Source organism: Podarcis gaigeae, assembly GCF_964106915.1.
Source record: "Podarcis gaigeae genome assembly, chromosome: 11".
Lineage (NCBI taxonomy): Eukaryota > Metazoa > Chordata > Lepidosauria > Squamata > Lacertidae > Podarcis > Podarcis gaigeae.
The window spans coordinates 45,756,831-45,900,032 of record NC_139687.1 but is presented as its reverse complement, the minus strand read 5'-3'; the positions used below and the strand labels follow the sequence as shown (position 1 = coordinate 45,900,032).

General features: G+C 45.1%; 4 protein-coding genes and 1 long non-coding RNA gene across 7 annotated transcripts; 2 read left to right on the top strand and 3 right to left on the bottom strand.

Annotated features, from left to right (window-relative positions):
* Window positions 1–35,872: 35,872 nt before the first annotated feature.
* OXCT1 (3-oxoacid CoA-transferase 1) lies at window positions 35,873–87,327 on the bottom strand. The gene is made up of 17 exons (XM_083703597.1): window positions 86,723–87,327; window positions 81,297–81,405; window positions 78,728–78,818; window positions 72,671–72,806; window positions 69,251–69,400; window positions 68,635–68,741; window positions 66,697–66,757; window positions 60,845–60,952; window positions 54,602–54,716; window positions 54,380–54,474; window positions 54,234–54,282; window positions 52,491–52,563; window positions 51,378–51,453; window positions 44,220–44,309; window positions 41,083–41,163; window positions 40,518–40,619; window positions 35,873–37,294 (listed from the first exon to the last, which is right to left on the bottom strand). The coding sequence occupies exons 1-17, from the start codon at window positions 86,807–86,809 to the stop codon at window positions 37,253–37,255; spliced, it is 1,572 nt and encodes a 523-aa protein (XP_083559723.1). The 5' UTR covers window positions 86,810–87,327; the 3' UTR covers window positions 35,873–37,252.
* A 3,760-nt stretch (window positions 87,328–91,087) lies between these two features.
* LOC310827482 (F-box only protein 4-like) lies at window positions 91,088–102,767 on the bottom strand (the record flags this gene model as incomplete). Its single annotated transcript, XM_083703609.1, has 7 exons — window positions 91,088–94,412; window positions 95,010–95,188; window positions 95,438–95,607; window positions 96,083–96,152; window positions 97,151–97,371; window positions 98,279–98,514; window positions 102,312–102,767. 7 exons carry the CDS (start codon window positions 102,765–102,767, stop codon window positions 94,323–94,325), a joined length of 1,422 nt encoding a protein of 473 aa, XP_083559735.1. The 3' UTR covers window positions 91,088–94,322.
* Window positions 102,768–106,191: 3,424 nt separating this feature from the next.
* RIMOC1 (RAB7A interacting MON1-CCZ1 complex subunit 1) lies at window positions 106,192–118,600 on the top strand. Of its 2 annotated transcripts, none has more exons than XM_083703675.1 (6): window positions 106,192–106,325; window positions 109,855–109,961; window positions 112,018–112,164; window positions 114,433–114,564; window positions 115,286–115,400; window positions 116,491–118,600. In XM_083703675.1, the coding sequence occupies exons 2-6, from the start codon at window positions 109,866–109,868 to the stop codon at window positions 116,775–116,777; spliced, it is 777 nt and encodes a 258-aa protein (XP_083559801.1). In that variant the 5' UTR covers window positions 106,192–106,325; window positions 109,855–109,865; the 3' UTR covers window positions 116,778–118,600. The 2 variants fall into 2 exon arrangements, with proteins under 2 accessions (XP_083559801.1, XP_083559800.1); XM_083703674.1 differs by lacking the exon at window positions 106,192–106,325 and adding an exon at window positions 107,428–108,649.
* A 282-nt stretch (window positions 118,601–118,882) lies between these two features.
* LOC310827499 (F-box only protein 4-like) lies at window positions 118,883–129,151 on the top strand. Of its 2 annotated transcripts, none has more exons than XM_083703657.1 (7): window positions 118,883–119,983; window positions 123,150–123,385; window positions 123,879–124,099; window positions 125,473–125,545; window positions 126,022–126,191; window positions 126,420–126,598; window positions 127,926–129,151. In XM_083703657.1, the coding sequence occupies exons 1-7, from the start codon at window positions 119,807–119,809 to the stop codon at window positions 128,013–128,015; spliced, it is 1,146 nt and encodes a 381-aa protein (XP_083559783.1). In that variant the 5' UTR covers window positions 118,883–119,806; the 3' UTR covers window positions 128,016–129,151. The 2 variants fall into 2 exon arrangements, with proteins under 2 accessions (XP_083559783.1, XP_083559784.1); XM_083703658.1 differs by having other exon boundaries at window positions 119,893–119,983; window positions 123,154–123,385.
* Window positions 128,857–130,119, bottom strand: LOC310827562. Its single transcript, XR_014556415.1, has 2 exons — window positions 129,023–130,119; window positions 128,857–128,985 (listed from the first exon to the last, which is right to left on the bottom strand). It is a non-coding gene; the product is annotated as an uncharacterized lncRNA (long non-coding RNA).
* Between the last annotated feature and the right edge of the window lie 13,083 nt (window positions 130,120–143,202).

Here is a 143,202-nt window from a genome sequence, read left to right as displayed (position 1 = left end):
TTTCAAAAGTTTTTTTCTTCTTCATTTTCTTCTTCATTATTTTCAGGGCAGGAGTCAGCTAATGAGATGCATCAGCAGGAACCCTATGCAAGGGCTGCCACTGGAGCAATAGGGACTTTCCCCTCTCTTCACCCCATGCTCCCCTGCAACCCACAAAATTGGCTTGGAGTGGCCAGGAAAATCCCTAAAAGAGTTTGCAGAGGAAGGAGAGGGCGGGGTCTTCTGTTTGGTAAGCTGGAATGTTTGCCCAGATGGAATTACCACTTTGAAATTATTTGCAACATTGAAATCATCCCTGGTTCATTTCTTTTGAATTGGATTGATGCGAGGTTTACCTTATTGTTGCAAGATGGCCAAGGTTGGTGTGTGTGTGTGTGTGTGTGTGTGTGTGTTTCTTTCCAGTAAAGACCTCTTCAACATTCTGCATCCTGCCCAGCTGCCCTGATCTGTCTCCTGATCTGAAAAAAAAAGCCCCATGGGAGGAATTATTCACATGCTCCAAATAAATCTCCATGCTAGATTGGCACTCTCGCTATATGTTAACGCAGAAGTCCACAGCCCTTTTTGGGCCCAAGTCGTATCTGGAAATCTAAGAAACTGATGTGGGCACCACAAAATACTCATTTCACTGAAGAAAAACTGGCAATGCTCTGTTGTTGTTGTTGTTGTTTTCTAATTAGCAAGCAAAGCCCCTACACACACACAAACACACACACAGAGAGAGAGAGAGAGAGAGGGAGGGAGAGGGAGAGGGAGAGAGAGAGAGAATAAAGTATAGACAAAAAAGTAGGCAACACTCCCCCCCCCCATACACAAAACAGACACTTTCCCTGTCAGACAACTGAAAAGCTATTTAAAAAAACACTCCATGTTTTAAAGTTTTATAAGATGCTAGAATTTAACCCATTGAACTCAAAAGCTTGCTCATTTCTTGGGAGGTTTTTAGCTGGCCCTTTAAAAGGCATGGGGGACACAGGTGGCGCTGTGGGTTAAAGCCTCAGCGCCTAGGACTTGCCGATCAGAAGGTCGGCGGTTCGAATCCCTGCGGCGGGGTGCGCTCCCGCTGCTCGGTCCCAGCGCCTGCCAACCTAGCAGTTCGAAAGCACCTCCGGGTGCAAGTAGATAAATAGGGACCGCTTACCAGCGGGAAGGTAAACGGCGTTTCCGTGTGTGGCTCTGGCTCACCAGATGCAGCTTTGTCACGCTGGCCACGTGACCTGGAAGTGTCTCCGGACAGCGCTGGCCCCTGGCCTCTTAAGTGAGATGGGCGCACAGCCCCAGAGTCTGTCAAGACTGGCCCGTACGGGCAGGGGTACCTTTACCTTTACCTTTACCTTAAAAGGCATTGGTCTATTGTCACTTTTGCACAAAATCCGTGGAGCCTCAAGGTGTGATTGAGCTTCCATCAGCCCATGTCAGAATACCTAAAAGCCAAGGATGGTGGGATTTATAGTTCTGCAACATCAGAAGTGAATTTTAGTATTTAGCATTCTTATTTGTGAGCTTTGTTTGTTTAGATATTTGTGAGGCTGAGGCTGCTTTTTTTTTTTTTAATGAGTGGAATGAAACAGCTTTTTAAAGTCTCAAGCATTGACTTGACCCAGCTTCTGGACCAACCCTACTTTCTCCTCATTAAATCATTCATACATTCCATCCACTCTCTATTTATAGCACCTTCCTACAATAAATGATTGCACACACAAAGCGAAAAAAGCAACAGCGGCTCTCTTGCATTCCCTCCAGGAGTCAGCAGTATGTTAATTGGCACAGCAAATTATAGACCTGGCTCTATCTATCTATGTATGCTTTTTAACCTAGCTTGCGTCCTTATTTATTTGCTCATGAGAAAATAGCAGCAGCTAGGGATTTGCAAAGGTAAGTGCCAGATCTCACGGGGAACACCTTGTGTTCCATGAGCTGCGGAAGAAATACAGTTTGTGGCAAGTGACCTTTTTCTTTCAGCAGCCTAGGAATGTGGAAACTTCAACGGGGATTTAAAATAGCTTAAAGAAAAGTATCCTCTTGGTGAGCTGTACTGAGATAGATGACAACTTTGACAATACACACATATTCGTACAGAAGGCTTGACCTATTGCCAAATAAAATCCCCTTACAATCAAGGACCGTAGCTTGGTTTAAAACCAAGAGCTGATATCAGGTGCTCTTCATATTTTGTGTGTGGTCCAAATTCCCCAAATACTGAAATGTTCAAAAGCTTTCAACAGCAGGTCTGTCACCCCATTGACAGAATTATAGCCAATAAATCATAACAAGCTCACACCAACTAATTGTGTACATTTGCAATTTCTGCTTTTCTCTTACCTAAGAAGAACATAAGAGCTCTGCAGGATCAGACCAAAGGCCCATTTCATTTAGCATCCTCTTCTCCCAGTGGCCCACCCATAGGTGCCATTGTGGAGGTGGCGAGACCTCCTGGGAAAGAAACAAAAATAGTGGGTCTTTTTTAATGTGGCATGTTAAAATTTGGCATGCTCTTCTTGCAAGAAGCATTTTTTTAAAAAGTTGCATGAAACAGTATGTTGAACTAGACAGGTCCTTTGTCTGATTCAGAAGAGCTCTTATTCTGTTCCCTTGCAAACTGTGCATACTCCCAAGCGTGGATTCCCAAAACCTAGAATACATGCCTGCATTATTCATTTCCATATTATGTTTTTAAAGAAGCCAAGAAACAGGAATCAAAAGGCATAACCCGTGAATTCCTTCCCCCCCCTTACTCATCACCTCAGCTTCCCCTCCTGCCTTTTTATACCTGCTTCTTATTTCTCACTCCAAAATTGGCTCCGGTCCCCTCCCCCTTCCTTTCACCCTTCAGAAAGGTGAGGAGAAAATATGATTCAGAGTATAAATACAAATTGTGCTATTGCTGCGAAGAGAGAAAATAGAAACATAAGCGCTGCAGTAACATAACAAACCCTTCTCTAATCTAGGAAATGGTATGACACATTGTACAAACACAGTGACTAATATGTTTCTTTGGTCCCCAGATATATTTCTTTTGTCCCCACAGGGAAGGAGCTTCACTGTCTGTGGGGACCACCTTTTCCCAAATTAAAAATAAAAATGCAAGGTGATGTCCCCAAGGAAAGAGAAAAGAGTTGATTCTTCTTTCTAAAGCTCATGGCCTGTTGACCTTAACTAGTCACTCACCCACATGCCTCTGAACCCATGTTAGATCATAATGTATTTATCGCCTTGCATTTCCACTTAGATTTAGGAGCAGGCCAGAAAAAGTAGTGTGTAGATACCGTAGCTCTTGGGGATCTGTCCAGGGTGCTGAAGGACCTGTCTCTGACAGCTGCCCTCATTCTCCAGGCCATGGCTTCTGAATCTACATGCAGCCCTTGACCGCTTTTGCCATCTCCTCTTCATTTGTCACTATTCTTTTTTTTTTATGGCCTCTCTATTTTTCTTTGCAAAATGAAGTTTGAGTCACACCCCACATCTGTGTGCATGGTGCGCAGAGCGCTGTCGCAGTTTACAGAACGGCCTTCAAAATACGAGCCCAGCATTTCCCTGAAACTGATTAGCACCACCTCTGGCAAAGTGCCTCTGCCATCTCTCCCCTCCAATACCACCAACAGTCTGCAATATGAAGATAAGAATAACGTTTGTGGAAACGGTTCCTGTTTACTAGGACTGTCCCTGTCATCCCCCCCCCCCCCGCCATATTGTCTTAGGGATCTTCAAGGGATCCAAGCAGTTGTCACCATCCTAGAGCCTTATTAACTGAAACTCATCCAGCATAACAGGACTACGCAGTGCTCTGGACACTAGTTAAAACTATAAATTTTCTCTAATTAAAATGCCTGTAAGAAGGAGGAGGAGGAGGAGGAAGAGGAGAAGAAGAGGAAGAGGAAGAGGAAGAGGAAGAGGAAGAGGAAGAGGAAGAGGAAGAAGAAGAAGAAGAAGAAGAAGAAGAAGAAGAAGAAGAAGAAGTCATCTTCAGTAGGCACTGGAAATTCAGCAGAGTGGGACACTGTCTGACCTCAGCTGGAAGGCATTTCCACAAAATTGGTTAGTGGCTACTGGCAGCAGCAGAGCTGATTTTGTCAGATACCATTTTATTTCCCCATAATATCTCTTACTGACCAATTTTCCCCCCTGCCTAATACCCCAAGAATGAAGAAATATTCAAAGCAATCTGGGAAAATAAAATAGCATGCACCAAAATCGGTTGTTCCGCTTGCCATAAAAGTAACCCAGATATATAGATAAGATAGATGCACACACAAACACAGCATTGAATGAGTGGCAAATGAATACAAAAGGGATAATAACAAAATAAGAGTGCATGAAAAGATGAACTCAATGGGCTTCACTTGAGCCAACCTTTATTTGTTATGAAATGGAAGGGGCATGAACCCTGAAGGCACCCCGATATTGATACTGTGCAGTGTTGTAAGAATTACTGGCATAAATTATTACAATACAACAGAGGCTGGGAATAATTCCACCACCCACCAAGGATTGGTGGTTGGGGGGGGGAAGGGACATTGTTCACAGTGATGTGTAACTACTGGCCTTGGGCATATAGCCAGCCATTTTAGAGGGTAGTTATTCTTGACAACTGAGGAACGAAGAGAAGGCAAGGGAATAATATAAATGGCTGTTCTGTGTTAGGTAGGGATGATTCATCATTAGCAAATAACCTTTAAAATTAAAGAAAACCTGTATGATATTAAAAGCTTCACCCACACTAAGGTATCTGTATCAGAATAGTCGGGCTCACACCCCTGGCAGGCATGGTAAGTGTCTGAAAGAATAACATTTAGTGGTAGTCTTTACAAGATCTGCTGACCTGTGCAAGGTGATGGTGGGCTTGAACCAGGGAATCTGACAGCAGGGACCAGGTGTGTTCCTGTTCTGTGCCACCAGAACAGCTTGTAGGCAGACAGAATGTTTGGCCTGGGCTTTGCTGCTCCTCAGCATCACCTTGATACTGGCAGAAAAGGAGATGGCAGCTGGTAAGCTCAGAGGGATCAGGTGACCTGCAGAGCCAATCACGGCCCTTCTGACCGTATATAACAGGCATGTACAACCTATTGATTGTGATACACCTGTTGATTGCAGGGTGTCAGTGGTCGATTGTGGAATCCTGATCAATCGCCTCCCCCCCCAAAAAAACCGGGGGGGGGCTCAACTTTGGTTCACCCTCCCCATGAAAATCTCAACAGCTTTTTTGCTCATCCTCCCCCCAAAAAGCTGAACAACTCTGGTCAATCCAATGGGTAGATCACTGCCAGTTTATTTATGGTGGGAGTAGATCACAGTCTCTTTGAAGTTGGATGTGCCTGTTATATAAGAATGACATTAGGCTTGGCCTAGCTCCTTAGCTGCCAGAGTAGCCAGGCTCTTGTGGGTAATCTCCACCTGCTTCGCCTCTGCAGCCTTCTGAAATCTTGGGCTTCTTTGCTTCGCACCCTAAAATAAATCTGGCCCTTGGGTTATACATGCCTGACTCTGGCCTTCCAGACTCTCGGTTGCTGCTTTTAACCTGTGCCTGCAGTCGATCTTGCAGCTTGCCTCCCCCAACCCCGCAACCTCACTTGGTCCTCTCACTTCTGTAACGGCAAAAGACAGTTTGTAACCTAAAGTGTATGTAACCCGAGGTACCACTGTAAAGTCACCCACAGCTGAGTGGGGATTTGAACCCTGGTCTCCCAAGTTTTAGTCCAACACTCTAATTCATGGGTAGGCAAACTAAGGCCCGGAGGCTGGATCCGGCCCAATTGCCTTCTAAATCCGGCCCACAGACAGTCCAGGAATCAGCGTGTTTTTACATGAGTAGAATGTGTCCTTTTATTTAAAATGTATCTCTGGGTTATTTGTGGGGCATAGGAATTGGTTCATTTCCCCCCAAAATAATAATAATAATAATAATAATAATAATAATAATAATAATAATAATCCAGCCCCCCACAAGGTCTGAGGGACAGTGGACCAGCCCCCTGCTGAATAAGTTTGCTGACCACTGCTCTAACTACTAAACCACACGGGCTCTCTAAGTATATATGTTGCATTTAAACCACTTCAGCTGCACAAACCTAAATTTCCGGTACGTGCTTGAATCCCTCCCACAAAATACTGACAGTTTGGAGTTGCCCCTGCTCTCTTTGAGATCTGTCATATTTGTTGAAACTAGAGCTTATCAGGCATGTATTTCTTACCAAGAGAAATAACCCACCATTCATCACCACTGTGATTGGCATGTTTCAGAACTGTTGGTATACACTGAAGTCTCGCTACATGAACATAATGCGTTCTGAAGAAATTGTTTGTTAGGTGAATATTTGCATAATGAGTCAACAATTATCAACAATTCCCACAGGAAAATTTCCAATAAGTTCTATACCACAGAATTTTGACACCAAAATGATGGGGGCGGGGAGAGAACCAGGAAAACCCTTTGAAACTTTGCAAAAGGCAAACAAGGAGAGAAAAAATGCTGCCTCTGTACTCACTCACACCATGGTTTCTGGCAAAACAGCTGCTTCAGACCAGCAATACACAAAAATGTAATGCTTGTTTAAGGTTTCTTATTTGTTTACAGTATTACTTGCAGGTCTGGCTGTTTGGGGTATCTGTGGTGTGTATGTATAATGCATAATGATTTTTTGTCTAATGAGCGTTTGGATATACTTTCATTTGACTCTACTGATCTGATTTTTGCCCTGATAGCATGCTGAGAAACTGAACTGGCCAGGTGTTTGGAGGCAGAGGCAGCACACACTTGAACAGAGAAAGCAGGATACCAATTAGAAGCAGAAGCCCACAGGTGAGCAGCAGACACACTCCATGCCGGCCTCCGGTAAACAGGTTTTGCAGGGGTGTTGTATCTTTTCAAAATCCCCCAGAAGCTTTTGGACTTGCAGGTGCCTGGGGGGCCAAAAAAATAAGTGTACACAACATGGAAGGCAATGCTGCTTCTCCCAAACCATCTTCAATTTTATCTCCTAAAAACAACTGCCTTTCTACAGCCAGAGAGATTGCTCCTGGCAACAGACTGCTGGACTTAGGAGACACGTGTCTGATCCGCTAAGACCATTCTTTGAAAGGTTTGCAGAAATCCAAATCAACACGGCCCGGTGCCAATTAAAAAGACCGGCTAGCCGAGTGCCTTCTTTTAGATAAAGCTGAATCTAACACAAAAGGAGACCTGGCTAAGGATCTTCTTTGCCAAATATCACTCCAGCTGCTGACAGGAGACCATGCCTGAAACATAGTGGTCAAGGACAGTTCCTGATGTTAAAGGATATAAAGAGAAAATGATGAATAGCTAGGTTTGGGGGCGGGGTGGAGGGTGCAGGAGGCCCAAGCCGGTGGCTTCTGTAAGGAAAATGAGGTTGTCTCGGAATGACTGGGAATTCAACTTCTCAAGGGCGACTTGGGTAGCAGTAGCTGCATTTTAATGAATTGGCAAGTGGGGAGGAAGGGGCGGTCAAGGATGAGCCATCAAGGCATGTCAGCTAAGACTGTTAGAGCTAGGCTGTTCTGTTATGCAAGGTGAAAAGAAAGAGACTTCTCTATTGGGTTGATATAGGCACCAGGTTGTGGACGCGGGTGGCGCTGTGGCTTAAACTACAGAGCCTAGGACTTGCCGATCAGAAGGTCGGCGGTTCGAATCCCCGTGACAGGGTGAGCTCCCGTTGCTCGGTCCCTGCTCCTGCCAACCTAGCAGTTCGAAAGCACGTCAAAGTGCAAGTAGATAAATAGATACCGCTCCAGCAGGAAGGTAAACGGTGTTTCCGTGCGCTGCTCTACTTCACCAGAAGTGGCTTAGTCATGCTGGCCACATGACCCGGAAGCTGTACGCCGGCTCCCTCAGCCAATAAAGCGAGATGAGTGCCGCAACCCCAGAGTCAGCCACGACTGGACCTAATGGTCAAGGGTCCCTTTACCACCTTCTGAGGGACTCAGTTCCACGGTGGAACAGCTCCTACCAGAAAATTCTTCCTGAAGTTTAGTCAGAATCTCCTTTCTTGTAACTTGAATCCATTGGTTCAGGTCCTGCAGGAGAAAACAAGCTTGCTCCCTCCTCCATGTGACAGCCCTTTCAAGATTTGAAGATGGCTATAATATCTTCTCTCAGCCTCCTTTGATCTAGGCCAAACAGTTTGTAGGTTTGTTTCAAAAAAAATTTAAAAAAATGTATAAACTGCTTGTTCACAAAATAACCCAAGTAGTGTGCAAGTCAAGTTATATACAGTGCATAAAACATGACTAAAATCCACCAGCCAATTAAAAACAAATACACATGAAACCATCGTTAACAATAAAAGATGAAATCAATTACACACAAAAAATTAGCTAAAGATTAGGCGATGTGTGAGTATGAGTCTTTTCCTCTCATTGAAAGCTGTGTCTTGTTTGATATACACAGGTGGATACCAGTTTTGTGTCAAAATGCAATTAATGAATAACTTATTCAGTAAAAGGATGAGCGCTTTAGGACTGTGCCCCGTCATGCACCCAGCCTGATCAAAATCAGATTTCTGGTCTCAGTCACTGGCTACTTTCTTCCTCACAACTATTTCTCTCTACATCCTTTCCAGGAACATAGGGGTTTGTCATAACCAGAAACGACCAAGGCTCATTAAAAGCTCATCTTCAAACTAGGAAAAACCACTGAAGAAGAATCCTTAGCTATTTTGAGGAACATCAACTGACCATCAGAGCCCATTAGAAAGCAATCAAAGAGGCAAATAATGGCCCCTCTTTACTTTATTCCACACAATAGCTCTTTTGCTACAATATTACTTTATATTTCATCCGTGTGCACCATCTATTCTTTTCAGTGTTGTTCGTTCTTAACAGCTTGTTTCAACACGGCCGTTTTTTCCTCCATGGAGTAAATGAGGAGCAAAAGACCCATTTTTATTTCCAGCAGCAGGCACACACAAAAAAGACGACTCCGTAGGTTGGGATTCTAAACGGAGCGCTTGTGAAAAGCTGGGTGGCAACTTGTCAGCTGTGATTCGTGCATTGCAAGGGGTTGGACTAGATGGCCCTTGGTGTCCCTTCTGTGATTCTGTGTGACAAATAATGTGTGTCAAGAACATAAAATCCACATCCATTTTGCAGAACTTGTTAGCACAAGCAGGCAGAAAACTAAAGGGCAAACTGCAGAGATCTAGAGATATATTTTTCTCCCAAAAAGTAGCCCCAGAGGAAGGGTGATTAATACTGAAGCCGCAGCGTGAAGAGGCAGTGTGGTGTAGTGGTTATAGTGTTGGACTATGACCTGGGAGACCAGGGTTCAAATCCCCACTCATCCTTTATTGTCCACAATGCAATGAGGGATTAATTAATTAAAATTAAGAAGAAGAAGATGATGATGATACCACACAGAGAGAAAGGAAATACAGAGGCAACTGGCCCGTACAGCTGAAAACACAGCGTCTTAGGAAACATTTCTAAGCGATTAGGAATGAGATGGAAAGAAGAAGCTGTCCTGACCAAAGAAGATTGGCAAACCAAGTTAAAGGACTATGCTGAAATGGTGAGAAACTAACTGGAAAGCTGAGAAATCAAGATGATAAGAAGTTTAAAAAAGAATGGGAAATGTTTATTATGTGATTGCAAAAGTATTGTAAACAGGTTAATACAGTGGCAGGATTTTAAGAACACTTGTAATTTTAGAATTCATATAGGATATTTGAGGAAGAAAAAAATAATTTGGAATAGAAATGACATGCAATTGAAAAGGGAATTTAAGGAACGGGGGGAAGTCATGGGATTCAGAGAATCCCATTTTATCGATTTGATATTGATGTTGTGTATAATTTTCTTTGTTTGTGGTTGTTGTGGTGGTTGTTTGTTTTTTATTTGTTATTTTTTGTTGAAATTTTAATTTTAAAAAATAATAAAAAGGAATGAAGGTGATTTGCATTGTGACACCACTATGCAGAGGCAAAGGGTTGAATGCAATTCACATCCCTCCTCCCCCACCGCACCCCAAAAACATGTGTTGTTTGGCCATGATACCCTTGAAGATTTTGAATGCAGATATACTGTTGTTCCATGGAGATTGCTTCATGGAAGGAAAGCATCTGCCCTGGAATCTTTTTCAGCAAAGACCTCTGTGGTGGAGGTTCTGCAGTGAGAAACACGACATTCCCAACAGCTAAAAAATCTATACCACAGCTAGATTATCCGAAAGTGCAGGATTATTTTTGAACAGTCTGTAGAGGTAGCGTAGTCCCTAAAGTATCTCGGTTTCAATCCATTAAGAACCATGCAAACTGGGATCGGGCCAAGCTTATTTTTAGACCTGCAAGTGTGTACATCCCTGATTGTTTCAAGGCTGAACCTATTGCTAAAAGCCCCTTTTTTGCCCTGGCCGTTTATTCTGCATCAATCGCTTCGAGACTGAAGCTTTGGCCTGTGGTTGTACGAACCATTTACTGCAAAATACTTCTGTGTTTTTGCCAGCAGTTGGGGTGCTACCGAAAAACACCTTTTAAAGGATGAAGCCTCTTGCCACAGAACAAGACTAGAACAGGAGCTTTGCGAGCAAAACATCCCTGGTTCATTTGTAGGGCCAGCCCTACCATTAGGTAGAGAATGAGGTGGCCACTTCCGGCAGCTGATGCTGGGAGGTAATTGTGACTGGCTTTGAACCATTCATCATCTCTCTTGCCCAGCCATTCCGCCTGAGGCTCCGCAGCTACTCCCATTCTCCTGAGGTTGGAGTGAGGCTTTCTTGTTACAGGACAGGGCTTGCTGTCTGTCTCGCCTAGTCATCTTCTCTCAAAGTGTCACAGATACTGTTGGAAAATTCCATTCCACCTTTAGTTGCAGACATAGAACTGTTGCATGTCACATGTCTGTTTACATACCAACACAGCTTGCTGGGAACCTCCGTTGTGTGTATAGCTTTTGCTTTTCCCTGTCTCTCTGAGAAGACGGAGAGAGAGATGACATGTTTCTTTGTCCTGATTTATGATTAATAAATCCATAGCTGTAGTATGCTTCCACAAGCCTCAAGCCTATTCTGTGTGCGCAGTTTGCTCTGGTGACATAGTGTGCCCTGGCTTTGAAGCCTGGGTTGCTGATTTATGTCGGAGCAGAGGCCGATGGGTCTTCACAGCGGGACGGCTGGGGCTAGCCAGCTGGACTTGCAACCCTCTGCATGCCAACAACAGATACCACCCTTGGCTCAAGAGCAGAAGGGGGCATCTATCCCACATCCCCGAGCCAGATCATCGCAAGGGCTTGGATGCCTGGCCGCAACACCACCCACCAAGATAGGTGAGTGTGCTGCCAAATACATCAGTTCTTTCCAAGGATATCAGGACAAAAGGAATGAGGAGGTGGAAGGGGACCAAAACAGATTTATTAACAAATAAACAGCAGGCATGCAAAGCACGAAATAAAACATACCCAACAGGGGCTACCCAATCTCCTCTTCAGCTGCCCGGAGCCCCAGGTAGAGCAGCAGGAGAAAGACCCTGACCATCGGTCTCCCAGCATCAGGTCCTTTGATCTGGGTAGAAGCTCCCTGGGCCCCTCCCACCTATGGCTTTTATAGCCTGCCTTGATGTAATCAAGTGGACCTGACATTACTCATGATTAGCCCAGGACCCTGAGATGGGGTTAATACAAAGCGGCTGAGAGTCTCCCACTACCTGCAGCCGGGCATCCAGCCAGCACTTGCAACACAGAAGAACCCAAGAAACTCGCGACAGGTGTGTGAAACACAAGAATCCAGCAGACCTCAAACTGGGGATGTTAAAGGGAAAGGGACATGCCATCTAACTCCTTGAAATACAATTGTCTTCTGCATTTCCACTACAGTGAGCGGTCCTATAGGAAGGTATGCTTTAGAGCAGCGGTTGGAAGCCTTTTTCAGCTGAGGGCCACATTCCATTCCGGGCAGCTTTCTGAGAGCCACATCCCAGAAGAAAGTTAAAGGTAAAGGGACCCCTTACCATTAGGTCCAGTCGTGGCCAACTCTGGGGTTGCGGCGCTCATCTCGCTTTATAGGCCGAGGGAGCCGGCGTACAGCTTCCAGGTCATGTAGCCAGCATGACTAAGCTGCTTCTGGAGAACCAGAGCAGCGCACAGGAACGCCGTTTACCTTTCCACCGGAACGGTACCTATTTATCTACTTGCACTTTGACGTGCTTTCGAACTGCTAGGTTGGCAGGAGCAGGGACCGAGCAACGGGAGCTCACCCCGTCACAGAGATTCAAACCACCGACCTTCTGATTGGCAAGCCCTAGGCTCTGTGTCTTAACCCACAGTGCCACCCACGTCCCTACATGCCAGACGTAGGCATGTAGGCAAACATGGCTAGACAAATCAATGTGCATTTTACATTTCTACAGCGAGCTAGTTTCTACACCCCTCTGAGTCCTTCATCCAGACAAGCAAGAGGCACTATATCCAAGTTCAGGGACCCATCCCAGCTAAGCAAAAATGCTCCAGGTTAGAATCAGGGCCAGTGAGAGGGAAGCCTAGATAGGGAAGCCTAGAAAAACACAGACTTGTAGAGTCAGAAGGGACCAAAAGCGTCGTCTGGTCCAACCTGCTGCAGTGCAGGAATCTTTTGCCCAACGTGGGGTTCAAACCCACAACCATGAGATGAAGAGTCCCATGCTGTACCAGCTGAGCTATCCCAGGCTGCAGTTGTCCCCTGGGTCTGAGATTCCCCCGCTCCTGATTTGCAGAGAAAGAGAGAGGAATCCGTTTCTCCGAGATGGCAGGCATTCGTGGCAAGGAGCATGCCAAGCAGCCTTCTGTCATGATTAGACAAGAGCTCAGCACTGAAGGGTGTCAAACGATGGAGCATCCAAAACTCCACGGCTCTGGAGTTCAGCCCATTGCCATCGCATGCCCCCTCCTCTCTTCCAACTCTGCTGGCGCTGACATTTCTGAAAGGTTGCTTGGGCAGCTGAGCAGGCTCGGTTTCATGCTGTCCGTTGCGCGTGAGATCCGTTGTGCTTAATGCCTCTGATTTATCATTTTAAATAGAAGCTGTGAGATCTGAGCGCCCCAGCTTCCAAGGGAAGGTATCAGAGCAGAATAATGAAAAGAGCACTCACTTGCGGGCATGTCTCGCCCCCTCCTCTCTCCCATATCTGATGCAGCTTGGACGTACATTTGTTTTGTCACTGCTGTTTATTGTTTGAAAAGATCAAGTGGCGAATATCAAGACCAGAGCAATGAAAGGACCAAATGAGGCTTTTATAGAAGAATCCACATTTGATCTTTGCAAAATAAGTAGCCGTTGCTTTAAGCATCTTCTGGACCATGAAGGGGAAACCAGAAGCCCTCCAGGTGGTGCTGAACTTCAGCTTCTGACAATACTGGTTGGGGGCTGATGGGAGTATCTGCCGATATGGTGGGAATCAAAATGCAATGGGCAGGAAAGGGCCTTTATTTTTGCTCCAGGCCAACATCTTCCGATTGCCACTCCATCACGTCCAAGGGTCCTTCCATTACAGCACTGTTTCTCAAACTTGGGTCAACAGCCATTGTTGGACTACAACTCTCATCATCCCTGACCACTTGTCCTGCTAGCTCGGGATGATGGGACTTGTAGTCCAACAACAGCTGGAGACCCAAATTTGAGAAATAATGCACTGCACCATCCTTCACCAATGTGGTCCCTTCGGGTGTTTTGGACTACAACTCCCATCAGCTGTATGCATAACCATGTTGGCTGGGGATGATGGGAATTGCGGTCCGAAACACAAGTGAAACCACTAAATCAGGCATAGGCAAACTTCGGCCCTCCAGATGTTTTGGGACTACAACTCCCATCATCCCTGTCCACTGGTCCTGTTAATTAGGAATAATGGGAATTGTAGTCCCAAACATCTGGAGGGCCGGAGTTTGCCTATGCCTGCACTAAATGCATCTGCTCCTGCATCAGATCCTGTGAGCTGCTGCCGTAAGTGGAGAAGCCCCCAGAAACAAGATCTTGGTTCTAATGAGAGCAAGCTGGCTTAAGCGGAAGTAATCCATTGTCAAGGGTACTCCCTGGCACACAGCAGATAGTTAACGCTTTATTGTCAAAGATGACACAGTCATTTCTATGGCTCTGAATACCTCCCCACACCAGTCTAGGTAGCTGTTGCCAGGTCTGTGCTCTATGGAGCAGGTTGCAGTGACAGGGAGCTACTCCCACTCCACCAATTTATGTACCTCCCCACCCCCCGACAGTCTGCACACATGAAGCCGGAGACTTTGCCTGTGTGGAAACGTCCTCTGCTCATCCCTCTTCAACCCCCTCCTGGTACTAGGAGACAGTGGTGCAGGAGAGGATAAGGAAGCACCCAGCCCTTCACTCACTCAACCTGCCTCTTCAGCCAATGTTCCACCTTCCCTCCATCTCTGAAGCTTCCCCTGCCTCTGACTCTGGCCTCCTGGCTGGTGCAGTTCCCCCACAACTCAGTGGCCCCCTCTCCCAAGTCAGACTCCAGCCCCCCCTTCCCCAAGTCCACACTCGTCAGCGTCCTGCCATTCCCTGACATCCATGCTGATAAGTGTGGTCCACAAATTGTTTGTTTCCTGGCATGAATTAAGACAGTTCTTGTTGAGCTCCAGATGTGACATAATCAAATTGCTGAGATAGGGAAAGAAACCATTCAGCCTCTTTGCTTTTCTTTTAGAAATCCAGAATGTGGGTTTGCTTTGGCAATTCCTTAACTTCAATGGATCTTTACAAATTTCCTCTCCTTGCCTATGTCTCCCCCCACCCCACCCCACCCCGTAAGATTGCTTAAACCCGCTGCCAATCAAAAAACCCAGGTGTTGTGTACATTAGTGATCATGATGGAGTCAGAACGCTTGCTGTGCAGTGGGAAGATCATTTGACAGGTTATTACTAAATTTATTTTGCACTGACACATAATGTCAGACCTCCTTGGCTATATTTTCAATCACTCTTGCTCGCACGCTCTTTGAGGAAATTGAAATACCCCCTTTTTCCCTACTCCTAAGTTTTCAAGTAAGTTATGGCTGAGCTATCAATATATCTTCCTGCAGTTCATGAGGAAACTGGAGTTTTCCACTGTGGATGGCTCTACAAAGTGAGTTGTCGAACATGGCCTGTTTCCTAGGAAGCGCTGGTCTTATTGCAAAACAGACCCGTTGGCTGAAATCCTGGATAAAGGTAAAGGTAAAGAGGCCCCTGACCATTAGGTCCAGTTGTGGCCGACTCTGGGGTTGCAGCGCTGATCTCGCTTTATTGGCCGAGGGAGCCAGCGTACAGCTTCCGGGTCATGTGGCCAGCATGACCAAGCCGCTTCTGGCGAACCAGAGCAGCACACGGAAACACCGTTTACATTCCCGCCGGAGTGGTACCTATTTATCTACTTGCACTTTGACATGCTTTCGAACTGCTAGGTGGGCAGGAGCTGGGACCAAGCAACTGGAGCTCACCCCGTCGCAGGGATTTGAACCACCGACCTTCTGATCGGCAAGGCCTAGGCTCTGTGGTTTAACCCACAGCGCCACCCATGTCCCTTGAAATCCTGGATAGGTGCTGCCAATTAGTGTCCATTGTTTTTCAACCTGAGGTTCCCAAATGCTGTTAGACTACAACTCCCATTATCCTTAGCCACTGGCTTAGCTGGCTGGGGGTGATGGGAGTTGTAGTCCAAGAACAACCTTTGCCGACATAGTGCTGTCTAGACATTTTGGATTTCAGTCTTATCAGCCCCAGCCTGTACATCGGGGGGGCAGGGACGGGACAGGTTAGCAAAGGCTGCTATGGGGGTAACGTCTGTCGCCACCTTCAGAACGACAGCTTAATAGGATCAGAGACTGAGTTAACACGACAGCTGCATCTGCAGAACGTTGGAGAAGGTAAGGAGAGGTTTAATGAGGCCAGAGAATGCCAAGGCAATGAAACTCCTGCGCAAGTTTTTGTCTCCGCGGGTGGTATGTGTAAATGGCAAGGCAGTTACGAGGAGCATTACACACTGACATGGATGCCTTTATTTTTCGATATATCAAGCGACAGACATTGATGCAAATGCCACCATGTGGCTAAGGGACTCTGGTATCAGAAAAAAAGGCAACTGATATGCGACAGTTATAATGAGTCACGATCTCTGTTGCTTCTTGTCCTGGGAAGAAACTTGCAGTCCAGAGGCGAAGACCCTTTTTCAGACTGAGGGCATTCCCTTCTGGTCAGCCTCCCAGGGGTTGTCTGCAGGTGGGCAGCACTAGAAGCAAAAGTGACTCAAAAAAGGAGAATTTTTTCCCTTTGTACAGTAGGCTGTACACAGTCACACACCCCTTTCTATCCTCCCCCCAGGCAACCAAGAATTCAAGGACACACTCCAGCTAGGCCAAAACACTCAAGGAGGATATGAAGTAGGGCTGGTGAGAGGTGTAGCTGTGGAGAGTTCTGAGGGCCAGGTAAAGAAGTCTTGAGGGCCACATTTGCCCCCTGGGTTTGAGGTTCCTCGCCCCTGCTGCCATCCATCCAGACAATAGCCTCGTTAGGCCAGTATTCTCTCCGCATCCTTAGGACTGCAATGAGAGAGAATAGGGCTGTGCGTACAGGCTGCTCCCCTCCGTTATATCCCTTGCCAATCCTGCCCACCTCACTGTCTACACATTGGGGGCTGAATGCAAACAGGTACTCCCTGTGATTGGCAACCGTGATCATGCAGTGCCTGTAAAGGAATCTTGCCTGGTATCTGACAATGGAGCATCTTTAGATTTGGACTTGACTGAAATTTGGCTTGAGCACACCTAGCTCCTCCCACGTGATTATACATTTTACGTATGCATGTCATGCTCAGGGCTGGTTGTCATGCCACTTCTTGTCGCTTAAAGATCAATGCATCCGTTCTAACCTTCTTCTTCTTCTTCAATTGTATTTAGAAACCATCCAACTTCCTCTAAACCAATGGTTCCCAACCTTTTTTTGGCCATGCCCCTCCTAAAGGTAAAGGTAAAGGTCCCCCCCCCCCATCAGGTCCAGTCATGGACGACTCTGGGGTTGTGCGCTCATCTCGTTCTATAGGCCGAGGGAGCCGGCATTTGTCCTCAGACAGCTTCCGTGTCATGTGGCCAGCATGACTAAGCCGCTTCTGGTGAAACACAGCAGCGTATGGAAACACTGTTTACCTTCCCGCCAGAGTGGTACCTATTTATCTACTTGCACTTGATGTGCCTTCGAACTGCTAGGTGGGCAGGAGCTGGGACAGAACAACGGGCGCTCACCCCATCACGGGGATTTGAACCGCCGACCTTCTGATCGGCAAGCTCTAGGCTCTGTGGTTTAGACCACAGCGCCACCAGTGTCCCTATGCCCCACCTAAGCATCTTAAAATCCTGATGCCCTCCCTCCCCGGTGACATATAATTCTTATTATTCAAAAAGCGAACTATTCATGTGTTAATAATTCATTCTCAAATTGCCCCCCTTAAAAATCAAATTCCCCCCCTGTAGGGCGTGTGCCCCATGTTGGGAACCATGGCTCTAAACCCATCTTGCTTCCTTTTCTCTCTCACTTTGGTCTTTGAATATATGCATTTTCTTCTCTTGACATTATTTCGCTACAAAATTTTAAACCGGCAATGGTCCAACATCATCTGAAGGGCCAAGGGTTCCCCATCCATCTTGCTATATCAAATATTCATATTATGGAAGATCATATTATCTGGGGGAAGTGATGTGCGTCACATGGATTAAATGTGGAGAACATGTTATTTTAAATAGCAGATAAGTGATTCTATATCTGAAATCATCATTTGACTTGGAAAAACATCAACAATCTCTGAAAGGTGATAGCCAACTCTTCCTTCCAGACATTTATGACATTCAGTCCTCCAACAAAATATTTCCAGCAGAGCACAATGTGGTGAGTTTGTCTTGCAAGCATTTACTTTTATAGATGAGATGTGCCATGCTCATGTTGCATGCCACCCTAATCTCGAGCTGTGTGAGAATCCAGGGGTTCCAGGTGTGTTTCCTTTTGAAATGAGGCACAGCAGAGACTGTGGTGTCTTTATGATATATGCTTTATTATTTACACAATACGTCATCTCTGGTTGTGATGTTGCACCAGTGCCCCGCACCAGAGTGTTGCACCTCTGCAACATATCTATGCGATGCGTGAGCAGCAAAATTGCCAGGTCCAGTGTGGATGTTATGGTAGCCAGATTGTGGCTGTGCCCAGGGATGCTAAGGCATACTGCTCTGGCTATTGTTCCATGTGTGGCCCTCCCTAGAGAAGGCCAACCTGGACACATGGCTTGGTCACATCCAGGATAAAGTATTGAGACATGCTCCACATGGGGCTGTCTTTGAAGAGCATTTGGCGATTATAGCTAGTGCATAATGCTGCTGCTGGGTGTTATTGGAAGCTTTCTTTGGAAATTATTATTCTGAGATCAGTATTGCCTGATGGACTAAGTATATGGAAGTTGGAAGTCCAACAATGAGGAACAACAAGGTGGGGTTGTGCAAGAAATTTGATTCAGTTTGCACTTAAAGGAAAATCTTTCTCATTCACACTTTACAAAATGGGAACCAAAATGCAATCCTTCCCCAATTTCACAGCAAGGTTCCCCATCAAAGCAATGTAGGCAAAGGTCCATATACTATATATTTATATAATTTATTGCATTTATATCCCACCTTTTTTCTCCAAGGAGCCGAAGGTGCATGCATGATTCTACCCTCCTGACTTTATCCCCACAACAAGTCTATGAGGTAGGTTAGGTTGAGAGGCAGTGACTGGTCGAAGGTCACCCAGTGAGCCATGTGGCTGAGTGGGGATTATGAACTCTGGTCTTTCAGGTCTTGGTCTAACACTCTAACCACTACACCCCACTGTTGTGATGACAATAACATACAAAATATGCATTTTGCTTAGCAAAAGGCTTCTATTAGGCAAAATTGCATACAAATATGTATATTAGGATAAATGCAACAAAAATGCCAGTGAATTTTTGGGAGGACTTTAAGAAAACCTTTGCAGACTGGCTTGGAAATGTACAGAACTGAGTTTAAGCTTGGATAAATGAAAAACTGAGAGAAGCTGGCACTGACTGATTTGGCCATCCTTAGCCACAGTTTCCCTAACCCTCCCCTGGAACGACTCACTTCTTCGATGTAGGGAGTGCATAACAAAATAAGAACATTTGAGTGGGCTAAATGATTTATCAATAAACATCCTGGACTTTATTATCGGAGTCACTTGTGATGGACTGCTCATATCAGAGTCACTTGTGTGCTACCAGATGAATGCAGTTTTGTTTATATTGATTCCATTAAATTTTGTGAATCATGCTGTCATTGGCCTGACTTTCCCATTGCAATCTCCTTTATTTATTGAATCTACCTCCATAAATATGTAGATATGTCACCCCAGTCTCCACAGCGGCGCAAGATTCCAGGGATTCCAAGCACACTTATCCAGGGTCTGTGTTTCCTTTTGGAAAATAAGGCACAGCGTAGACTGTGGTGTCTTTATGATATATGGGAGGGACACAAATTATCCTAATAAAACAATGAAGGAACACACCATGCATAATTGCGGGTAAAACTGCAAGTAAAAGGGGTGCAAGTTATGAGACAACTGCCAACGCTCTGTCTGAGCTGTGAGAATCCGGCCAATAGGGAGAACAGCCTGCTTGGTTAAAATGCACCAAAGTGGGTATTGCAAAAGATGCAATAATTCATAAGTAAGATGCCTGTCAACAGATAAGTCCGGCAGCTGCTATTCCTGGCAACCTTATGCTCTCGCAATTATAGCAGCTCGAATTGGATTCTTGTATTCCAGAAAGTTGATACGAGGAGACAATCTGACAATCTGAGCTCCAGATATGGAAAGCCATGTTTCTTGCAATGCACATCTATCAGAGAACACAAGAAACATTAATTTGAACCTAACACATGCTCATAATCAAAATACCCCTTTTTTGGTGGGGTGGGGAATATAGCTCTCAAGTAGAGAGAGTACAAAAGAGCAGATAAGAATATGAAACAAGCAACAAGGCAAATCCATTCAAACATGTGTTTCTTCTATATATGTGCGAAAGGGGAAAGGGGAATTGAGCAGTCATAGCTGCCTTCAGCTGATCGCCGAAGAATTGATGCTTTTGAATTATGGTGCTGGAGGAGACTCTTGAGAGTCCCATGGACTGCAAGAAGATCAAACCTCTCCATTCTTAAGGAAATCAGCCCTGAGTGCTCACTGGAAGGACAGATCCTGAAGCTGAGGCTCCAATACTTTGGCCACCTCATGAGAAGAGAAGACTCCCTGGAAAAAACCCTGATGTTGGGAAAGATGGAGGTCACAAGGAGAAGGGGACGACAGAGGACGAGATGGTTGGACAGTGTTCTCGAAGCTACAGACATGAGTTTGACCAAACTGCGGGAGGCAGTGGAAGACAGGAATGCCTGGCGTGCTCTGGTCCATGGGGTCATGAAGAGTCGGACACGACTAAACGACTAAACAACAAAGCTGCTTCTCACCACATCAGACCATTGGTTCATGTAACTCAGGACTGTCTACACTCACTGGCAGTGGCTCCTCAGTCTTTCCCCAGCCTTACCAGGAGATGTGGGGGGTTGAGTGTGCTATTCCTAATCTTAAACAGGAGCACACCAATAGACACCTTCCAGCAGCAAAGGTCGTTTTCTTCTGCATTGTTGTCATCTGAATGGTGGCCTGCCAACCAGCTCTAATGGGTAAGATGGATGGTTCACGTATAGGAAAAGCATTTTTGAGCCACTGTACCGTTCAGCTCAATATCAGTCTGCTGTATTGACTTCCAGTGGTTGTCCAGGGTTTCAGAGACAGGACCACAACAGATCCTGTCTGAGAACTGCAGTTTCTAAGGACAGCCAGAGGGGCGCCATTTGGATGAGCTAATGACCAGAGCAGATCTCATGGGGATACCTGAGGAATGCCAAGTCTGAGTGTTATTTTAGCATCTATTGTAGAAATGGTGGGAGATCTGCATTCAAACCTAACAATGCTAGTTAGTAAGGGAAGGGGTTAAGGACCACAGAGTTCTAAATTTCTAGAGTAGGCTCAGCGATGCTATGCCCCCTTTTCTCCTGAGAGGAAGTAAGGCTCTTTCCTTTTCTATCCCACCCCGCCTTTCTCTCTGCATATAATGGAGGCAGACATGCCTCAATTTAGCTCCCTGCCTCAAACATGTATCTAAGGCTGCCTTTGTATTTTTATACCTAATAATAATAATAATAATAATAATAATAATAATAATAATAATAATTTATTTATACCCCACCCATCTAGCTGGGCTTCCCCAGCCACTCAGGGTGGCTTCCAAAAAAATATTAAAATACTGTAATACATCAAACATTAAAAGCTTCCCTAAACAGCAGCATTTACCTACATATTTACCTACATATTCATATTGCTGCACAAAGGATAATGCATGACTGTGACCTTGGATTAAGTAAGTAAAACAATTTTAAACTTTCTTCGAAGTGTAGTCTGTTTCATTGTATAAGGGTAGAGAGGGGGCCAGTTGCCTCAAGCAGATGGAACATCATGGAGGTTTGATAATCTATTCCTATGCTTCATTAATCTCCCTAACGATGGGATTTAAACTCTGCTACTGGGGATCTTTATGTGCTAGTCCCATAGTTTTAAAACAGGCACCAGCCATTCCCCCCCCCCTTTGTTAGTTAACCCACACATTTGGGTCTGTAGAGGATTAAATATAATTCGTATATGTCCTCTTACCCATTAGAAAACCACCAGCCTTTCCTGACAAGCTTGAGTTCCTGGCTGAGAGACGTAACCAAGTAACCCTGAGTTCTCCATGCAGTCAGGGCAGGGTGGGGGTGGGAAGGGAAGGTTTTTAAAATAAGTGAGTGACAGATGAATCTGACACATGTGCCTATCACTGCTCTGCAGATCTGCCTGCCTGCTTTAAGATTAAGATGCTGGGACTTTGACAGAAGAGGGGCATCTAATTCATTAATTATATTTGGTTTGATGATGGACTTGGTTAATCCAGCCTTCCTCTTGCTCCATCCTGTTTCATTAATAGATGAGGAATATATATAGATCCCTAATAAAAAGGATAACAAAGTGTATTTCATTGTCTATGCAATCTTCATTTATTTATAGAGCTAGCCTACTTGAGATAGATTATGGCTTTCATGAACCCCAGGGACCTGGAGGCTCATAAAACAGCTGGAATCCCAAAAGACTATTAGTCAGTTGGGTAGTCTCAGTTTCTGATGGGACTTTCTGCATGCAGAGCATGTGTCCTGCTGTTGAACTATGGCCTGTCCCCCAAACACACTCGTTGGTATTTCTCTGTTGATCTTATTGTGTTTATTGTACTTCTACTGATATTCTGTTAGCCATCCTGTGAATATAATATGTACTGAATATAATGTGAATGCAGAAATATATAAATAAGCAAACAAGCAAATAATGTCGTTAGCCGCTTGCAAAACAACACCATGTCACAAGATGGGGTAAGTAATCCTAACATTGTAGGGAAAAGGATGGAATTTCATGTGTGGAGTGCCATTTTGATCCACAGCATTATAACCTAACAGGGAGTAGCACTTTGAGGTATATTCAAGTACTAACTGAATGGTGAAAATAACTGTTGGGGGAAAATAATAATTTTTTTAACTGTATCATTTTGATGATTCCTTTTTCTTTTAAGCCTATGGCCTAGCTAAACTAAACAGGCCCCTCTGCCTGCCTTTTTTTGTAGTACAAACCAGCTGCTTTTAGGTACTGTACATAGTGAATGTCTGTTCCAGGACACAATCGTGATTAATATTGAATTGTTTTGTACACAGATGAAAGAGGATATTGGGAGACATTTAATGAACAGGAAAATTAGTCAAAGTCTTCATAAGGAAAGGCACTGAAAAATGGTTATGTGTAATCACATGATATTGTAGCACCCTGCTTGTGGTTAACGCTTAGCTGAAATGAAATATTCAACGCAGCAATAGAGAAATTAAAATAATAATTTATTTGTTGGACAAATAAATATGAGGCACAGTGGTATATGGTTACCAAGCTCTGGCCTGGCCTCCTGCCGTTATGGCCAGCACTTACATTTTCTCAATCCAACCCCCTTTCTCCTCCTTTGTCCATTCAGCCTGGTTGAAATTCCTATTGGCTGTTTGCTAGAACCAATCATAAAAGATACACTCATTTCCTTTTGCCTTTTATGGGAAATAAAAGCTATATATTCTTCTATCTATAAATGACAAATAAGTAGTCATTTATCTTACATTTGTCTCAACAAGGAACCTTAATTACCAGCTCACCTCTTGCCCTCCAAAACAGATGGTTTAATAGTTTTAAATTTTTATCTTAAACAGATGTCAAGGATCTTGAGTTCACATCATCATTGAAAGATCTCCTTCTTTTGGAGGTCTTTAAACAAAGGCCTGACAACCATATGTGTGCTCTAATGATGTTTCCTGCTTGGCAGGGGGGCTGGGCTGATGGCCCCTGTGGTCTCTTCCAACTATATGAAATAAGAATCTAGCATAAGGATTTAACATTTCTTAGTTTCTATCTAAATCCTTTGCATAATTACATTTAAGCCAATATATTTCATACATTATCATAGATAGCTTTTTAGAAGAATAACCTTGTCAAAGTAAAAAGGAAGGAACAGTTTACAGCCTCAAAATAAAATAGGAGGAAACCTCTTCTTCTGTTTACACCCCCCTTTTTCCAGCCAAGCCAGTTGCTTTTTCCATTTGCTCTTGACCTTTTAACCTTAGGAAAATATGGCTCAAGTTTAATGGGAGGCACATGGTTTTATTTTACTATTTACCAACTTAATTTAATCGCTTTTACAGCTTAGTTGTACTCTGCAACATGCAAGGTCAGTGACCTCGCTCTCAGCCCTTTTTACGACTTTGAGAATTGTTTTCTGCTATAAATCAGGGGGCCCCCTTGTCCAGGAGGATAAACATCTTGCCAAAGTACTTAGGCAGCTGGTCTTCTGCCTGGCATGAAACATTTGTGAATTTTAAGCTAATTTTTAGAATACAGGAATCTGATCAAAATATAAGCCTTGATATAGATACAGGCTATGATCAGATGCCTCAATATTATGACGAGGGCTGATCAATGATTTTGATTGGTTCAGGCTGATGTCATTGGGTTGCAGCTATTAAGGTTGCTGTGATCCTTTTATGGGTGGGTAGAAATCATGTGGGGGACGCAGGTGGCACTGTGGGTTAAAGCCTCAGCACCTAGGACTTGCCGATCGAAAGGTCGGCGGTTCGAATCCCTGCGGCGGGGTGCGCTCCCGCTGCTCGGTCCCAGCGCCTGCCAACCTAGCAGTTCGAAAGCACCCCCGGGTGCAAGTAGATAAATAGGTACCGCTTTATAGCGGGAAGGTAAACGGCGTTTCCGTGTGCGGCTCTGGCTCGCCAGAGCAGCGATGTCACACTGGCCACGTGACCCGGAAGTGTCTCCGGACAGCGCTGGCCCCTGGCCTCTTAAGTGAGATGGGCGCACAACCCCAGAGTCTGGCAAGACTGGCCCGTACGGGCAGGGGTACCTTTACCTTTACCTTTAGAAATCATGTGTGTAATCTGGAAGTGTATAAAAAACATTGCTTTGGATGTGGTTCTTTGCAGCCTCCTCTTTATTTTTGAGGCCGTCACTATGTGCATTTGTGTTTCAGCAAAGGCCTATATTTTCACTTGAAGCCTGCATTCTTTTCTTTTGTGTTTCAGGGAGGGATACCTCCAGTCTATGAACCCCCTTTTAAATTTATCCAACATAACAACTCCCATCAGATGTGAGGGTGTTTAAATAATACTACAAGCCCTTTTCCTGGCATTTTCTCATTCGGGTAATAGAGTTCAGTGGTCTGAGCTCTTTGTATGATGCAAATGAATTCAGGATTTGCAATCTAATAATCACTTCTGGAAAGAAAGAGAAAACCCATTATGGTTAATCCATTAAAAAATAGTAATAGCAACATAATAGACAAAGGAGCACAGGGTGACATTTTATTTGTACTCAAGAGCCTTTTGGAAAATCACACTGATATTACTAAGGAAACAATCCCCACAGAGGGCGTGTTAATGAACCAAAACAGACACTAGTTACCCCAAACAGGAATGAAGTATTCAGATTTAGATCCAAAGTCCTGAAGAACATCAGACTTGCTTCTCAAAGAGCAGCTTCTAGTGGCCCTTCAGATGTTGTTGGGACTACAAGTCCCTTCATCCCTGACCATTAGCCATGCTGGCTGGAGCTGCTGAGAGTTGTGGTGCAACAACATATTGAGAGTGGCAGATTGTCCCCACCCCTGTCATATGCAATATAGCAATCTCCCCCAACATGGCGTCATCCAGGTATTTTAGAAATGCAATTTCCAGAAGCTCCAGCCAGCATGATCAACAATATCTGGAGGGCACTAGTATGTACACGTTTCTATATGACAAATCTCTTTGGAAACTGAGAGGTGTTTCAGAGGCAATTACAACGTAGCCCTGGGGCATGCCAGACTACAAGAAAATGTCAAGTTCCACCAAGCACAGCAAGGGCATGGGCATACCTTAGAAGGGTCTTTGGCTCTTAGCCTACAACTACAAAAAAAGCGCGCACACAGCAGAATGGTGCTATATTTCAAAATCTGGTGCTAGAAACACTGCCTAGTATAGCTGGTGTGCTGGTCCCGGGGGGAGGTTGCCGTGAGGCGTGGTCAGAGTCCAGTCCTGGGTTGAGGGTCTGGAGACTGTCCACCAAGGGCGAAGCGGGGTCCAAAGCGAGGAGCTGGAAGAACAGGTCTGGGTGCTGGCAGAAACAGGTTTCCAACGATGTTGCTCCCACAACCTGGGACTGGGCTGACTGGCCTTTATCTTCTCTGAGGCCAGGGGCTGTCCCAGCCCACAGGTGACCCGCCTCTCCTGGCCTTAAGGCAAGTACTCCTCCTGAGAGAAACCAGTTCCCTCTGCCTCTCTGCCCTGAGCCTCTTCAGCTCCGGAGAGGCTGGAAGGTTACTGGACCCAGGGGGAGGCTCACCTTCCCCTGACAGGGCTGGGAGAGGTGCACCTGTAGGCAATGGGTCCTCAATCACCTCCGGAGCCAGAGCGGATTCATCTGGTGTCTGCTCCTGAGGATCCGGCACAGGTACAGGCACTTCAGATTCAAGGCCCTGCCCCAGCTCAGCCGGCCCTGGAGGCGGGGACTCCTGTGCAGGCTGGGATTCCTCCGGTTCAGCCTCTGAATCAGATTCCCAGGCCATCACAGGTGGAGAGCTGCCAAGTAAGGTAACAAAATTTGCATTTGATATCAAATGCTTGTGGTAATCAAAGCTTAGCTCTGCTGAGAAACTGCTGGATGACGGATTGTATTTCAGCCTGCTGCTTTTTTGTGGAAGTTTGTTAAGGTCACTATTGACCGCTGCAAGATAATGGCAAGTGAATTGAATGATTCAAAATTACTCGTTCGCATTACTGGGTTAGAAATTAAATTGCAGATTTGTTCAGGAGAGACACGGGCAATCCTACAACTTGCTAATAGTACATGCATGCATACTCTGGGAATGCAATGTTCTTATTTAGGGAAGGGTCACAGCTAGTAGGGAACCTGTTTTGCTTGGAGACGGTTCCAGGTTCAATTCCAGGCTCTTTCCATCTAGGTCACATCACTGAAACTCAGCTCCAAACTCTGGCTTTGTCCTTCTAACTAACCACCCATTTGCCATCTCCCACAGAGCCCCTTTCCTTTGTTTCCTTTAATGGCCCGTCGCCCAGGCTATCGCCTCAACGTGGAAAGCTAGAAGAATCTTGCACACAGTCTACTTCGCTCTCGCACCAAACTCAGAAACACACACACAAATAGTGTTGCAGTAGATGTTGCTGCTCACAAATATTAAACTATAAAGAGTTTGGGCACAGTGCTGAGTCCAATGGAATCATCTGGAAGCTTTTGCGACAGAAATAATACATAACAATGTGATTAGCAGTTGAGGTAAGCTACAGGAAACATGCCTCTTTGTGTTTTATCATTCCTCACCTTGCTGGCTCACTTTTCCCAATGAAAATCAACCAGCATTCATGTCTGTGTGTTCACAGCTTGCTGAGCAGCGTGCGTTTGAGAATCCGAACTTGCATCATCAGGCTCCTGGTAATTATGCAGATGAGGCTGCGTTTTGAACTGCTTGAGAGCTACTCAAACTGGGCGCAGCCAAAGCAAGCTACAAATGGTGCTGAATGCTAAAACAAGGCAGGTGGTAAAAGGAAACTGTTTTCTGTTTTTACTTGCCAGAGAGGCGTGGCTGTTACCTGCAGGCGTCAGAAACACTGGCAAGAAAGCAGAATTTTGAGGGCAGAATTGCCTTTTTCCTTGCTGTACCCGCAGCAGTTGCCAGGCTGCCCCTTAGCTCAGTGGTAGAGCATCTGCCTAGCCCAGGTTCAGTCCCCATCATCTCCAGGTAGGACTGGAAGAGATCTTAATCTGAAACCACAGAGAGCCACTGCCTCTCCTTGAGAGCCAGTGTGGTGTAGTGGTTAAGAGCGGTAGTCTTGTAATCTGGGGAACCGGGTTCGCGTCTCCGCTCCTCCACTTGCAGCTGCTGGGTGACCTTGGGCTAGTCACATTTCTCTGAAGTCTCTCAGCCCCACTCACCTCACAGAGTGTTTGTTGTGGGGGAGGAAGGGAGAGGAGAATGTTAGCTGCTTTGAGACTCCTTCGGGTAGTGATAAAGCGGGATATCAAATCCAAACTCTCCTTGTCTACAGTACTGAGCTAGATCGGCCTTGTATACAGTACTGAGCTAGATTGCAATGGCAGGCAAGCAACTTCCACCCACTGACTTGGATTAGGACTAATTTACAGTTTGCTCAGACTCTCTTCAGCTGCAATTAGAATATGTATGTATGCACAAGGTACGGGATCCCCATCAGTGCCTACCAAATATGGCCAATGCTCAGGGAAGACAAGAGCTGTGATCTAACAGGCAGAGGGCACCATGTTGGCCTTTTTCTGGTGTGGACAACACTGGCCTAGGTGGACAATGGTCTGATTAAGTTTTTTTCCTGAGATCCTGCTTCATTGCACAAGTCGGATTAAATGTGGCTTCTCCTGGCTCCCTATTTCCACACTGGGGTGGGGAAGGTGGTGTGTCACCTCTCATCACTGTTGGGTAGAGGCTGTTATGAGTCTAGCAAGAAGCACAGGTTTCACAGCCCTGCTGCAGAGGGAGAGGCTGTAATTTCTATAACAACCACCACCATTTCTCCATGTAACATTTTAGAGCCGTTCTCTACATAGCTTCCACCGAAGACACCATCTCACCTATGAAGACAGCCGACTGCTTATTTTTGATATTAACACTACCAAGCCTTTCATTTTCAGGGGGTGGTAGACAATACAGTGCTTAGTAACTTGTTCCATTAGTGCAAGCATGTACACCTTCCCCTGACATTTGTTAGGGGGGGTTCACACAACTCTCCAGAGCCAATTTGGGGAGCGCATGGAGGCGCACAGGGAAAGTACCATTGCTCAAGCGTAAATCCTTGCACTAATGGAACAAGTGCATTAGATACCTCCTACTAACTCAAATAGCCACTTTCAAGCACAAAGGAGATTCCGCCTACATTCCACTAGGAAGCAGGTGGCTCTGCCTCCTAATATTAACCCTCACCTCACTGCAGTTCTGTTTCTATATTTTTTACTGCTCTGTTTTCCAAGCAGAAGGTGTTAGAAATCTTCATTTCCCCCCTTATTTGAAATGTCAAACTCTGCTGGCGGTAGAACTGTCTGCGTTTTGTTTTGTTTTGTTTTGTTTTTAAAAAGAAAGAACTCATCTCACTTGTTTTTCTCTATAACCCCCCCCCCAAAAAAAAAACAACCCCAACAACAAATGTCACTCCACATCCTTATGGAGATTTAGAGAAAAATGAATCTGCGTTGTGAAATCATCTGCATTGTGAAATGTGAAGCAGGACGATAACAAAATACAAAGTGTTTCATGATTGCCCCGGTTCTCACAAAGCATGGATTACACGTTGACATGATGATCAATAGCGCAGCAAAACAAAGGTTCCTTTAGCATTATTGCTTGACAAAGATTCTCCCTCATGGTAGCCCTTTCATTTTTATTGCGGTCTGAATACATCTCCCCGGATTACAAGCCTTGAACGCATTCTACCACAAATTTCACCTGCTTGAGTAAACAGAGGGCAAAGGGAGAAGAGGATTAGCCACAGAACCTACTTGAATAATATATAACACAGGAAAAGGAAGGGGTTCTTCAGCAACATCATAGGTCTCCTGGAAGAGTACAGGGAAGAACTGTGGCAGCGAATCCCTGGAGGCAATGCTGCATTTTTCCTAGGCCACACAGTGGCGTAGCGTGAAGGGGGGGCCGGCCGCACCGGGCGCAACATCTGGGGGGGCGCGCTCGCACTCGCAGCTCTCTGCCCCCTGCTAAAATCCATGAGTTAGGGGGCACAAATTACTTGCCTTGCCCCAGGTGCTGACAACCCACACTACGCCACTGAGGCCACATTCACACTGTGGATTGTATTCAAAGTAGCACTAAGGGTTCCATTGTGCAATTGGACTTCTCCCCCTAAATATGTTCTACAGGTTCCCCCAACCTTTCGTACCAGATTTGGGGAGGCCCTGTTGCCCTAGTGCAGTGTTTTCCAAACTTGGGACTTCAACTGTTGTTGGGACTACAAATCCCATCGTCCCAAGCCAGCAGGACCAGTGGCCAGGGATGATGGGAGTTGTAGTCTAACAACAGCTGGAGACTGTTGGGTTTGGGAAACACTGTCCTAGTGGTAATCAATGTGCTATTGCGATGAGTTGGTTGAATACCGCCCTCTAAACATTATGATACCATTTTAACAGTCATGGTCCCCCCCCCCAGGAATCCTGGGAACTGTAGTTTGTGAAGGGTGCTTAGAGTTGTTAGGAAACCCCCTGTGCCGCTTGAAACTACAATTCCCACTTTCCTGGGAAGAGGTGTTATTAAACCACTATGGGAACTGTAGCTCTTTGAAGGGGATAGGAGTCTCCTTACAACTCTCTTTTTATATATATATAAATAATTTTTATTATTTTCCATTACAAATATACAACTCTGCCCAATTTTCACAATTTTAGTTCTTTTTAGACTTCCTTCGGCTTCTCTGACAATCATCCGTATTTATCTCTCAGTTTACGCATTCCTCTGTTTATATTGCCATTAAACTTCCCTCCCACTCCTCTTTCACAGTGCTTCTTCAAATCCCGCCAGTGTTGTTTGCACATCACATATTCTTTTCAGATACTCAACAAATTTCCCCCAGTCCTCGATGAACTTTTGGTCCTGGAGATATCTAATTTTTCCGGTTAGTCTGTCCAATTCTGTATAGTCAGTCAGCTTCAGTCTCCATTCTTCTATTGTCGGTATTTCCTCTTGTTTCCATTTCTGGGCCAGTAGAATTCTTGCTGCTGTGGCTGCATATTGAAAAAGTTTACAGTCTTTTCTTCTAATTTCATTCCCTGTAATTCCTAAAAGAAAGGTCTCTGGTTTCTTTACAAATGTATATTTTAACATCTTTTTCATTTCATTATAAATCATCTCCCAGAAACCCTTCACAGGAGTCTCCTTACAACTCTCAGCACTCTTCACGAACTACAGTTCCCAGGATTATTTGGGGGAAAGTCATGACTGTTTAAAGTGTTGTAGTATTGCTTTAAATGCATAGTGTGGCTGTGACCCTACAATCCTTCTTAACCAAAACATGGAAAATATGAGCTGACGGATAGGTTAGGGCTGTTTAGAGATGGAAACAGCCACCTTGTACTTGCATTTCCAGCAGTAGAAATTCAACTGATGTAGCATTGCCAAGCACAGATGTCCAGTGACTGATAATGCACCCTCATCTGAAAGTGAGTGCCATTGAACTTACTGCATGGAAATGCATAGGATTGCATTGCATAGGATTGCATTGCAACTCACTGGATCTTCACAGCCTGCTCTCCTTTGATAACTGTGTTGATCAGGAAGAATTTTGACAGTTGCCAAGTTGTTGGGCTGGAGTAAGAAAGAGCATACATACAACAGCGGAATACAAGACGGTTAAAAATAAAGCACAGACGCTGGGTATCCTGGGCTTATGAAGAGGTTAAATAGTATCTTTGGAGACAATAGCATCAACCTTGGACTGCTCTTAGATAAGTGACATTAAGTTCAAAGCAATGAAATGCACTTTCTGCCCATCTCACCTCGAGCATTTTGTGCCCTTTTATTTTTTAAAAAAGCCTTTCTAAATCACTCAGTCCAAGTTGCATAATCACAGGAGAATAATGCAAAATGGGCCTTTTTCATGTGATAATGGCAGCCATCAATTGTTTGCTAGAACACGAGAAATGGCGCCTGTAAAATGAGTTATTCACAGTTCTCACTGTTCTTAACCAACAAATTGAATAATGGGGCAGCAGACTTATCTTCACACAGATACCCAGGCATAAAATTGCTCTGTCATTTCAACAGGATAGGAGAGTTCTCCCTATCCACACACACCCAGTACAGATCTATTAATACTGATAGCAACAAGGCATTTGTCTTTATTGTTGCCAAGAGTCCACTTGGTATCTCTTTCCTCTGGAAGGAGGTATATCTACTGTATAGCCTTTCTCTATGTATTTAGAGAACAGCCATATTTCTCTCAGTGATTTTCTATTAGGTGTTGACTTGTAGCTGGAATGGCTTTGTTGTGTTGGTAACCCTGCATGACAAACCTCTACCAGGGAGCTATTGGAACTGAAAATGCTAAATTTTTATGCCTCGTGAAATTTCTTGTTCCCAAGGATCTTTGTGGTGTGTCACCAGTTCTTTTTACACTCAGTAACTTGGATCCAAATGAGCCCCTTGTGCAAGGCCATCAGAAGGCATTTCTGCACACATAAGCGAGGAAGGGGGGGTGCGTTTGCCGATTTCCTCTCTCATCTCATCCTGCATCATATTCTATTCCAGGACAGTATCCACAAATCCTCAAGAACTGGTCAGGTGTCTTGTGTGAGGTTGTGTTGTTGTATATGCTGTATTAACACTTGACTGGAAGCCGCCCAGAGTGGCTGGGGAAACTCAGCCAAATGGGCGGGGTATAAATAAATGATGATGATGATGATGATGATGATGCTGATGATGATGCAGTGGGACAGTGGCAGGAAAGCACCACAGACCAAGCAGGATGCCTTCAGTTCTTTGAATGTAACCGTTTTCTTTCAGAAAGTAATTGACTTTAGGGTCACCAACATGGCACCCACAGTATGTGCCCGTAGCCTGCTGGTACCTTTGGCCCCAGAGAAAGATCTCAGTAAATATTTTCTCAATGATCCACAATTCAGGAAATACTCAGTTCATTTGCTTCTCCTGCACACACAACCAGCAGCCATTTTGTGCCACGTCACACTCCCACAGCAGCCATTTTGTGACTGGCACCCACAACACTTTCTCCACATCCCAGATGTGCCCACTGGCCACTGGTTTTCCTGCCTCTTTCCTTCCATTTAAACGTGATTCTAAACTATTAGCTTTTAGGGCAGTTGGGCACATTGGATAGTGCGGGGTTGGTGGGAGTTCAGTCAGCTACTGTCTGAGGTGATTGAAAATGGTGGGAGCCTCCCCCACACACACCTGGATTCTTAAGCTGCCCAGGAGCAGTAGATCAGTATAGATTTCGAACAGTGGTTTACAGAGGGACATAGTTCAGAAGATCAAAGTTAGGAAGAACTGAGGGGCGGACAGTAAAATGAAGAACAGGAAGAGAGCCCTCCCATCAGATGTCAAAGAAATAAACAACTACCTGACGTTTAAAAGACATCTGAAGACAGCCCTTTTTAAGGAAGTTTTTAATGACTGATGTATTAATGAATTTTTAATCTTTTGTTAGAAGCCGTCCAGAGTGGCTGGGGAAACCCAGCTGGATGGGCAGGGTATAAATGATATATAACAGACTCTCTCTCTCTCTCTCGCTGGAAAGTATTCAGCCTATCAGCCCAAGGTCACGTAGAGCAGATAACGTGGCGACATATAAAGCAGGTTGCGAGATCAGGTTGCAAGATGGAAGTGACTAGGGGGGAAGTGGGTGGAATCCTTAATTGGGAACACTTTTATTTTGAGTACGGATGTTTTGTTCTTTTGTTGTGATTATTAAAAACCCTTTAAATTGTAAGGAGCTCTGTTCACTTTGTCCTGCTTATCTACAGTCAAAGTGGGGGAGGAAGCAGAATCCCCAAAGCCTGACATCTACAAACTTAAGCTGCCCAGGGACATCTGTATACAGTGGTACCTCGGGCTAAGTACTGAATTCGTTCCAGAGGTCCTTTCTTAACCTGAAGCACCACTTTAGCTAATGGGGCTTCCTGCTGCTGCTGCTGCGCCGCTGGAGCACAATTTCTGTTCTCATCCTGAAGCAAAGTTCTTAACCTGAAGTACTATTTCTGGGTTAGCGGAGTCTATAACCTGAAGCATATGTAACCTGAGGTGCCACTATACTAGGACCTGCTAATGTGTGTCATGATGGGCCTGCATCTGGTTTAAGTATTTAGCAATTCCCATGCTGTGAAGGACAAATGAAAAATTCTAGTTCTCATTTTATTTTCCACAGGAACATAGGCGGTTGCCTCAAAAGTCCACTTAGTTCAGTCCTGCCCACAGCACTCCAGGATTTCAGGTTTTCCAGCTCCAACTGGAGATACCAGGGAATGAACCCAGGGCCTCTTGCATGAAAAAAAGATGCCCTATCACTGAGCTACAGCCCTCCCAAAGCCTGTCATGACCACTACCATAACTGTATACTTTAAGAAGAAATCTGCAAGTGCTTTTGGGGGCACGGGGGAAGCACTGCCATACATGCATACCATCATCCATAAAAGGAGGTATCGGCTGTCAAGATGTAAAGTTGATTCATTTCCCCCTGATAGTCGCACAAAATGATGGCACTGCAGGGGCACCTGCTAATATGATCTTGGGTCATCCAGCATTGACGAAAGCATGTCAGTATTATTATTGGTGCTCTGTTATGTGTTTTTAACATTGTACATCACCCTGGGAATTTTTTTATAAAGGGCAGTATAAAAATTGAATTAATAAATAATAATAATAATAATAATAATAATAATAATAATAATAATAATAATAATACAATATCCATCCTTAGGCTCCTGAGGAATAGTACAGTACAGTGGACACTTGGGTTGCGAACGTGATCCGTGCGGGAGGCACATTCTCAACCCGCAGCGCCGCGTCTGCGCATGCGTGGGTCGCGATTCGGCGCTTCTGCACATGTGCAAAGCGTGATTTAGTGCTTCTGCGCATGTGCGAGCACCGAAACCCGGAAGTAACCCATTTCGGTACTTCCGGGTTCAGCATGGTGCGCAACCCAAAAACGCACAACCTGAAGTGTCTGTAGCCCAAGGTATGACTGTAGCTGGGCTTTCAATATTATTCTTTTGGGGCAAATACCTAAACTCTGTAGGATTGCAGGGCCCTAGGATGTTGATTCTGGAAGAAGTGGTGGCTTCTGACAATGGGGATTAGAGATTGCCAGATTAGAGATTTTTTCTGGGGGTATGCATACCCCTAAACATTTTGTTAATCTAACGGGAGAAGAAACTAAAAAAATTTAAAATTTCCGTTTCTTCTCTAGCACGGTGAATCATCAGTTCCTTTGCTACCCCCGATGTCGGCCTCATTTCCTGTCGCTGTGTTTCCCAAGTCTCAGACGGAAGCGAGTGTTTAATGTGTGAGGTAGGAGTCGGAATCTAGCATGGTGATTTGTCATTTTCGTTGTTACCACCTCCAATGGCAGCTTCATTTCCTTTCCCGGTGATTTTCTTGAATCAAAATGAGAGTACCCCCAAACATTTATTTTTTTTTTAAAGAAAAAGAAAAAAGCACAGGATATTTGGGAAGGAAGGAGGTCGACATGGATCAAGGCATGGAAGTCTGAACTCACGCAGGAAACTTAGGGAGTTAGGACACCATTGTGCTTGATGTAACCTTTATGAGAAAAAAGGAGGGGACCATTAATAAAGGACACCACCCATGGCACTTTTGTGATGCCCCACCACTGCCAAAGTTTGAGCAAGATGAGATGGGGTGGTGATTGAGCCTTACTGAGGAAACGTGTGTGTGTGTGTGTGGTGTGTGTGTGTGTGTGTGTGTGTGAGAGAGAGAGAGAGAGAGAGAGAGAGAGAGAGAGAGATAACACAACCAACGTCTTCAGAGAAGGAGCCGAACACCAGCACATCAGAGCCCCATCAATGTTCCTCCAGGAATGGCACCTTAGCCCACAGCCACCCTTAAGGTAGGTTAAGCTGAGAATGTCTTGTCCAAGGCCACCCAGAGCTTAATCGCTAAACAGGGACTTGAAACTAAGTCTTCCACGTTGAAAGCCACAGGCATAGGCAAACTCGGCCCTCCAGATATTTTGGGACTACAACTCCCATCATCCCTGACCACTAGTCCTGTTATCTGGGAATCATGGGAGTTGTAGTCCCAAACATCTGGATGGCCCAGTTTGCCTATGCCTGCTATACGACACTGGTTCTCAGTTGCCCCAGTTCTAATATGTAGCTTTCATCCAGTAATTTATTTTTCTTTTAGGAATCTTTATTAATCAAGTATTAGATAAGATCTTTTACAATCCAATTTGTACATTTCCACCATCTTTGGAACTGCTAAGGGCAAAAAGAGAGAAATGTGACCTGCTACCATTTTAAAGTATGGAGGGAAAGGCCCACTTTCGGATGGCATAGTTACTATACAAACAGATAAATGGCACAGCAACTGCCGTAAAAAGGCCCTACCTTGCTCCCACTGTGTCGCTAGATATTTGTGCGAATGATTTGTTGATATCAAGGGGAAGGCAGACTCCAGACACTAACTGTAAACATGCAACTCTGTATGCATTTATTAAGAAGTCAGTTTTTAAAAAAAATTTACCATGAGAGCAGGACAATGGCTTCCATTTCAACAAACTTCCATTATCTGAAAGCTTATCAACTCACTGTATGTTTCCTATGCAACCTAGGGCTGTCTATAGAACTTAAATAATGAAAATCCTATGCCGAGGTAACCCAAATTTTGTATAAAGTACAGCTGCATTCTGTGGCCTGCATAATTTATGCAAATTAAATTTGCATCCCTCTGTTTATTTTGCATACCTCATTCTGCTAGCATTTCATTTACTGCTACTCTGAAAATTCAACACAAAAGTGTCCTAAGTGCTATTTATGAAGAAGGGGAAGGAGTTAGTTAACGCAGAGCACAAAGCCCAATTCCCTTACTGCTGGAAATCTCAAAAGCAAATGTCTCTCCTTGGTTTCTGAGGTTTCAGCAGGAAGAGCCCACAGACTTTCAAGCCTGTCTTTGCAGCCCTGAAGACCAGAAACATGGTGGTTTAACAAAACACGGACTTTCAATTACAGAATATAAACAGCTCCCCCTGCCCAGGTTTTTAGCTATGCAAACTTCTGTAAGTAGAACTCCTGAATATCCAAACATCTGATTATTTACATGTTTGAAAACCAACAACTTGTCCTGTACCTCTTACTTTGTGTGTGCGCAGTTGCAGCCTACCGTACAGGCACTTGCAAATTAGCATGTTCTGTGCGTGGAAGTGACCTCTGCCTCCATACAGAGTTACAGTATTAATGTTCACATCTACAAGGGATTGGATGTGTTTGATCCTATCTCGGCTTAAGCAGAGATATGCATGAGCCTGTTGCCCACACCTGCAGCCCATTTGCGCAGCAAAGCATGGAGCTCCTATTGAACCACAGTCACCTGTTTCATCCAAACCAGGAAACTATGGCTACCAGCTTTGGAACAACTCAAGGTCTCAAGCCATGCTGTGGCTGAAGATCCTGGCTTGCTCACACCCACACAAAGGGAACTTTGGCTAACTAAAGACTTTCTGGGTGATTTGTGGCTTGTGCATGCTCCAAGAAAAGGCTCATGTGTTTCTCCGCTTCATAAACCAAGATAGGATCATCCAAAACAGGCTATTATCTCTTGCCAGCGTTTATTTGCAGTCAAACCTGCAGTGTGGCAATTATAAATATCTAGGTACCAGCTAGGATTTATTTTTGGAAACTGCACTGTTGCTTGCGAATAAACATTTACATAGTTCTAGTTACATAGTCAGCCTGAACGCTAACTACCAAAGAAACTACTTTACAAAGACCTCTTTAAAATGCATAATTGCAAAACAGACATTTGATTCCCCTTCGCTGGAAGCGTGGATGTTAAGCCCAGTCTACTTTTCAAGTTGAAATCTGCTTCATTGGCGAGAGCTTTGGCGAAACCTAGTGATGAAAGAAAAGAAAAATCAATAGACGAATAATGCAGTTTGGTGCCATATGCAGTATACCTTCTAGCTGAGCATCTAGAATGTATTTTGGAGAGATATGACCATTTTGCCTTTCAGCTTCCTTTTTAATCATTCCCCTCCTTTTTGGAAGTTTCTTCTTTCGAAATCAAAATGTGACCATGCTGGATTTTCTTGGCATCCATTTATATAGATGCTGAATTTGACAGTGCCATGATCCCTGTTCCCAATGAGATATCAGAGTATCATGGGCAGGAATGGTGAATATGTTATTTCCAGATGTTGCTGGACAACTTCCCAAGTCCTTCAGCAATGACTATGCAGAAACCAAGGAGAGATCATGCTGGGTGAAGTTGATGGAAGCTGAAGGCTATCAAGATCTGGACTGAGATGGTTCCCTGTCTCCTGATTAATACCATACATCACTTATGTCTACCAGAATACTCATGTAATGATTTACAGGAGAAATCCATGCACACTTTGTGGTCTCACAGTGAGCTCAGGATTGGACAACGTGACATCCTACGTCTACAGAGAACACACATGCAGAAGATCACAGGTTCAAGCCCCGGTGTCTCCAGGCTGAGGGAGACCCCTGCACCTGAAATCCAGGAAAGCTGTTGCCACCCAGCATAAAAAAGGTAAAAGGTAAAGGACCCTTGGATGGTTAAGTCCAGTCAAAGGTGACTATGAGGTGTGGCACTCATTTCACTTTCAGGCCAAGGGAGCCGGCGTTTGTCCACAAAGCTTTCCGAGTCATGTGGCCAACATGACTAAACTGCTTCTGGCACAAAAGAACACTGTGATGGAAGCCAGAGCGCATGGAAACACCGTTTATTTTCCCACTGCAGCAGTACCTATTTATCTACTTGCACTGGCGTGCTTTCAAACTGCTAGGTTGGCAGGAGCTGGGACAGAGCAACAGGAACTCGCCCCATCGCGAAGATTTGAACTGCCGATCTTCTGATCAGCAAGTCCAAGAGGCTCAGTGGTTTAGACCACAGCGACATCCGTGTGCTAGTTGGACCATTTTTCTGACTCGATATAAGGAATCTTCCTAGGTTCCATCCTGATCCTGCCCATTTTTATTTGTACCAGGGTTGAGAAAGACTTTTTTTTTTACAGATTCAGTTTCCATTTGCCATTTTGCCCCAACATCGATGTGGCCATGTCAAATGCCATTTCCAACTCTCTGAAATAATCATCTTTTCTGTCTCCTACTATGGCTGATCTATGAGCCACAGGTGTGCTGATGACAGGTGATCAATGCTAGCAATTGCAAAGAAGAATGTGATGATTACACGAGAAAGAGAACAGCTGGAGGAACTAAGGATTCTACTGCACACACCAAACTTCTCCATCTATGTTCTGGAAGCCAGTGTATTTGGCCTTGCAGTGCAGTCCTATACGCCTACTCGGGAGTAAGCCCCACTGAGGTCAAGGGGGACTGCTCCCACGAAGTGAGTATAGGCCTGCAGCCTCAATGCTTTTTTGTGTCCCCTGACAGAGAACCAAGATTCCACGGGAAGATAAAGCAGTTGAATCTTGCTGCTTGTGGACTTGCTCACAAAACATATCCGATTTATCCAGGTACAGCTTTCCATTCTGGTTGATTTCCCCCCCCCCCCATGGTGGCGTTGTAATTCAGATGATAAATTTGACACGTACAAATGAAAATCGTCCTGGTGGGACAATCTGTCTTGAAGCCAAGCTGTAGCAGATCTGATTTAAGGGCACAGGGAAAGTCAAAGTTTTGTCTTTGGGGCCCAACAAAATCCCAAGCGGACTGCTTATAATATCAGCTTCATAAAAAAGACAGGAGGCTGTAAATCACTCCTCCCTTGTTATGAGGCTGCTGTGCATGCTGCCTAGAGGACGCTCTTTCTAATAAAGCTGTGAAAACCAGAAAGTTCAGTCACAGCCTTCCAAAGAAGCCACAGTGCTGCTGCGTGGTTTCTCTTCTTTTGAGGGGAGCCATTTTGGTGCAAAGTGTACAGGCCCTGCTTTGAACAAGACATATAAATTAAGTTTCACACGGTTCTAGCAGCAAGCTAAGTTTCCAGGGCTTCCCTGAGGCTTCTCTCTTTGAAGCAGTCCCTGAAGTGAGCAAATTGCTGGTTGGGAACCGAACGCTCCCAGCTAAAAGCAAGATACTCACTTCATTCCACATTCAATCTATGCGTGAATACAGATACACACAGAGCAGGCCTGAAGCAAAGCAGAAGGTGGCGTCCCCTCCATTCAATGTACAGTAGGAGTAGGAAAGTAAATGTGGTACCCACTCTGAGCTTTCCCCAGGCCACAGTCCTCACTGGAACTGATTTTGCATCCTGGGTGTTTTCGGCTGGATGGAATGTGTCCTCAAATTCCATCCACTCATGCAAGAATCAGTCGGGATATGTGAGTGTGTGAAGAAACTAAGAAAGGTAAAAATTACACTCACTGTTCCACCCACTTTCAATTCTCTGTTCAGATCTACAGGACCGCCTCTCCCGGTATGCCCCACGGAGAGCCTCAAGCTCCATAAATAGCAACACCCTAGGGGTCCCAGGCCCTAAGGAAGTTCGATTAGCTTCAACCAGAGCCAGGGCCTTTTCAACTCTGGCTCCGGCCCGGTGGAACGCTCTGCCTCATGAGACCAGGGCTCTGCAGGATCTGATTTCTTTCCGCAGGGCCTGTAAGACAGAGTTGTTCCGCCTGGCCTTTGGCTTGGAGCCAATTTGATTCCCTCCCCCTCTTTCTTTTTCCTTTCTCCTCCTGTGATGAGGCTGCATTTTAATATTTTAATGTTTCAATATTTTAATTGTTGTATTTTAATCTTGTTTTTAAGTTCTATTCATTCAACTTGTTTTTATTATTGCTTGTTAGCCGCCCTGAGCCCAGCCTTGGCTGGGGAGGGCGGGGTATAAATAAATATTATTATTATTATTATCATCTAAGAAATAAAATCCTACCAAACAAATGGAACCTGGTGTGTGTGCGTGTTTGTGTGTGTGTGTGTGTGTTTGAACCTTTTTTCATACTTCCCTCTCCAAAAGCACCAGAAACCTCTCCAGAACAAACTCCTGCAGCAGTCTTTTGCACCTGCAGCATGGACAAGCGGCATAAATAAACCTCCATTTGGGCTGATCTTTGCTTCCTTACCAAGCTCCCTCAGAGCCAAGAAACGCAACTGTAATGTTAGCCAGACAATGACTTACTGTGAACTCAGCACCAGTGCTTTTCTTGATGTCATCCACAGACAGCCCTTCCCAGATTTCAATCAGCGTCAGTCCCTTTTTCTTGTCGACATCAAACACAGCCTGCAGGATCGGAAAGAAATGCAAAATGTTTCGGTCTAAGAAAAGGAAGGGAAGGGAGCCTTGCTAGCTGAATGAAGCCAGTGCTTCGAGTTGATAAATACCAATTCCCTCCACCTTAGCACTGATTTTCGGGAGCACTTTTGGCTGGATGGGGTTATAAATGCCTTAAATAAAATGAAGTAAGGACTTAAGATTGCTATGCAAACTGTAGTATTTGGGAAATATGGCTTGACTGCTGCACGGTTACAAGAGCTGATAGCGTGTGAGAGACATCTGCATCTTCTTCCTGGGCCAGGTTTGCAACACCCCTTCTCATCAAGGGAGCCAGGATATTAAAATTCAAGAGTTACTCATCGGCAACTCAAACCCTCATTACAGGATTATCGAGAAGATAAAAATGCACCTCCCAAGCCGCTCAGCAAAAAAGATGGATCAGAAATGCAACGAACATAAGATAACCTACCTTTTCTGTTATGATGCGGTTCACACACTGTTTTCCCGTAATTGGCAAAGTGCATTTCTCCAAAATCTTGTGGGCATTGCCCTACAGTGAACACACACACATACAAATGAATGATCAGCTTGTCAGAACAAACTAGTTGCTTGAAATTCAAAAGGACTTGCAGTCAGTAACTTCAGATTGAGACAAATATATGCTACCTCCAGCTCAGAAGCTTCGACTGTGTTTGGACCTGTTGTGGAAGACTCACGAATTCATTGCTGAAATATTCCGAGGTCCTTAGTGACATGGGTAACGATGACGTACTCAAGAAGGCATACACAACAGGACTGGCATACACTCAAGTTCACTTGGAGCTTTCGTTATACGTACATCTTTAAGCGCCAGGGGAAAACGTTCCTCTTCAACCAGTTTGCAACATCCTATATCCTTTCAAATGTGTTTGTGGAAGGGGGTGGGATTTATTGGTTTGTTTTGCTTTTGTTCTTGTTTTCCTTACGAATTTTGTGTTTTTGTCTTGTATTTTTATGCTGTGAACTGCCCTGAAATCTACGGATGAAGGGCAGGGTGCAAATTTTATAGATAAAAATAGCAATACAATAATAACTTCAGCACTCCCTGTTCCTGCTCACTTCTGGGACACCATGAAACACAGACATGGGTTCGGCAGATCACTGAATCAAAGAATTATAGAGTTGGAAGAGACCCCGAGGGTCATCTAGTCCAACCCCCAGCAATGAAAAAATCACAGCTAGACCATATAGTTCCTTTCCATGCTTGTGATGTCCCTTCTCAAGGGACAGCAGAATTGGTGTTAAAAGGAATCATGTTGGCTGCCTGGCCAGAAATTATTGGTGCATTCTGGGATTCACCACACAGAAGCAGGTTCTAATACTATCAGTATATTTCTAAAATAGCTCTGTTAATGCCGCTTCACTTTATGAGTAAAAACGGCATTTTCCCCAGTAGTAGTAGTAGTAGTAGTAGTAGTAGTAAAATAAATAAATAAATAAATAAATAAATAAATAAATAAATAAATAAATAAATAAATAAATTTCTACCCCGCCCATCTGACTGGGCTTCCCCAGCCACTCCGGGTGGCTTCAAAAAAAAATATTAAAATACTGTAAACATCAAACATTAAAAGCTTCCCTAAACAGGGCTGCCTTCAGATGTCTTCTAAAAGTCTGGTAGTTGTTGTTCTCATTGACATCTGGTGGGAGGGCCTTCCACAGGGAGGGCGCCACTACTGAGAAGGCCCTCTGCCTGGTTCCCTGTAACTTGGCTTCTCGCAGTGAGGAAACCGCCAGAAGGCCCTCGGTGCTGGACCTCAGTGTCCGGGCAGAACGATAGGGGTGGAGATGCTCCTTCAGATATACTGGACCAAGGCCGTTTAGGGCTTTAAAGGTCAGCACCAACACTTTGAATTGTGCCCGGAAATTGTGCCCCAGGAATATTGAAGTTTCCTAGTAGCATTGCCTAAAACGATACACAGCTATTCTCTGCTCATATTATGTGATAACAATTTTAAAAATTGTCCGAATATACTGTTGCAATGGTATGTCCTCCTTTATATGCAGGAACAGGCAACACTGTAAAGGAGAGGGTCATCTGGGATTATCTTAAAATCTTTCCTACTCTTGCCCTGTTGTTCTCTTATGATTGGCACGTAAAAAAACAAAAAAAACTGTTGCCTACAATGTTTTATTGCAAAATCAAGCCCTCTCTCCAGCTCCTTGCAGGTTGCCCCAATTACAAAAAAAGAATAGAAAACTGCTTTCCTGGGTAGTCAAGCATTGTCCCTTTAAACTGTGATGATTTTATGAATTTTACAGTGGTGTCGACTCTGCCTACCAAAATGGGTTTTTAATTTATTCTCCCCCCTCCCCACTTTATGTCAAGGAACAATTGCTTCACTCCAATTCCTACCAGTTAACATCTGTTTCTGCATTCAAGGCAGCTAGCCCCCCCTGAGTGAAACTGACAGGTATTTAAGGGGAAATGACAATGCTTAATTCAAGGACCTTCCAAGTTCTGTTCCCGGGAAAGGAACAATTCATCTGTGCTATTTTTATAGAAAAGTGTTCATCAACCCATCAGGTATACCTTTAAGGTCATGCAATATCTCCTTCTAAGCATCCCGGGGAGATAGAAATGCTCAGGCAGCTGCTGTGACCCCAAGCATTGCAGAATGCTGCCGTTAAATATGATCTTGCTTAACTGCAGTTAAATATGATCTTACTGTCACTGGTTAAAACCTTTCTGAAGCTGCATCTACAGAAAAATAGCCGCCAGAATGGGAATAGAAGAACAGAGATATTGGCCCAGCCTTTGTAATATCGTCCTATCAAATCTCCCCACAAGCAATTAATAAGGGAAGACTCATGCTGAGCCCAAAGGTTGAAGGTCAAGGGTCAAAGCATTATTTCTAAAATCTGTATTACACAGTCCCATTCTGCAGCATATTCCCATTGGTCCATTTGCACAAACACCAACACACCCCTCAACTGTGAAGCATAAAAGATAAAGGACCCCTGACCATTAGGTCCAGTCGTGGCCAACTCTGGGGTTGCGGCGCTCATCTCGCTTTATTGGCCGAGGGAGCCGGCGTACAGCTTCCGGGTCATGGGGTCAGCATGACTAAGCCGCTTCTGGCGAACCAGAGCAGCGCACGGAAACACCATTTACCTTCCCGCCGGAGCAGTACCTATTTATCTACTTGCACTTTGACGTGCTTTCGAACTGCTAGGTTGGCAGGAGCAGGGACTGAGCAACGGGAGCTCACCCCGTCGCCGGGATTGGAACTGCCGACCTTCCAATCAGCAAGCCCAAGAGGCTCAGTGGTTTAGACCACAGCGCCACCCGTGTCCCTTTTGACTGTAGAGGCAGAGCACAGCCATCATGGCTAGTAGCCACGGGCTTTTAGATCTGCTCTTCCACTCGTGCAGCAAAACTTACTCCTCCTCCCCACAACCCGTGCACCCTGAAAACCTGCTCCAGAAAGTTGGAGGAAAACACAAGAGGAGAAGAAGACCCATTGTGTTACTGGAACTCTGTGCACACAGAATTGGACAGAACCTAGGGTATGTTTTCAGTCTAAGGAGAAATCCACAAGAAGAGAATATTTATAAAAAGATTACCTTTGCAGAGTGCTCCATAGTGACGACCACTTTAGTTCTTGAGCTGGACACCAAATCCATGGCGCCTCCCATGCCTTTCACCATCTTACCCTAAAAACACAAGATTTCACACAAGAAGGAAAAGAAGAACAGGTGTCAACAGCACAGCTCAATATACCAACACTCTTTGCTTTGATGCATTTAATCTACAGATTTTGGAAAACAAGCATCAAAACCACACAAAATGCAAAATTATGCCAACGGTCCCTTTAGTTTCTCTCTGAATAAATTATTCTGAATAAATTATACCATTTTGAGAGTGTTACCATATTATTTATGGAGAAAGAAGATTGATGGGCAAAACGAGGAACTGCGTCTTGTCTCCAAATAACTATAATTCTTCAGCACACATGGGTTGTGTGACCAAAAGTTTTGGATTATATTGCTAGGCCACTGAAAGGCTCAATTTAGTGGCAAACCTGATAGCAACCACTTAGCGTGCATGGTTGTTTGGGAAATGCAGTCATTTCAAAATGGCAAACCCAAATTTAATTTAATTCACTTTATTTCCCAGGATCTTTCAGGAGGAAGGACTGAGTGCTTTCCCAACATGTAGGTGACAACTGCACACATTCACCTGAAGGGTAATTCCCATTTGTTTTATGTGAAGCAGAAGACCGCCAAGCAAGCGCTGCTGCCGAAAGCCTCGTGTGACTGCCTTGACGTAGCTAAACAGCTGGTTCTTTGGATTGGCCCAATTGTTTGAAAATTCAGCAGGGACAGGATCAGCATTGGTCCCTCAAGCTCAATACTGTCTAACCTGCCTGGCAGCAGCTCTCCAAGGTTTGCGGCAAGGATCTCTCCCAGGGAATGAACCTTGTTCATGCAAGTAGATGCACTACCATTGAGCCAAGACCCTTCCACAATGAACAGGACCACACCCAAATAAACCTGTTTAGAACTGAGGCAGCAGCTAACCAGAGCTGGCTCTGCATCGTATAAGGCAGAGGTTTTCAACCTTTTTGAGTCCATGGCTCCCTTGACCAACTACATTCTTTCTGCAGCACCCCTGTAGGGCTCAGGAGCCCAGTTATGTCACCCCTTGCCTGCAGAGCTGGGAGCCTCTTGTTTGTTGTTGTTTAGTCATTTAGTTGTGTCCAACTCTTTGTGACCCCCTGGACCAGAGCACGCCAGGCACTCCTGTCTTCCACTGCCTCCCGCAGTTTGGTCAAACTCATGCTGGTAGCTTCGAGAACACTGTCCAACCATCTCGTCCTCTGTCGTCCCTCTTACCAGCCTCTTACCCTTCTTCAAACACCCTCCCTTGTGGAGAGTTCCTTCAGCCTCCTCTCCCCTCTCCTTGGAAGTCCTCTGGGCAGCTGTAACTGCAGCCCCTGGTCTCTGAGCTGCCCCACTGCCCCACAGGGACCTGGGAAGCACCCCCTGGCCAGCACCAGAGGCACCATTCGCCTGGGGAGCTTGTAGCCGGATCTGCTGCAATAAACAGCTGTGCAAGCCTTTGGGAGGCAGAGACACAGAGAGCATCAGAGGAAGGAGAGAAGGAAGGAAAGAGGGACAGAGGCCAGTGTTGCTTGCAGCACCCCTGACCATCATTCAAGGCACCCCAGGGAGCCACGGCACAGTGGTTGAAAACCAATGGGGTAAGGTGTTAAAGCGAGATTCTACTCATACTCTCCTTCCATGGAAGAAATTGAAAAGATTTAAAAATAGCAGCACAAAAACAAGTGTTCGGCAATATGTTATTTTTTGGAGTTTTAGAAATCGTTGAAAGTAATGAAAAACTAACCATAAGGATGCCTTGAACAAAATTTCCTTCTTCCCCAAGTCAGTATGTTTGAAAAAAAATTTTGTACTGTATGTAAAGTATTGTGTGTAAAATGTAAACAATATTAATATCTACTACCTGCTACCGCAGCTTGAGTTATTTTTTAAAAAAACCAAAAGCAATCCCCTTGTGCTTGAATACTTTGTTTTCCCATTTCCTCAATAAAAAGTACATGACTGGATAGAACCAAAGATGAATTGCCCTGAAATATATTTGCTGTGTCATTTCCCCCCCCAAGTGACTACCAGCCTCAGAATGGTACAATTACAGAACTATTGTCATCATATTGCTATCTCCGACAGATAGATTAGATCTGGAGGAATGCAGAGGAGGAAAGAAGAGCCCAATGAACTTTACCAAGAAATGCAGGGAAATTACGATGCTGACATCCCCCCCCCCCCGCCCCCGGCAGTACAAGGAATAAAAGCATAAAGCTGGTTCAAAAATCCTTCAAGTGCAATGCAGAAAGATATACAAACGCCAATCTGAGCACATGCACTCTTAAAGCTTCCAAAAGATGAGTATACATCGTATTTTTCGCTCCATAAGACGCACCTAGCTTTTAGAGGGGGAATGCAAGAAAAAAAAGATTCTTTAAAGGAAGCACTAAGCAGAGCCTCCCGCCTGCATTTGCTCCATAAGACGCACACACATTTCCCCTTACTTTTTAGGAGGGAAAAGGTGCGTCTTATGGAGCGAAATATACGGTATCCTATATCCACAATGTGACACTTCCCTCCCTTTGTCGCAGTGCTGTCTGAGCAATCCTGCTTTTGAACCAACCGTTATTTACAGAGACAAACATGTAACGTTCATGCCATTTGCCACTCCTGACATACATCACAGACCCCAGAACTGACTTGAAATTCTGCCTATGAAAATGGCAGGCTTGCTTGGGCCTTTCTGCCACCCACGTTCCCATGGGCAAAGAGGCAAGCCACAGTCCGGTCTTAAAAAGGCTTCCTTTAGAAGAAATTATCTGCTGGATCAGTGGGGAAACCTCAAATGATCCATAGGGGGTCACCTTTGGGTGCATGCAGCTTATCCTTCTGTGATAGCTCAGCTGGTGGAGTGTGAGACCTAGGACACCCCCGACAGAGCCGGGATCTGCTTGAAGACCTCCCCATTACGGAGTGTAGAACATTTATTTATTTTCTAGTTATTAAATGTATACGGCGCTCTTCATCCAAGGATCACAGGGCAGTTTGCAGCATAGAAGCACACAAATGCATAACATAATAGCAAACAAAACAGTAATGCCTCCCCCCTCCAAAACACACACAGAGAGAGCGAGAGGGCGCATCCCTTTGAGGTAATTGGTTCCACTGCGGAATTGCTCTTTCTTTCACGCCAATTTGGGAAATTAATTCCTCCTTAAAGCTTCATAGTCCAGTAGGAGAGCTGAAAATAATGCCAATATATTTCACATCTGGCAAACCATGCGCCCCTTGGGCTTCAGATAGTAGATAGGGAGACAAATCTAACAAGCCCGGGACACAAATTTGTGCGGCCCTCTGCTGGCCCATTTACCAGAAGCAGTATATTTAGCATTAACTCTGGAAGTGTATACTAGATTCTGACCAAACTAAGCCTCCTAGAGCAAAATATACACAGGAGGCCTAGTTTGGTCAGAATTGGGTATACACTTCCAGAGTTAAATCTAAATACATCACTTCTGGTAAATGAGCCGCCATAGCTGCTAGAGGGCTGTGGAAATTTGTGTCGTGGGCTTTTTAGACTCTTCTCCCCATGTACTACCTGAAACCAAAGGGGCGCATTGGTTGGCAGATGCGAAATTCTTTTCAGCTCTCCTACCCCCTATTTAGGGTCTTGGCTTACACTGAGCTCTAAAGATACAGTGGTACCTCGGGTTTACAGACGCTTCAGGTTACAGACTCTGCTAACCCAGAAATAGTACCTTGGGTTAAGAACTTTGCTTCAGGATGAGAACAGAAATTGTGAGGCAGCGGGAGGCCCCATTAGCTAAAGTGGTACCTCAGGTTAAGAACGGACCTCCAGAACGAATTAAGTTCTTAACCTGAGGTACCACTGTAATAAATTGATGCATTCGTTAATGTATCTGACTTTGCTTGTCTTGTGGCATCTATGGAAAACCAAATGCAAATACACACCCTGGAAAGGAGCAACATTTTTACCACATCTGTGTCTTCTGGTAAGCCGCACCATGCATTCTTTCTTCTGACTCTGATAATAACTCTTAAGATAAGTAATCTTTAAAAGAGTTCCTGATACCCTCTTCCTCTCCATTTATGGTACCCCATGTGGTGTCTTTCAGGTGGCATTGGAATACGACTTCCATCACTGTACCCACCCCACACAAATGGGAGGCTCTCAACACCTGAAAAATACCATGTATAATGTAACCCTATTTCTAGTTACTTGGGATGTAAGTTTTGTTGTTGTTGTTTAGTCGTTTAGTTGTGTCCGACTCTTCGTGACCCCATGGACCAGAGCACGCCAGACACTCCTGCCTTCCGCTGCCTCCCGCAGCTTGGTCAAACTCATGCTGGTAGCTTCAAGAACACTGTCCAACCATCTCATCCTCTGTCGTCTCCTTCTCCTTGTGCCCTCTATCTTTCCCAACTTCAGGGAGTCTTTTCCAGGGAGTCTTCTCTTCTCATGAGGTAGCCAAAGTATTGGAGTCTCAGCTTCAGGATCTGTCCTTCCAGTGAGCATTCAGGGCTGATTTCCTTAAGAATGGATAGGTTTGATCTTCTTGCAGTCCATGGGACTCTCAAGAGTCTTCTCCAGCACCATAATTCAAAAGCATCAATTCTTCGGCGATCAGCCTTCTTTATGTTCCAGCTCTCACTTCCATACATCACTACTGGGAAAACCATAGCTTTAACTATACGGACCTTTGTTGGCAAGGTGATGTCTCTGCTTTTTAAGATGCTGTCTAGGTTTGTCATTGTAAGTTAGTCTACCATTTCTGAAGCGGAAGAGTCACGATGAGGTGACTTTCTCCCCACCCTGCAATATTTAGTGTCCCATGGGGTTGCTGTGGAGATGAACAGGAAAGCAACTTTAAGGCCCTTTGCCAATAAGCACTACAAAGAAGTATTCAAAGAGGCTAGAAAGGGCTCTGCCTGGTTCCTTGGGGTGCCTGCCGCCATGGTAGGTAGCCTCGTCATAAGGCATCTTCAGTAATATGGTTTTGCCCAGGAGAAGCAGCTGCAAGGAACAGGCATTTCTCAAGAACCCCTTTCTGAATACAAGGAGAGTTGATAAAAGTTGGCAGAAAGTTTCGAAGCGATTGCATGCCGACTGTAGAACCTTCCCCAAATTTATTCTTCAGGATTCATCTACAGTTAGCCTCAGGGCATCTGTCACTGGTTCAGTGGTTTATTTGCTGTTGCATCAGATCAGCAGCACCAGTATTTATGGTATTAATATTAATAAATCCCTAGGAGACCTCATCCATCACTTTTAATCTCTCCTCCAACTCCTACCCCATTGCTCTTAAAGTGTGATCTTCAATGGCTCGGGGCTATTTTACCAATATAAAAGCATCATTAGTCAAAGAAACTACAGCCTCATATTCAACGTTTCTGTCGGGGGTTCCACCCAGAAGAGCAACATAATTAATCGCAAAATGTACTTCTTGATGCAGCCGTTCCAGATAACTCATCACAAAAGAACCAGTTTAAAATTGTGCTTTGTGTTTGTTTGTTTTTACAAGATAGAACCAAAAAATTTAATCCATAGTAATTAGTGCTTCAAATACTATTAAGGAAAAATTGCTAGTGAACGTCAAGTCTCTTCAAAATGGACATACTACGGGGTTGGAAACACCTCCTGCAAATCGTAAAAATGATGACTTGTGCATGTTTTATATCAGAACGTATTGTTTTCCTCCTATTTCAAATGAAGGTGTATCTCGTCTGAAAAGAAAGCCCCTTCAGATGCACAAATGGGCTCAATTATAGGGATGCAGAGTTTTGACTATTCGCTTTCAAATGGAAGCCCCTGGTGCTGCTGTGTTGCAAAATGCTTTGGTCTTTCAAATCTGGGGGGTGAGGGTATAGGGGTAGGCTGGGGTTTCCCCCCCCCCATTCTTTCAAAAATAATAGCCCCGCTGTTCACATGGAGCTTAGTAGAGTATGAAAAGAATGATTTCATTCAAACCTACATGCTTAATCAGAAGTTCAATGGGACATAAATAGGATAACTAGGACTCTTTTAAGAAACTAGACTATAGTGAGGATCTTAAACACCAACAGCAGGTTTATAACAGGAGGAAATTATAGCCATTCAGATCTTGCTGGACTCCAAGTCTAATCATCTCTGACCACTGGTCATGCTTGCTGGGGCTGATAGGAGTTGGACTCCCTAGGTTAACTCTTAAGAAGCCATTGCTCTTTCTGATTCCAAGCAAAGCAAAGAGGGCCTAAATATTAGATTCATCTTTCGTTGGTCAAGCCTCAAGACTGAACCAGACTATTTTTCCCAGGATCCCTAAATTGGTGTCAGGCGAGGCTGCATGAAAAGGCTTAACTGCTGAGAGTGAAATATCACAAGTTGCAAGTTCTCAGTGGGAGGTTAATAGACACTGAACTACAGTCATACACACTAAGAAAAGGAAATCCTTGCAATAAGGGGGAAAAAACCAGTTTTTTAAACAGCCCATATTATGGTGATGATGATGGTGACTACATTACATGTGTGTTTACTTCTGGAAATTGATTTAATTCATTCTGTCACCTACATTTTAGGCTTTTGCCAATTTCTCTATGGACAGCTGGATTCCTTGCTGAAAAAGCCAACATGCCTAGGAATGAATAGATTACAAAGTGGAGAACCAAAGATGTTTAGGGAAGGGCTGTGGCTCAATGGTGAAGCATCTGCCTTGCATGCAAAGGGTCTCAGGTTTGATCCCCAGCTCCTCCAGGTAAGACCATTGGAAATCAGGAAGAACTACTGCCAGTCATTTTAGACAATACTGAGCTAAATGGGTGGGCCAGTTATAAGACAGCTTCCAATGCTCAATTGGTAGGTGAAGGTTACTAGCCCGTTCTCTACTTTGATTACACAATAACATGTTTTGTTAGAAGGAGTCGTGAGCACCCACCCTGCTCTTCCGAGAACTTATGAACTGATGCTGGATTTTTTTATATGTAAAAAAAGGAAGAAGTTGTTCTTCAATTACAGAACAAAAACAAAGCACTGGGATCATTGCATGCATCCAAAAGGAGACATTTTTACTATTGTTGAGAACACATCATTTCAGTGAAATGAAAAGACGCTTCTAATCACTTCGAATAAAATGCATGATGCAAATATATAATAAGGACGCTTCTCCATCTACTTACAGGAATCATCCAGTTGGCTAGATCACCATATTTAGACACCTGCATCGCTCCAAGCATTGTCAGATTAACATGTCCCCTGATAAAAGGAAGAAAGAAAGAAACGAGCACGCTTTTGGCATCAGAAATTCTGGCACAGTTTTTGTTTGTTCCATCTACAAGCCCTCTAACCATTACTGAACAGTAAAAAGGTAAAGGGACCCCTGACCATTAGGTCCAGTCGTGGCCGACTCTGGAGTTGCAGTACTCATCTTGCTTTACTGGCCAAGGGAGCCGGCGTACAGCTTCCGGGTCATGTGTCCAGCATGACTAAGCCGCTTCTGGCAAACCAGAACAGCGCATGGAAACGCCGTTTACCTTCCAGCCATAGCAGTACCTATTTATCTACTTGTACTGGGACGTGCTTTCGAACTGCTAGGTTGGCAGGAGCAGGGATTGAGCAATGGGAGCTCACCCCGTCGCAGGGATTCGAACCGCCGACCTTCTGATCAGCAAGTCCTAGGCTCTGTGGTTTAACCCACAGCACCACCCGCATCCCAACAGTACCTCTCTATAAAAGCAAGGGCAGAAAAATAGCTTAAAAATCAAGCGCCGCTGGATAGCTGCGAGACTAAAATCCCATGCACGTTGAGGCTGCCATCTTATATCCACTTACCGAGGAGTAAGATCCATTGAATTCTAAGGCAGATATAAGAGTAGTGTCATTACCTGGGATTATGTCCCACTGAACTCAGCGGCCTGGGATAATTATCTACATGTCAAACTTGGTACCATTCGTCATTTGCTAAACAACACACCAAGGCGGTAACGGTAAAAACAAAACATCACTGCACAGCCTGTACCACAAAATCACCCTTAATACTCTGTTCATACAACACAAAAGATTAGTACAAAAAAAGTGTTGGCCTGACAACTGACAGCACCAGCCGAGTTGACTATTTTGAGTTCGATACCCAGCTGCTAAATCTATTGAGTTCCAACACCCAGCTACTAATTATTTTGCTGTTTCGCAGAAGACTGACGGATAGTCACTTTGGTGTGGGTTACTAATAAGTTCAGGCACCAGCTGGGCCTGTGCTCTTGACATTTAGCAAATTAGGTTTTTTCACTACATACCCTCGAATCATTGCAAAAGATTCATCGCTAGAGAAGTAGGAAGCCCCTGGAAGCACGGTGACCGTCTCTTTGCCTGTAGAAGAAACTTGGTGTTAAGTTTGCTATGGTCAACAGGCAAAATCCCAGGGTGGTGCTGGGAATCGATGCTGTCTGTGTCACACAACAGGGCTTCACAAAGCTTCTACAGTGGCACCTCTGGTTGCGAACGGGATCCATTCCGGAGGCCCATTCGCAACATGAGCAGAATGCAACCCGTGTCTGCGCGTGCCGCGATTCGCTGCTTCTGCACATGCACATGACTCATTTTGCACGCCTGCGCATGCACGAGCAGCAAAACCCCGAAGCAACCCTTTCCGGTACTTCCGGGTCGCCGCAGGACGCAGCCTGAAAACGCACAACCCAAAGCAAACGTAACATGAGGTATGACTGTACTCTTTTTTCGGGGGGTGGGGGGGTTGAGGAAAACAGAAAGACAAAAGCACTAAAACACAAACGACAAGAGTCCCTCCAAACTTCAAGTAGACTCTTCCAAGGGAGAATGCTTGCGAACAAAGATCCATGCCAGTGACTCTGATAAAAATTTGTGACATTCCTTTAGACACAGATTTTTAAATATGTATATATGAATGTCTCCGGCATGCTGGCTCTTAAGTAAGCTTTAATTTCTCTGCAACCTTTTAAATATATTTATATAAAGGTTGCAGAGTAATTACAGCTTACTTAAGAGCCAGCATGCCAGAGACATTCAAATGCTGCACAGTCATACCTTGGATCTCAAATGCCTTGGCTCCCAAACAAATCAACTCCCAAACAATTGAAACCCGGAAGCGAGTGTTCCGGTTTTCAAATGATTTTCGGAAGCCGAACGACCAGCCCGGCTTCCGAATGGCTGCAGGAACTTCCTGCAGCAATCAGAAGCTGCGCTTTGGTTTCCAAACATTTTGGGAGTCGAATGGACTTCCAGAAAAGATTCCATTTGACTTCCAAGTTACGACTATATTTGAATTGTATCAGGAAATCAAGCTTGCTGAATGACCATGGGGCACTCATTCTACCTACCTCTGGGGGTTGTTGAGAAGATAAAAGAGAAAACTGTACATGACATGACCCAGGATTTAGAGAATCCAAAAAAGATGGGCATGGGGATCGCCCTCAGAGACTCCACTCAATCAGAGACCTTGGTGTAGGGGAATTCCAGAAAACACCACTGCCCCCAGTTCTCCTACCTGAGAACATCTGGCCTCCTCCTCTGATGGTTCTGCTTCTAAAGGAGATCACCACCACCCGTTGTTCTACCATGCTAGTTCATACCTGAAGAACTGAGTGCAGCTCCTTTGAGAGACTGATAGCTTTCCCAGAAAGGCTTGAGCAAGAATCTCTAACCTACCTGCAGACTTGCTTAAACCCTCAGTTGGCTCCAGACCTTTGCTGGAGCAATATCCCAGGCCACACTTCTCAACTTCGAGTTCCCAGATATTGTTGGACTACAAGTCCCATCATCCATAGTCAATAGGGGCAGCGGTCAGGAATGACGGGAGTGGTGGTCCAACAACATCTGGGGAACCAAGGTTGAGAAAGGAGACTGTTGCTCTTGAATGCCTGTATCAAACTTGAATTCCGCCTGGCTCTATCTGAAGCTGCCCATGGTTCTGTTTCTCTGGCTTTCCTCTCCCACCTCCCCATTAACTTCTTGAAGGAAGGGCAGTATAAATATGTGAAAGGAAGACAAAAATCGGGTTTAACCTGCATTGATGAGGTCAGGGTCAACTTCGCTTTCAGATGGGTAAGGTCCCTAGTTAAAACACAAAACAAAAACTTGCATTAACTTTCCAGTCAAATGGTTGTGTTGTGTTGTCTATTGATTCCCATTGCCTGTGTCCCATTCTTACCAAGCCAAGGACTCCATTTTCACTCTGTAGATGAACAGTTATTTCTGGACTGATGAAGTTGCTGGCAAGCAGTGGGATTCCAATACCCAGGTTAGCTTAAACGGTTCGGTCAAGGTTAAACGGATCCGAGTTCTTTATACTGTACACAAATTTATTGAATTCAAATGCGCCTTGAAAATATTTTTTTAAAAAGCGACTGCATTCCACACAGCCAAAGGATACCGTACATGCCATCCTCAAATTCAAGGGCCGCTCGCCTGATGATCCTCTCTCTTACGTTATCGCCATCTTTCTTCTGCTTGCCTTTGCTATCTTCAGCTTTGCGTAGCGACAACCTCTAGAAAAGCAAGCAGAGTGAAAAGGGTGGTGACAGCTGCACTCTTTCGTGGAACATTAAGGACCAGCATATATTATATCACAGTTGGTAAAGGCAGGCCTCAGGCACCCTGAAGCAGTAAGAAACATTTTTAAGATGGCCTGGGTTGGTTTATGCTAAACACTGGCCTGATCTGCACATAACGTAAACGAAGAGAAACGTATGCAGTAAATAAGAGAGGCGACCTGGAGATCCTATATTTACAGTAAGCTCTCTGCTGGTGTCCCTTTGCTTGTTTGCACTCAGAGTCAAACCAGGTGGCAAATTCCGTTAACCTTTTTGTGGCCGTATTTTGGATCACAGTTGTTAAGTGTAGTTTCAGCCTTTCTGTGAGTGTCTTGAATAGTTTCATGGCCTCAGCAGCAAAGTTAGTTGATATACCGCATTTTTCGCCCTATAGGACGCACTTTTCCCCCTCAAAAAATGAAGGGGAAATGTGTGTGCGTCCTATGGGGCGAATGCAGGCTTTTGCTGAAGCCTGGAGAGCGAGAGGGGTCCGTGCGCACAGACCCCTCTCGCTCTCCAGGCTTCGCGGACCTCTCCGCAAGCGGGGGGAGCGCTCCCGCTGCTTGCGGAGAGGTGCCTGCATGCGGAAGCCTGGGCGCACTGAGCTCAGCACGTCCAGGCTTCGCGGACCTCTCCGCAAGCGGGGGGAGCGCTCCCGCCGCTTGCGGAGAGGTGCCTGCATGCGGAAGCCTGGGCGCGCTGATCTCAGCGCGTCCAAGCTTCGCGGACCTCTCCGCAAGCGGGGGGAGCGCTCCCCCCGCTTGCGGAGAGGTGCCTGCATGCGGAAGCCTGGGCGCGCTGAGCTCAGTGCATCCAAGCTTCGCGGACCTCTCCGCAAGCGGCAGGAGCGCTTCCTGCACTCAACTGGAAGCCATGGAAGCTGCATCCCAAAATAGTTTGAAAACCAGAACACCTACTTCCGGATTTGCGGTGTCCGGGAGACAAAACATTTGAGCCACAAGGTGTTCGAGAACCAAGGTACGACTGTATACTGTATCCATGCATTCGAAGCACCAAGAAGGAACTTTTTTAATATGTGGTGGGAGTGTAAGAAAGTGAGAGGTTTCTGGGAAATGATATATAATGTATTGAAGAAGATGTTGAAATATACATTTGTAAAGAAACCAGAAGCCTTTCTGTTAGGAATAATAGGAAGTGAAATAAATAGAAAGGACAATAAACTCTTTCAATACGCAGTAACAGCAGCAAGAATATTAATGGCCCAAAAATGGAAACAGGAAGAAATACCGACTCTTGAAGAATAGAGAATGAAACTTATAGACTATGCTGAATTGGACAAACTAACTGGGAAGATCAGATATCAACGGGACCACAAGTTCATCAAGGACTGGGGGAAATTTACAGAATATCTGAAAAGTATATGTGATGAACAAACAACGCTAGTGGGATTTAAAGAGGCTTTGTGAAAGGCAGAGGAGTATTGTTAAACAGAAAGGATTGTAAAAGTAATATTAAAATGCAATATTAAATTTAGAAAATGTGTAAAAATGTGTAAACATGGATGACTGACAGAGAAGCTGATGGAAGTCTAAAAATTGAAATTTGTGAAAATTGTTTGATATTGGAATTGATATAATGGAAAATTTTAATAAAAATTATATACAAAAAAAAGAAGAAGAGAAAACCGGAACACCTACTTCCGGATTTGCGGTGTCCGGGAGACAAAACATTTGAGTCACAAGGTGTTCGAGAACCAAGGTACGACTGTATACTGTATCCATGCATTCGAAGCACCAAGGCTTCTGAATCTAAAACTCTGACTTGCATCTTGGCCCAAGTCTCTGCTTCTTCTCACTTTTGAAACTGAGGCATAAAGAAAACACGAAGATATGTTTAATAGCAGCTTAAATCGGAATTAGGCTTCCCTTGGGATGTTTTGCTCTCCCAGCCAGAGCCAGGCTAGATATTACAGCCATAATTATTCCTCTCCTAATATGATAAACTATCTTCCTTTTCCAGGCACTCTAAGCTAAATCTGCTTTATACTGGAACCCTCACTCAGCACTCGGGTGGATAACCACATTCCGTCCAAGACCAATTTACGTTTGAAGAAGCGAGCCCAGAACCTCCAAGGAAGATGCAATTTTTATAGGCATTCTCACTCTTAAGACAGTAAACAGAGGAGCTTGCCGTTTCATCGCCTGTTTTGACAAGGCAGATCCCTAGAAGGATTACAAAACTCAGCAGACCAAAATTAATCCCTGCTGTAACTTTGGTCTAGACGATATAAAACACTTAAAAACGAGGGGGGGGAGTGGCGTCGTAGGGAGGGAGGGGAGAAGCCGGTCTGTAGAACAGGAGAAAAACTGAAAACAATCATGGCTTGGCTATGCAGTAACGAAGATCTATACCCAGCCTCCTATCGGGCTGAAGAAGAATCAGGAATAATATTTGATGCTTAGCCTCAAAAGGAAAAGGTAAGCAGTGCTATCGTTCAGCACACGTAAGATGCATTTAATTATTTATTATCTCTCTCTCTCCCTTCCTCCTTCCTGGAGCTCAAAGTGACATATATGGAGGTTCCAAAATGGTCTCCTGTCCAGGTACCGGTCAGACCCTGATCTGCTTATCTTTAGCAAGGTGGCTGCATCATATGCCCTTGGGACCTTGCCTTGGAACCAAAGCACTAAAACAAGAGTTTTATCACAAGGGTCGGTTTTTCAAGTTTTCTATGTTCAGGTATCCATTCTTAAAGAAATCAGCCCTGAGTGCTCACTGGAAGGACAGATCCTGAATCTGAGGCTCCAATACTCTGGCCACCTCATGAGAAGAGAAGACTCCCTGGGAAAGACCCTGATGTTGGGAAAGATGGAGGGCACAGGGAGAAGGGGACGACAGAGGACGAGATGGTTGGCCAGTGTTTTCGAAGCTACCAGCATGAGTTTGACCAAACTGCGGGAGGCGGTGGAAGACAGGAGTGCCTGGCGAGCTCTGGCCCATGGGGTCACGAAGAGTCGGACACGACTAAACAACCACAACAACAAATGTTCAGGCAAAGCTTTCCCTATGGATCTGCCTGCTGAGGAACGGTTCCATATCTGCCACAGACCCCTTGTGCTCTGCAAAGAGTTCTGAGGAAGGTTATATAGAGGGTGTGCAAATTGATGTGAGACACTGCCCTGGTGTTCCTTCCCAATTCAAGCTTTTTTTTGCCTCAAACTATCCATGGATCTGCCTTATACAGGGAGTCACAACATGGGTCCGTTTATTTTTTAATTATATTACATTATTTATTTCCACCAAGTAGGTCTCAAAGCGGCTGCCAACAATAAAAATAGACACTGTGCAAAATTTTAAACATAACTTAAACCTCCAAAACACAGTTAATACTGACTGGCAGGGTCTTTCCAGAGTTTCAGCCAGGGGTCTCTCTCTCTACAGTTGCTGGAGATTGCCATGGACTGAACCTTTTTGCATGTAACTCATGAGCGCCAGTTCTGAATCGCAGCTCTTCCCTAATCTCAGCGTTCCTCGCAAAACAGTATGGAAACCACTTCTAATAATAGGTCAACAGAATCGTAAGAAATGAAAGCCACCTGGTCTCACCACCAGCAACATGAAACATAATGATCTGCTCAACAGGCTTCCAAAGGATCCCCTCTTGGCATGAGGTAGTTAGGATTATACCTTCCAAAATATCCTGTCATTCCTGACCATTTGTCATGCTGGCTGGGAGCAACTGAAGTTGGCTACCCCCCCCCCAAAGGTCACTCAAACGACACCCATTCTCCAGAGAAGAGGCATGCACTTGCAGTGACAAGAGCTCTAGCTGGCTTAAGTAAAGGTAAAGGTAAATGGACCCCTGACCATTAGGTCCAGTCGTGACCGACTCTGGGGTTGCGGCGCTCATCTCGCTCTATAGACCAAGGGAGCCAGCATTTGTCCGCAGACAGCTTCCAGGTCATGTGGCCAGCATGACTAAGCCATTTCTGGAGAACCAGAGCAGTGCACAGAAACACCGTTTACCTTCCTGCCGGAGCGGTACCTATTTATCTACTTGCACTTTGATGTGCTTTGGAACTGCTAGGTTGGCAGGAGCAGGGACTGAGAAACGGGAGCTCACTCCATCGCGGGGATTCAAACTGCCGACCTTCTGATCGGCAAGCCCTAGGCTCTGTGGTTTAACCTACAGTGCTACCCGCGTCCCAGCTGACTTCAGTAAGTCAAGCTAAAAGATTGAGGGATGCTTGGGCACACATGCCCACACACAACATACCAGCCAAGCATCTTCACACCCCCAGATCCTAGGATGGCAGGTCAGGTTTCTTGCCAATGCAAAAATATGGTAATAACCGGATGCTAAACGTGAGCTCAGAATTCATCCACTATTTCTCACCAAAGGATGTTGGACACAGCTGCAGTTTTGGGGGCTATTTAGTGAAATTCAGATGTAATTAATGAAGTGCTGAGGATGCGTTCTGTTAAGTGGGTCGCATTGGGATTCAACCTTCATTTATAATTGGATATGGAAACGGCATGGTGTCTGCTGAGGTCCACAGAGGCACAAAAATGTTTTACTGCTTATACATTCAAGCTCCAATGAGATTATCAGCTTTTGTTTTTTTCAAAAAAGAGAGGAAAAAAACAAGTTTCCAGCCCCTCAGGATGAAGATATGCTTAGGTGGGTGTGGGTGTGTTGAATTTTTTTAGAAGTCAGAGAGGTACCGGATTTTTCGCCCTATAGGACGCACCGTCCCATAAGGCGCACCTAGTTTTTTTTGGGGGGAAATAAAGGGGGGGAAATTATTTTCCCCCCCCAGGCGCAGGGCTGGGGCGGGGGAGGCCCGCCGGAGCTTTCCCGACCCCAGCCCCCAAACAGGCAGCTCTCTGCAAGCCGTGGGAGCCCAGGGCTGGCTCCCGCCGCTTGCGGAGAGGTCCGCGAAGCCTGGACGCGCTGAGCTCAGTGCGCCCAGGCTTCCGCATGCAGGCACCTCTCCGCAAGCGGCGGGAGTGCTCCCCCCGCTTGCGGAGAGGTCCGCGAAGCCTGGACGCGCTGAGCTCAGTGCGCCCAGGCTTCCGCATGCAGGCACCTCTCCGCAAGCAGCGGGAGCGCTCTCCCCGCTTGCAGAGAGGTGCGCGAAGCTTGGACGCGCTGAGCTCAGCGCGCCCAGGCTTCCACATGCAGGCACCTCTCCGCAAGCGGCGGGAGCGCTCCCCCCGCTTGCGGAGAGGTCCGCGAAGCCTGGACGCACTGAGCTCAGTGCGCCCAGGCTTCCGCATGCAGGCACCTCTCCGCAAGCGGCGGGAGCGCTCCCCCCGCTTGCGGAGAGGTCCGCGAAGCCTGGACGCGCTGAGCTCAGTGCGCCCAGGCTTCCGCATGCAGGCACCTCTCCGCAAGCGGCGGGAGTGCTCACCCCGCTTGCGGAGAGGTCCGCGAAGCCTGGACGCGCTGAGCTCAGTGCGCCCAGGCTTCCGCATGCAGGCACCTCTCCGCAAGCAGCGGGAGCGCTCTCCCCGCTTGCAGAGAGGTGCGCGAAGCTTGGACGCGCTGAGCTCAGCGCGCCCAGGCTTCCGCATGCAGGCACCTCTCCGCAAGCGGCGGGAGCGCTCCCCCCGCTTGCGGAGAGGTCCGCGAAGCCTGGACGCGCTGAGCTCAGTGCGCCCAGGCTTCCGCATGCAGGCACCTCTCCGCAAGCGGCGGGAGCGCTCTCCCCGCTTGCAGAGAGGTGCGCGAAGCTTGGACGCGCTGAGCTCAGTGCGCCCAGGCTTCCGCATGCAGGCACCTCTCCGCAAGCAGCGGGAGCACTCCCCCCGCTTGCGGAGAGGTGCGCGAAGCCTGGAGAGCGAGAGGGGTCTGTGCGCACTGACCCCTCTCGCTCTCCAGGCTTCAGCGAAAGCCTGCATTCGCCCCATAGGACGCACACACATTTCCCCTTCATTTTTTGAGGGGAAAAAGTGCGTCCTATAGGGTGAAAAATACGGTAAGCTTCACCCATGCTAGGAAGCCATCACTCCTTGTAACTAGCGAAACCCATAATTATGCAAAATAAGAGCAGCAACACAAATGTGCCCTGGCTGCATGGGCAAATACACAGGATGGCCCCAAACTCGTTAAAACTTACCTCGATTCTTTTTTCATACTTTCCCCCTTTGATGAGACGATGGACATAGATCTTGGGGACATGAATATCTTCTGGTGCAAAGGAACCAACGTCCACAATTTCTTCTACCTGAGCAGATGTGAAAAACAAAAAGGGTAAAAATCAGAGAGTGCACACAGTACACAAAGATTAGCAGATGGAAACATGCAGGGCCCTTCAGTTCCTTTTGAAGAGGTAAGTCCCCGGGTTCTTTTTTGAAGCAACAATGAGTTACATAGCTCCAAGAGCTCGCAATTTATGAAGTGAGGTGAGGGCTTGGGAGAGCCAGTGTGGTTAAGAGCGGTGGACTCGTAATCTGGTGAACCGGGTTCGCGTCCCCACTCCTCCACATGCAGCTGCTGGGTGACCTTGGGCTAGTCACACATCTCTAAAGTCTCTCAGCCCCACTCACCTCACAGAGTGTTTGTTGTGGGGGAGGAAGGGAAAGGAGATTGTTAGCCACTTTGAGACTCCTTCGGGTAGTGATAAAGTGGGACATCAAATCCAAACTCTTCTTCTTCTTCTTAGATCCTTTAACTGGAAGTCTCACTTTCTCTACTACCCGCTTCCTGGTTCTGCAAGTAAGCGTTGCACAGATTGTGTCTAAACACACTGAGCGCCATGTGCACAGCATGCTTTCAAGTCAAGAGCGTCAGGTGGTTCCCAAGAACAAGCGTGGCAAAATACTTCATGCCACCCATTCCCCAAGGTAGTTTGCTGTCCCAAGATCACCCACTGAGCTTCACTGCAGAGTGGGGAGTTAAAATCCAGTCTCTCCTTTCCTAGTCTAGCAGGCCAACTACTATACTACACCAACTCCTGACACCCCACCGAAGCTTCCACACTGAATATTCTAGAATAAAAGAGCCTGAAGCCAAGCAGGTAACGTTTGCATGTTTATGCTAGAGGAGAAAGCCGCCTCGGCTGCCTATTCACACTCTCAGCACTGCAAGGTCTTGCTATTAATTGCCAGATGGGAACAGGAAGTCCCCTGCCAGTATTCAACTTTCTTGTTTTCTCCAGTGAAACAGTGAGGTACTGTGCAATGGTCCTCTCTTTAACCAAAGATTCAGCCAAGGCGACGGCTTAGAAGTGCAACCTGAAGGTGCAACTGTGCCTGTAGCTGCTTTGAGAACCAGCAGCTACTACAGTCACTTGGAGGCTTCTTTCCATACGACGCCTTTCCAAGAGGAAAATATTTGAGCAGACACTATTTTCCCTCTCTCTTCATATATCCATGATATTTCACTTTACTTCTTGGAAGCAAGGAGCATTTTACAAAACAAAAAAAATATGAGTACGCATTTACAGTGGTACCTCGGGTTAAGTACTTAATTCGTTCTGGAGGTCCATTCTTAACCTGAAACTGTTCTTAACCTGAAGCACCACTTTAGCTAATGGGGCCTCCAGCTGCCGTTGCGCCACCAAAGCATGATTCCTCTTCTCATCCTGAAGCAAAGTTCTTAACCCAAGGTACTATTTCTGGGTTAGCTGAGTCTGTAACCTGAAGCGTGTGTAACCTGAAGCGTATAGTTTGGGACTGTATTCTGAGCGTATAGTTTGGGACATTTCAATTCATAACATGTGCTAAGAACACCAAAGACATTTATTTAAGCAGGTGGGTTGTCCCCATGGGCTTATAAAAGAATAAGCGTTTTGAAATGCCAGTCGGAGAAACTCATCATAACTCAAGATGCGCATTGCATGCAACATAATAGCCGAAGCACAGCAAGCCTCTTTCCCACAGAAACTCCAAATAGGATTGAGGAGCACCGTGGGAGTGGGGGAAGCAACCATTTTCCAATTTGACAGAAGCAAACAAACAGCCAAGCTCTCTCCATCCTGCCTTACTTTGCAAAACAGCAGTAGGTACCCAGCAGAACACCAGAGGAAAAATGTCTTTCTATTCTAGCCTTCTAATAAACCTTTCAAACCATTAATTCTACCCCCCCCCCTTAAACCATGAAAGAGGGGAAAACAGAACCAGAACTCTAAAAACAGTAACTAGATGGATTGCTAAGGCTGAAATGTGGAAGACCAAGATGGCATCATGGCCAAATACATTGTTGTTGTTGTTGTCGTCTGTATTGATATCCTACTTTTCTCCCAAGTTGCGTGAAGCACTGCAGCCTGGTGCATCTGGGAATCTTGGGTACAAACCTGTGCTCTTGGCAGCAAAGGGTGCAAAGATTCACTACTAGTGACAATTGCCACGGGAATTTCCTGGACACAAAAGGCTAATTCTTGTGTCCTTGCAGCTGGGAAGCCGCTAAAGACGGATGCCCAAGTTCATCCATTCAGCAGGTGCAAATTCATATCTTACACCAGTATATAAAAGCATTTTTGAGTGGCCAACGCTGTACTGTTTGATGTGGAAAAGTGATTGTGTGGAAGCTTGGACACGATCCAGGAAGCAACCCTTGACCCTCCAGATGTTATTAGACTCCAACTCCCATCGTTCCCGACCTTTGGCCATGCTGCCTATGGCTAACAGGAGATGGATTTCAACACCATCTGGAGGGTCTTAGGTTAGCTACCCCTGAATTAGAAAAAAGGGGCAAGATAATAATAATATTATAATTATATATTTATACCCCGCCCATCTGGCTGGGTTTCCCCAGCAACTCTGGGCGGCTTCCAACAGAATATTAAAAACACAATAAAACATCAGTCATTAAAAACTTCCCTAAACAGGGCTGCCTTCAGATGTCTTCTAAAAGTCAGATAGTTGTTTATTTCCTTGACATCAGATGGGAGGGCATTCCATAGGGCGGGAGCCAATACCGAGAAGGCCCTCTGCCTGGTTCCCTGTAACCTCACTTCTTGCAGTGAGGGAACTGCCAGAAGTTCCTTGGAGCTGGACTTCAGTGTCCGGGCTGAACGATGGGGGTGGAGACACTCCTTCAGGTATACTGGGCTGAGGATGTTTAGGGCTTTAAAGGTCAGCACCAACACTTTGAATTGTGTTTGAAGAAACTCACTGGTAGGCCAAAGCCCCTATTGCAGCTTCCTGGCTAATGCGTAGTCAGTGTGGCGCATCTCGGAATTCAAATTTGTGAGGTAGAATTAGAATTAAGCAGAGTTTCTGAGATGGAAGAGCCAGGACTGTTATCGGCAATATAAGAGTGTGCATTTATAAGTATGGCCATTTCTCAGCATCTCATCATTAACAATGAAAGCAACACCACAATTTTTGGTGACTAATGGAGCTATTCATTCCTGTCCCACAACGTAATAAAAGTCCATTGTACCTGCGATAGCAGCATTCTAATGGCGTTGCTAAGTAACCAAAGATACATTGCGGGTTTTTTAATTACATTTCCTTAATTAGTTGTGGGTGAAAGAGCATTTCTGCACTCAGATCTGCGCCCCACCCCCACCCTTTTGTTCCTCTTCCTTGCTAAATCAAACATCATCTTCCAGTCTCCCAACTATTCCATAATGAATGAGGATCTCAAAAATCAGGAGGAAAACTAGGCTTCTGTTATCCTAGCTTTTGTTTTTCCCTTTGGTAAGGAACCATTCCACTTACAAAGTATTCTACAAATGGGATACAAAAAGAAAATAATGGCATGTGAAAACTGCATGCTCAATCTTCGCTGGACTACATTGGAATTTTTATCTCCATTTGCTGTTTATATCCTGCATTGGGGTTTGTCTCTTCGTTTGAGGTGGGATGGGTATGTTGTTGTTGTTTAGTCGTTTAGTCATGTCCGACTCTTCGTGACCCCATGGACCAGAGCACGCCAGGCACTCCTGTCTTCCACTGCCTCCCGCAGTTTGGTCAAATTCGTGCTGGTAGCTTCGAGAACACTATCCAACCATCTCGTCCTCTGTCGTCCCCTTCTCCTTGTGTCCTCAATCTTTCCCAACATCAGGGTCTTTTCCAAGGAGTCTTCTCTTCTCATGAGGTGGCCAAAGTATTGGAGCCTCAGCTTCAGGATCTGTCCTTCCAGTGAGCACTCAGGGCTGATTTCCTTCAGAATGGATAGGTTTGATCTTCTTGCAGTCCATGGGACTCTCAAGAGTCTCATCCAACACCATAATTCAAAAGCATCAATTCTTTGGCGATCAGCCTTCTTTATGGTCCAGCTCTCACTTCCATACATCACTACTGGGAAAACCATAGCTTTTAACTATACGGGCCTTTGTTGGCAAAGTGATCCCTTCATGGATCACTGCCTTGCCGTGGCGAAGGGGCTTGAATAACTCAGAGAAGCCATGAGCTATGCCGTGCAGGGCCACCCAAGATGGACAGGTCATAGTGAAGAGTTTTGACCAAACGTGATCCACCTGGAGCAGGAACCGGCAAGCCACTCCAGTATCCCTGCCAAGAAAACTCCATGGGATGGGTATACTTGTGCCCAATCCTAGCTACACAAAATTCTTCAACTTCTCTGTAGATGCGTAAGGGCAGCTTCCTCTTCCATCCCTGGGAACAATCAAATAATTACGGCCTTCAGAACACCCATTGTTTTGCAGAAGGGTTAACAAGAACACACTGGAAACTCAGGTTTGTGAAATTAAAAGTGCCTCAAAGTTGCTCTGTTTGACCTGGCTCAACAAATCTGTTTTAAAAAACCACCACCACCATGACCACAGAGTCTTTTGGGGCCATGAGAATAACCAGAAAACATACTGAAACAGGTGAGATGAATGAATGGTTAAAGGGAAGGTGTACAGTCATGGTGTCCAACACAGTCACACTCCATCACCATGTAAGTCAGTCAGGATGAATGCTGACAGTCATAAACCTTCCTTGCAAACAAATCGGACTGAAAGCTCAAGTAAAAAAATTGGACATATACTGCCCTGGGCTCATTTGGGAGAAAGGGTGAGAAAGAAATTTTATAAATAAAATAACCTCTGAGTAAGTTTTGGACAAGCAAATCAGAGTGAAAGCTCAGTGTGAACCTGTTCTGCCCAGTCTATTCTATTCTCTTCTGCTACCTAGTTCTCAATTTCAGTCTGTCGGTATTGTACAACATTTAATTTTTGTGTGGCTGCTTCCCCACCCTCTAAGTTATATTTTAGCTACTGTTTTGCTTTTCTGTCTACGTATAATTATTACTTCAAGTCTGCTGGGTACTTCTTCCCTTGAGCGTCAGTGAGGTTTTGGCTACATAAGCACAAGCACGGGAAGACTGGTATGCCAGCATAGAGCTGCTGAAGATCTCATCTGCACTATACCTGAAAGTGGCATGATGCTGTTTTAAAACAGCCATAGCTTCCCCCAAATAATCCTGGGAAATGTAGTGTGCTGAAGGTACTGAGAGTTGTGAGGAGACCCCTATTCCCCCTCACAGAGCTACAATTCCCGTAGTTCCCTGGGAAGAGGGACAGACTGTTAAACCACTCTGAGGACTGCGATCGTCCCTGCTGATATCGCTTTCTATGCAATGGAAGTTTAGGTTTAGGTTCAGGTTTAGGTTTAGGTTTAGGTTTAGGTTTAGGTTTAGGTTTAGGTTTAGGTTTAGGTTTAGGTTTAGTTTAGTTGGTTGAGGAACATTAAATCTTGGGGGTCTCCACCTTCAGCCTCCAGGCCTCAGGTGAGCACTAGGCCTTTCGTAGTTGTCTACCAGAAACAGGTGTTCAGGTTTTACGTTCACGCAAATGATACCACAGCTTGTCATCATTTGGGCTTCTCTAAAATCCTTCCCTTTTCTATCCCTGCTGCAGGTAAAGGCATATCATCTTCAACTGGAGCAGAACATCACGCCTGGTTTCAGTTATGCTTGTATACAGCATCTGTCAACTTCATCTGAGCAATTCGCAAAGATCTGTACGGAGTCCTTGCAAGCTTTGAAGTACAAGTAAAAATGGTTTGACCTTACCTCTACTACAGTTGTTCTGGCAGCTTTACACATGGGCTGGTTAAAGTTTCTTGCCGTTTTCCTATTTGAGGCAGAGAAAAGGGGAAGGTAAAGTAACTGAAAGCAAAAGATAGGAGAGTATTTTCTGCTCACATTCAGGCTGTTAAATTACTATAATATCAGGGAAAGCACTGGATCAACCTAAATTTAAAGGAATTAGGGAGAAGACTGCAGTAAGGAGGTAACATATAGACCTTTGCATACCTAGCAGATGTTTAAGAACACATTTAAAATTGCAGGCTTGTTTACCATGCAGTGTGTGTTTGTGTGCATGTGTGATACTGTTTAAAGAAAGAGGGGGGACTTTGCAATGCGCTCCTTCTAAGTGTCAACTGGGAAGTAGGTTCCACTGAGTTCAGCAGTGTTTACTCCCAGCTAAATAAACTGGGCAACAGGATGCACATCAGGGCACATTTTGAAACATGGAGGGGAGAAAGGAGATTATCCAATTTGCACATCATTTGTGACACCTATTTGACCATTGAATGGGGGAAGAGCAAGACTTGACTGCAGAAATACTTCATTGCCTTCTACCCAGAAGATTCCCACTAGCAAACCAAGGCCCATGGCAAACACAATATTGGTTGTTTTTTTTCTGGGGAGGGGGTATATAAAAATCAGACATATGCTTAAGAATATAAAAACGTAAGAAGAGCCTGCAGGATCAGGCCAATGGCCCATCTAGTCCAGCATCCTGTTCTCACAGTGGCCGACCAGATGCTATGGGAAACCAGCAAGGAGGATTTGAGTGCAAGAGCAACTCTCCATTCCTGGAAATGAGCTGTCTTTGTTTGCATGTGTTGTACATGGGGGAAGAAGGGGAAGGGAATGGGGGGGGGGGTTGACCAGAGCAAACAGGGGGTCAATCCTACCGTTATACAGGAGGTGTCAAGTTTTTCTGATAATGTGTCTCAAATGATGGTCTAAGGCACAGACTCTAAGCCTTGGTAGAGCAGCCTCAAAACTGAATCAAAGGATCCTATTTTCTAGATATTTCTCTCTATCCTGAGCTTATCATACAACATAAAAAATGTTTGGGCTTCTACTGCCCCCTCCTGGACACCTTTGCTTTATTAAATGCTAAACGAGTCCCTGCGCTCACCAAATTTGGGTGAATAATAATAATAATAATAATAATAATAATAATAATAATATATTTATACCCCGCCCTCCCTGGCCAGAGCTGGGCTCAGGGTGGCTAACACCAATAAAATCACAGTAAAAACATAATAGGGGGGGAAATAGAGGGGGTGGCCAATTTAAAATACAGGTTAAAGTGCAATTTAAAATGCAGCCTCATTTTAAAGTAGCCAATAAATCAAGACCATAAGGGGAGGGAAACATAAGGGTCAGACCGAGTTGCACCGAGCAAGAATAGATACAAGAAATGCAGATTTCATTTTTTTAAAATTCAGATCGACCCTATTTTTTTTTATAGCATTATAAATTCATTCTCCATCTATTCAATGCTTATATTTCCTAAATCTCCACTTTTCACAGGTTATAAGAAACAGAGTCAGACCATTGGTTCCTCTGGGTGAAAACTGTCTGCATTAACACACTCAAAACCTAAACATAACCAAAAAACCCCAACCCTGAAGAGTGGGCTAAACAACTTTTAAATTAAATTTAAATTATTATACAAGTCAAGTGACCATAATGTGCCCCATGTGAGCTGCAGGTGTATCCCAACACAAGGGGGGGGGGAAGCCCCTTGGAGCAGCGTATTACAGGGGAAGAACATTTGCACACTGACGGGTCAGCTTTGTCCAACATGACTGATCTTCTCGTTCAGGATACTCTGGTGAGCTTCCAAAGGAAGTCCAAGATTTCCTGGAGAACCCTTTGAAAACTGCTGCTTTGGAGAAAAGCACATCTGCTCTGTGTGCAATACTGTACCTGAAGATAATGTTCCCGGCGCGATCAGATTTCCACGCCTTCACTAGCGCAAAATCCCCCGTTATCGACTTTTCCATAATATAGTGTCGCCCATCAAACTCCCTCACCTGTGAGAAGTTGGGAGCGGGAGGAAATATTTGAAAAGTTATTCATCTTGAAAACTGTTCCTTCCCATGTTGGCATTTTAAATTATTCCTTTGCAGAATGCCAAGCAATAGGGATGGGGGCATGGCTGATGCTAACTGGTCAAAAGCCTCACATGGCTTTAATACTAATAAAATACTAATAATACTACTAATAATAATAATTTATTATTTATACCCCGCCCATCTGGCTGAGTTTCCCCAGCCACTCTGGGCGGCTCCCAATCGAGTGTTAAAAACAATACAGCTTTAAATATTAAAAACGTCCCTAAACAGGGCTGCCTTCAGATGTCTTTTAAAAATAAGATAGCTGCTTATTTCCTTGACATCTGATGGGAGGACGTTCCACTGGCCGGGCGCCACCACCAAGAAGGCCCTCTGTCTGTCTGTTATGGACTCTCTCTTCCCCAGAATGATGGTCCCCTACCGCTGCCCTAGTTCCACCATTAAAACACACAGGCATGATCTTTTACCTCTCTGGGCTCGCTGGCAAGGGCAACAGTACCATCTGTGTTGTATTTGATCGGAGCCCCTCCTTCTTGCACTAAAGTCCCATACCCCGTGCTGGTGAAGAAAGCTGGGATACCCGCTCCTCCTGCTCGAATGCGCTCAGCCAAGGTGCCCTAGAAGGAAAGAAACTGGTAAGTACGGAGAGCGATAACAAGAGAGATTCCCAGGTTGTTCAGGACATAGGTAGAGCCAGCGGGATCAGGCCAATGGCCCTTCTAGTCCAGCATCCTGTTCTCAAACTCCCTACTTCTCCTGCTTTCTCTCCTTTGACTTCTTCTCCCTGCTGTCCACCAAACAGCTCCAGTTTCCCTCAAACAGCATGTACTGCCATCTGAATGCAAAAGTATGCAGAACAGCACTCATCAAGGGATTTGGTTTCACGGAAGGTGCACATGGTTTCACGGAAGGTGCACATGGTTTCGAGATTTCGAATCTCATTGGCTGGCCTGCTCTGATGTCACAGGCTCTCTTAGCACTCTGCTGCCTGGCCTGGAGAACCACTCCTCCCTACGGTGACATGAAAGCTGATCACCCAAAGACAACAGAGAGAGGCAGAAAGGTCCATGAAACTGTTTTATGGGAAAACATCCTGCCAGAGCAACAGACAATTTCTAGGACCTGCTGGCTAAAACCTGCTTTATTCCACCTTTGCAACAGTGGCCTGTTTTATGGATATGATACAGTACTTTTTATTGCTAGGAAATTCAACATGCCAGCAAACCTGCAAACCTTTCAAAAAATTGCTTGATCTCAGAAAGGCCTGAATAAATTAATTCCATACTTAAGTCTGATCCACAAGATGGCAGCATCTGTACTTTAAAAACCTGTCTCTGACAATTCTTATCTACCCACCCAATTTGTTGTTGTTGTTTAGTCGTGTCCAACTCTTCGTGACTCCATGGACCAGAGCACGCCAGGCACTCCTGTCTTCCACTGCCTCCCGCAGTTTGGTCAAACTCATGCTGGTAGCTTTGAGAACACTGTCCAACCATCTTGCCCTCTGTTGTCCCCTTCTCCTTGTGCCCTCCATCTTTCCCAACATCAGGGTCTTTTCCAGAGAGTCTTCTCTTCTCATGAGGTGGCCAAAGTACTGGAGCCTCAGCTTCAGGATCTGTCCTTCCAGTGACCACTCAGGGCTGATTTCTTTAAGAATGGATGCATTTGATCTTGCGGTCCATGGGACTCTCAAGAGTCTCCTCCAGCACCAGAATTCAAAAGCATCAATTCTTTGCCGATCAGCCTTCTTTATGGTCCAGCTCTCACTTCCATTCACCACTACTGGGAAAACCATAGCTTGAACTATACAGACCTTTGTTGGCAAGGTGATGTCTCTGCTTTTTAAGATACCAATACCTATTGGTAAATGTGTGCCTTGTGGACTATCTGCTCTCTATTTACTGTAACTTTCCTCATGATTTGTTTTGAACATCTGACTCTTCCAAAAACACCCAGAAGCGGCAGTAACGATTCTGTCCAGCCAGTTAGAACTGTCAGCCCTAAGAACTCCCACAAATAAGACCGAGCTGGGGAAAAGCCTCCAGGTTTGGGCTTAGAATCGCAGAATTGGAAGGGACCGCGAGGGTCATCCAGTCCAACCCCCTGCCATGCGGGAATCTTTTGCCCAATGTGGGGCTCAAGCCCACGACCCTGAGATTAAGAGTCTCATGCTCTGCTAACTGAGCTACCCCAGCTTATGATTTCTTAGCCGCCCTTTGCCATAAGGTTTCAAAATACAATATGAAGAACCGTTTAAACCAAATTAGTTAAGAGAATGGGGTGTCTCAGGAGTCAAAGACCAGGGTAAAGACATCTCTGCGCTTCTGTGATGCTGCGATTCTTAGGTAAATAATGGAAGTGCCAAATACACCTCTATGGGGAGGGAATTTCACAGCTAAGGGACTGCTGTGGAGAATGTCCTCTGAGCCTCCAAGGGTGGTGAACACCAAGAGGGGCCCCTTCTGTCAACCTCAACCCCTACGAGGGTCTGTGGGGAAGGAGGTGGTCTTTCAGATATGATGGCCTAAGCCTTCTTCTTTGGCGATAACTTGTAGCCAAGTGAGATTGTCTTCCATAAACACGGTTTTAACAGTGAGTCTGTAAGTGACTGTGGAGGCCAATTCTGGACCCACACATCCTTCCACAGTGGGGACATTGGTTTCCGGGTGGAGTTGGTCATGGTGAGGGTTTGCCAAGCGTGCCTTCCTCTTAGCACGTTTCTCCCTTTCATCCTGAGTTCGAGTGTCTTCAAAGCCCATGACACCTTTGGTAAAGGCTGTTCTCCAATTGGAGCGCTTGCAGGTCAGTGTTTCCCAATTGTCGGTGTTTATACTACATTTTTTTTAGATTTGCCTTGAGAGAGTCTCTAAACCTCTTTTGTTGACCACCAGCATTACGCTTTCCATTTTTAAGTTTGGAATAGAGTAGTTGCTTTGGAAGACGATAATCAGGCAACGTGACCAGTCCAACGAAGTTGATGTTGAAGAATCATTGCTTCAACACTGGTGATCTTTGCTTCTTCCAGTACACTGGCATAGTTCGCCTGTCTTCCCAAGTGATGTGTAAAATTTTTCAGAGACACCTTGGATGGAATCTTTTGATGAGTTGTAGATGGTCTTTATAAGTGGTCCATGTCACAAGCCTTAGTCATTCAGGGCTTCAAACACTAGTGTTGGGCCTGGAAATAAACTGGAAACCTACACAGCTATTTTGGAGCAGGGGCTATGCAAGTTCCAAGAGGAGCTCCCTTAAGTTCATTGGAAGCCACGTGTTGGACCAGGTGGAAGTTCCAAGTTGTCTTCAAGGGCAGCCCCACATGAAACACATTGAATCATCTAGTCTGGAGTAGTACAGTGGCCAACTCATTTCTGTCCAAAAGGGGCTGGTGAACCAGCAGGATCTGAAAACAGATGTTCCGAGCTGAGGCCACTTGAGCCTCTGGTGAAAATGTTGGATCCAGGATAAACCTCAAGCTACAACTTCCAGGGGAGTCTAACCCCACCCAGAACAGGTCAAGAAGCCAAGGTTCACTCTATTAGGTATATTTAAATGGCCACAGCTAGCAGGCTGACATCTGGTGACAAAGCAGAAGCCGTCTCTTTCCAAAGCAGCGATTCTCTGTAAAACCTTCTCCTGCCAATTCCAAGAGGAGTGAGCTGTGATGTGTTCTACAGGCCTGTTAAAAAATGTATTTATTTGTTCAGGCATTTCCTGTTGTTAATTTTTAGATGGCACTGCTCAGTGTCTTGTTTTAGTACTCCATTTCTGTTTATATATGTGTGTGTGTGTGCATGTGTGTGTTGCGTGTGTGTCTATAAATTTATTAGCTAAATAATGAAACACGTTTTCTTTAAAAAATATTTAGCCCCTTAAGAAAGGTGTTCTACCTGTGGCGTAAGCTCAACCTCCAGTTCTCCAGATAAATACTGCCGCTCAAACTCTGCGTTCTCCCCAACGTAGGACGACACCATGCGCTTGATTTGCTTCGTTTGGAGTAAGAGTCCCAGCCCAAAATTGTCTACCCTGCACAGAAAAAGTTGTTGGGTGACAGTTACAACGAAACGAATGCCACAGAATATCATGAAAATTCTACCCTGAGGCACCCGCCTTCCAAAAGGGAGAATAAGATAGATATGCCATCCTTGGCATCACCCTTTGAGTTTTGTATGTAATAACCTGCACAAGTGCCTCTGTGTCAGAATTGCAAAGGCCCATCACTAGGTGGCACTAATTGTATCGCACAGCTGGACCAGCCATGAGGCAATCAGTTTGTGCTTACATCTTGCCAGTAACAAAAGGAAGCTGTCAGAACATTCATGTACCTAATTCATTTGTCTATACAGTCGTACCTCGGAAGTCGAGCAGAATCTCTTCCAGAAGTCGGTTCAACTTCCAAAATGTTCAGAAACCAAAGCGTGGCTTCTGATTGGCTACAGGAAGCTCCTACAGCCAATCAGAAGCCGCAGAAGCCCCGTCAGACGTTCAGCTTCCACAAATAGTTCACAAACCGGAACACTCACTTCCAGGTTTGCGGCATTCAGGAGCCAAAACATTCGAGAACTAAAGCTGTTCGAAAACAAGAGTGGGGGGCCATTTTTTGCTTCCACCCCTTCTGACAACCTTCCAAGGGCCACTTGCCAGAGATGGGCAGCACCAGAGTCAACAGCGGGTGGAGAATGAATGTAAATATCACTTTCATTAAGCTAGTTTCTCCCCTCACTGTCCTCTACCCAGGAGACCACGAGTTCATGATCTGAGTTCAAAGCAAAGAAAATCAAGGAGGCGATGAAGCAAAGACAGTAAGCGGTGTCAAGTTGCAAGAGGTGTGCCCTGGTAAGAGTCCTGAGGTCCAGATAAGGAGGGCTGGAAGGTCACATTCTCCATCGTCCCACCCCAGTCCTGAGGCTCCTTACTTTGGGTCTATACCAGTGTTTCCCAAACTTGGGTCTCCAACCATTTTTGGACTACAACTCCCATCATCCCTAGCCAGCAAGACCAGTGGTCAAGGATGATGGGAACTGTAGTTCAAAAAAAATTAGCTGGAGACCCAAGTTTGGGAAACAATGGTGTACATCAACTGGCATTATTCCCCCCACCTAAATCTGGGGGTGCCAGGAATGGAAATTGTGAGTGTTATCTTCTTCAGCGTTAGGACACCAGTTTGGATAGAGGACACATTGTAATTCAGAATTCAATAATTATATGGAATTTTTCAGTTTGCTCGCTTGCTCTTCCTAGGTTATAGGACTGGCCCATCTGGCAAAATATCCTGCAAGGCTGGCTCCTGCATGCCTAACTCCAAGCCATAAAGTCATAAAAGTCACCATAAGCCACTTGCCATCGTGAAACGGACTTGGCAAACGATGGCAAGAACAGGAGTGGGTAGGATAGGCAGGATTTAATGCTGCCCCAAGGCTTTTAAACTGCCGGATGTGAACTACAGGGAAATACATCTCCCTTTATCATCCAGTAATTATCAGATAGGAAACCGGGCTGGAAGGGGTCATTAGACAATGCTGCAAAGCTGAGCTTATGGAAGCCGATAAGATCACAGAATCATGTTCCTAAAGAGTTGTCAGTGCCCCTAAGCAAAGCCATGCCTCCATCCACAGAAAAACACACAGAGATGAACCACTTTAACTCACAGGCAGGGAGCAAGAGCAAACCTGCCTGCATTACTTACTTTGATCTCAGCATCACTAATTCAGATACAGTGGTACCTCGGGTTCTCATCCTGAAGCAAAGTTCTTAACCTGATGCACTATTTCTGGGTTAGCGGAGTCTGTAACCTGAAGCGTATGTAACCTGAGGTACCACTGCATACCTATGGAAATACAGTGGTACCTCGGGTTAAGTACTTAATTCGTTCAGGAGGTCCGTTCTTAACCTGAAACTGTTCTTAACCTGAAGCACCACTTTAGCTAATGGAGCCTCCCACTGCCGCCGCGCCGCCAGAGCACAATTTCTGTTCTCATTCTGAAGCAAAGTTCTTAACCCAAGGTACTATTTCTGGGTTAGCGGAGTCTGTAACCTGAAGCGTCTGTAACCTGAAACGTATGTAACCCGAGGTACCACTGTAGCAGCAAACAGCAGTAAGGATAATTGTAGTGGATTCTACTGCAGCACACAATGCAGCTGTAACTTTGGCATCTGCACATAACAGGGGTGTTAAAACATGTCTTGTTCAGTATTAGCCGAGGGCCATGTTCCCTTGCACACAACCTTCTGGGGGCTATGTGCCAAGAGTAGGTGGGGCCAGAGGCAAAAATGGGCGGAGCAAAATATGCAGCTCCAAACTTTAATGCACTCCAGCCATGCAGAGGGAGCTGGTGGGTGTTGTTGGTATTTTAAGACCTATATCTCCATACAGCAAGAAGCATCGCCACAGTTCAAGGACACATTCCTGCCAGGCAAAGGGCGCTTAAAAGGGGGTGCAGAGCAGGGCTGGTGAGAGGTGCAGCCTAGAGAGAGTCCCAAGAGCCAAGTGGAAAGGTCTGGTAGAGGACACATTTAGCCCCCAGGTCGCCTGGCCCTAGCCTTATAATACAGTGGTACCTCGGGTTACAAACACCTTGGGTTACAAACACTCCGGGTTACAGACTCCACTAACCCGGAAGTAGTACCTCGGGTTAAGAACTTTACCTCAGGATGAGAACAGAAATCGCACACCGGCAGCATGGCGGCAGCAGGAGGCCCCATTAGCTAAAGTGGTACCTCAGGTTAAGAACAATTTCAGGTTAGGAATGGACCTCCAGAACGAATTAAGTTCATAACCAGAGGTACCACTGTACTTACATGCTGGCAGTGCTCCTGCTGAGACCCAAGTGGGATTAGTAGTGGATCCTGGACCCACCAGTTGAAGACCAGTGCTCTAGGCCAGGATTTCCCAAACTTGGGTCTCCAGCTGTTTTTTTGGACTACAGTTCCCATCGTCCCAGACCACTGGCTGCTAGCTAGGGATGATGGGAGTTGTGGTCCAACCAATTGTCTCTACCCAAGTTTGGAAAGCCCTCCTCTGGGCCAAGGATGGGGACCCAGTAGCTTTCCAGTTGTTGCTGGACTACAGCTCCCATCATCCCTGGCTACCACCATGGGGGCTGGGGCTCTCTTGGGAGTTGAAAGTCAACCTCAACTGAATGGCCAATGGTTCTCCACCCCAGCTCAGTTCAGTTCATTTGTGTGCTCTCTTTTTCCTAGAACAGCTTCTGTTTCTTGGTCACTCTGAGGGTGAAGGAAATAGAAGTACAACAGAAAAGGAAACCTCAAGTTTTTAGGGGTCCCCTCCTTCATGTTATAAATTATGGCTATCATGCAGTCAGTCACAATACTCACAACACAAGCCTAGCAAATGACATCTAATAGGGCCTGGGAAGAAGATAAAGTCCCAACCGGAGAAGAATGGCAGAATAAGTTGATGGATTATGCCAAAATGGCAAAAATGACTGGAAGAATCAGAAATCAGGAAGACTAACATTTTAATAAAGAATGGGAGAAATTTATAACTTATCTAAAAACCATTGTAAACAGTTAAAATTGTTAGTAGGATTGGAATAACACTTGTAGTTTAATGGTGAATTTTGGATTTAATGGAGATGGATTACTATAAAAGATTCAGGAAGAAATGGCTAACAATAGGACCCACAAAGATGAGGAGGGAAGTCCAGGAGATTCTTTGGAATCTTGTTTTTATGTTGCATGTTGGATATGTGATTGTAAAACTGTAATTCGAAGAACCAAATAAATAAATAAATAAATTTTAAACGACATCTAATAGGGGCTGCAAGCCAAGGTTAATCTTTTTGTCTCTCCTGCATGACAGACTGTTCTAATGCAGTGACTGACTTCAGGGTTGGAAAACCTCCCGTGTTTCCATTCCTCGTTTGTCGCCTGAATAGCAAACAACCCTGTTGACAGTGTGTGAATATTCAGAGCCTCCGTATGTTAGGAATTATTACCGGGACTGTCTGACCTGCCAGAATGCTGAAGTAACCTTCTCCCTATAAAAAGAAAGTGCTGTTCTGAAGTGTATAGGGTTGAAACTGTCAGTTCAAAAATAAACACAGTTAACATCTGGTGAAATATGCTAAAATAATTTAGGACCAGTTTGGCTGCTCCAAATATGTATTTCCATTTATTTCAAGGTGAGAATTGGGTGCCGTTGTGAGATGAAATGAAAGCAAACAAATCCATAGACAATCCAGTGTTGCATAGAAAGAGGCTGCAAACCAACATGCAGCCTTATTTTTTGGAGGTGGGGGAAAGAAGAAGAAGAAAGAGAGAGAGAGAGAGAGAGAGAGAGAGAGAGAGAGAGAGAGAGAGAAAAGAGATTGTGTGTGTGGTTGTAGCACCTGTGCTTTCTGATTTCACTCATTTGCAAATGTGCCTACAAGCCCAAAGAAGTTGCCAACCAGTATACAAATTTAATTAACAACAAGAACCCCCATACATACAAAAAGCAGGAACCCAAGCCCTGGGAAAATGCCTCAATGAGCTTCTTCATAGGTGTAGCGTAGGGCAGCAGAGCAACTGGTTGAGCCAGGCACTCGGGAATGCTGAAACTGGTGCCAGCATCAAGGTATGCAGAATTTAAAATAGGTCGCCAATACTGGTCATCATGACCCCATATACCCTTTGTCCCCTTTTGACACGCATTAAGAAAATATATGACTGAAGTCAAAAGAAAAGTAATAGATCTGACACACAACTGAGGGAATATGTTAAGGACTGCAGAAGATTAACACTGGGTGCAACAAACATTATTTTCTTTGTTTCCACAATTTGCATGACGTCCCATAACAAAAAGTTATCTGGACAGTGTGCATAGCTATAGATATATGTATATCTTGTGTATATATATTCTTCAGCATCACAAGAAAAGCTTGAGCATTTCATGTATTCCAAGTACTGTGTCAGGTTTCCAGCAATGACATTCAAATTGGGTAATGAAAAAAGACTAAAAGTGTTTTGATTATAGAGGATATCAGCATGATCTTATCATTTAGCTATACTGTAAATAGCAGTATCAGGGAAAGCCTTATTTATTAATTAATGCTTAACCAGATTCAGGTCTTTTACACCAAGCATCCAAATCCCTCTGGTGTTTTGTAAACACGCGTTAACACTGATAACATGGGACAAAGTTAATTTAAATGAAAATGCAGGTCTCGGTGCTCTGCTTATGTGAATGTAACCAGGCACGGCGGCCACTGGCAGCTCAGCCCTCATTGCACTTATATAAACTGTAGTGCATTTAGCATAGTACCAGCTTCATCATTTCAAGTTATTATTAATTACAGTGGTACCTTGGTTGTCCAATGCCTTGGTACTCAAACAACTTGGAACCCAAACACTGCAAACCTGGAAGTAAGTGTTCCGGTTTGCGAACTTTTTTTGGAAGATGAATGTGCTCCGTTTCAAGTGTTACGCTTCCATTTTGAGTGCCACACTTCCGTTTTGAGTGTTACGCTGAAGTCTGTCTGTTTTTGCTATTTATTTTGCGGCCCTTTTTGTTTTGTTTTTGTGACTGTGTGGAACCCAGTTCAGCTACCTACTGACTGATTGTGTGACTGCAGTACATTGTTTATTGCTTTCATTTTATGGATCAATGGTCTCATTAGATAGTAAAATCCATATTAAATTCATGTTTTAGGGGTTGTTTTTAAAAGTCTGGAACGGATTAATCCAAGCATGCCTTGGTTTTGGAACGCTTTGGCTTTGGAACGGACTTCCGGAACGGATTAAATTTGAGAACCAAGGCACCACTGTATAAATGTATATATCGCTTTATGCCAAAACAGTCTTCTATTTTGAAATGTGGGTTCCTCCAGAGGGAAACCAGGGAGCTTCCTCACACATACACAGGCTGGGGTCCATCACCAGTTGCAAAAGGAGAATCCCAATTAGATTTTGTACAAAATCTATTCCAAGAACAGATGCACACGTACCCTGCATTGTTACTGACAGCGGTTATCCCTTTTACACCAGTCTTCAACAGTGCTCCTATGAGGTTCTCAGGGATGCCACAGAGCCCAAAACCTATGCAACACAAATTATTCAGCAGTGAACATCTCCATTGCAAAAATGACCCACCATCAACCATTCATTCACCTCAAGCAGGGACTTTCTTCAGCAGCACATGATGGACCCTGCTTTCTAACCCAGAAGAAGGGGTCTCTCCCATATTATGATGGTCTTCAAAGCCAACACAACCCCCATTTTTGTTTGCATACCCAGAAGATATGGGGAATGGGAAGGGCCAATGGACACCACAAATTTCAGCCCACTAGTAAGCCGACCCAAAACACACGGATCCTATTAAATCTAAGTGTTGTGATCAAATGATGTGGTTTGCCAAGCGGCAAAAAACCCAACTAGCACTTGAAACCATGGGTGGAAACACTCAAACCTGCAGAAAGCAGCAGTTCAATTCTCCCTCACCTCTGCGGACTAACTTTGACAGGTGGACAGGACCAACACAGTTTCCTTCTTAACTGAACTCTGCATTGGTCTCCCCTTTGTGAAATTACTGGCCTATATAACGACTCTCCCTCCACAACAATAAAAAACGTACACAATGCTTCCTTTACTTATCTTTCTATTGCCCTGGGCTGTTCAACTTCTAGAGCAATTCTCTTGGTGATAAAGGTACAGTTCTGAAGTCAGCAGAGACCAAACCACAGCCCTTTATAGTCTTAAGAGCTCTCAGCTTTAAGTATTTTTAATGCCCTGACGTGAGAACTCTGCATTCTGAAGCCCTCACCCTGCCCTAGAAACGTTACTCGTAAAAAGTGTTTTATGCTTGCTTCCCCATCATTTTAACACCATCCCTGAAAAGCCCATAGATACACAAAGCCACTGAAGACAATAAGTCTGAGTAGGCGCAGGTGTTTTTTGCAGCTCTAAAAGCACTAGGTGTGTCTCCTAGGCTGGTTCCTTGAAGCCAATGACGGTAGCAGCTCCTGTTCAGAGGCAGAAGCCCAACTTCCTGGTCCAGTCAAAATGGAAGCCCTTTTTCTCATCTTCTAAATCACATGCATACTGAATGCGCGGAGGGGAAGCAGTTCCACACCCACTGTCTCTACCCCATGACCTTCACACAATTGGCAGAAGGTCTGAAAAGGGCCTCTGTTGACATACAGGTGTAGGCATGTAGCTGTTCCACAAGCTCAGAACCCGGTTTAATCGGGATTCCAAGTTGTGCAGAGAACCCATGTACGCAGAGGTTCCTTCGAGACCTTTGACCAAATACATATGGGGAAGAACCCCAAGGCACCCAAAGGTTGGGAATGGGGCTGGGAAGCCCAGCTCTACTCCTTGCTCCCTGCATGCAGAGGAAGTATAAACAAACCTGTAGAACAGCCTTGTCCAACCTTGAGTGCCCAGATGGTTGTTGGCCTCCAATCATCCTTGGCCAATCTGGCTAGGGATGATGAGGATTGTAGTCCAACAATTTGTGGAGACCCAAGTTTGGAGAAGGCTTCTATAGAAGAATGCAAGGGAAAAGGAATCAGGTTACATCTGATTATACAGGAACATAGGAAGCTGTATGGTATTACCAGCACTGACTGACAGAGGCTCTCCAGGGTTTGAACCTTGGTTTTCTGCATGCAAACCAGCTGTTCTACCACTGACCTACAGCCTTTCTCCCATTTTACCAACTGCCTAGAAATCCTTTACAGTGGTACCTTGGGTCCCGAATGGCTTGGCTCCTGAACAAATCGGCTCCCGAACATTGCAAGCCCAGAAGTAAGCGTTCTGGTTTGCAAACGTTTTTTGGAAGCCAAATGTCCGTTTTGGCTGTCAGCATTGTTTCTGGTGCCAATCAGAAGCCACGCCTTGGTTTGCGAACATTTTGGTAGTCAAACGGACTTCCAGAATGGATTGAGTTTGGGAACCAAGGTACTGCTGTATTACCGTATTTTTCGCTCTATAGGACGCACCTTGTTTTAGAGGGGGAGAACAAGAAGAAAAAAAATCTCCCCCTCTCTGCGCAGCGCCCCTTCAGCGAAGTGGCAGGAGAAACGGAGCCCCTTCCATTTCTCCTCCCGCTTAGCTGAAGGGACGCTGCGCCTTAGCTGAAGGGACACCTACCCTTCAGCGAAAGGAACCTGAAGCCTCCGGAGCACGGCGGGAGCTCCCGCTGCGCTCCGGAGGCTTCAGGTGGCTATCTTTGGAGCCTGTAGAGCAGGAGGGGCCGGTGCGCACCGACCCCTCTCGCTCTCCAGGCTTCAGCGAAAGCAATGTGAAGCCTCCGGAGCGCGGCAGGAGCGTTCCCACTGCGCTTCAGAGGTTTCGCATTGCTATCGCTGAAGCCAAGGAGCCTGCATTTGCTCCATAAGACGCAAACACATTTCCCCTTCATTTTTGGAGGGGAAAATGTGTGTCTTATAGAGCGATAAATACAGTATGTTTTGTCTAAAGTACTGAAAATCTAATGCCTGTCATTTATGTTCATGGAGTAGCAGAAATGTTTCCAATTTATAAAACTGAGCAAGTAGATTCCTAAGTACTTACCACCAACGAGGAGAGTAGCCCCATTGGGTATGTCTTTTACTGCTTCCACCGGATCATTATAAAACTGGGTGTTGTGGCGGCTGCTTGTTGAAAAATAACAGCCACAGCTCTAGAAAGAGTAGAAGAAACAAAGGGGAGAAAGCGTCAAGGTACAACCTTAGGTGCTCATTCACAGTAACAAAGGATATCCCGCCAGCAGTTCTTAGAAAGACATGCACAAGAAATTTGTGCTGATCAAAAAGTGCAAAGAATGCATGCTAGAGGCTCATGGGTAACACTAGATTTGAAGGGTGTACGTCACTATGGTCAAAACGACATGTATGCTGCCATTTTATACAACCATACAACTAATAAAATGAATGTGATGTTGAATTTCCCAATAATCTCTGCTTGCTTTCCTTCCTTTTTAAAAGGGCAAATTTCTAGCTACTGTGCTTGAAAGTTTTCAGGCAATGCACCCTGAAACATCAGAAGGAGCTGCAGTTCCAGCCATGTTCTGCATAATATGAGCTCTGAAACACTTTAGCAAATACTGTATTTAGGTGAAGGACAGTAGGGGAAAGATTTAAATTCTTTGTTTATTCTTTGCAGCTTGGAAGTAAGGGTATTATTACAAATACCGATACTCTTAAGCAATAAACATATTGTAAACTTGAATTTCCAAAACCACATTTATGGGGTCTGTCCTCGATATGTCTGGCCACATTTTTAATTAAAGAAAACAGTGTCTGAACAGACAGTACTACTATCTTAAGCAACTCCTAGGAAATATATTTTTTCTAGACATGCAACTAGGGCAAGGGTGAGTATATTTCAGATTTCAACAAAATGCCTGAGCTTCACAAGCTTGCAGAATCAGAGTTAAGATTCTAAAAAGACTAACTAAGAAGCAATTGCCACAGATCACAGGCTAAAATCCTGTAGAAAGTAAATTCCATTGAAGCCATTAAAGTTCATTCTGATTCTGCAGACATGGATACTTATGGATTTTATTTTGTTTTGTTTTGTTTTGTTTTAAAAATTCCATTCATATCCTATCTTTCTTCCAAGGAGCTCAAGGTGTCATACTTTGTCCCCCCCTCCCCATTTTATCCTCATAGAATAACAACCCTGGGGGGGGGGTAGGTTAGTGACTGGCCCAAGGTGACTCAGTGAACTTCAAGGCTGAGTGTTTTATTTTAAATAGTAAAACTAATGTGGTATATCTTATAAAGAACAATATATAATTTTTTTTAAATAAACAAGGATCTGTCTAGTCATACTAACAATATACTTTATTGTAAAATGACATACAATTGAGTTATGTTCCTATTTAAAATTTATTTACAATTCTTCATTATTTTTGAAAATGTTTTGCCATCTGAGTAAACAACACAAAGTCTTAAGTTATCCAAGGTTCTAAGGCTGCAATCATAACCCTACTTACCTGGAAGTAAGCTCCATTCAATTCAACAGGACTTACAGCACTTCTGAGTAGACATAGCTAGGGCAACACAGTAAAATGTTGATTCTATTGTAGTGAAAACCCTTTCTATTGGAATTTCAACTACGTGTCAGTCACCTTGTGGGTGTTTCTAAATGGCAACGGCAGGTAAACCTCTTAATAAACCTGGCAGTGCAAGTATATTTAGTCAGCAGCAAGTTCTACTGAATTCTATGAAACATACAGTACTCCCTAATAAATGATCTTAGAAATGTAGGATGCATTCTGATACAGCAAGGTGGGGAACTTCCAATCCATGGGCCAGTTTGGCCCAGCAGGGATTCCATTTTGGGCTCTGAAGCCATTTTTCATGGTCACCTGTCAATCAAGCAACATCACCCAATGAGCAGGTGACATCAACTGATTGGCAGGACTTTAATCCAGCTTGGTTTGGCTCTACGTGTTACTTTCTTGCAAGAAGTGGTTGGCCCAGAGGGTTCAATCCTGTTTTGTAATATAATCATAAATAATAAATTTTTATTTATACCCTGCCCTTCCCAGTTCAGAAAACCGGGCTCAGGGCGGTTAACAACGAATTTAAAACACTTAATTGATGCAACAAAAAACAGCTTAAAATACAGTATAAAACGTGAATAACAATAAATTCAGAATTCAAAAATCAATTTAAGGGGGAAATCCATCCAACAGCGTATACTTTGCTGCAGGCACCCCCAAACTTGGCCCTCCAGATGTTTGGGCACTACAATTCCCATCATCCCTGACCACTGGTCCTGTTAGCTAGGGATGATGGGAGCTGTAGTGCTAAAACATCTGGAGGGCTGAGTTTGGGGGTGCCTGCTATACTGTATACCCATTTACCTAGGAGTAAGTTTGATTAATAGCAACACATCCTCCATGTAATGCTATGACATCTGAACTACTTCTTACCTATTTACAAAAATCTGAGATGTCTCCTGTCCTGACCAAATATGTAAAATTATGCCATATTTGTAGACAAATTATTAAGCATACATTAAGCAAATAAACAGAGACAGGGATAGGAAATAGGAGGGGGGAGGAACTAATTTTCCTTACTAATAAACCCCAGAAATAATGAGCAATGGAGCACTCAGGATTTCTTAACCAGAAGCTTCTGGCTGCCTTCTGCACAAGATACTTTAAGAAGAACCAGCCAACAATTCTCCCCAGCATGGAAAGTCACATGCTATGCTTCATCAACACTGGCACAACAACAGAAACCCCAAGCAACCCTTTCTCCAACAAGGACACATCTCTCAGTCAGTCAAAGTGTGCCGACTAGGTCAAAGTCATTTATCCTTTGACACAGAGCTACAGCTAGTCTCCAATTTATACTGCAGTACAGTAGTCCAAATTTCTGCATATGGAAACTTGGTGAGCCAATATTATGCACATTGAGAAAAGTTGTGTCCAGCATGTTAAAAACACTGGGTGACACTGAATTGTGGCATCCAGTGAAGGGCTTCTACTTAACCTTCCTCTGGGGAATCCTCCAAGAGCAGAATGAGGAGGGAGGGAGGGAGGGAGGGGAATTCTGTTCAATCTACTGGTGTGACATTAAATCTGGCCTACAAGGTTTCCATTGCCTTGTCAGGAAATCTAGAACAGGGCAGAACACCTGAAGCAGCGTCCCAATAAGCAAGAGATTGCTAGGTACCAGCACAGGATTACATGCTCACTTGCAGAACAGAAATGGCCAACCTCTAGCGCAGGCAGCTGAAAGTTGTGGCACTTCTAGACAAGAGCAGAAGAGCCCAGAGGGCCTGAGTCTATGGCACAACACAATGCTATTGCTTCCCTCCCCAGTGACACACCGTCTTCCTTCCCAAAGCAGGAGACTAGAAGCAGATCCATGGAACTTGCTCCCGTAAGAGGCAATGGCAGCCACCAAGTTGGATGGCTTTAGAAGAGGATCAGACCAGGGGCGGACTTTGGTAATAAATATGGTGCCCTGAGCAAGGACAAAATTTGCCACCGCATTGCTTATTTTCACAATACAGTGGTACCTCAGGTTAAGAACTTAATTCGTTCTGGAGGTCTGTTCTTAACCTGAAACTGTTCTTAACCTGAAGCACCACTTTAGCTAATAGGGCCTCCTGCTGCCGCCACACGATTTCTGTTCTCATCCTGAAGCAAAGTTCTTAACCCGAGGTAATATTTCTGGGTTAGCGGAGTCTGTAACCTGAAGTGTATGTAACCAGAGGTACCACTGTAATGTCTTTAGAACAGTTGCTTTCTTATGGATCTTCTCAGTAGGTACCCGCATAAATATAGGGTTGTGGTGGTTGTTTTGCGCCCCCTCGGCTTGGCACCCTAGGCATGGGAACTACCTGCATCCCACTAATTCTGGCACTGGTTAGACAACTCAAGGCTATATTTTGTTCTGCCTCTGCTGCGAGAGGAATCGGGCCTCTGAATACCACTTACTCTGCTCATGTCCCACTGGCATCTGGTCAGTGAGAAGAGGATGCTGGACTGAATGGGCCTGATCCAGCACGCTTGTCTTCTTATTCAAAAGGTAGCAACTGTTTTGCATGCAAAAAGTACCAGATTCAGTCTCTAGGTAGGGCTGGCACAGTCCAGACCAGAAACACGGCCTAGACTAGCGTTTGCCAACCAGGCAAACCAGATTCCCTTTGGGGGGTTAAATGAGGAGAGAGTACCATATACAACACCCTGAGCTCCTTGCAGAAAAGGCAGGATATAAAGGCAACAAATAAACAAATGTTTAGGACTTCAATTCCCATCAGCCCCGGGGAGCAAACGTTCTAAAAAAACAACAAAAACTTTAGAATTTCACTGCTTTCTGCATGCTATTTGGCTCTTTACAACTTTTTTAATTTGGTTTTTTTCCAGTTTATTTAGGGGGACTTTCCTTGAAGGGCATAGAAGGGAGGGGAGAAACAATCACACTGTGCAAACGCACTCATGGGCGTAGCTAAGGAAATAAAATAAATAAAAATACTTAACTAAAAGCAGAAATTGTAGAAAGATTTTGACAGGAGTCCCCCCCCCCCAGCACTTGGGGTCAAAAGAAAGTATTTTAAAACAACTGTTGTTGAGACATTTCATTCCCAATCTGCTAGGCAGTCAGACAGAGGGTGATGACAGGTGGGTCTCCTGCCGCCAACATAAATCCTGACCCCACCTGACTATACCAGTTCTATTTGGAACGTACCTGTTTCTGTGTTTCCACATCTTCCAAGAGGCGTAAGGGAACGCCTTAATGAAAGGTGCAAGACCTCTGGCTAGGCCTGTCTTACGGCCAGCCAGCCTGCTCCTATCCTAAGTCACTTAGCCAGCCAGGCCCCTGGGGATGGGGACAGAAAGGGACAGAGCGCGGGCCTGCAAGCAAAGCTCGCTCCCTTCCTTCTTCCTCAAGGTCAGCTAAACAAACAGGCGCCTCTGTTCCGCTGAAGGACGCGCGCTCAGCAGGTAGGGATCCCCTTCGGCCTGGTCAGCCCAGGGGCGCAAGGAGAGAGGCGCGCCGCTCCTTCTGCCGCGCGTCGCGGGGGAATCTTTACGCCTTTGCAAGGAAACCTTCGCGCGCAACGAGCCTTGAAGGGAAAGGCGAGCAGGAGGTTCATCCACGGTTCAGAGCCGGCCAGGGGCCAAAGGGAAGGGAGCCAGGAGGCCGGCGAGCGGATTAGAGAGCAAGAGGGCATGGAAATGTCAGTGGGACGCGTTGCTGTTTAGGGGGGAAGGGGGCGAAAGGCTGCCCAGTGGCCAGGAGAAAAAAGAAAAGTGGGGCAGGTGGCGGAGAGAAGCAGCATGGCCTGTTCTTGCGCCTTCGTAGGGGAGGATTTTTGCATCACATGGAGCGAAACCCGATCTCCTGCTAAGGCTCAAGCTGCGCCGGCGAGCCGGTCCAAGTTGCAGAGGCTGCCAAGGCTTCCTCGCGAGTAAGCGCACACAAAGCCGCCGCAGAAGGGTCCTCTGCAACCATCGCCGCGCGCTTGCTTACCTTGGCCGGGGCTCGACGGAGGAGCTGCGCCGTGCCGGAGCCGGGCAGGCAGCGAGCAAAGCGGGCCAGGAGGCTCTGAGCCGCCATCTTCGTGCGCTTCGCGGCGTGCAAGTTGAGCAGGAAGGAGCCGGGGCGAGCAGCGGCCTTGGAGAAGGAGAAGAAGAGGAGGCGGTGGCGGCGGCTGATGCCCAACCCCCTCGGCGCGAGGCTGCCGGAAAAAAAAGAGAGAGCAGGGCGCGCCTGTCAAATGGGATGCGAAGCTGGGGGAGGGTTAGGGGGCTCGACGTCTGACGTCGTCTTTAACCCCTTGTAAAACCAAGCGAGAGGCTGGAGAAATGCACCGGCTCCTTGGAGGAGGCGCAGAGGCGCCTCTTGGCCTGGGAGTTGGAGATGCAACAGGGCGCGCTCTGTGCTCCGTGGCGCTTGCTCCCAGGAACGGCGCCCTTACAGATTAGCAGACTGTGTCCTTTGAAACGTGTTTCTAGGATGGTTTGGTTTGGTTTTCCTCTTGTTTTCGTTATGTACTTTGTGGTTTTATTCCGAGATCTTCGGACGAAGGATGGTGTACAAATTTAATAAATATACTATTGTACTAATGATGCCCCCGACCGAGCCGAATGTTTTGGTTGTTTAGTGGATTTGACTTATCTGCCGCTTTTCCACAAGGAGCAGCTCGCAGCAAACTTTCGGAACTGCACAACGGAGCACCCTGGGAATACACAATGCAGATCATGTCAGTAAATTAGAAATAACGAAAACCACCCATTTAGCAAACATAGAATGAATTCAGTAATACAAAGAAAAAACTTAATGTAGGCTTAAATACTACAGAGCAAAAACGAATGGAGCTTTCGCTCAATAAAGCAGGGTAAGGACGACTAGGGGTGCAAAAGGTTAGACATAGTTTACTTGGGAGGGAGTAAGCCATATTGGGCTCAGTAAGACTTCCGAGTACATACTGCAATGACGAGTGTAAGATCCAATGAAATCAATAGCGCTGATTTTTGAGTAAGTTGGTAGTAAAGTGATAGGACGAACTTCCAAAGACAAAATAAAATTAAGGAGTGGATTTTAATGGATCCTTGTGGTTTGGTTTTTTGGGGTTGCCTGCTTGTGAACTGGTCCCTGTAGCTGCTCCCTGTAGCAGCACTTTTATTTCTGCAGAGATTAGCAGATTTTCATTTTACCTGCATCCCATGAAAATTTTTACTCCTGATTTCTGCATATCTAACCTCAGCTAAAAGCAGTGAAGTTTTTGGCTTTTCCTGTACAGTTGGCTTTGTTCCGCTTTGTCATGCAAACTCAGCAAAATCTGCTCTCAGAAATCATAACTTCCATTTGTTCCTGCAGATTGCATTAAAACAACAAAGAAATCAGACCTTTATGTAACTATTCTGCCCTGGAATATGCTTCCTAGTGAGGCTGTGAAATAAGAACATGCCTCCTTTTGCACCATACATTGAAAGCACTATGGTACCACTTTAAGAGTCTCTGCTCCCCAGAATTCTGGGAACTGTAGTTTGTTCAGAATTAGAGCCTCACAGAGCTACACTGTCACAGCAACAATCCTTGCCCTTTAGCTTGTTGGTGTTTGGGGGGTTTCAAGGGGCTAATCTCCCTTTTGGGGTAGGTGTTTCACCCCTTTCCACCCCTTGATTAAAGTAACCTAGTGATGGTCTGTCCTCTAAGAATCTCTTGAAATTTGGCCTGCCAGAAGTTGTATGTGCAAAAGACCTATTTTGTGCAGTTTTACATTGGATTTCTCTGTGTTTAATGTCCCTGCTACGTCCAGATAAATGTGTTCAATCACTGTGAAGCACCCCTAGAGCTGGGGAGCACATATTTTGTTTGCTGGCCCAGGGTGAGAACTTCAGTACATATTTTATCACGGAGTCCAATCATCTTTGCAGCAGAATACCCTTCTGTCACTCAGGCTAATGTTTGCAGAACAGAACAGGGCCCAAAAATGAAAGATGTGTCCGTCCCCAGCTTAGAGCAGTCAGCTTCTAAGTCAGCAACAGACATCTGACAGCCTGAAGTTACCATTTGAACCCTGCAGTCATATGTCATGGTGTCATTTTTCAGGAAAAGCAGGGGTCAAATGAGTATTAGGGTTTGGGTTTCAGGGTTTAAATATGCCAGTGCAATGAAGCAATTGAATTAATGCGTGTTATGCATAGTCATTGCATGGCTCCTTCTAATGGTACTTTTTATGGCTAAACAACAGTACGCACAAATGACACGAGAGCAAGCATCTACATTGGCTGATAAAACTGTTTCCCAAATATCAGACATGCTGTAGTTGTGGCACCTTTCAGTTTTTAAGTCAGATCAGTGTTTAGCAGCTAAGAGTTATGAATCGGGAAGCCCCTGGTTTTAATTCAACCTCTGGCATGAATTTCCTTAGCAAGCCCCTCTTTTTCAGCTTCAGTATGGCTATTGGGAGGCTTGGGCAGAGGAAGGGGTGTGTGGTGGGGGCAGGTTACCCCAGGTGTCACTACCGAGGGGGGTGACAAAATGCCGGGCAGCACTCATCATCATCGTCGTCATCATCATCATAAACTTTATTGCACTAGCCAAAAGCCATGGCATCATCCACAAAGGGAAGAAGAAGAAGAGTTTGGATTTGATATCCCGCCTTTAACTCCCTTTAAGGAGTCTCAAAGCGGCTAACATTCTCCTTTCCCTTCCTCCCCCACAGCAAACACTCTGTGAGGTGAGTGAGGCTGAGAGACTTCAAAGAAGTGTGACTGGCCCAAGGTCACCCAGCAGCTGCATGTGGAGGAGCGGAGACGCGAACCCAGTTCCCCAGATTACGAGACTACCGCTCTTAACCACTACACCACACTGGAACAAAAAGAAAAGCAACAATAACCATAAAGACATCAGGTACTGCAGATGTAATAAACCACGATCACGTCTCCTAAGAATTATTTGTTGCATCCGATAGAATAGCAAGGGGTTCTCAGGTAGAATGTGCCAGGTTAAATGTCCGAATCACCTTTGAAATTGACTACTATTTTATCTAGTTCCTTTCTCCTGATCTTCTTAGCTGCCAATGCATATTGTTGTTGTTGTTTAGTTGTTTAGTCGTGTCCGACTCTTGGTGACCCCATGGACCAGAGCACGCCAGGCACTCCTGTCCTCCATCGCCTCCTGCAGCTTGGTCAAACTCATGCTGGTAGCCTCAAGAACACTGTCCAACTATCTCGTCCTCCGTCGTCCCCTTCTCCTTGTGCCCTCCATATTTCCCAACATCAGGGTCTTTTCCAGGGAGTCTTCTCTTCTCATGAGGTGAGCCTCAGCTTCAGGATCTGTCCTTCCAGTGAGCACTCAGGGCTGATTTCTAAGTTACAATCACCACAGGGCCTGCAGCATGCCCGACCCATGCGTCTCTCCTGGGAGTGACGCAGTGGCTTGGGCACGCACAGGCTCCCTGCTGCCCCAAAAATTGCCTGCTGCCTCCCGCAGCTGTAAGGTGGCTGAGTGGGAGGAGACAGCCAGACTATTTGGAGGCCCCAAGGAGCATCCTACCCTGGCCTGCCCCGCCCCTGGGCGCAGGGCATGCGCGCAACCCCAGTCGCCCGATCAGTGTGCTCCGCCACTGATTGGAGGTGGGCACTATGGATACTGTAATTCTGAAACACGGGGAAAATGAATATTGACTTACCTAAGCTGGGGATAGCTCACTTGGTTAGAGTGTGGTGCTGGTAACACCAAGGTTGCAGGTTTGATGCCCATAAGGGATAGCTGCATATTCCTGCATTGCAGCGGGTTGGACTGGATGATCCTCAGGGTCCTATGAGTTTGTGATTACAACCAGCTAATGTAGGATAAGAACCTTGAGCCTGTTACACAGTGGACCTGGTTATCAATTTAAATTCTTCCTTATAGTTGACTGCATAGTTATCCACTCACACATCTGATTCTGTGCTGCTCAGCAGCCTGACCAGCTTTTGTAGGCTGATATTGTTTTTAAATTTGATCCTATATTCTAACATATTTGAACTTCTTCCTAGGTTTTTTTTATATTATTATACGTGGAGATACCCTATCTACCCATCTATGTTCTTAATGTTTGCTGGCAGTAGAGATTAAGTGATGCAATACATTGGAAGAAAAATAGTAATTAAAGAGATGGAGAATGAATATACAAGGTTATAAAAAGAATTGGGATAAAATGATGAACTGATTTTTTTACTTTAAAAAATCAAATTAATCAAATTTTCTAGTTTTCTTTTTCTACATACAGGTGCAAATTAGATATCATATTTGCCTTTTAAAAATTAAGTGCCTACTGTACTGAACACGCATACTCCCATCCTTGCCATTCCAAAATGTACAGTACTGTATGTTTGACGTGGATTTTCCACTACCATTTTGCGTTTTATTGTAACACTGGCCAGGAAAAACAAAGTAAAAATCATACATTTTGCAGGGAACAGTAGCTGGAGTTTGGAACTTCTTATGCTGAACAGGGATAATTTGCCAGAGTTAATGTGATGGAAGGAACTAAGTTAAACCTGTTGTAAGTTAATCATTACAGACACTAGTCTTAATTTTCTTAAACCTTAATCAAAACCACTAGAACACTAACTCGGTCATAGCAGTATTGGAAACAATCCAAGGAAAACATGGTGTTAAAGGAATGAATAGTCATGAGAATTTTCCCGAATTCATCTCCTTGGATGGAGCACACATTTTGTTTTTATTCCTACTTTTCTTTTCCTGCCATGTTGCAAGAATGAATTGCAGTGTATGTTCAATTCATTTTATTTGAACCACCACCACCCAATTCGGTTGCTTAGGCAAAGAAATCATTAGTTACACAAGGTCACCCATCGAGAATCATGGCTCAAAAGGGATTCCAAGTAAAGTAGGAGGAATAAATTGATTTCGTTTTTGTTTTTAATAAGAAGCTACCTGATCTGCACTTCTTGAACCGGAACACAGCTATCCTTTGAAACTCTTATTGATCCCAGTTTTGTGACACAGCCTTCCAACCAAAGAATACGCACAAAAGTCAATAGAATGGGGAAAATAACAAATTAAATTGATTATATATGCTACCCTACTAGCTGCACTTTCTGAAAACAATGGAAGAGGTTTTTGTGCCCAGTTGCATGAATGTGTCTCTGTCATGTTGCATATATTTTGTATTGCATTGTCCAGGACAGCCTTTCATTTGGTTAGTGCTGGGTTACGGGAGATTCACATTCACAACTCCATTTAGCTGTGATCTTAATTGGGTAATCATGGGTCAGATACCATCCCTCAGCACAACCTGCCTCACAAGGTTGTTGTGAAGATAAAGGAAAGGGGAGATAACCATCTGTACAGCCTTATGCTCCTTGGATGACAGCCAGGATATAAATATAACTACAGTGGTACCTTGGTTTACAAACTTAATCCGTTCTGGAAGTCTGTTCTTAAACCAAAGCGTTCTTAAACCAAGGCGTGCATTCCCATAGCATTGGGGGACTCAATTTACAAATGGAACACACTCAACAGGAAGTGAAACATGTTCTTCTTCCAAGGCAAAGTTCGCAAACCGAAACACCTACTTCCGGGTTTGCAGCATTCTTAATCCAAGCTGTTCATAAACTAAGCTATTCTTAAACCAAGGTACCACTGCACTCTGCTCCTTGCAGTGCTAGTCACAGATGATCTGTGACAACAGCCATATCCGATCATCCCTGGTTTCTTTACTATTAGCAGGGGAAATCGCTACATGAAGAGTACATAACAAGATGATGAGATTGAAGCTAAGACAGTAGCACTGTTATAAGCAGAATCCTCTTAGCAGCTGACAACCAACATGCCAATTCATGTCTGATAAAACCTTCAAGAACAGGATTTTCTGGACTGTAATACAATATTCATAGGATTATTTCTACTCTGTTCATGTAACACACTGTACGTGTTACACTCTATACATAAGCTGCATGGTGATATTGTCCTTAAGGATTCTCAGGAAAAGGCAGGAAAGTGCTTCAGGCGGAAAAATGCCTTGATCCAGTCCTGCCTTGCTCAATACAGCAATCTCTGCAACAAACTCTAGATCTGCTGAACACATTGCAGTACTATAACTGCAGTCACAAAACCTTTTGCCAGTTCTAAAGCCTTCAACAGATATGTTCCCAGCCTTGTTCTCCTGACATCAATCAAGAGCTCGACTGGCAAAGGGGCTGCTATATGTGAATGATTAAGCTGGTTGGATTGAGGTACGTCTAGAGGGCTTCTCATAAAGACTAGGGCTAAACATAGACCTCAACTAGACACAGGCAGGAGAGTTCGGAGCTGACTTGTAGGTGCCCCTGGAGACAGCAGGTGATCAAGACTCTCTTTAGTCTGTTGCATTATCAGCTTACAACACTTTTTAGTGATAGCTGATCCATGGCCATCTGATGTACCTTTGGGGACTATTAATTTGGTATGTATTTATTATTGGTTGGTTAACGTGCAGGCCTGTCATTTCTTTCACTGGACAGTATTTGAATGTAATGGTTTTCATTTCATATTATTGTTAGCTGTTACAGTCATACCTCATGTTATGTCCGTTTCATGTTACGTTCTTTCAGGTTACGTCCCGCGGTAACCCAGAAGTACCAGAAAGGGTTACTTCCGGGTTTCGGCGCTCGCGCATGCACAGAAGTGCAAAATGACGTAACCCGCATGTGCAGAAGCGGCGAATCGCAACCCGCACGTGTGCAGATGCGCGGCTGCAGTTGCACTCTTTTCATGTTGCAAACGGGCCTTTAGAATGGATCCCGTTTGCAGCCAGAGGTACCACTGTATCAGTTCATTATCCTGGAAGAACTGTATTGTCCGCTGCTGTGCTCGGAGCACCCTATTGCAATGTTTGGAGCACCCATCATCTCATGTTTGTAGGATATTGTCTGTGGAAAGGCATTCTGCCTCCATTTCAGTAATCTTTGACTTACCACTCCTACCATTCATGGAACATTTATTTGATTCTTATTTGTTTGTGACTCCATGCACATATTATATGTCTTCTGTTTATGAATTTTGAAACAGCATGGCGTAATAATAATAATAATAATAATAATAATAATAATAATATTTTATTATTTATACCCTGCCCATCTGGTTGGGTTTCCCCAGCCACTCTGGGCAGCTTCCAACCAAATATTAAAAACAATACAGCGTCAGACATTAAAAACTTCCCTAAACAAGGCTGCCTGTTATAAAAAATATTATCAGTATATTATCAGTATGTTGATGACACACAGCTCTGTTTTCCCATTCCATTTGAACTGGGTGTGCTTTTCTACCTGCGAAGGTGTTGAACCTGGAAGCTATGGTGGACTGTATGGGGGCCAGTAAAGTGAAGTTGAATCCCAGTTCAATAGAGTTGTTGTAGTGGGGGATTCTTATGTCTGAGTATTAGGTCTGAGTATTCATTTACCAAGTGGTAACTTATCAGAGTAGACAAACATCAGTGGAAGAAACTGTGAACACACACATGTGCCAGGGAGAAATTTATCCACCCATTCATGCCCAAGGACATAGTGACATTCTCCTTTGCCACAAGTGGGCATGCAGTAATGTATATGCGAATGAATGTAAACAAGCCTGGTTACTGGGCATTTTTACATTTGATTTGTTCCAGTAGCCACTGAATTCCATCTACCAGTCCATCCAAGGTGGAAGTTTCGGTGTCCTGAACCTGTGAAATGCAGGAATAAGCAAATGTTAGTATCTTTCACAAAACAAAAGCGCTTGAGGCTTCGGCTTGATCGGCAAAGAGATGAAGGCCTGTTTTCTGCAGGCATTGCCTCTATGAGCGAATTTCCTGTGGGGTGAACGGGTTCACACTGCTGATTCAGCAAGTGTTGGAAGCCTGCTTTCTCTTGGCAATGGTGGTGCACCTTACGGCTCCCAATTGTGTGCTGGTAGCTGCATCTCTACCTGTTCCTGATGGAGTCAGGTGAGGGCAGGTGAGCCCGGTTTAGGGAAAATGGCCTTGTGGGCCAAATCTGGCCTGTGAGCTGCTATAGACATAATTCAGAATGAATTTGACCAACCTTTAAAAAAAGAATAAGCATCAAAGGTATAGGCCAGTTCTGTAACCTACAGTGAAATTCTATGCACATATACTCAGAAGGCAGTCCCATTGGTTTAACAGGCATTACTCCCATGTAACTGAGAATAGGATGGCAGCCTTAATTACACGATGTGGAATGGTGCTTCTAGAGCCTGTTGTCAATCAGTTTCATGATCCCAGATACTTAAACAAATGAAAGGGGGGGGGGGGAAATGCTACCATCCATGGCCGCGTGCCAAGCAGGTTCAGCTGCAGCTGATGCACCATATAAACACAAGGAATTCTTTTGATCCCAGCACAGGAAACGCAGGACAGGACAAGCAAAGGTCTATCTGTAGGGCCAAGGACTGGGTCAAGCATGGCTGCCAGCCAGTCAAATTCAAGTTGACGCTTGTGTCCTGCAAAAAGAGAGTGAGGGAGATAAAGGATTTGCCACCCTCTGCCAGCTGTACGCTAAACACTATGTTGGCATCATTCAGAAGCCCTTACATTTATTTATTTTAATTTTAAAAAGGTTTTTGTTGGTATAAATCACATGCACACAGAAAACAATAGAAAATACAACAGATCCCCCATTCTTAGACCCTACTGGGTTGTATAGCCACATAATTATTCCCTTTTGACCCATATGGTGCAAAGGTCCTTACTTTTTTGAGTGTCAGCATATGCAAGATAGATGAACCCATCCATTAGTCTGCACACGTTTTTTAAATGTTTGTTCAGACTGTAATGCATTTTCCCATCAACACCGGACTCCGCAGAGAACACCTTGTTGACGGGACTGGTTTTCTCTTCCTTTTCTCTGAGACTTTCCTCACTGGAAAGAGAGGAGAGAAACCAGTTGGTTTTCCCCCCAGATACTGTGCAGCAAGGAAGGGAGAAACTATGCAGAACTGAAGGTGTTGAGGACTAGTGCCTTAAGAAAGAACAGTGTGGTCTTTTGTACACATCTAGGCCAGTCAGTTCAAGCAAACAAAGAATTCACAAGTCTACTCTGGCTCCTAGTAATCTAGGTCCCCCAATTCCTGAGTGAACTGAGCAAATGAGGCCATGTCCCAGACTGTGGCCAAACATTTGCTTGAAAGAAATGTGCACAGAATGAGCACTTCTTGAAACGGGCTTGCTCTCCTCTTCAAACAATCCTATTACTATTAGAAAATTCTCATATGCATCGGCATGATGATGGAGATCTAAAATTTTCTTATTTTGGGACAATCCTATCACTGTTGGAATACTGTTACTTAAAGGGGTGGGGAAGCAAGCAAGCAAAAAACACCTCAGATAACACTTACATGCTTTCTGTACACAGTGTAATATTGAATTTCTGGCCATTCAAATGATATGTGACTCCTAATTCTATCCCTGTTTGAGACACAGAAAGAAGAAAAGAAAGGTGAATAATTTGAGGCCTGTTTAAAACTGATAAGTTCTTAAAAAGGTAAAGGACCCCTGACAGTTAAGTCCAGTCGCAAACGACTCTGGGGTTGAGGCGCTCATCTCACTTTACTGGCCGAGGGAGCAGACGTTTGTCTGCAGACAGTTTTTCCGGGTCATGTGGCCAGCATGACTAAGCCACTTCTGGCGAAACCAGAGCAGCGCACGGAAACACTGTTTACCTTCCCGCTGCAGCGGTACCTATTTATCTACTTGCACTTTGACGAGCTTTTGAACTGCTAGGTTGGCAGGAGCAGGGACCGAGCAACGGGAGCTCACCCCGTCACGGGGATTCGAACCGCAGACCTTCTTATCGGCAAGTCCTAGGCTCTGTGGTTTAACTCACAGCACCACCCGCACCACCAGCACATTACAGGGGTGTTAAAACTCCCTGCAGTGCTGTCGTAGGGTCACAAATACATGTTTCAAAAATATATAGTACTTATCTAGTAGTACTATATTGTTTAGGAGGGACAATAGGTCAGTGGCAGAGCAGAGGCATTGCAAGCAAAAGATCCCAAGTCCAGTCCCTGGCACTTTCAGTCAGGCCAGCCTAAGGCATGTTGCTCCCCAACACGGCAAGACAACTAGACCATCAGCCAAATCTTACTTCAATACTGGTGACAGGACAGCTTCTTTCACTGTACCCCAAAGGGTGGCTTGGGATCAACAGGATCAGGCTGCATCACACACACACACACACACACACACACACACACCTACCTCCAATCACTACCTGCCCACCAGCACTTGCCACCTGAGGCCACGGCCTCTTTCTGTCTAATGGTAGGGCCGGCCCCACTCTGCCTCCAGTTTAACTAAGTTCTGTAGCTGGGTTAGAAAGCATCCCACTCAGAATAAGGAGGCTTCAAATGTTCACCATTGCCCTTTCTGTTTGCTTGCTTAAGATAAAGAAATCATGTTACCATGCCATTGTCCAGAAGGAAAACCAGCCAGCGGCCAAATCTCCGGACACACCGCCATTCTGTACAGCAAAGAGTCATCCAGCTCTTCCAACACAGGCCCAAACATTGCAAAGCGAGGCTCTGTCTGTGTGATCACTGACTGTAACATGGAAGTGACAGATCCGGAAGTGGGTTGACTGGGTTTTGCACATCTTTTACGCCAGGAGCAACACTTTCTGTACCTGTGTGTATATAGAATGTGTGTGTGTATACCCAGAAAAAAAACCAACACACCATAATAATGAAAACTGATTGTAAAACCTTAAAAGAAGTAAGACAAGCATGAGCTGAAAGGTCCCACAAATAACAAAAAAAAAAATGCTCAGCGCTGTTAAGCCCAAAGGAAGCTGCTCAGAGCTTCCCAAGGAAGAGTGAGGTGCACATTTGTGAGCTTTGAAAGTACTCAAACTTACTGTGACACTTACTGTTAACAACTTCATGGTGAGTACCAGCACCTATTTTTCCCAGAAAAAAAAGCATTGCCTAAAACCAACACTTTGAATATATGCTAATAGCAAACTCAGTTCTCTGAGCGTGGATCCTTATGCTATCAAAACATTGCCATCTATGGTCAAGAGGGAAGCAACAAAGAACCCTTAAGCAAAAGCTGTGTTGTAAACAATGGAGGTACAGTGGTACCTCGGGTTAAGAACTTAATTCATTCTGGAGGTCCGTTCTTAACCTGAAATTGTTCTTAACCTGAGGTACCACTTTAGCTAATGGGGCCTCTCACTCCTGCCGCGTTGCTGCTGCACGATTTCTGTTCTCATCCTGAAGCAAAGTTCTTAACCCGAGGTACTATTTCTGGGTTAGCAGAGTCTGTAACCTGAAGCGTCTGTAACCCGAGGTACCACTGTAATATGATTCTATGATAGCATACACTAACTGTCGAAGGCAATCTGCTAACACACAAAGTAAATCTGGGATGGCATAAAATTTAATGATATATTAGTGCCAAGTGTATTATTGATGCCAAATGTTACATAATGTTTACAAAAAGAGGAGTAATTGTAGAATCAGGTTTTAATATTACTGAATGTTTATAGCTGTTCATCAATTTACCTATATGGAATTTTAGAGGATACTTACGCAGCCATGTAGTCACATGAGACACTATTATGAAGTTCAGAAAAGGATTTATTAAATATGTTTGCATCAGGGACTGACTCCCAATCTATAGAACGCCAGGAAGGAAGATCGCGGATGAGAAAATAACGCCATAGTAAGGGATCCTGGATTGTTAGACTCCAGTAGCGATTGGTGCTTCCCAAATTACTCAGATCTATGGGTGTGAGGAAGGACATAATGTATAACTTCACATCTATCTGGGGGGGGGGGAGTTTAAATATTTATGAATGAATCATTTAGGAAGCATAAAAACATAAAACAAGAGCCCCTATCATTCATATATATATATATATGTTGTTGTTGTTTAGTCGTTTAGTCGTGTCCGACTCTTTGTGACCCCATGGACCGGAGCACGCCAGGCACTCCTGTCTTCCACTGCCTCCCACAGTTTGGTCAAACTCATGCTGGTAGCTTCGAGAACACTATCCAACCATCTCGTCCTCTGTCGTCCCCTTCTCCTTGTGCCCTTCTCCTTGTGCCTATGAATGACCTTGGGGAGTTCCTTCCAAATTTACCATTCTGTGCTTCTATGAGATGCTCCAGCAATGGCCTGGAGCCTTGTCCCAAACAACCTGACGGAGGCACATATATATTTTGTTTTCATGCAATCAATTAGTGCATCTTGTTGACTTTTTGCAGGTGGTATTCTTAAAAATTAATAAACTTAGACTTATGGGTTTGTGGGTGCTAGACCTCTTCAATCCCTGGATCCAGCAAGTGCTAGAATTTAATCAAGGCTTGTCAGTGGCGTAGCGTGGATTGTCAGCCCCTGGGGCAAGGCAAGTAATTTGCGCCACCTAACCCATGGATTTGCGCCCCCTAACCCGTGGATTTGCGCCCCCTAACCCTAACCCCCAGATGTTGCACCCGGTGTGGCCGGCCCCCCTGCACCCCCCATGCTACGCCACTGAGGCTTGTGGTGTTAAAACTAGGTGCCAGACTTCTAATCCCTGAATCCAGCAAAGGTTAAAAGCTCATCAAGCCAGGAAATCGCCTGGGTGATGGGCGATCAAGAAAGAAAGGAGAGGGGACTCTGTGCCCCTCCTCCAGCTCTCAGATAGTTAGAAGGACAAAAGTCTGAGAGTAGAGCACCTTCTGCTGTGATGTGACCTAGAGGAAAAAGCTGTCAGCTGGAAAGGCAGAAAAAAACCATGTCTGATTTCTGCTGGAATCCAAGGCTGCAGCTATGGGAGAAACTGTTGGAATTCTGCCTGGGTCAGAGGAATGTGCCACAGCGTAGGCACCGGCAGATATTCCTTGGTGACCTCCCCGCTGCTACTCCTGGCAGATAAGCAGGCGAGGTCTCGGCGATTTTTCTCAGGCTGTGAGAAAAACACACCGTTCCTTCTCTCTCCCCTTTGGTGTCCCCCAGGGAGGGGAAAGAAGCAGACAGAAAACTATTTACATCCTTTATTTCTGTCTCTCACATCAGTACAGAGAAAACATGTCTGCACTCTTTGATCAAAAGTCAACAAATACAGTCCATCTTTCTCTTTGGCAGAAAGATACAGCTCTCCATCTTTGTAGATCTCGCAGTTCTCATCATCATAGGACAGTTTTAGTCCCTTCTTGGCAATCTGCGAAACACTGAGCAGATTGTACTTCAACTCTGGAACCAAATAAACATTGTTTATAGTCAAGTTCAGACTTTTAAGATACACAGTCCCAATTCCGGTGGCTTCCAGTTCTTGACCGTTGGCCTGTTGTACAGCGAAGCTTTGCTTCTTAAATGACGAAAATAGCTGTCTGTTCGGGGACATATGAAACGTCGCGCCCGTGTCTATGACAAAAGCATTCTCCACTTCTGGCGTGGATCCTTTCGACATCAAGGCCTTTGCAGGCTTCGCCTGTGACTTGGTTTGACTTCTGCCTGATGCCTCAGACTTCGTGGAGCTTCCCTTGGCTCCTTTGTTCTGACGTGGCTTCTTGCAGTTCCGCTGAAGATGCCCAGATTGTCCACAATTGTAACATCGGACAACGTTCAAAGCTACAGCATTTTCTCCAGTAGCAACAGCAGTGGGGGTGTCAGAACTCCGTTCTTGTCTCCCCCTGTCCTTGACCTCCAGGGCAGCAAGTCTGTCCTGTTCATTCAGAACGACGGCAAAGACCCTCTCCGAAGTCAATTCATTCGCTGGGAGGGACCCCAGCTGACTGGCAACGGTTTTGTAAGTCCGATTCAGGCTGTTTATCACCATGAAGCAAAACACTTCCTCCTGCAGACGGAAATTACGTTCCACCATCTGTTGACGCAGATATTTCATTTCCGTCAGGTGCGCTTGAACATCTCCATCAGGCGCAAGCCTCAGATTGGTCAGCTTCTCAAAATACAGCAACGCTGAAGAACCTGCATCTCTCTAATGTGTCTTTCTCAGCGTGTCCCAAACATCTTTCGCGTGCTCTAAATTCTGTATATAGATAAGCTGCAAATCTGACACACACAGAATTATAGCCGTTCTGGCCTTCACATCCTGTGACTCCCAAGCACGCGTTGGTGCTGCAGGGATGGGGTTCTCAATCACCCCAAACAATCTCTGATTCTGCAGCAGGGCCTTCATCTTAATAGACCAAGATGCATAATTGTCACTGGTCAGGAGGGATGGAGAAGGCAAACTTCCCTTCTTTGCATCCATTTTGAGTCCTTTCATTAACTCTCAAACACAAGCCTCTAAAATCCAAAAGCTGGTTTGTTTACACTCTTGTGCACCTGGCAGCTCTGACAGTGGCTGCGTTGGAATGTTTCTTCCAAAGGTTCGTGAGAGCCTAAGTCAAAACAAACTTTGTTTATGCCTCTCTGAGGCACAGTTTGACTGTCCAGCTCTCTGGAGTAACTGGCCGGCGTTGCTTAGCAACAGTGCATTCCTTTCCTTGGACAGGAAAACCACAAGAATGTCTGGAATGCAGGCCTCTTCTCACTAGAGCTGTTTTCCCAAACGCTGCTCCCCGTGAAGCAGAGAATGAATCAATCTGCATTCACACTTTTTAAGCCCAAAATTTCTCATACCTTGGGCTCCGTGGCTTTGGCTGTTTTTCGTCTGGTCAGCTTCTGGCTGCAGAGGGATTAGCCTCTCACTTCAGGCTTCCATGGAGCGATGAATACAGTAGCTCTGCTACTCTTTTGAGGCAGACTCCCATGGATCGAAGAAACCAGCAGGTCTGCTACCACTGTTGTAATTTTGCCTGGGTCAGAGGAATGTGCCACAGCATAGGCACCGGCAGATATTCCTTGGCGACCTCCCCGCTGCTACTCCCGGCAGATAAGCAGGCGAGGTCTCGGCGATTTTTCTCAGGCTGTGAGAAAAACACACCGTTCCTTCTCTCTCCCCTTTGGTGTCCCCCAGGGAGGGGAAAGAAGCAGACAGAAAACTATTTACATCCTTTATTTCTGTCTCTCACATCAGTACAGAGAAAACATGTCTGCACTCAACAGCAGTAAGAATAAACTCCACCCATGTACTTCCAGTACGGGTCATATGACACACACACTGAGCTAACATCCGGTGCTCAGTACAGAATGGACTGCCCCTTTGTTCCCATGGCAACAGTCACAAACATCCTGTTTGGCTTTCCAGCCACAAGCAGCTGACTTGGCTGCTATAGCCTTTGCTTGCTGCTGCATTGCTGCTTTATGATAACAGAAACAAGACCCCTTTTGGGGTGTTAATGCTGTGAACCCCTCCATCATATGCTCAGGTTGTATATACGAGTTAATAAATTTTATGTCATTAAGACACCGGAGTTTCAATTGCCAAAAGGAAACACGGACCCTGGGTAAGTGCCTGGAACCCCTGGAATGGGGGTGGCGCACAGCAATATATTAAAATAAAATAAAGAGTGCAACTGCCTGGCGTCAAAGGGGCGGGGCCGTGAAGGGACCAATGGGAAGCAGAGCGAACAGGAAGCTCCAACGGGGAACTTTTGGCAACACTGCTGGAAGCGGCGGCCGTTCGCCTTGCTGGGATACGCCAGGCGGGCTTGGGGGGGGCGGCGCGCTTACCGGCAGGGCCTCCAAGGCGCTGGGCGTCGTTGTCGTCTGCTTCTCCTCCTCCTCTTCCCCAGTGCAATCGTCGCTCTCCGGGAGCCTCCCTGGCTGCTGCTGCCCCCACTTGCCGCGCAGGACGCTTTGCAGGAGCGTCTCCAAGCGCTGCCACTCCCCACCGCCATGCGCCATCGCTCCGGGGCGCACCGACAACCTTCCCCGTCTCTGACTTAGCTGCTTCTTACTTAGCTGCGATTCAACACCCCCGGTACTGCAGCAGCTGCAATCCTCCACCTCTTGGCGTCGGAGCCTGGATCCCACCAGGAGGTGGGTCTCACTCAGTAGGAGGAAAGCGGCGTCCGCGCAACGGCGAAGCTGCTTGCGCGCAAGTAAGAAGGGGAAGTCTGGCGAAGAAGAAGCCGCGCGCCCCACCTGGATTCCGCCTTTGGTTTGTTCCGGAGGCGTGGGAGGCATTCGGGACGCCTCCCCCGCAATCCGGCTGGCAACTGCGCGCTGCTGCTCCGGATTCTAGTCCTGGGTTAGTGCGCGAGCATCGCAAAAGCCAAACCCCCGCGATTGATTAAGCATTCGCGGCCGCGTGGAAGTTCCAGAAGTCGTGGTGCAATAAAAATATGGTCCCCACATCCCGCTCCAAAATACAGTACACATAAAACCTTCTAGAAATTTTAATTATTATATTTCTAATCTTTAATGATTATTGTCATATCAACTATATTCCTTTGCTTTTCTGTTAGGATCATATGACGTTTAAGATGATAAGACTCAGCTAGACATACACGTCCTTTACCTGTTCCTCTATGGTTTCTTAATCAGTTGAGAATGCTTCCTTCCTACTTAACAACCATCTCATAAGGTATGCGCCTCTTAAGGTTTACTTTGATGCAATTCCCCTGTATGTTCAAGTGGCCTTACTCTCTAGTAATACGTTTAAAACTTCAGCCTCAATAAAAAAAAACGAACACCTTAAATCTATTAGTCTATAAATTGTGGCATCAGCTTTCAGTTTGTCAGATTTGTGTTTACTGGCTGAAATTCATTCTCATTCATTTAATTTGCAAGAGCAGATATACCAGAATGTCCCGTTCTGCAATGTGAATGTTACTAGCACTGGTTGTAAAATGGGGTCAGTTCAAATTAATAGCATGTCTACCTCTAATCCCAAAAGCAAACCAACAGCGTGTCTTTTGAAAGGGGGGGGGGGCTATAAAGTGAAACTTTTTATGGACCGAAGTGAAGACCAGCCTGGGACTACAACTCCCAACAGCCTCAGACAGCACATCTGTGTGCATAGCATCTGGAGGAACCTAGATTGGGGAAGGCTAAGCAGACCACACTGTGCAGATTTGGGAAAGCTAAGTAGACAAATAGCCTGAGCTTGTTTTAAGGCACCTTAATGTGTGCTTTTTAAAGAATTGGATTACACTATGGACTAACATCATGCATGTAGTAAATCTGGAATAAAAAGTATGGCTTTGTAGGCATATTGTGGGACGTGGAATCCTTTAAAAAATGTAATACTGTATCTTTTGGTACAACAAATGTCAACATTTTAATCAACTCTGTGATTGAGACTGGTTACATTTATTCACGTTTGCTGCATCTCTGTGTTGAGCTTTTTCTGATTAGCAGATGCTATTCAACCTGCTGCAAGATCTACTTAAAACTCACTTTTGAAACACTTCATTATATCAAAATTGCACGTGTGCCACAAGACAGCATTCATCTAAGTTTCTTATAACTTTGAGTATCCGTTCAGGTATACAGAACACCTTATTTGGCACTTACTTTCAAGCCACCTCACATAGTCTGCATTTCATGTGCTACATTCATGCATAAGTAATCCAGTGCAGAATGATAAAGCAACAAAGGTCGCCTTTAGATGAGCTGTTTATTGAGCATTCATCCAAATTTGCTGGCCCAAGGTTATGCAATGGTTAGACTGTTTTACTGTGCATTTGTTCCCATTTGTTTGTGTGGAAGTCATATGACAGCAGAGTATTTTTCTGCTTCAGAAACGTGTGAAGCACAATGGCTTAGAGCAGGGACCGATCCACTGTCCTTCAGAGCCTGTGGGGGGCCGGACTATATTTTTGGGAGGAAAATGAATGAATTCTTTTGCCCCACAAATAACCCAGAGATGCATTTTAAATAAAAATACATATTCTACTCATGTAAAAACATGCTGATTCCTAGACCGTCCGCAGGCCGGATCCGATCCCCAGGTCTTAGTTTACCTACCCTTTTTTTAATTTAGAGGATCTCATAATGCCAGATTCTAAGCTCATTAAGGTTATGGAAGACAATCAGGGTTGTCTGAAATTGATAGGGTCAGAGAAGGTAAATACACGTACTAAGCACATAGACCTAAAATGGTATACAATAAGAGATTTGAGCCAGAATGGGTTTATTGAAATGCAGTATCGTCCAACAATGGAAATGACAGCTGATATTTTAGCAAAGCCTTTGTTGAAATGAAAGAAAGTTTTGAGAAGTTATGTGCTAAACTAAATTTTATTAATTCAAATTAGGCACAGTGAAGAGATTGTAACATTTGTGACATTTATTAGGATGTCTGGCATCAGGTGGGCAGGGCTTATGTGTTGTGCTCTGGAATCGGCCCCTCCTTTCGGGTGTTCGGTTAAGTTCAAATGGACAGGCCAACTGTCATTCTTGCCTCATGATGCTGTTTTAGTTTCTCTCAGACAGTATGTTATGTTACGATTTTCTTTATTGTTAAAGCTTTGTTTGACATATACAGTACTTGTCTTGAACAAATTTCTAAAAGAAAAGAAACATTGCTAAAAGAAACTCTGCTAAAGAATGGTGGAATATCCTAAACTGGGTGGGGGGATATTCCCAGACTCGCCAGCATGCCCCATTCAGAGTGTCACTGAGGCTAGCTGTGCCCTGCAGGTGGCTTGGGTGCCTTGCAGGTCCTGCACTGCCTGAAAAAGCAGTGTGAGGCTGGCATCCGCCTGCCGCCTCCCCCTCAGCTGCCCTCTGGGTGGAGGGTGCCTGGGAGGGATGCAGCAGCTTGGGCGCAAGCCCCACGCTTCTTTGCAGGCAACATGGGAGGGACACAGCTCCAGCAGCACACAATCCTGAGGTCTGTGAACCACGCAGTGTCTCTGAGGAAAGCACCAGGGTGGCACCTTTCTCCATCATAATGGCTGTGCTAAGTAGCATCTGTGCCACCTGCCTTTTGGGGGGTTTTTGCCCTCCATTACCTGAATGAAATGAAGGACTGGTGCAGCCAGGGGCTGGAAGGCGGAAACATGAAATTCTTTAGAAGGTAAAAAGAACCTACTTGTCTTCCTAACTACCCAGGGGCCTAGAATCGGGGGGGGGGGGGCATTGCCCTGGGTATTTTTTTCTTGGAGGGTGGGGTGGTGGTACATCAAGGCACCCTGCCCCGTTGTGAGTTGGAGGGCGCCTGGGAGGGACACAGTGGCTCGGGCGCTGCCCCCCACGCTGCCAGCGCAGGGCCTGCAGGGCACCTGAGCTGCTGCATCCCTCCCAGGCACCCTTCTGCTGGAGGCCAGCTGAGGGGGAGGTGGCAGGCAGATGCCAGCCACTAGGGCTCTCTATGCCACTGCCTTAGGGGCCCAGGAAATCTTTGTCTACTCCAGAAGATCAGCCAATGGGAGTTCTGGAGAACCTTGGGCTGGTGAACTCACAATGGGGGCCATGCATGGACAGGGAAATTCCAGAATGCCTTCAGTTGGCTTTGGAGTCAACTGCCACCTAGCTGAGTTCATGGCTGCTCCAAGTGCACTTTGGGACTTAGTACAATACGCTGCTGAGCTGGCTGATTCTGAGGGTCCCATGAGCCGCCATGACTGTATCCTGAGAGTGTCACTGAGTTATTTGAAAGGGGAGGGGAATCTACCTGTCTTCCTACCCACCTACCTACCCATCCACCCCATTTATCTTCATCTCTTCCTCCAAAGAGTTAAGACAGCAAATCTACTTCTCCTCTCCCCCATCGTATCCCCACAACAACCCTGTGAGGTAGGTAAGGATGAGAGACACTGACTGGCCCCCAAGGTCACATCCTCTTATTCAGTGTTAAAAATGGTGTCCAGGCGGATTTTTAGAATTCGGCAAAGCATCCAGTTGTTTGGTTTAGTTTTGTATGGCTGCTGTCGGCAACGAACTCTCACAAGCCTTGGGCACGCAGGGCATCGCTGCTGCAGCTTGGGGTGGCGCCATTTCTTCTTCTTTCTCAGCTGCTTTATTCTGGGACTAAGAAGGATCCTAGCAAATAATAATAATAATAATAATAATAATAATAATAATAATAATAATTTATTTGTACCCCGCCCATCTGGCTGGGTTTCCCCAGTCACTCTGGGCGGCTTCTAACAAAGATTAAAAATACATTAAAATGTCACACATTAAAAACTTCCCTGAACAGGGAAAAGAAGGAGCGGGTCCCGCAAAAGGCAGGTCAGGTCATCGTGGAGAGTTAGCCATCTGGTTTCCAGGATATAGGCCTCGAAACCCGAAACGCGGGTGAAGGCAGTGGGTTTCTTTAGGGTATTGTAACCCAGGGCGACGACAAAGCTGGCAATGCCGTGGGCCTTCCATCTCCTCCGGCGGCAGCCTTGCAGTTTATGGGGACGCCAGTCACCTTGCAGCCGGCGCGAATGTCCCCTCCGGCAAATATAATGTTCTGCCGCCGGCACAGATCAGATCAGACACCCGGAGCAGGAGGACAGCAGAGGCAGCGGGAGCCGGCGGGGTGGCTGCTGCTGTGGTGGCGGCGGCGACATCTCCTGCCCGCTCGCCCTAGCTTTGTCTCCCTCAGCGCCGGGGCTGGCCTGGGACAGGCCCCGCCGGGCCTCCATTCCCTCGCCCTAACAGGACGTGGCGAGCCGGGCCGAGGGCGGCCGAAAGGGCGACGAGGGTAAACCCCGCCCGCTAACGGCAGGAAAGTGACAGTTGCTGAGCGGTGGGAGGGGCAGCGTTCAGTGCGCGGCTTTGAATTCAAAGTCAATTCAAAGCGGGGCGAGGGCGGGCAGGCGGGGCGGGGCTGCTCTTCCCTTGCCCTACGGTGGCTCCTTTGGGACATACTGCGCAACGGCGGAGCGCGCCCCGCCTCCCCCCGTGACTCCGCCTCTAGATTCGTGGCCAAGCGCCGCGTAGTCTTGGGTTAGCGCGCGCATTGCAGACGCGTGGAAGTTCGAGAAGTCGTGGTGTAATAAAAATATGGTTCCCACCCCCTGCTCCAAAATACAAATAAAATCCCCTAGAAATTTTAACGGTTATGTTTTTACTTTTGATGATTATTGCCCTATCAACTCTTGCTTTCCTGTGATGGTCATTTAATCTGGAAGATGGTAAGACACAGGTAGAAATACACGTCCTTTACTTGTTCCTATTCGGTTTCTTAATCAGTCGAGAATTCTTCCTTCCTACTTAACCACCACCGCATAAGGTAGGCAAAAAAAATATAATCGAAATTATAGATGGGGCCTTTGGAGGCAGAGATAATGGGTGGCTTAAGCTTGCTTATATTCAAGATAGCTTTGGCTTATGGTTCTTCTAAACAGCTCCTCTGAAAGAAGAGGGGAGGAAATACAGTATTTATCTTCATCATTAATTAATCTAGCCTTGTCTGTGTCTGCGTCCTCGATGGGGTGGTGAAAGAAACCGAGGGGGGGGGAGGGAATTAAGTGCTGCTCATTTTATATATTAGGCTGTGAACGTCATTCCCCCATTTTGAAAGAGCGTTCAAGTTTGTTTGTTTTTCTTACTTCCAAACTCAAAGCTCAAAAAACAAACGACCCTGTCCTGGCCCCAGAGCTGATGGGTGCAAATGAGCTGCTGACTTTACAACAACTGCCCCCCCAAAAAAGGCGGTATAGTCCTTTAGACCAACAGTCAGCTCGCCTTTCAAACCGATCTTGTAAAGAAAAAGAGACAAATGCTCCACTGTGAATTAAATCCGGACCAAGATCTGCGGTATCGATGGCTGGGGGGGTGCGCGTGCGTGTCCCAAAACCCGGAAGTGGCCTCAGCGGTTTTAAAACCCAGGAATCCAGGCAAGTTGACCACCTCTATACTTTTCCTATCTCTCGTGGCTACAAAGCCTCCGCGGCGCGATCCCCCTCTTCCTCCCCTCTCCCCTCCTTTGGGCTGGAGCGTATCACGTGACGAGGAAAAGAAAGAAAGAGGCGTGGTCTGAGTAGCAGCTGCCAGCCCGGACCTGGGAGGCGAGCTCCGCGCGTTCCAGATGGCCGGGGCCGGTTTCGCTGCCGAGCTGCGGCTGCGGCTTGCGGCGCTCAAAGGCAGGCTGCAGCGCTCGAGCCAAAGCGAAGAAGCCTCCGAGGGTAAGAGCGGGGTGGTTAAAACTGCGAAACCCGCTGCGGGGAGAAGCGCTTCCTGTTTGCATTGAACCTCCCACTCTCCCCTTTAAGCTTAATTGGGCGGTCCTTGGTTTTAGGGTTTGTTTTTTCTTAATTAAAAACCTCCCATTTCTTGGGTATTTTTCATCGGCGGCGGCATTTGTAGGGTATGTGCCCAGTGCAGCATTTACGTATAAGCTAAACAAGCTATAGCTTAGGGCCCCACTCTCTTGGGGGCCTGCAAAAAATGGAAAAAAAACTGGATGTAGTTTCCAAAATATGAGAAAAAACACACAAATAAAATAAAACCTACATACAGCAACAGTGTTTTGTGTTGTGTAGGCTCCTATGATATAAGTAATGGGCCCTGTCTGCTTCCTAAAATATCACTGATTTGCTCATTTCTATATATAGGGTGCCTACATTCTGCATGAATTGGCTGCATGGCAACATGTGCAAATGGCTTTAGATACCTATTAGATCCATAAATTACCATATAGTATATGTTCAACACACAAAAAAGCGACAATTTGTTGTTGACAAAGGGCAGCTGGACATATAAAGGGCCCCATTACTTTCAGTAGCTTACAGCCTCATCAAACCTAAATCCGGCCCTGTATATGCCCATGGAGGTGCAACCAGAAGCAAGGCCTTTCCCCCAGATTAGATGTCTGCATAGGATTGCAAACCTAAGGACGTAGGAAACTGCCTGATCCACACCATGGGCGCATATGGTTTATTGTTGCCAACACTGGCTGGCAGCGGCTCTCCGATGGATTCAGTCGAAGGCACCTTGCCAGCCCTACCTGGATGAACCTGAGGCCTTGGCATGCAAAGGATGTTCTCTGCTCCTGAGAGCAGCTGCGTTCTCCTGGATTTGTAAAGGGTTTCTCATTCATTATCTATGTAGTGAGGGTTTTGGGGGTTGGGGTTCTGTATCACACTTGAGCCCCTTCTAATTTCTTGGGGTCATGGATCCAGAAAGGGTTAAAAAATATAATGGATTGTTGTACTAGTCAGGCATGTTTTTTGTGGCACCTTTGTAGCTCAGTATGAGACTTTTGCTTCGAACCTTGTGCAGAAGCTTTTGCATGAGCCACTAATGTTTTACAGGTTCTGAATACTGTGGGGAAAATACTGTCTTATATGGATTGTGTTTTGAAAAGGTCTTTGTCTCTTTTCATCAACAGATCCCTTCTTAATGCAAGCTTCTGCTACACTGGAAAACTTGACGGACCTTTGTAACCAGCCTGGAGAAAATGGCACACTTTCCAAACTCTTGCAACTTTATACGCAGGTACTGTGCAGTGATGAATTTTCAGCTTTTAGGCTGCAATTTTAAGCATGTATGCTTGGACAATAGGATTCATAGTATGTGAACTATAATATGGTTTGTACTGGCAAATAAGAGAATTTCCCAGTGAAAGAGTCACTATGAAATAAATGCTTTGTTTGTGGTTAAACTGGAATGAGGTTAAAATTAATAGCACTGTGAATACATCTTAGAGTTGTATGTTTAAAGGAACAGACCATGGGCAGTCCATGAACCAGTTTATGGGCGTGGTATAAATATTTTTATTGATTTATTTACCCTATTTTGTATGTATAAACTGAGGTGCTGTTGTCAAATTTCAGTGACACAAATAAAAAACTAGCTTAATGGTGATTAAGATGAGCTTATGTTTGTGATTCCATTGACTTATTAAATTTGCTTAAATGCAGTTTTCTGCCTTGATCTTTCTGTGGCTTAAACTGTAGAGCAGTTATATATTCTAGTTACTGTTTCTGTTTCATTTTCTAATTTTATTTTAAAGAAATTAAGAGGGCTTGATATGGTCAGTGCTTTTTTTGGGGGGGGCGCATACCCCTAAACATTTTGTGAATATTTGTACTTTTGTCCATTTACTGTATTTATTTTTCCTGATTTGAACTATAAAATGGTGATTTTCTTGAGTAAAAAAGAGAGTGCCCCTAAACATATTTTTTTTAAGAATAAAAGCACGGGGTACGGTTATGTTAGGTTTCCAAGGGGTTGCTCGAAAGCAAGCAGGCAAGTACCTGTCCGGAGCGCCACTCTCCCGTGGCTGACTCATTCACTGGCAGAATCCGTGAATGGGCGGGGCTTAAACTTTCCCAAGAAAGTAATTTATTGATGCCTAGTCTGCGCCTCCTCTCTCTGCACGAAACCTTACTGCGCAAGTAGCGCGTGGGTAATGGTGGACCTCTCCCCTCCCCGCTTTGCCCAGGCAAGGTGTCCTGGCAACGCCTCGCCTCCTCTGAACCTTGCAGCTCCTCTCCACTGGAGGCCTGGTTACTCTCCCCCGCCGAGGAGGAGCTGCTTTCCACAATCTTTGGGGGCTCTCTGTAATCCATCCGGCTTTTCCTCTCTCCCTCCTGAACCTATGGCAGCTCCCTGACAGCTTATATAGCCATAACATGATAACTTCTGACCTTCACTGTTCTTAGATTTGCTCAGACTGCTTGCCCCAGATATAAGTGAGATGACCTAAGACAGTGGTTGATAAACACAGCAATACTTGCTACCACAAATTCTTGCCAGCGTAGAGCAGGCACACAGGAAACTGCCTTATCAGGCTTTTATTGATAAAGTCAAGCTTTGCCCACTCCGAATGGCAGCAACATTACAAGGTCTTTCTTACCACCTGGAACCTAATCCCTTTTTAACTGGAAATGCCAAAGACTGAAGCTGGAACCTTCTGCTTGTAAAACATGTCTTATTACCACTGAAGTCGACCCCTTCCAGAACAGCCTTAAAACTGAGGTGCTGAGCTGATTCATTGCATCAGTATATTTGTCAAGGCAGAGAATAGCAGACCTATTATGCTAATATCCACCACAGGATGCTTAATTTTCAAATTCTGAGGTTACAGAGAAGGTATTGGTGACCTGGAAGTGTTGAAGGTAAATGTGGTCTTGCAATGATCAGTGATGCATGCCCCCCCCCCTTATTTGTATATTCTAACATGCTATCATGATCTTCAGAAAGGGATTCCAGGATACAGCAGTGAAAATACTTGTACAGGTTGAATCCAGCCCAACGCTGGCATTACCAAATCCATCCTTTGCACTGTGGTTTGTAAACTTCTGGTTAGAAATCCTTGCAGCCTGGTCAGGGGAGAGGGGGAAGTGTAGAAGGGACTTGCTTTAAATCCCCTTCTTAGAAAGTTGCCTTAACATAGTACTTTGTTTAGTCATTTAGTCGTGTCTGACTCTTTGTGACCTACTAGTAACATAGCACTACTCAGGGCTTACTTGGACAAGGTGAACGGTCAGCTAGGAAGGACGGAACAGGTTGCAGATTGTGGTGCTGATATTCTTCCACCTTTTTAAAGGCCGTCCTGGATATCACATATTTTGAGGAGAACCAGCTTGTCGATGAAGACTTTCCAGAGGAGTCCTCTTTGCAGAAAGTTGAGGAACTAATCAACACACTTTCAGAGCCAGAGATCTTGATTGATGAAAGCGGTACATCTCAAGAAGTGAGTACTAAGTGTTAAGTCTCATTCGCCAATATTTCTTTAAATTTCATGTAATACACAAAAACCACCTCTAAGCCCTCTTGCCTTCAGTGTCTCATTTTCTTTGTTTTGAATTTTTCAGCCTATAGCATTCAGTGGTATTATCAGCGAAAAGTACTGACTTGACACCCGATGGTTGTGTTGAACTGTGTTAACTTTTACAGGTGAAACTCAGAAAATTAGAATATCGTGGAAAAGTTCCTTTATTTCTAAACACCCAACTTCTTCTGCAATTACCGTTTGAGGCATTCCCTCCTTATGGAGGGTCTCAGTGATGGCCTTCTGCACAACTGTCAGGTCAGCAGCCTTCCCCATGATTGTGCTTCCTACTGAACCCATTGCAGGTGTTATGGATTGAATAGCAACTGCACCTTTTCACAATATTCTAATTTTCTGAGATTGTTAATTTGGAGTTTTTATCAGCTGTACCCCATAATCATCACAATTATAACAAATAAAGGCTTGACATATCTCGCTTTGCATGTCATGAGTCTATCTCATATATCAGTTTCACCTTTTAAGTTGAATTACTGAAATAAATGAACTTTTCCACGATATTCTACCTGATATTTCACCTGTACTTAGGGAAATTCACTGTTGTCATGCCTCAAGCCAGAATTTTTGTGTTGGTGGTGGGGTCCTTAAGATGTGAGAAGAGAATGCAATACAGTGGCCTGCATCTAAATAAAGGCAACATAACCTAATTTAATGAGGGATGTGGGTGGCGCTGTGGGTAAAACCTCAGCGCCTAGGACTTGCCAATCGTATTGTCGGCGGTTCAAATCCCTGCGCTGGGGTGAGCTCCCGTCGTTTGGTCCCAGCTCCTGCCCACCTAGCAGTTCAAAAGCACCCTTAAGTGCAAGTAGATAAATAGGTACCGCTTTATAGCGGGAAGGTAAACGGTGTTTCCGTGTGCTGCGCTGGTGCTGGCTCACCAGAGCAGCTTCGTCACGCTGGCCCGTGACCCGGAAGTGTCTCCGGACAGCGCTGGCCCCCGGCCTCTTAAGCAAGATGGGCGCGCAACCCCAGAGTCGGTCACGACTGGTCCGTACGGGCAGGGGTACCTTTACCTTTTTAACCTAATTTAAAGTTTTTAGGTGCTATTTAGCTAAGCTTTATCCCGAGTAATTTTCTGCTGAAATTAATGAAACTCACCTGGTTATGTTCATGAATTTCAGTGGCTCTACTCTGAGTAAAAGTTAGTTAAATACCACCCATTGAGTTGCCTTAAGAGTGCATTATAATAAAAGAAAATGAAATTATATATTTAAAATAAGCACCTGTTGCTTATAATTTTACCTCAGTGCATTTCTACTCATTAGCTAGATTACTGGAAGACAGTGTGACACAAATCCTATGCATGTTTCATGCAGAAGTAAGTTTCACTGTAGTAAGATTTGCTCAAGGATACATTGGATTGCACCCATTCTGATAGGACCCTGCCTGCCTGTTTTGTTTTATTTTGCCACAGTAAAAGCGGAATCTGTAACCCAAAGGGTTTGTAACCTGAGGTGTTTGTAACCCGAGGTAATACTGTAATTGAATATAATGGAGATACAGTGGTGCCTCGCAAGACGAAATTAATTCGTTCCGTGAGGCTCTTCGTATAGCGCTTTTTTCGTCTTGCGAAGCAAGCCCATTGAAAGCTTAGCGGATTAGTGCTATTAGCGGTTTAGCGGCTTTTAGCGATCAGCTGATAAGCGGCTTAGGAAAAGGGGGGAAAAGGAAAAAAAAAAACGAAGGAACTCGCAAGACTTTTTCGTCTTGCGAAGCAAGCCCATAGGGAAATTCGTTTTGCGAAGCGCCTCCAAAACGGAAAACCCTTTCGTCTAGCGGGTTTTCCGTCTTGCGAGGCGTTCGTCTTGTGGGGCACCACTGTAATGCAATGAGGGAAGTACAGGGGGGAAATAAATTGAGACAGGCTTTGCATGTAGAAGTTTTAGTTGTGCACCCGGTCAGCTCTGTTCAGTATATGTAGTTCTACAAACAACTGGGTTTCCTGTGTCTTGTGAATCTGAATCCCTGAAAGTGTGGATACAGTATACAAATCTGATTTGTTTCATGCCGTTGGGAGACATTCATATTAAAAGATATGAAACACTTATTTTTTAAAAAAACCCTCAAACTCATTCCACCAACTCATTTCCAAATATGCTATATTTGCCCTTTTTATTCAAGGTTTAGGCATCTTAATCAATGTGGATATCTGATTTATTTATTCATTTCCAGCCACTCGCAGTGCTTGGTGTAGAACTGCTGGAATGTCTTTACTGGAGGAGAGGAGCCTTACTCTACATGTTTTGCCACACGGTGAAAGGAAGGAAGGAGAGGTTGATGAATAAGACCGATTTGTTTAAAAAGGTAAATCCCTTTCTGCTTAAAAAGTTGTTGTTGGCACCCGTCTGTTTTGAGACAACGGCGGAGAGAGCAGGGTTTTGCCTTCAGTCCTGCCCAGCAGAGCAGCAGGACTGCGGATACAGCCGTGGCTACAACACTCCATCATGCTTTGTTGCTGTCCAGCCAGGGTTAGGATTGCTCTGTTAGTTGACATCGTGCAAACTTGGTAAATAAAGCCCAGCATGTTTAGGATTGCATAGATCCTGCCAATCTTCGTCCAGATTTAATTTACAATTTAATGTTTGTCTCTTTTCCTTAGTATACAAGAGAGGTTTGAAAGGTTACCTGACTGTAGGTAAAGGACTGTACCTCAATGGTAGACCCCGTATTTTGCATTCAGAAGGTCCAGGTTCAATCTTTGCCATTGACAGGAGTCTTGCCCAGCCCTGAGACACCAGACAGCTACTGCCAATCATTGTAGATAATACTGAGCTGTAAAGTCCAGTCGCCTGGCTCAGTATTAAAGCAACAGCTTGTGTTTGCCTTCTTTAGGAGTTGTGTAAATTAAGCGGTTCTTTTGCACCCAGCGGCTCTCATGCAATGACTGAGTCCTGTTTGTCATATTTATTGCTGTTTTTTCAGCTTTGTGACTAGAAGAAGGGGGGGGGGGACATTCTTTCAGAATGAGGAAATGAAGTTTGAGACTAAAATACATAAAATGCAGTGTTTAAATTTTCTTCTTCAGTTTCTTAATGAAGGAATCCAGTACTTGGTGAAGATGCTTGAGTTCAGATGTTCTGATCACCCCATTGAGGACTTCGTGTTTCAAGACACGGACACAGCTAGATTAATACATGAAGGTAAATATTCCGTATGGTGCTTTTTTGGTCTACTTTTCTTTTAGAGAAGTTGTTTAAAAGAACACAAATCAAAGATAATCTTGGATATAAGCTATTTTAAGCCACCCATTATCTCTCCCTCCATAGGCCCCATCTATAATTTTGATTATTTTTTGCCTACCTTAGGAGGTGGTTGGTTAAGTAGGAAGAAAGCATTCTCAACTGATTGAGAAACCAAATAGGAACAAGTAAAGGATATATATTATTAGCTGCCTTATCTTCTACATTAAATGATCCTAACAGGAAAGCAAAAGAACACAGTTGATGCGACAATAAGCTTATTTTTGCTTTTATTATCACAGTCTAAAAAAGTATCACCCTTGAGTAATTTGTGAGATTTTTGTCAGTGGACCTCTTACACCCACACTTGAGCCCAGGTCAGGAACAATGCTAAACTATGGTTTACTGTTCCATGCATGGGCCGCTGGCTTGCACACTCCCCTATCCACAAGGACTACATTGGTATCCCAATTGGAATAAACCACCTGTGACCAGTATCTTGGGAACTTTATGCTGCACACTACAGAACTTGTAGGGACGCGGGTGGCACTGTGGGTTAAACCACAGAGCCTAGGGCTTGCCGATCAGAAGGTTGGCGGTTCGAATCCCCGCAGTGGGTTGAGCTCCCATTGCTCGGTCCCAGCTCCTGCCAACTTAGCAGTTCAAAAGCACGTTAAAGTGCAAGTAGATAAATAGGTACCGCTCCAACGGGAAGGTAAATGGTGTTTCCGTGCACTGCTCTGGTTTGCCAGAAGCGGCTTAGTCATGCTGGCCACATGACCTGGAAGCTGTACGCCGGCTCCCTCAGCCAGTAAAGCAAGATGAGGGCTGCAACCCCAGAGTCGGCCACGACTGGACCTAATGGTCAGGGGTCCCTTTACCTTACAGAACTTGTGAAGAGGAACAGGTGCAATTTTACGGATTTCTCTTATATGTTTGTCGTTCACAAATTGCAGCCTTGTCATTTGCAAAATGTAGCTATTAGATAGAAGTTGTACCTATTCAGAACCGCTGCTCGCCTTCAGCTGCTTCTCTCTCCTATCTTTGGTAGGCATATTTAGTGACACCCACCTGCTGGCTATGATGTACTGCGGAGAAATGTGCTACTGGGGACTGAAGTACTGCAGAGAAGTTAAGGAACGAAGTCGAAGCGCAGAGGCAGGATCAAGCAGGGAGCAACCCGGAAGCTCACAGAGCGAAGTTCTGGACCATCGAGAGACGGGAGAGAAAGTGCTCCTGAAATACATAACTGTGTGCGAAGGACCATTGAGACTGCATGACTGGGATACCAAAAACGCAAAGCTTATACTGGACTATTTTAAGCAGTTTTCTGCCTAATTGACAAGGCCACTGAGAAATGGGGGGGGGGGGCACACATTATTTTTTCCTTTTAGAGGCTATATTCCCTTGCAAATAATCCATTGGGGACCACATGACACGGGTGGTTAGAGCACTGCTTTTTTTTCTTTCTTCTCCCCACAAATTACTTTTTCCCCTTCCCCCAAATCTTCACTTAACCACAGTGGGCCTGGGAAGATATGATGCGACATGAATGTTTGTTGGTTTGGGTGCCAAAGATGCTCAATTCTACCACCTTGGTTTCCCCTACCTATTCCCAGTGTCTTGTCTGACTCATTCTCCTTGCAGCAGCTTCCACTTTTGCTGGAGAGAATTGAGAGTCAGGAAAGCACCAGGGAGCTTGGAGGACTGACCACAAAGAATGGCAACTAGAGCTTCCCAACTCTCCTTCTCCCAGCAGCCATCGCTTTTGCTGAGCGGAATGAGGGAGGGACTGGGAAGCAGGGGGCTGGCTTGCAGCAGAGGAGATGGAGGGAGTTGCAGAGGAGGGGTTTGGGGCCTAGGTGGAGGCACCCGAGGCCAGGTAGAAAGGTGCTGTGGGCTGGGGTTGGCAGAGACACTAGCAGTTCCTTGTCCCTGATTTAAGCAGATGGTGTGCCTTCCCAGAAAACTGGGGGCAACCTTGTATAGCTCCTTGCAAACCTGAAGGTGTAATTTGTGCCTTTAAACAAATACACAACATTTCAGAGCATATCTTGACTTAATTTCTGTACTGTTTACGAAACTGCCGTACAAGTTATTTTACAGTAATCCTTCTGAAGCTGCTCCAGTTGCCAACAGAGTATAGTTCTCCAGGTAAAGTTTCAGGTAAACCTAAGTTGTTGGCATCCATCTAGAGACAATGGAGTGTGCTGGGGCGGGGAGTGAAGTCAAACTGCTGTGTTAGCAGCACCAAAGAAAGATGTTCTGTTTAAAATCCATATAATTTAGCTTTGTTTGGTACATAAAACACATGCGAAATTGTGTAGAAATAACTAAAAATGATTACCAAGTAGCTGCAGTTACATTATATATTATTATTGCTGTTATTAATAATTATTATTATTTTACCCATTGAAGATACCTAAGACTTTGGAGGAAACCCAGTTTGGCATCAGCCCCGTGCACAGAGATAAGCAGCACACAAGGATGCAAAAAATAATAATTAGATGTCATTTCCATGTTTGCAGGAGTTCTAGGGTTGCTACCACTTCTGGAGTGACTTCGATGTTGCTGAATTTCTGCTCCCCAGCAGAGAAGTGAAAACTGCAGCAATGTCTCAGTGAAGTGCTCTGTTTCTGGGTGTCTGCCTTTTCTAGAATATTTCCTTCTCCCAGCCACTCAGCACCATGTGGCCACCGAATGCGCTCAGTCCTTCCTGGGCTGCTCTGCCAATGTTTTGTGCTTTGACCAGCCCTTTTTGCATTTTGCTGCCTGTTCATACTTCCCTCTTCTACGTGGATTAGGTGGAAGAGAACAGAATAACCTTTCCATTTAATGTTTATTCATTAGCATGGTTTAATTCCCACCTTGGAACTGTTGCATGCTGCAGGGCAGGGCTAACAATAAATATATGCTTGCATCCTACATCAGGTTTTTAAAGGGCCTAATTGGCACGGGAGGGACAATTTGGGATGACAGCAGGGCGGACAGCTCCTCCTCGAAAATCACTGTCCTCCACTTGCAACATTTAGGCTTTTTAAAAAAGTTGGTGTGCAATGGAAGCTTCTTTTTATTTATTTTTTAAGTTTGTATAAATAAAAATGTATCATTGCAAAAGAAAACCCAACTAATAACATTTCAATAAATTGAAAACAACATAAGGCTGTACATTGTCATTGTACTTACCGTATTATTCCAGTATATCAGGAACACTCTTTTTTCCATAAATTTAGTGGGTCAGTTTGCATTCTCCTATAGTAGGTTAATTTAGCCATTGTCACAACAGACAAGACCTTTTTGAGCCATTAAAAAACAATAGGAGGTAAGCTCTTTTTCAAGGTGTTTGTTTTTTTTGCAATTGTAATTTTTGTAGTCATAATTAGGTCAGATACCACTTCTGTATAATTTTGAAACAATGTTCAAAGCCAAGTCTGCTGGTTCTTTTTTAAGATGGAGAGCTGCATAGGGTGGTGGGGCTGAGGAACAGAGCTGATGGGGGGAGGCAAAAAATGGAAGGGGAAAAAGCTGGGAGAATGGGATGGGTTAATTTGTTTGAAACAGATGGGAGATAATGAATGGAATGGATTTGTGGAAGTGTTGGTGACTCCTGCCATGTCATAGAATACTGTAGAGTTTGAAGGGAGGACAATAGTGAACCAGTCCAACCCCATGCAATGAATTTCCTGCCCAACGTGGAGCTTGAAATCACATTCCTGAGACTTGAGTCTCATGCTCTGCCGATTGAGCTAACTCCTTTCTTGCAACTTTAAGCCATTGGTTCGTGTCCTACCCTTTAGAACAGCAGAAAACAAGCTTGCTCCATGTCCACTGTAGCCAACCAGTGGATGTTACTGACTACAACTCCCATCACCCTTGACCACTATTCATGCGTACTTTGGAGCGTATTTTTATTGCACCACGAATTCTGGAACTTCCACGTGGCTGCGAATGCTTAATCACGGGGGTTTGGCTTCTTGCGATGCTCGCGCGCTAACCCAGGACTATGTGGCGCTGGCCACGAATCCGGAGCAGCAGCGCGCAGTTGCCAGCAGGACTGGAGGGGAGGTGGCCCGAGTGCCTCCCACGCCTCCGGAACAAACCGGAGGCGGAATCCCGGTGGGGGGCGCGGCTTCTTTTTCGCCAGACTTTACTTGCGCGCAAGCAGCGGCCGCAGGAAGCCACTGCGCGCTTCGTCTTTACGCGGACGCCGCTTTCCTCCTCCTGAGACCCACCTCCTGGTGGGATCCGGGCTCCGACGCCAAGGGGCGCAGGATTCCAGCTGCTGCAGTGCCGGGGATGCTGAATTGCAGCTAAGTAAGAAGCAGCTGAGTAAGAGACGGGGAGGGTTGCCGGTGCGCCCCGGAGCGATGGCGCAGGGCGGCGGGGAGTGGCAGAGCTTGGAGACGCTCCTGCGAAGCAGCCTGCGCGTCCTGCGCGGCAAGTGGGGGCAGCAACAGCAGCCGGGGAGGCTCCCGGAGAGCGACGATCGAGCTGGGGAAGAGGAGGAGACGCAGACGACGCCCAGCGCCTTGGAGGCCCTGCCGGTAAGCGCGCCGCCGCCCCCGAGCCCGCCTGGCGTATCCCAGCGAGGCGAACGGCCGCCGTTTCCAGCAGTGTTGCCGAAAGTTCCCCATTGGAACTTCCTGTTCGCTGGGCTTCCCATTGGTCCTTTCACGGCCCCGCCCCTTTGACGCCAGGCACTTGCACTTTCCAATTTTTATTTAATTTTAATATTATAAAGATCTGTGGTGCTCAATGTTTAGGTTTAGTGAATATTAGTTTTTAAGTAAAAATTTCTGTGTTATAACTAGGATATGTTATAAGACAATCTCTATGTATTAGAAAGGGAGTTATGCAAGGAGGTTGAGGTGTTTATGTGTAATGACTGGATCTTGAGAATGTCATCAGGATCCAAGAGTATTGGAATCTGTGGACTTATGAGCATCAGCAATTAGCATGTGAAGAGGTAAAGGTAAAGGGACCCCTGACCATTAGGTCCAGTCGTGACCGACTTTGGGGTTGCGGCGCTCATCTCGCTTTATTGGCCGAGGGAGTCAGCGTACAGCTTCTGGGTCATGTGGCCAGCATGACTAAGCCACTTCTGGCGAACCAGAGCAGTGCATGGAAACGCCGTTTACCTTCCCGCCGGAGTGGTACCTATTTATCTACTTGCACTTTAACGTGCTTTTGAACTGCTAAGTTGGCAGGAGCTGGGACCGAGCAATGGGAGCTCAACCCATTGCGGGGATTCGAACCACCAACCTTCTGATCGGCTAGTCTTAGGCTCTGTGGTTTAACCCACAGCGCCACCCGCGTACCCAGAGTAAACCTGGGTAAATGTCCTAAGTGTGTACAAGTCTTTAATCCCAGTCAATCTACAGGTGCTGATGAAGTAAGGGGAACCCCTTTGTTAAGTGACACCTGGCGGGGGGAGAGATTAACCATTAGTACTTCAAAGCACCAAAAGAGCTGGCCATTAGAATGCAACTGAATAAAGGAGGCTTAGTTGTTAGGAACAGCAGAATTAGGATAAATGCCTTGGACTCCATGGCTCAGGGAACAAGCCCCTCTTGAAATGACCATGCTGTAAAATCTGGGTTCCTTCCATGCGCACTTGAAGGTGTAAACAGGTGAATAAACCATATTTCTCAAAGCTACGACAGGCTTGGCCACGACTTCAATTCTCCAAAGGAACACAGACCCTGGGGAGTGCCTGGAACCCCCTGGAATCATGCAGAGAGTGGGAGTGGCACCCAACTTTTGTAACAATATTTTGCTGCATGCCATTCCAGTCTTTGAGGGCAGTGAGACTCCAGGGGTCCCAGTGCCTATTCACCCAGGGTCTGTGTTTCCTTTTGGGAATGAGGCACAGCTGAGATTGCGGTGTCCTTATGATATCTGGTTTATTTACACATATATACAACCTGAGCCTACGATGGAGGGGTTCGCAGAACAAAAGGATCTTGTTTCCCCATAACCACAGCCTTGGATTGCAGCAAAAATCTTCCGTGGGTTTTCTTCTGCCTTTCCAGACTTCAGCTTTTTCCTCTAGGTCGAATCACAGCGAAAGGTGCTCTCAAACTCAGGATTTTGTCCTTACCTGAGAGCTGAAGAAGGGCCCCCACAAATTTGACACCTTGCATAGAGACCCCTTTCCTTTGCTGTCTTAATGGTCCATCACCCAGGTGATTACTTGGCTTGATGTGTTTTTCACGCTTGCTGTACCCAAGGATAAAATGTCTGGCACCCTGTTTAGCACCCCTAGCCTTGCTTAAATTCTAATACTTGCTGGATCCAGTGATTAAAGTTGTCTGGCTGTTATGAGACATTACAGTGGTACCTCGGGTTAAGTACTTAATTCGTTCCGGAGGTCCGTTCTTAACCTGAAACTGTTCTTAACCTGAAGCATCACTTTAGCTAATGGGGCCTCCTGCTGTCGCCGCGCCGCCGGAGCACAATTTCTGTTCTCGTCCTGAAGCAAAGTTCTTAACCTGAAGCACTATTTCTGGGTTAGCGGAGTCTGTAACCTGAAGCGTATGTAACCTGAGGTACCACTGTATTAGGTAGATCAGGGGATTATTTGTATATATTATTATGCCATTATTATTTTTATTTGGAGGTCCATTGCTGGGCATATTCACACCATAAATTTAAAGCATATGACTTCCCCCAAAGAATCCTGGGAACTTTGGTTTGTTCAGGGTGCTGGGAGTTATAGCTCTGTAAGGGGAAAATGGCAGAAAGTGAAGAGGAATTAAAGAACCTTTTAATGAGGGTGAAAGAGGAGAGCGCAAAATATGGTCTGAAGCTCAACATCAAAAAAACGAAGATCATGGCCACCTCCTGGCAAATAGAAGGGGAAGAAATGGAGGCAGTGAGAGATTTTACTTTCTTGGGCTCCATGATCACTGCAGATGGTGACAGCAGTCACGAAATTAAAAGACACCTGCTCCTTGGGAGAAAGGCGATGGCAAAGCTAGACAGCATCTTAAAAAGCAGAGACATCAGCTTGCCAACAAAGGTCCGTATAGTTAAAGCTATGGTTTTCCCAGTAGTGATGTATGGAAGTGAGAGCTGGACCATAAAGAAGGCTGATCGCTGAAGAATTGATGCTTTTGAATTATGGTGCTGGAGGAGACTCTTGAGAGTCCCATGGACCGCAAGATCAAATGCACCCATTCTTAAAGAAATCAGCCCTGAGTGGTCACTGGAAGGACAGATCCTGAAGCTGAGGCTCCAGTACTTTGGCCACCTCATTAGAAGAGAAGACTCCCTGGAAAAGACCCTGATGTTGGGCAAGATGGAGGGCACAAAGAGAAGGGGATGACAGAGGACGAGATGGTTGGACAGTGTTCTCGAAGCCACAAACATGAGTCTGACCAAGCTGCGGGAGGCAGTGGAAGACAGGAGGGCCTGGCGTGCTCTGGTCCATGGAGTCACGAAGAGTCGGACACGACTAAACGACTAAACAACAACAACAAAAGGGGAAAACTACCATTCCCAAGATTCTTTCAGGAAATTTGTGGCTTCTATATGCATGGTGTAGATCTGCTTGGTTCCGATACCGTTAGCATATATTTTGTAGTAAATCTTTTTTTAAAAATATATGCATTCTTATATACGTGAAGAGGAAATTTTGTCAGGGGCTGCTGTTAAGTTTTTATGTTTCCTAAATGATTTATGCATAAATATTTAAATTTTATTTTCCAGATAGATGTGAAGTTATACATTATGTCCTTCCTCACACCCAAAGATCTGAGTAATTTGGGAAGCACCAACCACTCCTGGAGTCTAACAATCCAGGATCCCTTGCTATGGCGTTATTTTCTCATCCGCGATCTTCCTTCCTGTCATTCTATTGATTGGGAGTCAGTCCCTGATGCAAACATATTGAATAAATCCATTTTTGAACTTCATAATAGTGCCTCATGTGACTACATGGCTGCGTAAGTATCCTCTAAAATTCCATATAGGTAATGTACATCTTTATAGGCATATGAAGGATTGTGCTGAATGCCTCCATATTTTATTTATAAAATATGTATAATATATATATATATTTGCTTTCGTAGATATATATATATACACACACACACACACACACACACACATACATATATATATATAGGAAAAGGATTTATGATAGCATAAATTAATGGACTACTCTTCAGTAAGTAATTTAAAGGTACAATTTCATGCTAAAGCCTGATTCTAAAATCACTCCTCTTTTTGTAAACATTCTTTAACTCTTGGCATCAATTATATACTTGCCCATTCGTATATCATTAAATTCTGTTGGGCTCTCTGAGTTCTCAGCACTGAGCATTTTCTTGTGTTTCTTGTGTGGGGCCCTTCAACTCATGCTGAGTCTTACCTTACTCCTCCTAAGATTTGGCAATCTATTATGGGTTGGGTTGTTGCTTTTTAATTTTTACACAGGTACAAGAAGTGTTACTCCAGGCGTAAAAGATGTCCGAAAGCCGGCCGGCCCTATTACGGATCCGTCACTTCCTTTCTGCAGTCGCTGATCACGCAGGCAGAGCCTCGCTTTGCAATGTTTGGGCCAGGCTTGGAAAATCTGGACGACTCTTTGGTGCACAGAATGATGGCGAGCCCACATATTTTGCCGCTGGCCGGTAGACCTTCTAGACAAATGCACGGTAACGTCATTTTCTTTTCTTTTAAAAGGGCCATGGTGAACATTTGAAGCCTTCTTATACTGTGTGGGATGTTTTCTGACCCTGCTACAGAACGTGGTTCAGCTGGAGGCAGAGTGGGACCAGCCCTACCCGTTAGGCAGAGAGAGGCAGAGGCTTCAGGTGGCAAATGCTGGTGGGGAGGTAGTGATTAGATGTTTGTGTGTGTGTTATGCAGCCTGGCCCCTGTAGGCCCCAAGCTACCCTTTGAAGAAGTAAGATTCAGCTGATGGCCCAGTGGGTTGTATTGCTGTCTTAGGGAGCGTCATGTTTTGGGCGGGTCTGACAGAAGGTGCCAAGTATTGTGCCTTGCCACTAACCCATTGTCTCTCCTAAAGCATGCTGGCCAGGGTGGTGGTTCTGTGAATTAATGGAGGACTAAGATTTGACAAGGGGATGCGGTTGGCGCTGTGGGTTAAACCACAGAGCCTAGGACTTGCCGATCAGAAGGTTGGCAGTTCGAATCTCTGCAATGGGGTGAGCTGCTGTTGCTCGGTCCCTGTTCCTGCCAACCTAGCAGTTCAAAAGCATGTCAAAGTGCAAGTAGATAAATAGGTACCACTCCAGTGGGAAGGTAAACGGCGTTTCTGTGCTCTGCTCTGGTTCGCCAGAAGCGGCTTAGTCATGCTGGCCACATGACCCAGAAGCTGTACACCGGCTCCCTTGGCCAGATGAGTGCTGCAACCCCAGAGTCGGCCACGACTGAACTTAACTGGATTTGACAGGACCAAGCAGTCGAGCATCAAGTTGGCCTATTTGTCCACATGCCCAAAGCCAAGGTTGGTCAAGTTATTTCGGCACCTGAATTGGAAAATTCACATAAGCCCTTCTGTCCCTCTCTGAAGCAGAGCCTAAATAATTTATTGCACAATTTAAAAACAAAACAAAAAAACCCACACTGTTGTCCATGACACTTAAAACAGCAGCTGCTTCAGTTTGCCTAATATCAGTGCCAATCTATTATATCTGGGGAATTTAAAGCTCATGCTTTCAAATGACACACTAGGCTGTCTCTGAGGGAACTGGGCAGAGGGCCTTCTTGGTAGTAGAATGCCCTCCCTTCAGATGTCAAGGAAATAACCATACAACTTTTAGAATACATCTGAAGGCAGCCCTGTATGGGGCCATTTTTAATGTCTGATGTTTTATTATGCTTTTATACTTATTGGAAGCTGCCTGACCAGAGTGCAGAGTCAGATGGACAGGATTCAAATAATAAAATTATTATTATTATTATTATTATTATTATTATTATTATTATTCATATATGATCTTCTGAAAACCTACCCGCTCTCAAATTCTTTGCCTTTCATTTCTTCTTTCTTTGTTTCAAACAGGGATAGGATCAGGGGTCACATTTCGTTCGAATGGCCAGAAATTCACCATTCTGACATTGTATACAAAAACTAGGTAAGTTGTTATCCAAGGTGCTGTTTTTCGCTTGCTTGCTTTTTTCTTCTCGAGTAACGATATTCCAACAGGGATAGGATTGTCCCCAAAGAAGAAAATTCTAGATTCTATCATCGTGTAGATTCACACAGGAATTTTCAAACACTAATTGGATTGTCTCAAGAAGAGAGCAAGCCCATTTCAAGAAGTGCTTATTCTGTGCAAATTTATTCCAAGGAAACCTTTGGCCACAATCTGGAACATGGCCTCATTTGCTCTGTTCACTCAGCAGGAATGTGGAAACTTGGATCCCCAAGAGCCAGAGTAGACCTGTGAATTGTTCGTCTTCTTGAACTGCTTGGCCTAGATGTGTACAAAAGACTACACTGTTCTTTCTTAAGGCACTAGTCCGTAGCAACTTCAGTTCTGCATAGTTTCTCCCTTCCTTCCTTCGTGCATAGTATCTGAAGAAACTGGTTTCTCTCCTCTCTTTCCAGCAAGGAAAGACTCAGAGCGAAGGAAGAGGACACTGATCCTGTCAACAAGATGTTCTCTACGGAGTCCAGTGTTGATGGGAAAATGCATTACAATCTGATCGAGCCCGTTAAAAACATGTGCAGACAAATCGATGGGTTCATCTATGCTGCAGATGCCGAGGTTGATAAAAGTAAGGAGCTTTGCTCTGTGTGGGTCAAAAAGGAATAATTATGTTATACCACCCAATCTGTTGGGGGATCTGTTGTATTCTGTATAGTTGTGTGTATATGCTTTATACCAATGAAAACCTTTACAAACTAAATAAACGTAAGGGCTTCTGAATGATGCCAACATAGCTTTTAGGGTACAGCTGGCAGAGGTTGGCAAAGCCTTTATCTTCCTCATTCTCTTTTTGCAGGAAACAACCGTCAACTTGAATTTGACTGGCTGGCAGCAATGCTTGACCCAGTCCTTGGCCCTACAGATAGACCTCTGCTTGTCCTGTCCTGCGTTTCCTGTGCTGAGATAGAAAGGATTCCTTGTGTTTACATGGCGCATCAGCTGCAGCTGAACCTGCTTGGCCCGCGGCCATGGATGGTAGCATTTATTATTATTATTATTTTGCTCTTGTTTGTTTTGTTTAAGTGTCTGCCCCAGCCTGCATTCCACTTTTGGAATTATGAAACAGATTGACAATAGGTTATGGAAGCACTATTACTCCACTTGGTGTAAATTGAGGCTACCAATCTTTTCTCAGTTATATGGAAGTAATCCCTGTTAAACCTAAGGTGACTGACTTCTGAGTAGATCTGTACAGAATTTAACTGTAGGTTACAGAACGGGCCTGTACCTAGGATGGCTTTTTTAAAAAAACAACAACAAAGGATTACAGTGGTATCTTGGGTTACAGACACTTCAGGTTACATACGCTTCAGGTTATAGACTCCGCTAACCAAGAAATAGTACTTCGGGTTAAGAATTTTGCTTCAGGATGAGAACAGAAATTGTGCAGTGGCTGCGCAGCGGCAGCAGGAGGCCCCATTAGCTAAAGTGGTACCTCAGGTTAAGAATGGACCTCCAGAACGAATTAAGTTCTTAACCTGACGTACCACTGTACAGTTGTATCTTGGATTCTGAACACCCTGGAACTCGGACGTTTTGGCTCCTGAACGCCGCAAACCCGGAAGTGAGTGTTCTGGTTTGCAAACGTTCTTTTGGAACCCAAATGTCCGACAGGGCTTCTGCAGCGTCTACTTGGCTGCAGGAAGCTCCTGCTTTGTTTTCTGAACGTTTTTAAAGTCGAACGGTCTTCTGGAAGGGTTCCATTCGATTTCCAAGGTACGACTGTATGTCTATAGCAGCCTGTAGTCCAGATTTAGCCCACAAGGGCATTTTCCCTGCACTGTGCTCACCTGCTCACACCTGATGTCATATGTGATACCAGGTGTGGGACAGGCAGAGATGCAGCTGCCGATTGGCAGTCTTAAGGTGCATCGTGAGTTGTGCATTGCCAAGGGAATGCAGGCTTTAGCTGGAGACTGGTGGAGTCAATGCCTGCCAGATAAAAACAGTTCATTCCACAGGAAGTTCACTCACAGAGGCAATGCCTGCAGAAAGCAGGCCAGTGGACTCGTAATCTGGTGAACCGGGTTCGCGTCTCCGCTCCTCCACATGCAGCTGCTGGGTGACCTTGGGCCAGTCACACTTCTCTGAAGTCTCTCAGCCCCACTCACCTCACAGAGTGTTTGTTGTGGGGGAGGAGGGGAAAGGAGAATGTTAGCCGCTTTGAAACTCCTTCGGGTAGTGATAAAGCGGGATATCAAATCCAAACTCTTCGTTCAGCTCCATGTCGATCAAGCTGAAACCTCAAGCACCTTAGCTTTGTGTAAGATACTGACATTTGCTTCTTTCTTGGCTTTTACAGGTTCAGGATACTGAGGTTTCCACGTTGGATGGACTGGTAGATGGAATTCAGTGGCTACTGGAACAAACCGAATGTAAAAATGCCCAGTAAATCAGGCATGCTTACAAATGCCAGTGTGATTTAAAAGAAAAGAAAACAAATGCCTTATTTACAAGCAAGTCTTGAGGCGGGCACAATTTCTCCCTAATTTGACACGAGCTGAGAAGAGGTTTTTGTGCATAACACGGACCAACATTGCCCTAAACCTGTTGCTATTTAAAATGCAGACTGGATAATACAGAAAAGGGAGGGATTATACCTTAAGGGGGGGGGCATTGGCATAGTGGTGACGCTCCTCTTATGCTAGTGCCCCTCCCCATTGGCAAGTTTATCCAGTAGTAAATCTCCTCTGAGAGGTGCCAGGCTGCTGCCATTTAAATTTCCCACAATGACTTCAATGTAACATTGCTTTGGGGCAACACCAGAGAATTACGATGGTAGGCACTCAATCCTGAGCACCAGATTTATTTATTTAAAAAGGAAGGTGGGGGACGGGGACTGGCAGCTGCCCAAAGATGCCATGTGGTGATGCCAGGCTTGCTGGATTCTAGTTGTGTTAGGCTGTTGATGGCGCTGACAGTATCCAATGCAGGTTGGAATGTCAAGCTTTTAATCAGGTAATTCTGGACCATAATGCACACGTTTAGTGGAATCTCTGCAATAGAAGGGTAACTGATGGACATTTCTTGGAGTGGAGAATATGAATGACCATTTTATCAAGTGCACATAAGAGAAAAGTTGGGCATGTGCCCCCACCCAAGTTTATTGTTAATGCCCAACATGTTTCCGAAAATGATTTTCCTTCAGGGGTCAATCTAAAACCCATACAAAAACTTTCTTTCTTTCTTTCTTTCTTTCTTTCTTTCTTTCTTTCTTTCTTTCTTTCTCTCGCTCTCTCGCTCTCTTGCTCTTACCATATGTCTCAGAAAACCACTTAAAACATCTTAACAAAGAAACTTGCTCTGGTCAAATTCATTGGGAACAATCAATCAAACCTTACCTCTTGTTCTCTAACTCACACCTGCAAAACAGAAAAGTGTTGCTGGTATAAACCAAACACAATAACTTGAAATACAATGCAATGTCTTTCTGAACCCAGTTCTACTGGAAACTACAAATATTGCTTTCTCAGAAGGAAAAAAAGGAGGGCATTGGTGAAAGAGAACAAATAAAACAATATCACAGCACTTTCTATTTACGCTTTTTGTTGGAACATTGCAGGAAGAAAAAAAAATAGTACGGAGGTTTCTTTCCTTGGCCATATGAAGCTATGAGGTTGAATGCCCTACTAAATGTTCGCTTATACAGAGGGGGTATTTTGAAGGTCGTTGAGTTTGGCCGACTGTAGAACAGGTTTTCTTTTTACAAACACATTCAATCGCATGCACATTACTGCATGCCCACTTGGGGCAAGGAGAATTTCACCGTGTCTTTGGATGGATAAAGTTCTTCATGTGTGTCTACTGTTTCTCACAGTGATGTGTGTTTACTGTGATAAGTTGCCAGTTGTTAAACGAAAACCAGAACAAGGGAGGCATGGCACCGGATACAGGAAAACAAATGAGAAGAACTCAAAATGGACTTCCAAATGTTAGCTGTAGTTAATAATACTGCCTCCAGCAGTGGCGGGAGAGCATCGCCATCGTGGCCAGCAGTGATCAATAACCTTATCCTCCATGAATTTGTCTAAACCAGGATTTCCCAAACTTAGGTCTCCAGCTGTTTTTTTAGACTACAACTGCCATCATCCCTAGCCAGCAGGACGAGTGGTTGGGGATGATGGGAATTGTAGTCCCAAAACAGTGGGAGACTCAAGTTTGGGAAACCTTGGTCTTAACCTTTTTTTAAAGACATGCTGGCCATTACTACCTCTTGTAGTATTCCATAGTTTTAACTATGCATGGCATTAACAAGGGCTTTCTTTTGACCTAAATGTGCCTGCATTCAGCTTCATTGGCCATCCTAAAGTTCTGGTATTATGAAAGAGGAAGAACAACCTTTTCCCATCCATTTTCTTCCTCCACGCCGTGTGTGCCCACTCTTAGTTGCCTTTCCTATTAACTGAAGGTAAAGGGACCCCTGACCATTAGGTCCAGTCGTGAGCGACTCTGAGGTTGCAGCACTCATCTCGCTTTATTGGCCGAGGGAGCCGGCGAACAGCCGCTTCTGGCGAACCAGAGCAGCGCACGGAAACGCCGTTTACCTTCCCGCCGGAATGGTACCTATTTATCTACTTGCACCTTGACGTGTTTTCAAACTGCTAGGTTGGCAGGAGCAGGGACTGAGCAATGGGAGCTCACCCCATCACAGGGATTCGAACCGCCAACCTTCTGATCGGCAAGCCCTAGGCTCTGTTGTTTAACCCACAGCGCCACCTGCATCCCTCCTATTAACTAAAAGGTCCCAAATTCACAAGCCGCTTCCCTTTGAGTACGTGCCTACAGCATAATCTACAGCCTAATACATACATATAGCTAAGGAAGCTCTACCACAGCCTTGCATTGCTATGCCCATTCCCTTGAAGTAGGAAGTCTTCCTGCACAAGTTGGAGCCAGTGTGGAATAGTGGTTGGCGTGCTGGACTAGGACCTGGGAGATGAGAGTTTGAATCCTGACTCGGCCATGAGTCTCACTTGGGCCAGTGGCTGTCTCTCGCCTTAACCTACCGTGTAAGACTGTAGTGAGATTGGTGGAGGCATGGACACCACCTTGAGCATCTTAGTGGAAAGATGGGGTATAAATGTAAAAAAATAAATGTAGACTTCACTAGTGGAGGGCAATAGACAAAGATGCCCACAGGAAGGAGGGGGGAGTTGTAACAGTTGTAGATACAGATGTGTTTTAACTTACTGCTAATTGTCTTTAAATGATTTAAAATTGATTATTCTAATATTTCTTTTAAACTGCCTGAAGGTTTTGCTACAGTCAAATTATATTACTATGTTTTGTTAAATAAAAAAATTAAAATGTATGAATCGCCTTCTCCTTAAGACTAAGGTGACTTATGTTAAAAAAATATATGTAAATATAAATAAAGCTAGGTTTTTAAACTATACAGAATGAACACCTTTTGGGCCAGCTGGAAAAACCTATCGGAACAAATATGTCTTTAGTTGTGTCTCAAAAGTACAAACTCTGGGTGGCGCTGTGGGTTAAACCACAGAGCCTAGGACTTGCCGATCAGAAGGTTGGCAGTTCAAATCCCCAAGATGGGTTGAGCTCCCTTTGCTCGGTCCCTGTTCCTGCCAATCTAGCAGTTCAAAAGCACGTCAAATTGCAAGTAGATAAATAGGTACCGCTCTGGCAGGAAGGTAAACGGCGTTTCTGTGTGCTGCTCTGGTTCGCCAGAAGTGGCTTAGTCATGCTGGCCCCATGACCCGGAAGCTGTACGCCGGCTTCCTCGGCCAATAAAGCGAGATGAGCGCCGCAACCCCAGAATCATCTGCGACTGGACCTAATGGTCAGGGGTCCCTTTACCTTTTTTACTGAGTCTCAGCAGGGATGCTGTCCCCTGGAACCAGCCCTGCCGCACGGAAAGCCCTGCTCCTAAGTTGTTGCGGAGTTGGCTCCTGATATTTTAGGGGCTTCCAAACGAAACTCCACTGTACAACAGAGTAATCTATGTTTACTCAGAAGTATGTCTACTATGCAGTTCAGGCTTTACCTGCAAGCAAGTGTTCAAACTATTGCACCTCCTTCCCAGCCACCAGGTGTCACCTATGTTACACTGGAGTGAAGAACAGAATTTAGAAAAAAAATCTAGCTCCTTTTTATCTACCTGCATTTTGCATTCGGGTGTGAATGGGTGAAAGAGTTGTTGAGCTTTTTGGGAGGGGGGTTTTAAAGCACTTTTTCTGCAAAAACAACAATTTTGGAATGAGTTGCCATTCGTCCGGGTTTCCCCAGATGTTTTGCTGATTGCTGAGAATTTGAGGCCAAATCCTGTATACATCCAGGACATTTGGCAGCCCTAGTGTAGCTCAGCTATTGTGTGTGCATATGGGGATACTGTAGACTCATTGACCTTGTGCATAACTATGAGTTGGACTTCCAAAACATTTGGAAACCAAAGTGCGGCTTCTGGTTGGTGGCAGGAAGCGGAAGCCCCGTTGGACATTCGGCTTCCAAAAATAGTTTGCAAACTGGAATAGCCAAAACGTTTGCGAACTCAGCTGTTTGAAAACCAAGGTACGACTGTACTGCTCAGCTGTGTACATAGGTACCTGTACTCAGATTGTTCCCTCACTGAATGTAACGTGGAGTTCCCTACAAAGAAGAAAGATTGAGGAAACGGCAACCAAGAAGAAACGGAAATTGCACTTGGATTAGGCGCAGAGTAGAGAAAGTTGAGCAGGCTTGTTCTATAAAAACCAAAAGTCTGATTTTAGATCCCTTTTGACTGACTTTTTGTACAATAGACTCATCCTCTGGACCGACCAAAAAATGTCAGGTCTTGACTCTGCCTCCTGTCTAAGGGAGCTTCATATTGTAAGGTGTCGTTCAAATCTCAAAATGGGGCATTGGCAACAGTCTACTTTTTTATGAAAAGCTTACAGGATTCCTCCCACCACCACCCTACCCCAGAAGGATAAAACTGCATTAACCTGTGTGGATGCTCCCCCCAAAATGATGAAATGCTTGTCTGAGCACCCACCCCACAATAAATCCTTCTCTAAAAGCATTGCAAGATCTGTTCAGGGTAGACTTTGCCGCAAGTCTCTGCCTAGGGACCAGAATCTCTTATTTCCAGATTTGGCATTACTGGGAATGACTATCCCTCTCATAGACCAAACCTACCAGAGAGGCTGTAATAATGGTAGATGTTCCAATGTGCTGTTTTGCTAGCAGATGATTCCCTCTGCTTGCGATTTAGTCTCCCAAAGGATCAGCATACCAAACAAACTTAACAACGATATTCTAAATAAGCGCCATTAGCAAGTCTGTGAAGCAGCATCAAACTGCCAATGTTTATTCCTGTGGGCTTTTTTGCTGAAAGTTGAATTAGCATATGAGGTAACTGAACCAAAACAAGTGCTTTTAACTTTGGAAACTGTGGAAGGTAGGGCTTGCGTATTACTTGACAAGTGGTAACATCAAACTAAATTGAAGCCATTTAGAGGAACAAACCCAAAGATGAATTTCCCTATGGGAGAATAGCAGCTTGGCAATGTTCCTGTTTAAAAGTCTGCTGGCTCATTTGCGAAGTTGGGCTGGGGGAATCCAGATTGGAAGGGTTTGGAATATGTACTCTCAGCAACCAGAAACATCATAGCCAGACACTGCAGAGACCTGTCAGGAGTAAGCATGGAACAATGGTATCAAATAGTATGGGAAACAGCCTTATTAGAAAGACTAAACAACAAACTGAAACTGACATGGGGGCAAATAGAAGAAGATGCCCTTCCCCTTTATAACATACTTACTTGGAAAATCAATACAACCCAGGTGGTTAAGAAAGCCCAACAGACACTCCATCTCCTCAGAGTATTGTGAAAGAACGATGTCAATCAATATTTGATTATCTCCTTCTACCGGTCCACAATAGAAAGTGTCCTTTCATGCTGCATCATGGTGTGGTACGCTGGTTTGATATCAACTGATAGGAAGTGCCTACAGAGGGTGGTGAATACAGCACAAGATATTATGAGCTATCCTGTGAATCCGCTGGATGACATTGCGGAAGAACGTTGCCTCAGGAGAGTGAGGAAAATTCTCAGGGATGATTCACACCCTGGCCGGCACTTTCTTGATCTCCTGCCCTCGGGCAGAAGATATAGAAGCATGATTAGTCGCACCAACAGGGTAAAGAACAGCTTCTATCCGTGGGCTGTTAGGCTGCTGAATGAAAAGATAACAACAGGGCAACTGACTTTCAGGTTTGGTGTGTGTGTGTGTCAGTACAGCCAATCAAAGACAACCAACCACACCTTAGGGCAATGATGGTCAAATTTGTCCTCCAGCTGTTTTGGGACTACAACTCCCATCATTCCTAGCTAACAGGACCAGTGGTCAGGGATGATGGGAACTGTAGTCTAAAAATAGCTAGAGGGCCAAGTTTGGCCATCACTGCCCTAGGCCAACCCCAACCTCTCTCACCACCAAAGGAATGCAAGCAAATAGTAAAGAGAACCCGCACAGGCGACACTGACACAAAACCCCACACATACACTAAGTAGAAGAATAGAAGCATTGCTACCTGACCCCTCCCCACTCACTTCTTTCCCCCTTTTCTTCCTAATGTAACACTAATGTCTCAACAAATGAAACTAATCTGTGGAAAATGTAACTCGAAAAAAGAGACATTGCACATACTTCTGTAAAACAGGAAATCTCTCTCTCTCTCTCTCTCTCTCTATATATATATATATATATATACCAATTCCCCTTCATGGATCACTGCCTTGCCGTGGCGAAGGGGCTTGAAGAACTCAGAGAAGCTATGAACTATGCCGAGCAGGGCACCCAAGATGAACAGGTCATAGTGGAGAGTTTTGACCAAACGTGATCCACCTGGAGGAGGAACCGGCAAGCCACTCCAGTATCCCTGCCAAGAAAACTCCATGGACAAAGACAACAGGCATATAAAAGATATGACACTGGAAGATGAGCCCCTCAGGTCGGAAGGCGTCCAACATGCTACTGGGGAAGAGCGGAGGGCAAGTACAAGTAGATCCAGAGCTGATGAAGCGGCTGGGCCAAAGCCGAAAGGACGCTCAGTTGCGGATATGCCTGGAAGCGAAAGGAAAGTCCAATGCTGTAAAGAAAAATATTGCATAGGAACCTGGAATGTAAGAACCATGAACCTGGGTAAGTTGGAGGTGGTCAAAAATGAGATGGCAAGAATAAATATTGACATCCTGGGCATCAGTGAACTAAAATGGACGGGAATGGGTGAATTCAGTTCGGATGACCATCATATCTACTACTGTGGGCAAGAAACCCATAAAAGAAATGGAGTGGCCCTCATAGTCAACAAAAGAGTGGTGAAAGCTGTACTGGGATGCAATCTCAAAAATGATAGAATGATCTCGATACGAATCCAAGGCAGACCTTTTAACATCACAGTAATCCAAGTTTATGCACCAACTACTTGTGCTGAAGAAACTGAAATTGACCAATTCTATGAAGACTTACAAGACCTTATAGAAGTGACACCAAATAAGGATGTTCTTCTCATTATAGGGGATTGGAATGCTAAAGTAGGGAGTCAAGAGATAAAAGGAACAACTGGCAAGTTTGGCCTTGGAGATCAAAACGAAGCAGGGCAAAGGCTAATAGAGTTCTGTCAAGAGAACAAGCTGGTCATCACAAACACGCTTTTCCAGCAACACAAGAGACGACTCTACACATGGACATCACCAGATGGGCAGCATCGAAATCAGATTGATTATATTCTCTGCAGCCAAAGATGGAGAAGCTCTATACAGTCAGCAAAAACAAGACCTGGAGCTGACTGTGGCTCAGATCATCAGCTTCTTATAGCAAAATTCAAGCTTAAACTGAAGAAAGTAGGAAAAACCACTGGGCCAGTAAGATACAATCTAAGTCAAATCCCTTATGAATACACAGTGGAAGTGAGGAACAGGTTTAAGGATTTAGATTTGGTGGACAGAATGCCTGAAGAACTATGGATGGAGGCTCGTAACATTATACAGGAGGCAGCAACGAAAACCATCCCAATGAAAAGGAAATGCAAGAAAGCAAAGTGGCTGTCCAATGAGGCCTTACAAATAGCGGGGGAGAGAAGGCAAGCAAAATGCGAGGGAGATGGTGAAAGATACAGGAAATTGAATGCAGATTTCCAAAGAATAGCAAGGAGAGACAAGAAGACCTTCTTAAACGAGCAATGCAAAGAAATAGAGGAAAGCAATAGAATGGGAAGAACCAGAGATCTGTTCAAGAAAATTGGAGATATGAAAGGAACATTTCGTACAAAGATTTCCACAATAAAGGACAAAAGTGGAAAGGACCTAACAGAAGCAGAAGACATCAAGAAGAGGTGGCAAGAATACACAGAGGAATTATACCAGAAAGAAATGGATGTCTCGTATACCCCAGGTAGTGTGGTTGCTGACCTTGAGCCAGACATCCTGGAAAGTGAAGTCAAATGGGCCTTAGAAAGCACTGCAAATAACAAGGCCAGTGGAAGTGATGGCATTCCAGCTGAACTATTTAAAATTTTAAAAGATGATGCTGTTAAGGTGCTACACTCAATATGCCAGCAAGTTTGGAAAACTCAGCAGTGGCCAGAGGATTGGAGAAGATCAGTCTACATCCCAATCCCAAAGAAGGGCAGTGCCAAAGAATGCTCCAACTACCGCACAATTGCACTCATTTCACATGCTAGCAAGGTTATGCTTAAAATTCTACAAGGAAGGCTCAAGCAGTATGTGGACCGAGAACTCCCAGAAGTGCAAGCTGGATTTAGAAGAGGCAGAGGAACCAGAGACCAAATTGCAAACATGCGCTGGATTATGGAGAAAGCTAGAGAGTTCCAGAAAGACATCTACTTCTGCTTCATTGACTATGCAAAAGCTTTTGACTGTGTCGACCACGGCAAACTATGGCAAGTTCTTAAAGAAATGGGAGTGCCAGATCACCTCATCTGTCTCCTGAGAAATCTCTATGTGGGACAAGAAGCTACAGTTAGAACTGGATATGGAACAACTGATTGGTTCAAAATTGGGAAAGGAGTACGACAAGGCTGTATTTTGTCTCCCTGCTTATTTAACTTATATGCAGAATTCATCATGCGAAAGGCTGGGCTGGATGAATCCCTAGCCGGAATTAAGATTGCCGGAAGAAATATCAACAACCTCAGATATGCAGATGACACAACCTTGATGGCAGAAAGTGAGGAGGAATTAAAGAACCTTTTAATGAGGGTGAAAGAGGAGAGCGCAAAATATGGCCTGAAGCTCAACATCAAAAAAACGAAGATCATGGCCACTGGTCCCATCACCTCCTGGCAAATAGAAGGGGAAGAAATGGAGGTAGTGAGAGATTTTACTTTCTTGGGCTCAATGATCACTGCAGATGGTGACAGCAGCCACGAAATTAAAAGACGCCTGCTTCTTGGGAGAAGGGCAATGACAGGCCTAGACAGCATCTTGAGAAGTAGAGACATCACCTTGCCAACAAAGGTTCATATAGTTAAAGCTATGGTTTTCCCAGTAGTGATGTATGGAAGTGAGAGCTGGACCATAAAGAAGGCTGATCGCCGAAGAATTGATGCTTTTGAATTCTGGTGCTGGAGGAGACTCTTGAGAGTCCCATGGACTGCAAGAAGATCAAACCTCTCCATACTGAAGGAAATCAACCCTGAGTGCTCACTGGAAGGACAGATTGTGAAGCTGAGGCTCCAGTACTTTGGCCACCTCATGAGAAGAGAAGACTCCCTGGAGAAGACCCTGATGTTGGGAAAGATGGAGGGCACAAGGAGAAGGGGACGGCAGAGGACGAGATGGTTGGATAGTGTTTTCGAGGTTACCAGCATGAGTTTGAGCAAACTGCGGGAGGCAGTGGAGGACAGAGGTGCCTGGCGTTCTCTGGTCCATGGGGTCACGAAGAGTCGGACACGACTAAACGACTAAACAACAACAACAATACCAATTCTATCCAATTAATACAATTATTAATGCCAATTATTCAAATGTCAAAATTATATAATTTAATTAATCTGGCCCCCTTGCATGCTAGAGTTGATGAGTTCATTCTTCTACATTTTTTCTGCGTTCCAAAATTTTAATAATTTCCATTACATTCTATTCAGATATAATGATCCCTTATATAACAGCTACAATCTTGTGATTTCAATTCATGTCGGCATAATAAGTAATTTATAAAGTTTCAAGTGAGGAACATTAGCTGCCATCCTTATTCTTTCCTGTGTGTGGCAATTTTCCCCATGGTGTTTCCCCACCCATATATGGTGTATCCTTTATTCCTGCGACTGTTGATGGTTCCTGTCATGTCTCAGGAGAAGCTGTTATCTCACAGTTTCCAAAAGTCACAGCATCACTTTGTCCCGTGATTCAGCTTCCAGTAAACAAGCCGTCTTTGCCATTTTTCCAGCCTAGGAAGAACGGTCTGAATCCAGACTGCAGATAGTTAATCCAAAAACTTCTATTCTCCCAGCTAGTCGACTCCTTTCCTCCTTGCTGCTGATTTATGGCCATTTATCCTTATCTAAAACACATTCCTTTGGGGATAATGGAGGTTAGGGAGGATTTTGCTCTATATTTTAAAAGCACAGCATTTCTTTCCCCCTTCCCTCTCATTTCCTTTCTCTCAAACACGAATTTTGTTAAATTCCATATTATATTCCAATTTCTTCCATCCTCACTTGTGCAGATATTTTAAAATAAAACTTGCATTCGGGGTGTGTGTGTGTGTGTGTGTGTGTGTGTGTTGCCATATCATAAATGTAGAGAAAAACCTTAAGTAACCAAACTGTGGGCTCCCCTCCCCTCATCATCTCTTCACTGAATGAAATCCGCTCTCAATCCAAACCATTCACATCCTTGTAGTTGGGTTGTTTTTGCAGTTTCTGACCTCGTTGTCTCTGGCATGCACCTGTAGTTTACTCCAATTAAAATCCAATTAACCTGTGCTTCCAGGAATGGGATTGGGGAGAGGGTCGCAGCAGCCGGAGTGCTCCATGCACCCAGTGCCTTTGCCTGCCCTCACATTCCATGGGGAAGCGAGTGCCAGACCGCGATGGCAAATTGCGGATGAGAGCCTGATTCCTCTTCCAACTGAAGAGGAATCCAGAAAATGAAATTCCCCCATCATTATCTGATTATCTCTCTCTCTCTCTCTCTCTGTGTGTGTGTGTGTGTGTGTGTGTGTGTCTCGCAGTGTTGGAAGCGGCTTCATTCCTGTCGCACCGGAAACAGGAAACCCATTAGTAAGTTAGCTTAGCAGTGGGCACCCTGAATTCTCAGACTGCCTTAGTACATTATCACACAGCGATGCTCCTATACAGACAACCACAGAGTTAACAATTCGCAGAGTGGTTTAACAACTGATTCTCCTTCACAGGGAACTCTGGGAATTGTAGCTCTGCCAGGGGAACAGGGAATTCCTAACAACTTTCAGTACCCTTAAGAAACTACAGCTCCCAGAATTCTTTGGGGGAAGCCATGACTATTTATATTGGTTTCATAGTGCTTTAAACACAGTGTCTTTTCTTCTAAAAAACTGTTTAGGGGCACTCTCATTTCCCTACTCATATTGAAATACTGCCCCTCAATGAGGCCAAAATTAGACTCACAAAATGTCTAGGGGTATGCGTACCCCTGCGTACCCCCAGAAAAAAGCACTGTTTAAACGTATGGTTTAAACGTATGGTGTTAATGTATAAAAAAGTGGCAGATCCTCTCAGTTTCCCAATTCACACACACACAAAAGTTTACTAGGTGTGCATGTGAAGAGGGTCCTGTATCAGCATAAACACAATGCTAAATTTTAACACCACCTCCTGTAATTGGCATGTGAGGCTGTGGCATCTGAATATAGACTGCATTTTTAATCAAGACTTATATTGGCTTATATCTTGATCAGGTTCCTAAATTAAATGGGCTTAGATTTTCAAATGTTTCATGCCAGGCAGAAAGAACCTTGGCAAGAGGTTTTTCTCCTAAGACAAGGGGGCCCCACTGATTTATAGCAGAAAAACAATTCTCAAAGTCATAAAAAAGGGAGAATTACATATGCTGCCCCAAGGCTGAAAAAACACAATTAAAGGCAAGGGTAAATAGTAAAATAATACCAATGTGCCTCTCAGTAAAATGAGCCAGATCTTCTTTCCAAGGTTGAAAGGCCAAGAGCAGTGAAAAAGGCAACTGGCTTGGCTAGAAGAAAAGAGAGCATTTTTGGGAAATTTTCTAAAGCTGTTGGGAAGAGCTAATGGGAGAAGCATCTAGCTGGCTGGGAAAGGAGGGGGAAAGGGGGGAGGTGTAAACTGAAGAGGCTTCTTTTTAAAAGCTGTTTTTTACTGAGTTCCTTTTTACTTTACAAAGGCTTTATTCTTTTAAAAGGCTACCTATGATAAGTGAATGAAATATATTAGCTTAAATATATTGGCTTAAATGTAATTATGCAAAGGATTTAAGGAATGCTAGATTCTTATTTCATATGGTTGTAAGAGTTGTATTTATCCTGAAATTAAGTCAGCCACCAGCCTAGCCCCCCTGCTAGACAGAAGACGCCATCCAAGCACTCTTGATATATATGGTTGTCAGGCATTTGTTTAGAAACTTTCAAATGAAGGAAATCTTTCAATATTGATGTGAAACTCAAGATCCTTGACATCTGTTGAACATAAAAATGTAAGATTAAACATTTGTTTTAGAAGGCAATAGGGCAAGGAGGGCAAGAGGTGAGCTAGTAATTAAGATTCCATGTAAGATATATTATTACTTATTTGTCATTTATATATAGCTCTTTGTCTCCCTTATAAGGGCAAGGAAGTGGGTGTATCTTTTGTGGGTGTATCTTTTGTGATTGGTTCTACCAAACAGCCAATAGGAATTTCAACCAGGCTGATTGGACAGAGGCAGCCACAGGAGGAGCAAAGGGGGCTGGATTAAGGGAATATAAGTGCTGGCCAGGATGGCAAGAGGCCAGGCCAGAGCTTGGTAACCATATACCACTGAGCCTCTCATTTATTTGTCTGACAAATAAATTATTATTTTAATTTCTCTATTGCTGCGTTGAATATTTCATTCCAGCTAAGCGTTAACCACAAGCAGGGTGCTACATTTTATGGTGCCACTGTGACTCGGATAAGTGGTCTGCTGGAACGCAGCCCCTTCGCCCTACTGGGCAGGGTACAAGAGAGAGGACCACTGCTTACCCAGCGCGCACTGGTAAATTTTTCCAGGGGGAACGCAGAAGACTCGTCTGTCTGATACCCTGCTCACTGGCGGCGACGGACCGGGGGAAACAGGGAACCAACCAAGGGTAAGTGCACAAATGGATTTTTGGCCCTCCAATTAATTGGGAGGAAGAGAAGTCTTGATCAAACTTCTGCGTCTCAGTAAGGGGAAACTGAGTACGCTAGGTGGTTGGGTACATCAGATGTTGGTCTGGTGGAGGAAAAGGGAAAATTGGGAGGTAGAGTGTGGCGAAGTATCTAGCGCATTGTATGTGTGAGAAAGTACAGAGCAATCTGTAGCTGACCTGTGTGTGAGTGACTGAGTGGATACTTCACAGGGCCATACAATGGGAGTTGGGGGTTCAAAGGGGGAAAATACACCTCTTGAGTGTATGTTAAATAATTTTAAGAAAGCCTTCTCAGGGGCATATGGAGTCAAAATGATGCCAGAGCGCTTGAGAACGTTATGTGAACTAGAATGGCCGAAACAAAATACTGAATGGCCATCTCAGGGAACTTTTGATATAAATTTAGTAAGCAAACTTTGGTCTAATATCGCCAAAGAAACTGGAGGGTGCCCAGAACAATTTCCATATATAGATTCCTGGCTGAGCACATTAAATAAAAATCCTCCATGGATAAGGGAATGCAAAGTCAAACGATGCAAATTATTGGCTGTAAAAGCTGAAGCTAGGAAAGGAATCTTGCCAAATAAACTCAAACCCATTTTTGAGGGACCAGAGGAAGAGGTGCTTCCACCTCCACCCTATGCTCCACATCGAAGGGAGCTTAATTCAAACACTCCGCCAGTTGTAACCCCAAGGCAAGAAAGTGGAATGAATAATGGGAGTGGAGTCACAGAGCTTGATTCCTTGATAGATTATGATAAATATCTTCAGGAGGCATTGAAGTCCTATAATAAAGCCCAAGCAGAAGTGGTTATTCCACCTGTGACTCCTAATAGACCTGCATCTACAGTCTCCTTTAGTGGAACAACTGATTGCCCACCCCAAACCCCTGTACATCCAAGTCCTAGAGAATTATTACAGAAGTTACAGGGAGACCTTGATCGGTCAGCAAGCAATACAGCCAGGCGTATAAAGCTGCTAAAAGAACGCCTTGGGACAAATACCATCCCCTATGATTTGAGGCCCCTAGAGCAAAGCGAAGAGAAAGATCACGTAGTAGCCCCTCTTAGAAGAGTATTTGATGCACTTGAGGAGCCTGCGCTGGTTAATGGGCAACCCGGACCACGGCCACCTCGAACTTCGACCCTGCAATATATTCCATTCACAACTACAGATCTGATGAATTGGAAAACACACACCCCATCTTTTGCAGAAAAACCTCAGGCTATGATGGACTTGGTGACTTCAATAGTAAATACTCATAGCCCTACTTGGACAGATTGTCGCCAGCTCCTAAATACTCTTTTCACCACTGAGGAAAGGAGAGACATAATTGAAAAGGCACAGATATATTTGCGTGAGCAGGCCAGAGTGGGAAATATTTTTAATATTGACCGTCATCTCCAAGATAACTTTCCCTTGGAAGATCCTAATTGGGATCCAAACAATGGAATTCATCTGGCCAGACTTACCACCTACCGCCAGACACTTGTGCAAGGTATCCGCAGGGCATGCCAGAAGCCCACTAATATGTCTAAAGTCTCAGAAGTAGAACAGAAACCAAATGAGAGTCCAGGAGACTTTTTAGAGAGGCTGCAAGAAGCCTATCGTATATGGACTCCTTTTGACCCTGAAGCCCCTGAAAACAGCAGAATGATTACTGCTACATTTGTGGCCCAGTGCGCTTCTGATATTCGTAAGAAAATTCAGAAATCAGAAGGATGGGAAGGGATGCTGATGAGCCAAATTATGGCCATTGCACGCCGAGTTTATCGGAATAGGGATGAGGCTGAGAAGCAAGAGAAGAAGAAGTGGCAGAAGGAAAAGATGGTAATGCTAGCCACAGCAGTGAAGCAAGACCACCGCCCCTTAAATGGAGGGAGAGGGCGAGGAAGGAATCCACCACTGGGAAGGAATCAATGTGCAAATTGCAAGAAGGAGGGTCATTGGAAGCGGGAGTGTCCTGAACCCCTGAGGTTGGAAGAAGTACGCCCAGGCCCAGGCTCCGGCCCAAGAAACCAGGGACGGGGACGGGGAATGATCCGAAATGGAAGATATCAGAGACCAGGACAAGGACAGAATAGAGAGAATTTCATTGGACTGGCAGAAGAGGATTTTACTCAAGACTAGGAACGACCGGACTCCATAAAGTTAGGCTTCCAGGAGCCCACGGTCACGATTCAATTAGGGAGCCATTTAATAGACTTTATGATTGATACTGGGGCTGAATA

Bases quoted from the DNA above. Each gene is read 5' to 3' on its own strand.
- RIMOC1 (XM_083703674.1), top strand. From the start codon at position 108,553: ATGGCCGGGGCCGGTTTCGCTGCCGAGCTGCGGCTGCGGCTTGCGGCG. The intron at 114,565-115,285 runs GTAAATCCCTTT...TTTCTTCTTCAG, and splicing joins AGACCGATTTGTTTAAAAAG to TTTCTTAATGAAGGAATCCA. The intron at 115,401-116,490 runs GTAAATATTCCG...TATCTTTGGTAG, and splicing joins AGCTAGATTAATACATGAAG to GCATATTTAGTGACACCCAC.
- LOC310827499 (XM_083703657.1), top strand. From the start codon at position 119,807: ATGGCGCAGGGCGGCGGGGAGTGGCAGAGCTTGGAGACGCTCCTGCGA. The intron at 119,984-123,149 runs GTAAGCGCGCCG...TTTATTTTCCAG, and splicing joins GCGCCTTGGAGGCCCTGCCG to ATAGATGTGAAGTTATACAT. The intron at 125,546-126,021 runs GTAAGTTGTTAT...CTCTCTTTCCAG, and splicing joins ACATTGTATACAAAAACTAG to CAAGGAAAGACTCAGAGCGA.
- OXCT1 (XM_083703597.1), bottom strand. From the start codon at position 86,809: ATGGCGGCTCAGAGCCTCCTGGCCCGCTTTGCTCGCTGCCTGCCCGGC. The intron at 51,454-52,490 runs GTATGTAGTGAA...TCCTTTTATCAG, and splicing joins TCTTTTGCAATGATTCGAGG to GGGACATGTTAATCTGACAA. The intron at 40,620-41,082 runs GTAGGTTATCTT...CCGATCCTGCAG, and splicing joins ACCGCATCATAACAGAAAAG to GCTGTGTTTGATGTCGACAA.